The sequence below is a fragment of the Bubalus kerabau genome, chromosome 5 (genome assembly GCF_029407905.1).
Source record: "Bubalus kerabau isolate K-KA32 ecotype Philippines breed swamp buffalo chromosome 5, PCC_UOA_SB_1v2, whole genome shotgun sequence".
In the NCBI taxonomy this organism is placed as follows: Eukaryota; Metazoa; Chordata; class Mammalia; order Artiodactyla; family Bovidae; genus Bubalus; species Bubalus kerabau.
Window position 1 is genome coordinate 126159654 of NC_073628.1, and position 138007 is coordinate 126297660.

The 138007-nt window shown below is 42.2% G+C and overlaps 2 protein-coding genes, 1 long non-coding RNA gene and 1 pseudogene across 7 annotated transcripts; 2 read left to right on the forward strand and 2 right to left on the reverse strand.

Moving 5' to 3' along the window:
• Positions 1 to 1060: 1060 nt before the first annotated feature.
• Positions 1061 to 36574, forward strand: PACC1 (proton activated chloride channel 1). Of its 4 annotated transcripts, XM_055583019.1 has the most exons (10): positions 1235 to 1250; positions 6022 to 6118; positions 8121 to 8210; positions 8790 to 8914; positions 25011 to 25220; positions 26594 to 26745; positions 29088 to 29230; positions 30411 to 30555; positions 33151 to 33258; positions 35074 to 36574. In XM_055583019.1, exons 5-10 carry the CDS (start codon positions 25109 to 25111, stop codon positions 35233 to 35235), a joined length of 822 nt encoding a protein of 273 aa, XP_055438994.1. In that variant the 5' UTR covers positions 1235 to 1250; positions 6022 to 6118; positions 8121 to 8210; positions 8790 to 8914; positions 25011 to 25108; the 3' UTR covers positions 35236 to 36574. The 4 variants fall into 4 exon arrangements, with proteins under 4 accessions (XP_055438997.1, XP_055438996.1, XP_055438994.1 ...); XM_055583020.1 differs by lacking the exon at positions 8790 to 8914; XM_055583021.1 differs by lacking the exons at positions 8121 to 8210; positions 8790 to 8914 and having other exon boundaries at positions 1064 to 1250.
• A 1149-nt stretch (positions 36575 to 37723) lies between these two features.
• PPP2R5A (protein phosphatase 2 regulatory subunit B'alpha) lies at positions 37724 to 110071 on the reverse strand. 2 transcript variants are annotated; one of them, XM_055583016.1, is made up of 13 exons: positions 109130 to 110071; positions 77243 to 77439; positions 70955 to 71056; positions 55666 to 55758; positions 51322 to 51452; positions 50631 to 50690; positions 49607 to 49715; positions 48753 to 48806; positions 42442 to 42492; positions 42039 to 42158; positions 41831 to 41958; positions 40680 to 40781; positions 37724 to 38934 (listed from the first exon to the last, which is right to left on the reverse strand). In XM_055583016.1, exons 1-13 carry the CDS (start codon positions 109311 to 109313, stop codon positions 38802 to 38804), a joined length of 1464 nt encoding a protein of 487 aa, XP_055438991.1. In that variant the 5' UTR covers positions 109314 to 110071; the 3' UTR covers positions 37724 to 38801. The 2 variants fall into 2 exon arrangements, with proteins under 2 accessions (XP_055438991.1, XP_055438992.1); XM_055583017.1 differs by lacking the exon at positions 109130 to 110071 and adding an exon at positions 77978 to 78156.
• Positions 103019 to 103119, reverse strand: LOC129654351 (uncharacterized; annotated as a pseudogene).
• Positions 110072 to 110323: 252 nt separating the features above from the next.
• Positions 110324 to 111302, forward strand: LOC129653399 (uncharacterized). Its single transcript, XR_008715099.1, has 2 exons — positions 110324 to 110998; positions 111094 to 111302. It is a non-coding gene; the product is annotated as an uncharacterized LOC129653399 (long non-coding RNA).
• Positions 111303 to 138007: the final 26705 nt, after the last annotated feature.

The window sequence follows — 138007 nt, forward strand, 5'->3', positions numbered from 1 at the left end:
AAAGAAAAATGCCCTCATGGGGTTCGTCGCACGAGATAGAAGGTGTAATGGCCATGAACTTGCTCGGTAACAAATTGCTCTGCAGATATTTACAACAGTTATAAAGCACCAGGCCAGGCTTCCTCTTGCAATTATAGATTAGGATCTCCTACCAGTCTGACTTGGCCCCCTTGTTCCACTTTCCACTCATCTTCTCCGTCCTTCCCCCTCTAATAAAGAGAGGAAGTAAGAGATGAGGAAAGCACGTGCATCTAACGCCCAGGTGAAGCGTGGCTCTGGGTAACCCCCAGGCTTCGCTGTCCAAGGAAAGCGGAGCGCGGTCCCCTGCATCTAGTTCCATCACTTCATGGCAAAGAGATGGGGAAACAATGGAAACAGTGACAGACTTTATTTTGGGGGGCTCCAAAATCACTCCAGATAGTGACTGCAGCCAGAAAATTAAAAGACGCTTGCTCCTAGGACAAAAAGTTATGACCAACCTGCTTTATTAAAAAGCAGAGACATTACTTTGCCAACAAAGGTTCATCTAGTCAAAGTTATAGTTTTTCCAGTAGTCGTGTACGGATGTGAGAGTTGGATTATAAAGAAAGCTAAGAGCCGAAGAATTGATGCTTTTGAACCGTGGTGCTGGAGAAGACTCTTGAGAGTCCCTTGGACTGCAAGGAGATCCAACCAGTCCATCCTAAAGGAAATCAGTCCTGAATATTCATTGGAAGGACTGATGTTGAAGCTGAAACTCCAATACTTTGGCCACCTGATGCGAAGAGCTGACTCATTGGAAAAGACCCTGAAGCTGGGAGAGATTGAAGGCAGGAGGAGAAGGGACGACAGAGGATGAGATGGTTGGATGGCATCACCAACTCAATGGACATGAGTTTGGGTAAACTCTGGGAGCTGGTGATGGACAGGGAGGCCTGGCGTGCTGCGGTCGATGGGGTCGCAAAGAGTCGGACACGACTGAGCGACTGAATGGAACCGTCCCCCGCCCAGAACTACATTTTCCAGCAGGCCTTTTGCTGCCCCGGCGCCGTGGGGCGCGAGGCGCATGCGCTGAGTGCGGCCCCCGCCTTGGTCCCGAAGCAGCTCCTCCCTCCGAACAGGTTTCGCGTCGCCGCCGAGAGCCGGCGGATCTCGGGGCTGCGGCGGCCGTTCTCGGGGAGCTGCCTCTCGCGAACTCGAGCGGGCTCAGGTGTGCCTTAGCTCCGGTCAAGGCCATGATCCGCCAGGAGCTCTCCACATCCTACCAAGAGGTACACGCACGGCAGTGGCCGGGAGGGTGCTACAGCACAGTTTGCCGCGATGCGGAGCGGGTCTCGGGGGTCCGGGCGTTTTCTGGGGTGCCCGGGGTAGGGGGCGTCCGGGTGGGCAGAGCGCGCCTCCGAGGAGCGGTCGGGGGAGGGGTCCCCCCGCGTGCCGAGCTGCGGCGGAGCAGGAAGGAAGCGGAGCGCGGAGCCTCCTCCGGACGCGGCCGTGGCTGGGCCGAAGGATGGAGCCCCGGGGCCCCGGAGCCGCGACCCGTAACCAGCCGGTGACTGATTAAAAGCCTCGTCCGGACCCGGGCGGCAGCGCGGCCGGCCGGGCAGCACCCCGGGTCGCCTCGAGGACCGTGGGGTTCTTTGCAACAAGTGGAAGCACCCGCGCCCTTCTTTCTCCCCGGCCGGAGTAGAGGCGCGCTGGGCGGCAGCCCACCTCCACGCCCAGGGCCTCGTGGCCCCTCAGCTGCTAGCGGTAGCGATTATCACAGCCCGTCTGGATGGCTAGCAAGCTTTGAAAGTGTGCTTTCTCCCACAGAGCTGCTTCTCGCTCCGCTCCGTTTCTCTCCCGTTTCACCTCCTCCCACGACTGTAACTCTCACTTTCCAGTTCTTTGTCTCTTTTCTTGCCTGTCCTGAGCTACCGACGAGCGGTTCCAGCTCTTTCCCCCAGACCAGCTTCTCCTCCTGACTCCAGCTCTCCTGTTCCTCCTCGAGGGTCCCAAACCCTGGTCATCTCCGGTGCTCTCCCCTCCCCTGTGCCCCTCACCGTGCCCCCCTCTCTTGGCAAGTTCAGGCAGCTTACATCCTCAGGTTTGAGTCCCTAATTCTGCCCTGATCACCTCTCCCTGTTTGGTGTCTCCCATGCTGTGCACATTTGTTCAGGGTCCTACCTTGATCCTGGGCTTCCCTTGTGGCTCAACTGGTAAAGAATTCGCCTGCAATGTGGGAGACCTGGGTTCGATCCCTGGGTTGGGAAGATGCCCTGGGGGAGGGAACGACTACTCACTCCAGTATTCTGGCCTGGAGAATTCCATGGACTGTATGTATGGTCCGTGGGGTCACAAAGAGTCGAACACGACTGAGCGACTTTCACTTCACTACCCTGATTCCAGAGCATCCCTTTATACATACACCTGATGCTGCCACTGGTCTGCCCAGAACAGTCCAGACTTCTTAGCAAGCTCTGACAGCCCTGCAGCCGTATCCCGTCATCTCCTCACCCACCTAGATTCTGACCACACTGGAAACACCATTTCAAAATGTGCCCCTGCTATGCTTGTGCTCACACTGCTTCTTCAAGTCCTTTGGTTAAAATTTCCTTATTTTACAAGGAGGGATCTCAAATCTCACGTGCTCCATGAGGTCTGACTTTCCAGGCTAGTCTGAAGTTTCTATCAGTCTCTCTCATTTGAGCGGCTGCTGCCTTGAGCAATACTGATCAATACTCATGTACATTTCACCCTTTGTAAATGATACTGTGTGGAGTCTGTAAAGCAGATGGCTTCGCCCTATAGTAGAAAGGGAAGTCAAGTTGACAACAGATGATATATTTACCTGAGGTTTGCCATTTTTTAATGCAGGATCCGAGCTAGAATCTGACTTTGGGACAAATTTCTGTGTTTCTCCTACCATTTCCTTTATCCCAAAGGAGCCTGTTGGATTTTAGCCAGTGCTTGGGATTTTGTGGCCCCTAGATTCTGTACCCACGGCAGTGGAGGAATCCTGGGGAATAAGTTGTGTCTTTTCCTGACTCTGCAAGTTTTCAGGTTTATAGGGAATAGAGCATAATGGATAAATACCACGACTTTAAATTTTTTTTGATTTCTTTATTTTTGGCTCTGCCGGGTCGTTGCTATGCGGGCTTTCCTAGTTGCGGTGAGTGGGGGCTACTGTTCGTTGCAGTACACAGGCTTCTCATTGCAGGGGCCTCTCGTTGCCGAGCGCAGGCTCTAGGCCGTGTAGGCTCAGTGGTTGCGGTTCCTGGGCTCTAGAGCACAGGCTCAGCAGTTGTGCACGGGCTTAGTTGTTCCTTGGCATGTGGAATCTTCTCCAACCAGGGGTTGTACCCGTGCGTTGGCACCACCCACTGAGCCACCAGGGAATCCCCAAATACTAGGACTTTTAAGGCAAAAAGCCTGAGTTCCTCCTATCCTTGCCTTGCCTCCTGCTGTTTGTGTGACTTTTGTCAAGTCACTTCTCTGAGCCTCCAGTTCATCTGTAAAATGAAGGTAGTCCTTATCTCATGGGGCTGTGAGGATTAGCTGAGTTGGTATGTAGGGTGCTTAGCTCAGTGCCTGGCAGTAGTGGCCCCTCAGTGAATGCTAGTTGTTATTAACAGGATGTGGGCAGCTCCTGCTTCTGGGAAGCACTGGGGTCCTGGTTTACAGGACCCTGTCGCTCATCATCCGCACGTAAACTCTACCATCCTCGTCTCAAGCAGGGCTCCTAACACGTTTGCTAAAACATAGGCAGTTATCCTGCTTGCAGGGTCAAGGCCAAGGGTGGATTCAGTTTCCGTTTCCCCATGGTGGAAGACACTGGAAGGACCCCTCCCCTGAGCTTCCTCAGTGGCCCATTCTGAAGGTCCTGTCTCTCACCTTCAGAAGAAGGAGGCCTCCTGACTCTTTCTTGCAGGCGTCATGCTGGGGAACTTGGCCAGGGCTGGGCAAGGAGGTGGGTTTATTATGGCTTCAGGTAGTCAGGAGGGGAGCTGGGTTAGGAGCCTGCTAGGGTTATAGGCTGAACCGTTGTGAAGCTTGGATCTGAGAGTGCTGGGCCTTTCCAGGACTTGTACCTCCCTTTTCCTTTGGCCAGCGAGAGCCCTGGGGCTCTCTTGGTCTGTGTTCCCACTGGGGGCCTGGGTCTCGTGGTACCTTCTTTAAGCTTCTAGCCCTCTTTCACGTATTGGTTTTCCTTTTCTTTTGGGCTTGGAAGGCTTTAAACTAGAAGTTTTCCCTGATTCTAAAAGGGCAGGTGTGGAGGAGATGGAAGAGTATTAGGTACGTAAGAGCTTTATTTTAGCTCAAGTCTCCTAGAGATGAATTTTTAATGAAAATGTCTTGAGGGACTTCCCTGGTGGTCCAGAGGTTAAGAATCCACGTGCCAATGCAGGAGACACAGGTTCGATCCTTGGTCTGGGAGGATCCCGCATGCCATGGAGCAGCTTAGCCCGCGCACTGTGACTGCTGAGCCAGTGTGCCTGGAGCCTGTGATCTGGAACAAGAAAAGCCGCTGCCATGAGAAGCCCAGGCACCACCAGAGAGTAGCCCCACTTGTTTCAACTAGAGAAAAAGCCTGAGCAGCAGGGAAGTCCCAGCGCAGCCAGAAATAAAGAAAGAAGTAAAATTATTTTTGAAAAAATGAGAAAAATATTAAAAAAAAAAGAAAAAATCTTGAGACCTAGAGTGTTGACACTGGGAACCTAAGAAAATACTGGGACAATCTATCCCTGCCCCTACCCTTCCAGTCCAGGGGATTGCTGGCTGCTACCTGGAGTGAGACACTCTGGTCTTGCTGTTTCTTGCTCTTCTCCTTAATACTGTGGAACCTTGTCAGTTATCACTGTATCATTGTCCCCATTTGACAGGTGAGAACACTGAGGAAGTGAGGTGGAGGTTACCTGCATTAGGCTGCTAATTAGCACCTGTCTCTGGGGTGGCCTGCCCTCCCCACTTTGTTCTGCATTTGCAGCCTGAGTTGGTGGACTTTAGCTCTGATGCTGACTTCACTGTTCCATCCTCTGCCTCAGCAGACGCTAAGCTTGCATTTCCTCCTCTTCCGGAAAGTGATTAAGAGCGTGGGTTTTGGAACTAGACTAACTTGGATTTGGCTCCTGTCTCTGTGGCCATGGAAAGTCTTGTGAGTTGAATTGTGTTCCCTGAAAAGATACATTGACGTCCTCACCCCCAGCACCTCAGAGAATAACCTTATTTGGAAAGAGGGTTATTGCAGATGTACTTAGTTAAGACGAGGTTGTACTGGAGAAAGGCCCTAAATCAGCCTGCTTGGTGTTCTTATTAGAAGGATGACTGTGTGGAGACACAGACTCCATGTAAAGATGGAGACAGTTTGGAGAGTGAGTGCGTCTAAAAGCCAAGGAGCACGAGGAATTGCTGGCATTACCTGGAGCTAGAAGAGAGGCATGGAAGAGGTTCTCCGTCACAGCCTTCAGAAGGAACCAGCCTTGCCGTCACCTTGACTTCAGCTTGCTAGCCTCCATAACTATGAGGGGATAAATTCCTGTTGTTTTCAGCCAGCTAGTTTGTGGTGCTTTGTTATGGTAGCCCTGGAAGACTAACATATAAGAAGTTATTTGAAATTCCTGAACTTGGTTGTGTTCATCTGTAGAGCAGGTATAACATACCCTGCATCATGGGCTTCCCTGGTGGCATTAGTGGTAAAGAGCGCACCTGCCCCGTTCAGGAGACGTAAAGAGACACGGTTCTATTCCTGGGTATTCAGGAGACGTAAAGAGACATGGTTCGATCCCTGGGTTGGGAAGGTCCCCTAGCGGAGGGCCTGGCAACCTACTGCAGTATTCTTGCCTGGCAAATCCCATGGACAGAGGAGCTCGTCCATGGGGTTGCAAAGAGTCAGACAGGACTGAAGCGACTTCACGTGCACGCATGCACATACCCTGCAATGTATGATTTTTTTTTGGGGGGGGGTGATAATTAAGTGAGAAGCAGCCTCTGCTTTCTTATTTTAGTCTAGAAAGGCAAAACTGATGTAGCTGACTTCTTTGTGCTCTTTGTTCCTCCCTTTAGCTGAGTGAGGAGTTGGATCAGGTGGTTGAGAACTCAGAGCAGGCGGACGAGCGGGACAAGGAGACGGTCAAGGTCCAGGGTCCGGGGATCTTACCAGGTGAGTGGATTCAGCGCTGGGGGCGGACGTGACTGGTGCTGAGCCTTTGCTGCCACTGCAGGCCCCAGTCCAGCCGGACACCTGTGTCAGAGGGGTAGCCCTGCCCGTGTTGGATTTCCAGTGTCACCGTCATTTTGCGGCCATACATATTGGATGCAACGGCAGGGACTTTGCATCTCTGCTTTTCTGTTTCTTTTTCCCTGGGAAGCTGTCAGCAGTTGAGCCTCTGATACCTGGGTCACTTCCCAGGGCCCTCTGGGAGATTATCTGATAGGCTCACATCTCCGACAAGAGGCCTCTCCAGTTTCGTTGCCCAGCTAGCTGGTCCCATCAGTAAGGTGGCATCCTGCAGAGCCTGGCAGTGACAGCGTCTGGTACCTCCACCACCTCTTCCTCCTGCCTACACTCTGCTCCCTTAGCTTCCATAATGTGACACTGTACTTCTCAGACCACTCCTTGCAGCCTCTTTTGCAGTCACCCTCCCGCTCTTGGGTGTTAAATATTTGTCAGAGGCCCCCTTCTCTCAGTCTCTGGTGGGTGGCCTTGCCCAGGCCCCCTCCCCTGCTTCAGTCACTGTTTGCACACATGTGTCTGCCGTGGTTTTATCTCTGGCCCAGAGGTGCCTTTTTACATATGCTGTGTACCCTGATTCCCAGGTGATGGGTCTGCCTGGATGTCCTAAAGTTCCCCCGAACTCCACATGTCCAAAATTGACCTCATGGTTTCCCCACTGCCAGCGTGACCCTCTCCCAGCGTTTCCTGTTTCCAGGAACAATGCCATCACCACCCAGTTGGACCCAAGAGTCATTCTTTTCTCCTTCCTTACCCTCTTCCCCGTTTTCACAGCCCCTTGACCCTGCTGGCGTTTTTCTTCAGGCCTCACTCCGGGCTTTTTTGTTGTTTTATTCCTCTGCCTGGAGTTCTCTTCTGTCTGTTGTTTAGTAATGCATAATCATCTTTCAGCTGTCAGCTCACTCTTTCTTTTTCCTGCAAAGCCTTGTCTGACTGCCTGGCTAGATCATGGCCACTGTCACTGGTAACCTCTGCGTCTCTGGCTTGCAGCTGTGGCTGATGGAATGGTGTAAGAGTTTGCCTGACTGTTGGTTAATGTCTGTGTAGTCTACTAGACTATAAACCCCACCAAGGTAGAGACCAGTCCCTTTTGCTTCCCCACTCAGCCCTGGCCGTGCAATAAGGATTTGTCGAATGAATGCCTGAGTGAGTGAGTGAGTAGAGTCCTGCCTGACTCCAGCTTCTTGGGTGGATTGAGGGAGGTGGGGTTCTGCTCCTTTGGACTCCAGTATTTGGAGGGGTGGGGATGGGATCGGAAATTCTGTGATTGTGCCTAATCCTTAGAGAAGACTTTGTAGAAGGAAGGAGGCAGGAAGGGCGGCTAACATTTACTGACTGCTTCCCCTGGGCCAGGCTCTGTCATCCCCATGGCCCATCTAATTCTCATGACAGCCCTGTGAGGCGGTCATCCTCTTGATTCCACTTGAGGCCCTAAGGCTCAGGGAGATTAAGTGCATTATGGGAGAATCTTGAAGCTGGCCTGCAGACTGACTGCATCAGGCTCTGTCTGACCCCAGATGCTTTCTACTGCACCTGTGATTTTTTTAAAAAATAACTTACGCATCCTTCTATTAAATTCCAATATGCTAAAGGTTGTGGCAGGACTGCGCCGACTCTGACTCTGGACATTGCCTCCGAGGGAGACAATGCCCTGAGGTCCTAGGGAGAAGGTTTTGAAAGCCTTGTGTATTCGTTTCTATCTTTTATGTAACAAATTACCACAAACTTAGTGACGTAAAACAGCTCAGATTTATTATCTGACAGTCCTGGAGGTCAGAAGTCCAAAATGAGTCTCCCTGGGCTAAAGTTAAAGTGTCAGCAGGCCTCAATTCCTTTCTGGAGGCTCCAGAGAAGAATCTATTTTAGTGCCTTTTCCAGCGTCTCAAGGCTGCCTGCCTTTCTCAGCTCATGTCCCTTCTTCCACCTTCAGGTCTTTCTCAGATCTGCTCGTTCTGACACTGACTTCTGCCTCCCTCTTCCATGTTTAAAGAGCCCTTGTGATTATACTGGGCCCATCCAGGTAATCCAGAATCATTTCCGTGTTGTTGTCTTTTTTTAATTAGTTATCTATGTATTTTTTGGTTGTGCTGGGTGTTCGTTGCTGCATGTGGACTTTGTCTAGTTGTGGCAGTAGGGGCTACTCTTTGTTGCACTGGCAGGCTTAGGCTTCTCTGCGGTGGCTTCTCTTGTTTTTGAGCACAGGCTTTAGGTGCATGAGCTTTCGTAGTTGGCGGCTTGCGGGCCCCAGAGCACATGGGCTTCAGTAGTTGTGGCGCACAGGCTTGCGGGTTCTTCCTGGACCAGGGATTGAACCCATTTCCCCTGCATTGGCAGGTGGACTCAGCCCCTGAATGGAAAGTCCCATTTCCCCGTTTTAAGGTCAGATAATCAGCAACTATAAGCCCATCTTTGCCCTGTAACTTGACATAATTATAGGTTCGAGCTTGAGGACGTGGACACCTGTGGTGGGTCATTATTTTGCCTGCTGCACCCTGCACGGCCCTCTTGTCCCGAGGCAGAAGAGGATGGATGGAGGCAGCAGGAAGAGAATGGAGGCCAGGCTTGGAAAGACGAAGTTTCCTGTTGTGCTTCCTTTCAGAGATAAATGCCAGGCAAATGAGGACATGGCCATGATGACCTTCAACCTTAGCAGCCTCTCTTTCTGCCTCAGATTCCTGGGGCCTCAAAGCCTGAGATGAGTCAGAGCAGGAAGCCAGCCACCAGGTAGAGTGGATTTTGGGTAGTCCATTGGCCAGCAAGAGCCTTCCCTGATTTTGGGAAACTCGGCTGGATATGTGTCCTGTTTAGACTGTAGACAGTCCGGTGCTCAGAAGTCCCTTCAGCCGGTCTCAGTAGTGACTTTGACGATGTGGGGTACAACTTTCCGAGCTCATGGCGTGCCTCTGAGTCCCCTCACGGTAATAAAACTAATGGTACTGATGACAACAGCCACGCTGGCTAGGTGCTTTCCTGTGCCAGGCCTGGGTGGGGCTTTCTATATAGACTTTATCACTACTTTATAATCCTCCTAGCCACTTTCTGAGGGAGATGTTTAGTCCTAGTTGATAGACAAACCAGGGGCACAAAGGAGTACTGTGCTCCGACTGAATGAATGACGGGGCTCCCAATGAACCCAGGCCTGTCTCTCTGAATGTATTCTGACTCTGGCTCAGTTGTTCCTGGATGAGGGGCTTTCTTGTCCCAAACGCCTGCCTGACATCTGCCAGAGTCACTCACGGACTCCTTCATCTTTGCGCCAAATGCCAAAACCACAAAGAAGGGGAGTGAGACATGGCCTGCTTCCAAGAGCTCAGGCCATGTGGAGAGAGAAGGCAGGTTACCCCAAGAACGTAACCCTCCTTCTACAGAGCCTGCCCTGAACAACCGGATGGGGTCTGTTTCTCCCTGTTGCCTGCTTTCCTGGCGTTCATTACTGTTCTTCTGTAGCATGTAGCACAGCTGAGAGGGCGCATTTACTGACTAATTCTTCAGTTGCATCAGCCCCTTGGGCCTGCCCCGGAGTTCTGGGAGGCATGAAGGCTTGTCCCCTCTACTCTCACTGTAATTCCAGTGCTTAGTAGCCTGGCCCTCTCTAGGAGCCCCATGTATATCGGTGCTCTGGGAGAGGGAGGTGGGGATTTAGAGCAGGAAAGCATCGTATCTAAGCCAACTTGAATGGATGAGTGAACGAAGGCCAAAGAAATGCTAGAGACAGGGGCTTCAGGAATTAATGAGCATGGGCTAGTTGCTGAAGGAAGTGGGATTAATCCAAGGGTGATGTATGGGTGGAAAAGAAGGGCTGGCCGGGGAGGAGGGGTGGCATGTGCAAGCACATAGCGGTGGAAATGAAAATAGGGCATTTCAGAATCAGTGGGAAGCACAGTGGTTGGACAGGGTTGATGAGAGAAGCAGAGGGAGGTGAGGTAGGAAAGCCTGGCTGGGTCAGACTGGGGCTGGGGTTTCAGCATTGGTGGTTTGGGCTTTCTCTAGGGAGCAGCAGTATTTAAAGGAATTAGAACAGAACAGTAAGGAATGAAGCGGGCATTTAAGGAAGGTGAGTGTGGCAGGGTGTGGGGCTGGATTAAGTTGAAGCAAGCCAACTGTGGAAAATTCTTAAGGAAATGGGAATACCAGACCACATTACCTGCCTCCTGAGAAATCTGTATGCAGGTCAAGAAGCAACAGTTAGAACTGGACATGGATCAACAGTCTGGCTCAAAATCGGGAAAGGAGTCCAACAAGGCTGTAAATTGTCGCCCTCCTTATTTAACTTGTATGCAGAGTATATCATGTGAAATGCTGGGCTAGACGAAGCACAGCTGGAATCAAGATTGCCGGGAGAAATATCAATAACCTCAGATATGCAAATGACACCACCCTTATGGCAGAAAGCAAAGAGGAACTAAAGAGCCTCTTGATGAAAGTGAAAGAGGAGAGTGAAAAAGTCGGCTTAAAACTCAACATTCAGAAAATGAAGATCATGGCATCTGGTCCCATCACTTTATGGCAAATAGATGGGGAAACAGTGGAAACAGTGTCAGACTTTATTTTGGGGGACTCCAAAATCACTGCAGATGGTGACTGCAGCCATGAAAGCTTGCTTCTTGGAGGAAAAGTTATGACCAACCTAGACAGCATATTAAAAAGCAAGACATTACTTTGCCAACAAAGGTCCGTCTAGTCAAAGCTATGGTTTTTCCAGTAGTCATCTATGGATGTGAGAGTTGGACTATAAAGAAAGCTGAGCGCCAGAGAATTGATGTTTTTGTACTGTGGCGTTGAAGAAGACTCTTAAGAGTCACTTAGGCCTCAAGGATATCAAACCAGTCAATCCTAAAGGAAATCAGTCCTTGAATATTCATTGGAAAGACTGATGCTGAAGCTGAAACTCCAATACTTTGGCCACCTGATGTGAAGAACTGACTCCTTGGAAAAGAGCCTGATGCTGGGAAAGATCGAAGGCAGGAGGAGAAGGGGACAACAGAGGGTGAGATGGTTGGATGGCATCACTGACTCAATGGACATGAGTTTGAGCAAGCTGAGGGAGTTGATGATGGATAGGGAAGCCTGGCGTGCTGCAGTCCATGGGGTCAGACAGGACTGAACAGCTGAACTGAACTGAAGGCAGCTGTGCCATGTCAGAGGCTGGAGGCTGATATGATAGGCTGCTTTGATGTGGGGGAGGGAGAAGCAAGAATCAAAGAAGATTCTGAGGTTTGAAGCCAGGTGAGGAGGAGAATAACATACAGAGATACAGTCCAGAGGAGCAAGTGGCTGGACGAGAAGACGAGCTTCAGTGGGTGTGGTGTCTGGTGGAGTTGGCCCAGAGGCAGTGAGAGCTACAGGCTTGACAGGAGAGAGGTGAGGACTGGACCCAGAGCGGGAGGGTTAGGGGCCTGGAAGAAAGCCAGGACACAGAATGTGGAATAAGCAGGGAAGAGCCATGAGCACGAGAAGGGTCCTCACTTGGAGGCCAGAAGAGGAGGTGGGCTGGAGCTCGGGGTAGCAAGACAGGAAGACAGTACAGGGATGCTGAGTGTTTGGCAGCCGAGGTTCGAGTTAAGCACCTGGCGTTCAGGATTGTATTCCCAGTGTTAGTCTCTGAGGGAAGTAATTCCATGCCATAATGTGGTTAAAGCCTCAGTCTGTTCATTTCCTCTCTAGCAGGGGAAGCACAACCACTTATTATTCTTTTCAAAGGAAAAGATGAGACAGGACGTGCTAATTGAATAAACAGTTTATGTATTAGGGATGTAATCAAACTGAGAACATTTGGTTAGTTAGTTCTCCACAGAAACAACTGTATATTAATAGAACAGACAAAGATAAGCAACCAAAGAAAAAATAAGGTAAATTGAACCTCATCAAAATGAAAAACTTGCACATCAAATGATATTATCACGAAAGTGAAAAGGTAGCCCACAGGATGGGAGAAATTTTCAAATCATATATCTGATAAAGGACTTGTATTTAGCAATTATAAAAAACTCTTATAACTCAGTGATAAAAGATACCCTAATTAAAAGTGGACAAAGAATGTGAATAATGTTTCTCTAAAGAAGGTATACAAAGGACAGATAAACACATGAATAGATGCTCAACATTGTTAGTCTTTAGGGAAATGCAAATCTAAACCACAGTGAGGTGTAATCTCATACCTACCAGGATGACTACAATCAAAAAGACGATGATAAGCAAGCTTTGGTGAGGATGTAGATAAATTAGAAACCCCAGACGTTGCTGATGAAAATGTATTAATAAAATGGTGCAGCTACTGTGGAAAATAGTCCGGCAGTTCCTCAAAAGGTTTAAATATAGAGTTAGCATATGACCCAGTGGTTCCACTCTTAGCTATATATCCAAGGGAAATGAAAACTGTATGTCCACACAAAAACTTGTAATGAATGTTTATAGCAGGATCATAATAGACAAAAAGTAGAAACAACACAAATGTCCATCCACTGAAGAATGGATAAATAAAATGCTGTGTTCACACAATGGAATATTATTATGCAATAAATAGGAATGAAGAACTGATACATATTACGACATGGATGAATCTTCAAAACGTTCTGTCATGTGAAGGAAGTCAGACACAAAAGGTCACATATAGTATGATTCCACTTATGAGACTTGCCTGGAATAGGTAAGTCCATAGCAACAGAAAGTAGACTGTTGGTTGCCAGGGACTAAGATAAAGATGGAGTGACTGCTAATGGGTATAGAGTTTCTTTTTGGGTAATGACAATGTTCTGTAATTAGATAGTGGTTGTGACTGTACACTTTGTGAATATTTTAAAAACTACTAAATATATTCACTTTTAAAGGTCCATTTTATGGATATAAATTATATCTAAAAAAAAAAACAAAATGAAATTAAAACAACAAACCCGTCACATCACTAAAAAGAAGAAAAGGATAAACCAAGAATTCATTTCTTCTTTGCAATCTGAATGCATCTTAGCCCAGTGCTGTCTGCAAGGTAGAGTTTTGCAGGGTTATGGTAGTCAGCCAGTTTCCTTTCCTGTGAATAAAGGTCTCAACGATGTTTTCAGAAATTGAGTTGTTCATCACACATCTTCTTAATGGACTGACTTACCAATACATTCTGAGACACGTTTGGTTTTTGAAACAGTTCTGTTATGGGTTTTACAAAACTCATAAATTACTTTTCTCAAGAAAGTCCTGTGCATTCCTTTTGTCTTTCTACTACTGTGAGTTTGCATATATATAAAGGATGTATGGGCTTCCCAGGTGGTGCTAGAGGTAAAGAACCCACCTGCCAATGCAGGAGACCTAAGAGGCGTGGGTTCACTCCCTGGGTCAGGAAGATCCTGTGGAGGAGGGCATGGCAACCCACTCCAGTATTCTTGCCTGGAGGAGCCAGGCAGGCTACAGTCCATAGCATCACAAAGAATTGGGCCTGACTGAAGCGACTTAGCACCGACACACGTACTTTTGAAAAGCATTCATCCAACTTGCCACAGAATAGCCAGTGTTTGGTTTTTCTGACTGAAGAGTACACGGGACATTTTATCAAATATCTAGCACCTTTTTAAAAATAATGGTAAAATGTAACAGTGTCTACTTTTAGCATTCAGTGAGTTCAGTCACTCAGTTGTGTCCGACTCTTTGTAACCCCATGGACTGGAGCACACCAAGCTTCCCTGTCCATCACCAACTCCGAGAGCTTGCTCAGACTCTTGTCCATTGAGTTGGTGATGCCATCCAACCACCTCATGCTCTGTCATCCCCTTCTCCTGCCTTCAATCTTTCCCAGCATCAGGCTCTTTTCTAATGAGTCAGCTCTTCACATCAGGTGGCCAAAGTATTGGAGCTTCAGCATCAGTCCTTCCAATGAATATTCAGGACTGATTTCCTTTAGGATGGACTGGTTTGATCTCCTTGCAGTTCAAGGGACTCTCAAGAGTCTTCTCCAAGACCACAGTTTAGAAGCATCAGTTGTTCAGCTCTCAGCTTTCTTTATGGTCCAACTCTCACATCCATGAAAATAGCTTTGACTATGCGGAACTTTGCTGGCAAAGTAACATCTCTGCTTTTGAATATGCTGTATAGGTTGGTTATAACTTTTCTTCCAAGGAGCAAACGTCTTTTAATTTCATAGCTGCAGTCACCATCTGCGGCGATTTTGGAGCCCAAGAAAATAGTCTGTCACTGTTTGCATTGTTTCCCCATCTGTTTGCCATGAAGTGATGAGATTGGATGCTATCATCTTAGTTTTTTGAATGTTGAGTTTTAAGCCAGCTTTTTCACTCTTCTCTTTCACTTTCATCAAGATTGACTTCATCACTTTTACTTTATCACTTTCATCAGGATGAACTTTAGTTCCTCTTTGCTTTCTGCCATAAGGGTGGTGTTATCTGCATATCTGAGGTTGTTGATATTTTTCCTGGCAATCTTGATTCCAGCTTGTGCTTCATCCAGCCTGGCATTTCGTATGATATGCAGAGTGACAGTATACAGCCTTGATGTACTCCTTTCCCAATTTGGAACCAGTCCTTTGTTTCATGACTGGTTCTAATTGTTGCTTCTTGACCAGCATACAGATTTCTCAGGAGGCACTGGAGTGTCACATATACCATGTGTGGATGATAAACAGTTCTATGGTTTTTTATTTACATTACATGCCAATTTGTAGATCAGTGAAAGCACTGTAAGACAGTAGGTGTTGCAAGAGGGCATCAGATGGCAGACACACTGAAACCATACTCACAGAAAACTAGTCAATCTAATCACACTAGGACCACAGCCTTGTCTAACTCAATGAAACTAAGCCATGCCCGTGGGGCAACCCAAGACGGGCGGGTCATGGTGGAGAGGTCTGACAGAATGTGGTCCACTGGAGAAGGGAATGGCAAACCACTTCAGTATTCTTGCCTTGAAAACCCCATGAACAGTATGAAAAGGCAAAATGATAGGATACTGAAAGAGGAACTCCCCAGGTCAGTAGGTGCCCAAATGCTACTGGAGATCAGTGGAGAAATAACTCCAGAAAGAATGAAGGGATGCAGCCAAAGCAAAAACAATACCCAGCTGTGGATGTGACTGGTGATAGAAGCAAGGTCCAATGCTGTAAAGAGCAATATTGCATAGGAGCCTGGAATGTCAGGTGCATGAATCAAGGCAAATTGGAAGTGGTCAAACAGGAGATGGCAAGAGTGAACGTCAACATTCTAGGAATCAGCAAACTAAAATGGACTGGAATGGGTGAATTTAACTCAGATGGCCATTATATCTACTACTGTGGGCAGGAATCCCTCAGAAGAAATGGAGTAGCCATCATGGTCAACAAAAGAGTCCAAAATGCAGTACTTGGATGCAATCTCAAAAACGACAGAATGATCTCTGTTCGTTTCCAAGGCAAACCATTCAATATCACAGTAATCCAAGCCTATGCCCCAACCAGTAACACTGAAGAAGCTGAAGTTGAATGGTTCTATGAAGACCTACAAGACCTTTTAGAACTAACACCCAAAAAAGATGTCCTTTTCATTACAGGGGACTGGAATGCAAAAGTAGGAAGTCAAGAAACACCTGGAGTAACAGGTAAATTTGGCCTTGGAATATGGAATGAAGCAGGGCAAAGACTAATAGAGTTTTGCCAAGAAGATGCACTGGTCGTAGCAAACACCCTCTTCCAACAAACAACACAAGAGAAAACTCTACACATGAACATCACCAAATGGTCAACACCGAAATCAGATTGATTATATTCTTTGCAGCCAAAGATGGAGAAGCTCTATACAGTCAGCAAAAACAAGACCAGGAGCTGACTGTGGCTCAGACCATGAACTCCTTATTGCCAAATTCAGACTTAAATTGAAGAAAGTAGGGAAAACCACTAGACCATTCAGGTATGACCTAAATCAAATCCCTTGTGATTATACAGTGGAAGTGAGAAATAGATTTATTAAGGGCCTAGATCTGATAGATAGAGTGCCTGATGAACTATGGACTGAGGTTCCTGACATTGTACAGGAGACAGGGATCAAGACCATCCCCATGGAAAAGAAATGCAAAAAAGCAAAATGGCTGTCTGGGGAGGCCTTACAAATAGCTGTGAAAAGAAGAGAAGCAAAAAGCAAAGGAGAAAAGGAAAGATATAAGCATCTGAATGCAGAGTTCCAAAGAATAGCAAGGAGAGATAAGAAAGCCTTCGTCATCGATCAATGCAAAGAAATAGAGGAAAACAACAGAATGGGAAAGACTAGAGATCTCTTCAAGAAAATTAGAGATACCAAGGGAACATTTCATGCAAAGATGGGCTCGATAAAGGACAGAAATGGTATGGACCTAACAGAAGCAGAAGATATTAAGAAGAGGTGACAAGAATACACAGAAGAACTGTACAAAAAAGATCTTCACGATGCAGATAATCACGATGGTGTGATCACTGACCTAGAGCCAGACATCCTGGAATGTGAAGTCAAGTGGGCCTTAGGAAGCATCACTACAAACAAAGCTAGTGGAGGTGATGGAATTCCAGTGGAGCTATTTCAAATCCTGAAAGATGATGGTGTGAAAGTGCTGCACTCAATATGCCAGCAAATTTGGAAAACTCAGCAGTGGCCACAGGACTGTTTTCATTCCAATCCCAAAGAAAGGCAATGCCAAAGAATGCTCAAACTACCGCACAATAGCACTCATCTCACACGCTAGTAAAGTAATGCTCAAAATTCCCCAAGCCAGGCTTCAGCAATACATGAACCGTGAACTTCCAGATGTTCAAGCTAGTTTTAGAAAAGGCAGAGGAAAATTGCCAACATCCGCTGGATCATGGAAAAAGCAAGAGAGTTCCAGAAAAACATCTATTTCTGCTTTATTGACTATGCCAAAGCCTTTGACTGTGTGGATCACAATAAACTGTGGAAAATTCTGAAAGAGATGGGAATACCAGACCACCTGACCTGCCTCTTGAGAAACCTTTACGCAGGTCAGGAAGCAACAGTTAGAACTGGACATGGAACAACAGACTGGTTCCAAATAGGAAAAGGAGTCCGTCAAGGCTGTATGTTGTCACCCTGCTTATTTAACTTCTATGCAGAGGACATCATGAGAAAGGCTGGGCTGGAAGAAGCACAAGCAGAATCAAGATTGCAGGGAGAAATATCAATAACCTCAGATATGCAGATGACACCACCCTTATGGTAGAAAGTGAAGAGGAACTCAAAAGCCTCTTGATGAAAGTGAAAGAGGAGAGTGAAAAAGTTGGCTTAAAACTCAACATTCAGAAAACGAAGATGATGGCATCTGGTCCCATCACTTCATGGAAAATAGATGGGGAAACAGTGGAAACAGTGTCAGACTTTATTTTTTGGGGCTCCAAAATTATGACTGCAGCCATGAAATTAAAACACACTCACTCCTTGGAAGGAAAGTTATGACCAACCTAGATTGCATATTGAAAAGCAGAGACATTACTTTGCCAACAAAGGTTTGTCTAGTCAAGGCTATGGTTTTTCCAGTGGTCATGTATGGATGTGAAAGTTGGACTGTGAAGAAAGCTGAGTGCCAAAGAATTGATGCTTTTGAACTGTGGTGTTGGAGAAGACTCTTGAGAGTCCCTCGGATTGCAAGGAGATCCAACCAGTCCATTCTGAAGGAGATCAGCCCTGGGATTTCTTTGGAAGGACTGATGCTAAAGCTGAAACTCCAGTACTTTGGCCACCTCATGCGAAGAGTTGACTCATTGGAAAAGACTCTGATGCTGGGAGGGATTGGGGGCAGGAGGAGAAGGGGACGACAGAGGATAAGATGGCTGGATGGCATCACTGACTCGATGGACGTGAGTCTGAGTGAACTCCGGGAGTTGGTGATGGACAGGGAGGCCTGGTGTGCTGCGATTCATGGGGTTGCAAAGAGTCGGACACGACTGAGCGACTGAACTGAACTGATCTGAAAGCCCTGTAAAGAAGTTAAATTTGGAGTCTAGGAGTCAGTATTCCAGGACCCTCATTTGTTGTCCATTGTTGACTGTGGGGCCAGCATCGCTGCACAAGGTATGGAATTGGACCAGATGGCTGTTTAGGTCCCTAACAACTCTTAGAAGATTCTATTCAGATGTTAGGCACCAATCAGTCATTCAGAGTTCCTTCCCTCTCATCTTGTGATCTTAGGATGCAGCACCCTGACGCCTGTTGCCACTGCAGTTACGAGCCACTCAGTGAGCGCGCTTTTGCCTGCCTCATTCTGAAGTGAACCTGTGGTCCCACGTGGACCGTAGGGGCTGGGAGTGCCTTCCAAGCAAAACGGCTGCGGGCGGGCCCCTGTGCACAGACCATCGTACTTTCCGTGGCCGATCAGGGATCAGCACCTGAGCGAAAGGAAGCCGTCTGCAGTGTGCAGAAGGGCCGTGTCTGTGACATGCCTAATGGGGATAGGTCCTATACAGGATACTCTCCAGGAGAAGGTCTGAATGCGAGACTAGAGAAAGACTCTGAGAGTAAAATGGAGCAGAGTTATGAGAGAGACACGGCGAGAAGGCAGGTGGCAAAGCTGTGAAGGAGGAGAAATTGACACAGTCCCTCGTAACAATAAGCAGCAGAAGTAGAATCAGAGACAACGTAAGTTGAAAACATGAGTTAATTCCTTTTGCAGAACTGGAGCTGCTCTGTACCTTGGCTTCACTCTCAGCTACCCAAGGGGTTTCCTTGGGGCTTCCTGCTTCCTGTTAAACATCCATTGTCTAGAGTAACCTGCTCTTCACGACCTGAAGGAACCACACAAACACTTCTGCGAATTGGCATTCCTGTAAAGGAAGAATTTTTTAAACTTTGCTATTAATAATAAGGCACATCAATTGGTTTATAGTTTCATGTCCCTGAAATGTACTGACCAATTGAGAGGTAGCTAAGTTGGCATTGCACAGCTTAGTTCATCTGTTTTTTGGGCTGTTCATCCATTTAACAGACATGAGAACATTACGTGCCTACTATGTGAAAGACTGTGTTCTGTCCCGCCTCCACTTTATCTTCATGTATTTTTTCTCATTAATTATGAGATGGTTGTTTGATGGTCTTCATCTTTGCTGAGGGCTTCATTTTTTGCGGGCTAGAGGGTACAGTCTGTCTCTCCAATGACAGTAATTCATTGGGCAGGTACTCTGTCATGCATTTGAAGCAGATTTGTCATTTGCTTCTCTCAGAAATGCTAGAAAGCTGAAATGATTTCCTTTTCACATGCAGCAAGTGAGCCTTAGGAGCGCCAGATAGCTTGCTGTGGGCCACAGAGTAGTCATAGTCCGCAGCAGAGCTGGGTTTGCAGCCCATGCTCCCGCTGTGCCTCTGGGCTAGAGATCTGGTCTTCAGTTCACCAACACGTGACTGGTGAGCACCAGATGGTGTCTTCCTCAGAATCCTCCCGGTGCGTTAGTCCCAGAGCTAACGCAGTCTCCTCCACAAAGCCTCTGCTGACCTCTGCCCTGCTCCCTGACTCCCCTCCATCCCTCTGAGGAAAGGAAATCTCACAGTTTACATCTTCACAGCCTTCGGAGTTCTGTCACACTTGTAGCACAAACCATCAATCCTTCTCTCTTGGGATCCTCTCTCGGTATCTCCCTGAAGCACGTAGCACAAAGTGTTACATGTAGAGTTGGTGCTCGATGTTTGTTTGTAGACATAAAGTGAATGATTTCCTTCTTTCTGACCACCTAGGACCCTTTATAGTTCTGTGCTCCTTTTGCTTTTGTGCTTTTTAAATAAAAGAAAATGAGATAGTTAAGAGCAAATACTCTGTGTCTTTGTATTTAAAGTCCATCTCTTAATGACAGCATTTGGTTGGGTCTTGTGTTTAATCCAGACTGATAGTCTCTGCCTTTGCATTGGTGTTTAGTCTGTTTACTCTAAGTGTTGATGCGGTTGCATTTGGTTCTACCATTTTATTGTTCTCTGTCTCATATGTTTGTTGTTTCTCTGTCGCTTCTTTCCTGAAAGTTAGAAAATTTGCAGTATTGTTGTATAATTTTTGCGTTAGATAGCCTTAAATTTTTAAAATTATACAAATGGCTTTTTATATTTACCCACGTATTTACCATTTCCAGGGATCTTTATTCCTTCGTGTACATCTGAGAGTTACCGTCTAGTGTCATTTCAGAGTTTTCTTTAGCATGCATTCTAGTGCAGATCTGTTGGTAAGGAATTCTCTCTGCTTTTGTGTTTGAAAATACCTTTTTGTCCCCTTCAATTTTTAAAGGTTAGTTTGCTGGAATTTAAAAATTCTTGAGTTGATGGAATTTTTTTTTCTTTCAATGCTTTAAAGATGTTCCGTTGTCTTGTAGCAGTAGTGTTAGTCGCTCAGTTGTGTCTGACTCTGCGACCCCGTGGACTGTAGCCCACCAGGCCCCTCTTTCCATGGGATTCTCCAGGCAAGAGTACTGGAGTGGGTTGCCATTTCCTTGTCCAGGGGATCTTCCTAGCCTGGGGATTGAACCCGGGTCTCCCGCATTGCAGGCAGATTCTTTACCGTCTGAGCTGCAGGAAGCCCCCATTGTCTTTTGGCCTTCATTACTTCTGATCAAACATTAACCTGTTGTTAGATTTAATTTCCTGTATGTAATATGCTCCCCCCTCCTTTTTTTCCTGGGTGCCTTCAAGATTTTTTTTATCTTTGCATTGGCAGTTTCAGGATGATTTGCCTAGAATTGGTTTATTACTTATCCTGCTTGGCATGTATTGGGCTTCTTGAATCTATAAATTGATATTTTTTTCCTCCAGTTTTTGGGAAGTTTGGGCCATTCTTTTTTCAAATATTTTTTGCATCTATTTTCTCTCTCCAGTTACCTTTTGTTAGACTGCTAGATATTGTCCCACAGTTATCTAGGCTCTGTTAGATTTTTTTTCAATCTTTCTTTTTTTAGATTGGATAATTTCTGTTCATTTAACTTCAGCTACACTGTTTTTTTGTTTTCCTGCCATCTTTTGCTGTTAAAGACTACGCAGTGAGTTTTTCATTTTATTTGTTTTTCTTTTCAGCTCTAGAATTCCCATTGGTTTCCGTATTTCTTCTCTGCTCATTCCTTATCCACACATTTTCTTGTAAGTCCTTTTGGTGCTGTAAAATTCCTGTCTGCGAATTGCAACATTTGGGGTCATCTTAGTGCTGGTTTGCATGTACTACTTTTTTCCTCAAGTGTGGGTCACATTTTCATGTTTCTTTGCATGTCTAATGATTTATTTTATTGAACACTAGACATTTTCCATGGGGTCATGAAGAGTCGGACACGACTGAGCAACTTCATTTTCACTTTTCACTTTCATGCATTGGAGAAGGAAATGGCATCCCACTCCAGTGTTCTTGCCTGGAGAATCCCAGGGACGGCGGAGCCTGGTGGGCTGCTGTCTATGGGGTCGCACAGAGTTGGACACGACTGAAGTGACTTAGCAGCGGCAGCAGCAGACATTTTCAGTGACACATTATAGAGGTTCTGAATTGTCTTACGATCCTGTGAAAAAATTTTTTTAGCAAGTAGATAAAATAGCAAGACTCCAGTTCTAATCGCCTATATTCCTTGCATGAAGAGCAGCTGATCTCTTCTCAATCTTGCAGTTTCCAGCTGCTGCTTTTTCCTGGTCTGCAGCAAGAACTGGAACATGTTTTGTTTGCAGATTTGCGAGTTCATTCCTCCTTGTGGCTCCCTCCCTTTCAGAGTTTCCCCCTAACTTTCTGGCTGCTCCCCCAGCCTTGGACTTTGTCCACTGTCTGCCTGCACCACACCTCATAGAGACTGTTCAGAGCCCTCAGGCAGAAAGCTGCAAGTTTACAAATCTCACCAGATGCAGTTTTTTTTTTTTCAAAAGGGGTAGATTCTCTTTTGGTTTCAGCTTGCTTTTGATCATTTTCCAGTGCCTTCAAATTATTTTAAATTATTTCATCCAAGTTTGTAATTGTGTTCTGTAGAAGGGTGGTGTGACCACGCAGCCTTGTCATTGTTGGAAGCCAGAAGCCAAGCCATGTACCTTCTGGGGCTTCCATTCCGACCCCGTTTCCTCCTCAGACTTGTGCTCAGCTGCTGGGGAGGAGACAGGCTTTTCCTCAGGGAGCCCACGGTTTCAGGAGCAGAGACCCTCCAGGAGCACTGTGGGAGTATCTCAGCTCGGCCTGTCCTAACCAAGTACCTCAGGCTGGTGGCTGAAGCAACAGAAATGTTTTTCTTGGTTACGGAGGCTGGAAGTTCAGGGTTCCGGTGTCGGCACGTTTGGAGTCTCCCGAGGCCCCTCTCCTTTGGCTTTCAGTCCGTGTGTTCTCATGTGTGACTTTTTCTCTGAGTGTCTGCACCCTCGTGTCTCTCCCTCTTCAAAGTATGGTTAATTTACCGTGTTTTGTTAGTTTCAAGCATACAGCAAAGTGCATCAGTTATGCACATACGTTCTTTTTCAGGTTCTTTTCCAGTATAGGTTATTCCATGATGCCGAGTACAGTTCCCTGTGCTATGCAGCAGGTCCTTGCTGTTTACCTGTTTTTATATAGTAGCGTGTATATTTCATCCCACACCCTAATTTCTTTCTCCCCACAACCCCTCCTGCTATCTCCTTTGATATAAATTTGTTTTCTAAGTGTGTGAGTCTATTTCTGTTTTGTGAATAAGTTCATTTGTATCATTTTTTTTAGATTCCACGTATTAATGATGATGGTGTTTCTCTGTCTGACTGATTTCACTTAATATGATCATCCGTGTGTTCATCCATGTTTGCTGGAAATGGCATTGTTTCATCCTGTTTAATGGATGAGCAGTGTTCCACTGTGTATGTGTACCACATCTTCTTTATGCATTCACCTGTTGGTAGACTTAGGTTGCTTCCATGTCTTGGCTGTTATAAACAGCACTGCAGTGAGCCCTGGGGTGCATGTTATCTTTTCAAATCAGAGTTTTCTCCAGATACGGGCCCAGGAGTAGGATTGCAGGATCATGTAGAATTCTGTGTTTAGTTTTCTGAGGACCCTCAGCAGTGTTCTCCGTGGTGGGTGTAGCAGTTTACATTCCTACAGTAGTGTAGGCCCTCCCTTTTCTCCACACCCTCTCCAGCGTTTATTATCTGTAGACCTCTTACAATGATGCTCATTCTCTACAGGTGTGAGGTGATTATGTCGTCGTGGTTTGATCTTGATCTGTGTTTCTCTAATAGCGATATTGAACATCTTTTCATGTGCCTTTTGGCCATCTGTCTGTCTTCTTTGGAAAAAAGTCTGTTTAGGTCTTTTGCCCATTTTTTGATTGGATTTTTTTTTTTTTATTAAACTATATGAGCTATTTGTATGTTTTGGAAATTAATCCCTTGTCAGTCTTGTAGTTTGGAAATATTTTCTCCTAGACCATAAGATTGCCTTTTCGTTTTTAAGCTTTTAAGTTTAATTCAGTCCCAATTGTTTACTTTTGTTTTTATTTTCATTACTTTAGAAGGTGGATTTAAAAAAATACTGCTGTGATTTATATCAAAGAGTGTTCTGCCTATGTTTTCCTCTGGAAGTTTTATAGTATTTGGTCTTAAGTTTAGGTCTTTTATCCATTTTGAGTTTATTTTTGTGTATGTTAGAGAATGTTCTGATTTTATTCTTTCACACATAGCTGTCCCAACAGCGCTTACTGAAGAGACTTTCTTTTTTCTTTTGTATGTTCTTGCCTCCTTTGTCATGGATTAATTAGCCACGTGTGTGTGGGTTTATTTCTGTGCTTGATATTCTGTTCTTTTGACCTGCGTTTCTGTATTTGTGTCCATACCATACTGTTTTGATTACCTTGTAGCATAGTCTCAAGTTGCTAGGAAAGGTGGAAGAAGGGAGGAGGAGGGGACGACAGAGGATGAGATGGTTGGAGGGCATCGCCGACTTGATGGGCATGAGTTTGAGTAAACTCCAGGAGTTGGTGATGGACAGGGAGGCCTGGTGTGCTGCAGTCCGTGGGATCACAAAGAGTCAGATACTGAACTGAACTGATAGTCTCAAGTCAGGGGGTGTGATTCCTTCAACTCTGTTCTTCTTTCTCAAGATTGTTTTGACTGTTCAGGGTGTTTTGTGTGTCCATACAAATTGAAAATGTTTTGTTCTATTTCTGTGAAAAATGCCACTGAGCTCTTCCTCTTCTTTATAGACATTTGTGCTATTGGATTAGGGCCCATCCTTGTGACCTTCTTTAACTTCCTTAGCTGCTTGACCGCCCTGCTCCAAACACTGTCACCCTGTCTTATATCTTCACCTTAGGTCTTTTGGGGAGGGGATGGCCTCAGGACACACCATTTAGTTACCGAAGGCCCGCTGTATTCCAGGCACCGCCTGAAGGGCTGGGGGTGCAGTGTGGACAAGAATGGCTCAGTATCCACCCACATGGAGCTCACAGCCTGGGGGATAAAAAACATGTAGACGGTGACATTGCAGAGTGATGACAAGGGCCATAGGGTGTCCTGGGAGCACTGAGGATGGGGTGCCAGTCAAGTTACAGGGTCAGGGGAGGCTTCCTTGAGGACCTGCCTTTCTAAACTGAAACCTGAAGGATGAGTTAGAAGGCAGCCGTTGGGAGAACAGTGCTTCAGGCCAGGCTTGGGGTGAGAGGGGCTTCAGGGCAGAGGAGGGCGCACTGATAGGGCTGCTCAGGGGTGGGCAGTGCCCATGCTGGGTTGAAAGCGTCCAGGGGAGTCTCCTCCAGCTCAGGTCCTTGTCCTGGCAGAGCAGGAGTGTGGTGTGTGTTGACGGGTACCAGGTGTTGGGCTTTGGGGTGGGGGGAGGTGTGCAGATAGCCTCGCCTCTGGGGTGCAGCAGGTCAAGGGCCTGGAGACGCCCTCTGGGTCATGTGTGTGTTGTTGTCGCTCAGCCCTGGACAGCGAGTCGGCCTCCAGCAGCATCCGTTTCAGCAAGGCCTGCCTGAAGAACGTCTTCTCAGTCCTGCTCATCTTCATCTACCTGCTGCTCATGGCTGTGGCTGTCTTCCTGGTCTACCAGACCATCATGGACTTCCGCGAGAAGCTCAAGCACCCTGTCATGTCGGTGTCTTACAAGGAGGTGGATCGCTACGACGCCCCAGGTAGCGTCTGCCCCAGGACAGGCATTGGGTCCCAGGCAGCGACTTCTAAATACCCTGAGCCACCGTTGCATTCCTGGCACGGTGCCGGGCACCATGGGCAGGGCAGGGGAATCTGAGACAGTCTGGGTGTGGGTTGCCCCACCCCATAAGCTGCCATTGGTACCCAGCCAGAGGGTTGTGTGCCGAGGAGGGAGGCAGACCGAGCCTGGAGTGCTTGCTGGCTGCAGGGCTGGAGTGGGCACCGAAGGCTTTGTTCACAGCAGGATTTGAGCTGGGCTTTGGCAGATGGAAGAGTTTCTCTGGGAGGCGGGTCCGTAGGAGCAGAGATGAACTTAGGGAGACAGGGCTTCTCTGGGGAGATGAGTCTAGCCTGGCTGGAGCTGGGGGCCAGTGACCAGGGGAAGTGGGAGTTCTGGGGGCCAGGGGAGGTGCGGCCATCCAGAGGTGGCTGGGGCCTGCCTGGAGTGGGGACCCCCAGGCCACATCACCCACCAGGAGCCATCTCTGCCGAAGAGGGGACTGTCCGCTCCAGGGTGGCGGTGCTGGTGCTGGCTTGTGGTAGCGTGGTGTGAACGGGGGTGGGGGACGGCGTGAGGTCTGGGGGCTTGGGCTCTGCCCACCCGGCCTGAGCCCCTCCCTGCTCTGCCCACAAGACGCCCCCGAGTGACCCTCCGGACGGACTGCTCACAGCGCAGAGCCGGAGTCTCGAGTCCTCCCTCCTGGGGGGTCTTGACAACGTGTACTAGTCCCAATGTCTTCGCCCGTTTTGTGATTGTCCCTCCTCTCTCTGTGTCCGCTGTGGTCTTTCTCTCTGTGGGTTTTGCTCTCTGTATCCGGCCCCTTTGTCTCTCTGATGTTGCCGGTGTCCCGCGTCCACGTGCAGCGCTCAGTGTGGTTAGAACAGCTGCCATCCTTGCGGCTGGGAGCGCAGCGCCTTGGCTGGGGAAAGGGAGGGACTTGGGAGATGTGACTTGCACGTGTGGAGCTTCCAGTCGGGGAGTCCCACCACCGAGGGCCGCCCGGTGAGCCTGCAGGTGGGCGGCGGTCCCGGGAGCCTGGCCTCCCGGCTTGGTCTCGGGTGCCCCCTGGGGGCACGTGGAGCAGGGCTCTGAATGGGGTGGGTGTTGCTGTAGGCACTGGGGAGGCTGCGTCCCTGGCCAGGAGAGGGGCTAACTGAGAAGGCCCTGGCCGCCTCCATGAGAGCGGGGCTTTCTGAGGGCAGGGCACGGAGCTCCCCACCCTCTGTAAACAGCCCTTTTCTTCCTCCTCTGCAGTCACCCCGGGAGTCCTGGACTTAGGTGATTGATGAGTGTGAAAAAATTCGCATGACATGGTTTTAGGGGTGTGTTCACTTCTCTCTGTTCCCCCTCCAGGCATCGCCCTGTACCCCGGTCAGGCCCAGCTGCTCAGCTGTAAGCACTATTACGAGGTGATCCCGCCTCTGAGGAGCCCCGGGCAGCCCGGAGACGTGAACTGTACCACCCAGCGGATCAACTACACGGACCCCTTCTCCAATCAGACCCTGGTAACGCTCGTCTCCCGGGCCAGGGCTGGGCAGCGCGCACCCCGAGGGCCCTGTCTTCTTTCTGCCAGCTAGCCTCCCTTGCCCTTGGCGTGGGCCCTCACCCACGGCAAATGTGAGGCTGTCCTCTGGGGTCTGGCCATGGCTGGCTCGCCTGCATCCAGGGCGGCAGTGGGCCTCAGCCCTCTCTGCGTGACCCTCTGCGATTCCCGGCAGTGTGACGAGACACCTGGTCCTGGATGGAAGGAGGCAGGGCTGCAGAGTGGAGCTGGTGTGATGTCGCCAGACGGGCCCCATACCCGCGTGCTCGACAGAACTGCCAGGATCGTTTCTGATAATACAGATTCTGGGTTCTACTTGGGCCCACCGGAATCGTGGTTCCTGGGGTCGGGGCCTGGGAATCCTGTGTTCTGGAATAATGGGGGCCAGTGTGAGAAGGAGCGCTGGTCCGGGAACAAGGACCCCGGCCCGGCCATCATGGAGGCTCTGCTCAGCAGGGGAGTGGACAACGAGGGTTCTGGAGACAAGGAAGGAATTCTGTGTACATTTACATCTTCTCCTTTGCATCCCGTAAATTTGTTTCCAAAAGGACAGGGCTGCGTTAAGTTTTCCAGCTCGAAACAAGGAAGGAAAGGGTTTCTAGGCAGAGGAACTCTGCACCAAAACATAAAGGGAGGCAGCGGCATGCTTGTTTGTGCCTCTGAGCAAAATTCCACAGGTGCGTGTCTCTGGAGAGCCAGGGGCCCCCAAAGGGCAGCAGATGGCGAAGCTGTGGAGAGAAGGACCAGCCGGACGAGGCAGCTCGCGTATCGAGTATGGAGCAGGACCTGCCTGCCCCTTGGGTGATAGGGAGGCCCCAGGTGGACCTTGAGATGAAAGAATTCCTCTGAGACTTTTTGTTAATATGTATTCTAGACCTCCTCCTGAAATCCTGCTGAAATGATTTCCACTCCTGCACACGATAGAGTAAGGTACAATATCGATAATAACCCTGTCAACCAAGAACAGATAGGAGGACCAGAGATTTTGAGGAACTGGTGTAAAGTATAAACAGCCCATTGGATTAGATCGATGGAGCAGGGCCAGGGAAAGCCTGTGCCCGAAAGCAGGTGCCACGGAGTCCCTGCTGTTGAGGTGAAGGCTTTCCTCCCGCTCCCAGCTCTGTTTTCATCACGAAGAGCCGGGCTGCCCTTTGGGCAAGTTGGGATCCTGGCTCCAGGCCTGGCGGCCCGGCTTGCAGCCCCCATGGGCTGCTGGGGACGGTGTTTGCTCTGGGGGAAGGCCCCGGGGCCCTTCTCTGCATAAGCTCGGGGTGGGGAGTCCCTGCCTGGGCACTGGGCCAATGGAGAGGAACAGCAGAACTCGAGACGGGACATCCGCGGCGGAAGGAGGGGAGTGCTGGGGGAAAGGACTCTTCACGGGAGATGAGAACATGGAGTGGGCCCGCACGGTCCACTGCCTCGGGGCGTCTTCCCCGTCAGCCCCAGGTTGGGGTGAGCCTGCAAGAGCCCCGCTTAGCAGGAAGCCCACACCCCAGACCCGCGCGAGTCAGCCCGACCCCACACTCAGAATGGAGAATTCAGGGTCACCGGGAGACCAACAGCACAAAAGGCTGGAGAGGAACTGATAGAATTGACTCCAGGAAATGGGAGCTAATTTAAATGAAAAGAACCGTAAGAAATTTGAACGAGGAGCTGGATAGTACAGTGCAGACACCGTCCGGATGCCCTGCTCTCTTAGTTCTCTGGGTACCAGCCCGTGTCTACTTAGATGGCGCTGCAGATACAGGCTCCCTGGCCTGCCTTCCTCTTGGCTCCCCTCTGAGTGGGATGCTTACCAGGAGTCACTGTGGTCCACACCTGTCCAGGCCGGTTGGATTTGTTCAATAGTTAGAGTTTAACTGAGTAGCATAGAAATTCATGAAATGAGGGCTCAAAAGGAGAGTAGTTTCTGTGCAGACGGAAGCTGACTGCAGTTACTGTCTCCAGCCCGAGGTGGCTCCTTGCTGTCCACGGCCATGGACTAGAGAGGAGGCACCTGGTCCCCGGGCTGCGCATCCCACCCCACACCAGGCAGAGCAGTGGAGAAGGAGCAGAGGCCGCGGTGGAGCTCCCCCGAGAGGCACGGCCGCCTGCCGAGGCCCGGTGATGCCCCTGGGGTCGGACCTGTGACGTGTGTCCTGCCTCGGCCCCAGGGGAAGGTCGAGGTGGGGTGGGGGCCGCCCCTTGGCGGAGACTCCTGCGTCTTGGGTCTCCCGGGCCTGGTCCACTGGGGAGCCCGCCTCGGTGGGCAGGCACGTGTGCCCGGCTCCCCAGGCTGGCACTCTGGTCTCTCTGTCTCTGCAGAAATCCGCCCTGATTGTGCGAGGGCCGCGGGAGGTGCAGAAGCGGGAACTGGTCTTCCTCCAGTTCCGCCTGAACCAGAGCAGCGAGGATTTCAGCGCCATCGATTACCTGCTCTTCTCGTCCTTCCAGGAGTTCCTGCAGAGGTGCCCTTCAGAGCCTGCTTGACCCCCGGGATCTCACTCTAGCCGTGTGCATCCCTGGGCTGGGTGCGGGGGCAGGTGCGGGGAATCGGGATGCTAGGCAGCTGCCGGGCAGACGGAGGGCCCCCTGAGAGAGTCCGGGCAGCCTGGGGGGTGTTCTGACCCCACACACAGAGCTGGCTGTGCCCCGGAGGGTGGGCGCTTGGGTCCCCCGCTCCCTGATGGCACTGCGGAGGACAGGCCAGAGCTGCCCGGGTTCTGTGAGGCCCCGGGCGGCCAGCCTCTGCCCTGGACTGTGTTCCCCTGGTGTCCAGGGACTGGGGCTGGCCCTAAGGGAGGTCCCAGTGCCCGCTTGCCACCCGTTTCTAGCAGGAGGGTGCAAGTTCCTGTTCATCTTGGGACACCCCTGTTGCACCATTTCTGGGGCCCAGAGTGGTTGTGGGCGGCGGGAGCGTGTCCTGCAGGGGGGCCTGAGGGGGTGGTGATTCAGATCCTCCAGGTCCAGCAGCTCTGTTTCAAGGAAGCAGGTCAGCAGCTGAGGCTGAAGGGAGGCTGCCCCCCTAACCCCTGGGCTGACGTGGCTGTGAGCCGCCTCCGCCGGTCACACCCGTGGCCCCGTCCTGGGTCTCAGGGCCTCCGCCTCGGCCTCTTCTGCCCCTTCTTCCAGCTGGAGCTCCCCTCCCTTCCCTGCGGACACGGGCCGCATCCCTGTGCCCCTCTGAGCGTTCTCAGCACTGCACTGTGGTTTCCTCTTGGCCGTGGGCGCTCTGTGACCCTTGGGCGGGCGCTACGGATGCCTTTTCTGGCCAAGAGCTCCCAAGGGAACCCTCCTCCCCTCTCCGGGCCTTTAGAGAGGCTGATGGCCAGTGAGGGCGCCCCAGGGCTGCTGAAGCTGAGTTCTCCAGGGTGCTGTGGGGCCCAGCCCAGTCTGCAGGCCTCTTTACTGGGAGCAGGTGGTGGAGAAGACAGGGAGGGGGTGGGTGGGGGCTTCTGCTGGGAGCTCCAGGGACCGCGCTTCGGCCTTGAGGCAGGAGACAGCTTCCCCCCAGCCGCGAGGGGGGAGGGGTGGGCCGGGTCCTGCCAGCACTAGCAGAGGAGCTGCTGGCCGTAGGGGCTGGAGTTTGAGTCTGGCTAAGTTCGAGCCCTGCCTGATAACACAGACCTTCCTTCTGTGCCCTACAAGCCCAGACAGGGCTGGCTTCATGCAGGCCTGCGAGAGCGCCTATTCCAGCTGGAAGTTCTCCGGGGGCTTCCGCACCTGGGTCAAGATGTCCCTGGTGGAGACCAAGGAGGAGGACGGGCGGGAGGCGGTGGAGTTCCGGCAGGAGGTAGGTGGCGCTGGGCTCGCCTCGTACCTTCCCTGGGTCCACCCTTGAGTCCCGGGTGCAGGGAGCCTCGGGAGGGGTCAGCTTCGCCCCGGGGTCTTAAGGGTGAGTGGATGTTCGACAGGAAGCGAGTGTGCCCGCCGCTGGGGGGTTCGCCGCGTGTTTCTTCTGCAGGCTCGGCCTGCCCCAGACCCTTTGCTTTTGTCCCAGCGGCTCCCAGAGCGCACACGGTGGAGCATTTCACAGAGCGGTGCCTGGTCCAGCTGGATCTGAGCTGGTTTGTAGCTCTGCTCCACTCCCTCCCATGCAGCTGGCAGCTGCATTTGAAAAAAAAGACTATTCACAGGGCAGAGGTTAGATGCAGGGATGGCCTCTGAAGTGTTAGGTGCATGGTGACCCATTGGGACACAGGAGGAAAATATCTTTTTATATTTTTAAAATCTCATTCTAATCAGTTTGGTTTTCAAAAAAAAAAACTCATTCTTTCTGTCTTTTTGAGTGTTTTAAAACACAGGTACCGTCAGGATAGTAATAGTAAATAATGTCACTTGTAAGAGAGTGATCAATGTGTTGGGTATATGTTCAGAACGCTTTGCTAATGCGAAGTGTGATACGAAAGCTTTCAGCCCTCTGACCTGAGGCCAGGAAGTATGCCGTGGTCCAGACAGGAGAGTGAGAGGCTCCTGGAAAAAGGCGTGGAGCCGAGGTGGAGGGAGGGGACCCTGGGGTTGCCTCGGCTTCAGCCCCTGCGGGGGCTCAGTCCTCCCACCGGCATGCACGCCCAGGCCCTGACCACCCCTTGTGCTGTGTGTCAGTGGCTGGGGGCCTGCAGGGGCGTGGAAGAGACAGCTTTGTCCTCGCATCCTCTGCTCCTCCGTGGAGGGAGTTCCATTTGGGCTGGGCTCTGGGCTGGGCTCTCAGGGGCAGCGTTAGGAAGGGGCCAGGTTGAAGTAGGAGGACCCACTCCAGCTGACGAACAGGCCGACGGAAGCCAGGCACTCAGGGCCTCCTCTGGGTCTGCCCCTGCCCGAACCACGCTCCTAGGACTTCTCCAGGTGGGAGGCCTTTGGGAAAGGCTTGAAGCCAGTTTTCTTTAAAAGAGAGGCTTTTTTTTTTTTCCTGTCATAGGTGGTGACGACCCCCTGGCAGTAGGTCCTTAAAATATTTCTCTTTTGCAAGATAGTTGTCATCGCCTGGGTTTTTACACCACGCTTTTCTGCCAAGAACTCCACAAGTTCTTTTTTATCTGGCCCCCAAATCAGCTGAGAAAGGAGACTCGGCGTGTCCACCTTACGGTTAGATCTTCACAGGCCTCCCTGGCTCCCCTGGGAGCTCCAGCAGTGATCTGAAACCAGGGGGCCAGCCCCCTCACCCACGAGCCTGTGCGCTGTGGAAGGTGCGCGTGCCTTTCAGCATTGTCTGCATGGGAAGTGTTTGGCAGGAAATGTGAACACTCCTTTGAACAAAAATGTTTTAAAAATTATTTTCTTAATGTTTTTATATCATGTTGTAAAGTTCAAAATGCTTTTCCTTTGTGTTGTTTTACGAGAGCCTCGCTACAGCTCAGTGAGATGGGTGTTTATGAGATGTCCTGTTTATGAGTGCAGAGGAAAGCTGACTCATTTGAAAAGATCCTGATGCTGGAAAAGATTGAAGGCGGGAGGAGAAGGGGACGGCAGAGGATGAGATGGTTGGGTAGCATCTCCAACTCAGTGGACATGAGTTTGAGTAAACTCCAGGAGTTGGTGATGGACAGGGAGGCCTGGCGTGCTGCAGTCCATGGGGTCGCAAAGAGTCAGACACGACTGAGCAACTGAACTGAACTGAACTGATGAGTGCAAAGGAGAGGCTCAGAGCAGATGATGGCACAGCCAGGCTTCTGCCCCTGGGACCTGTCTGCTCTCCATCTCGCCTCCCAGCCTCTGCAGTAGCTGTAACCAGACCTCACCAAGCACGCCTGCTAACTGCTTACAGGGAGTGCTTGGCTGGGCCAGTCTGTGAGGCTGCACTTTGTCCTGGAAGACTGGAAGGGTTGTAACACTCAGCTCTTCAGGTCAAGTATTCTGAAATGTGAGATTTTTATGTTGTGAGTTGAGTCTTACACATTACTTTGAAAATGATTTAATCAGGAGTACAGATATCGGGCTTCCCAAGAGGCGCCAGTGCCAGAGACATAAGAGACACAGGTTCGATCCCTGGGTTGGGAAGATCCCCTAGAGGAGGGCATGGCAACCCACTCCAGTATTCTTGCCTGGAGAATCCATGGACAGAGGAGCCTGGGTGGGCTATGGTCCATGGGGTCGCACAGAGTCGGACACAATGGAAGTGACTTAGCTCGCACAGGTATCTAGTGACAGGTTTTGGTGACAGTCCAAAACACCCACTGTGTGCTCCAGGTCCTATGGGAACCAGGCTGAAGCCTGGGCTCTGGGACCAGTCTCAGGACGTCGTGTAGAGGAGGTTTTTGTCTCTCTGCCTCCAAAAGATGGAGCGAGGGGAGCCGGGGTGTCAGATCCCCTAAACTGCCCTTTCCTCCCCTGCAGCCCTGGCCAGGGTGGCACACAGGCGCTAACACTGCTTTCTCTCCTCTGTACCTAGACCAGTGTGGTTAACTACATTGACCAGAGACCTGCTGCCGAGAAAAGCGCTCAGTTGTTTTTTGTGGTCTTTGAATGGAAAGATCCTTTCATCCAGAAAGTCCAGGATGTGAGTATCACCTAAGGTCTTGACCATGAGCTTCCTACCTGAGTTGTTTAGGCTTTAATCCTCGCGGGCTGCCCTCATCTCCTTCCGTAGCGCTGATGTGCCGCTTGTATTTATGACATGCTTGTTCTCTCTCATTTGTGTTTAATCTCGTCTTCAGCACTAGACTGTCTTCCCTGTGAACATGGGGGCTTCGTCTTTGTTTACTGTTTAAGTGGTGTCCAGCACGGTGCTTAGTCCGGAGTAGCCACTTAGCAGTGGTAGTGAGTGAGTGGAGTAGAAAGCACGAAGTTAATCATCTAGTTACTGCTGCTGGAAGCCGTTTTTTTTTTTTTTTTTTTAATTGCTTCTCTGTAAAATAAGAATCTTTAATTTGTCATAAGTCAAAGTAGAAAGGTACTTTTCAGGGGACTTCCCTGGCAGTCCAGTGTAGTTAAGACTCCATGCTTCCAATGCCAGGGGCGCTGGTTTGATCCCTGGTCGGGGAACTACGATCCTACCTGCCCTGTGGTGTGGGGCCAAAGAGAAAAAAGAAAGGTACTAATCAGAAATTAAAGAGAGCATCAATTAATGTCAGATTCTAGACTCACCGTCTCAGAAGGGGAGGAATAATGGGACAGCTTTGCCAGAACATTCCTGAGACGCCATCCACCAGAGCCAGTCCCGTATCTGATAAGCAATTTTTGTTTTAAGATCATCATAAAGTATCTTGATGCGGTTGTAGGCTGGGGGAAGACATCGCAGAGCTGAGGCTCAAACCCGGAGGGTCTCTGTGACATGGTGCGTGATCCCACCACGCTATTAGCTGTGGGCCTGGCTGGGCCGTGCACACATTAAGTGTGTGCGGACACCCTGAATAAAAGACGCCACGTAGAAGAATGAACGCCTTTAGTTCCACAGGGGAAGTGTGTGATCAGGTATTTTCTAACCTGCTGTGCTCAGTGTTTTAAGTCCTATCCCGGGCCATGTAAAGCCCTGAGCTCAAGGTCTCTTGACTTAAGTCGTCCATCACGTTCACAGCCATCCTGAATGGTGGTGGTGGAGAAACCCCTTTCATGGATGAGCCCGAGGTCCCTCTGCTGAACCGGGACTTAGAAGTGCTGTGTGTTGACCAAGCGGGGAACTCAGACATACAAGCCGTGACCTCGGCCTTGAAGGAGTTTCAGTGGGTCAGAGGACCGCCTAAGCCATAAAGGAAGTAATTGCAGACCGTGAGGAACTGCCAGGGGAGGTTGTGGGAGAAATCTCTCTACTCACATGGAGAGGGTTTGGCTTAGTGGTCAGTGGGAGCTGTGAAGGGCCTGGAAGGATCAGTGACTCGGGGAAGCGGCCAGGGCAGGTGAGTCGTGGGGCCTGGCCTGCAGGCCGTCAGTGTTGTTTGGAAGCAAGGTCGCATTGTGAATTAGGCCAGAAATTTAAAACTCAGCACTGATTATCTTATTTGTGCAGAGCTTTTTTGAAAAGTTCTTTTTTCTTCTTCTTCTTTTAGGATCGCTTTATTATCAAGAGGGACTAGTATTTTTCTCCTCAAACTGGAGCTATGAACAAAGTATAGAGTTACAGCAATTTAATAATTTTTTGGCTGCACCAGGTGCCATGCCGAATCTTAGTTTTCTGACCACAGATGGAACCCGTGCACCCTGCTGGGGAAGCATGGAGTCCTAACCACTGGACAGCCAGAAAGTCCCAAGTTACGGTGGTCTTAAAAACCAGTTGTTTTTCTTGTTGTGCCAGTAATTTGGGGGGCTCTTTGACAATAACACTGAGAATAAAAAATGGAAGCCAACTGAGAAACTTGTGTTTGTTTCCATTTCACAGATAATCACCGCCAATCCTTGGAACACAATTGCTCTTCTCTGTGGGGCCTTCTTGGCATTATTTAAAGCTGCAGAATTTGCCAAACTGAGTGTGAAATGGATGATCAAAATTCGGAGACGATACCTTAAGAAAAGAGGTCAGGCAACAAACCACATAAGCTGAAGTTGCCAGTGTTCTTCGTAGAAACTGCCCGAGTTGATGGAAGTTCTCATCTTCCACTTTGGTAAACCAAGGTGCCAACGATCCAGTCCTCACTTGAAGAAAATGGGCTTTGCCGGGGGCCTAGCCTGTCACACTGCAGCTTCTAACCTGGCCCCCCAACGAGACTGTCTTAGAGCCCAGTGGAACAGATCCAGTGGATGACCTAAACGTTATTTAAGTATTTAAATTATTAATGACCATTTTTTGACATATGACATGAATATGTCAAATGGAAGATGGACTCAGATAGAATCCAGTTTTCTGAAGGTTTGTGGAAGCTGTCTTCCTTTCTTCTTGGTTTGGTGTATAGTTAAGGTCTAACAGGATGATTAAGGTTCTGATTTTAGGTTTTCTCCTTGAGATTTTTTTTAAATGAACAGAAGTGTGTGTGACTTTCTTCTCCCCCACTGGTGACTCTCCGGCGGTGGAGGTCACAGTGTGGAACCAGTGTGCTATTCATGAGAAACACAAAACCCATCATATCTCTGGTGCCATGTGCGAGTCTCTGATGCACTCACTCATGTGTTAAATATTAAATGAGACTGTTTTTTAAAACTACTGTGGAAACTATAGTAATTAGATTGCTTGTGGACTGAGCAGCCACCTACCTACCTGTCTGGCTAGAATATTGACTGATGGATGTTATGAGTTTGGTGTGATTAACATGCAGAAGCGCTAGGATATGTGTGCAGAGTAGGTCCCTCCTCAGTGTGTTCTGATTTCATTAACAGGTGAATAAAAGTTAGGTTAATATAGAAGGAATCAGTGAGCCGGTGTGTGCATCTGCTACATCAGCAGGCACTGGTATGCTTTTATCCTGTGACCTCCAAATAAAAGGGGTGTGAGCCTGGACTCCCAAGGTATGTCACAAGCACGTGCAGGGAAGGGCAGGGTGGGCAGGAAGTGGCGGTGAAGCTCCGTGAATAAGCTGGGTTAACGCTTCTGTCCTGCAGCCCACCCATCTGAGAAAGGCACCCTCAGCATGGACCCTCAGAGCTTTCAGCCTAGGCTGAACAGAGTACCGTCTGGGTATTTTTCACATGGTAGCCTTTGACTGACTTAAGGTTTTGGAAATTATTTTTGGGAGTTCTAAACTGTTTACATGACCTTTGCATCCAGAGAGGACTTGAGTAGCATTTCTTCAATTTTGTGGGTAGCACTTCAATTTCATAATTTAGCTTTAGGTAATTCAAAGAGAAAAACTCCAGTGTATGAGGGGGCCAATTTTAATCTCATGTCTAACTTAGCAAGAAACTGTGGTTTTTGGTTGAATTATTAAAAGTGAACTTGTGTAAGGGAATATTCTGTGCTGTTTTTTTGTGGCACTGAAGCAGGCATACAAACTTTAACTGAGGTCTTGTAACACCTTTCTGGAAGGCAAATGCAGAGTCTGGTACAGAAGCTTACATTAACAGTACTAAAAAACAAGTGTGTGTGTTTTTAAAGGATTTCTAAAGTTGACACACCATTTTCATACTAAGTATCTCACAAAATTGGGTCCAATGAAGATACTGCAACTGCACTTCCTGTTATTTTAGGAAGTTGAGAGGCCTCTTGAATATGCTTTAGAGTGAGTACCTAGATCGGAAGTGAGTGTTTCTAGCTCTTTAACAGCTATTAACTGCAGCCTGTCAAAACCTGCTCTAGCTGCTCTTAGTAAAGGACAAGACGGACAAGACAAGACATTTAGACCCAGCCTTCACTCTAGGGGGGCTGGGTTTACCTTTTGTGGTGTTCAGCAGTAGGATCCCTTTTCTTCTGCGTGTGCTGCCCCCAGCTGTCAGTAATCCTAGCTGGCCTCAGGTTAGCGTGGAGCGTTGGGCAAGAACACTGGGTCTGGATGGTTGTGGTAAGGCTGCCACTTGTAAACTGTAAAATATGAGCCGTATCCCGAAAGGAAGTTTCTCCTGGGGCCACAGTGAGTGGAATGAGCTGCTTTCGTAGTGACCTAGGAATAGTGTGCTAGAATTTTTGCTAGAGCTTTTTATGGTTGTGAAAGAGCAGAAGCAGTATCAGTAGTTGAAAGCCTGGTAACAGTTTCTGATTCTGCCACAATCTCCCTGCCCCCATAAAAAACAGTGCCATTACTTACAGATTTTGAGATTTTGCTCCTGGGTCTGTTTTAATTAACACTGTCTGTGTATTTGTACACATTTAAGGTAAGTTAAACCCATCCTGTGAACATAAAGGGACATGAAGGAAAATGGAGAGATATCCTCAAATTTAGAATTTTATGTACAAATTCTATAAAATAGAAAACTTTGGTAAATGGCTGGAACACTCGACTCTGGCACACAGTCTTCCTATTTAACTGGCACACAACCTGCAGTTTGCCTTACAGGTTTTGTCTATATAATGTATGTACATATGTATGTACATATATATGAATGAATGGAGGGGGCGGGCTTCTGGATGTCTCAACTCAGTGCTGAAAAAAGCACAGGTGACGTAAGGCAAAATACAAACATAGACTTTATTAAATGCTGCTCAGTCCCCCAATAAAGATCTTTCATTACAAAACAGTTTTCCACACAACTCCAAGTTAAGAGATTGGAATGGTACTCTGATAATAAAATGTGAGAAATACTTGACCAAGTAAAAACATACATGACTTCTACAGGCCGCCTTTTCAGAACCCTACAGAGGAAGCCTACTGCATTTCCTTTACGTAAAGCCAGGCAGTGACAGCGCGCGCTCTGCACCACCACACCGTGGGAATCAAAGCCTCCGTCCCTGTCGGGAGGGGCCAGAGAAGGGCAGGCTGTGAGGACTGGGAAGGCCCTGCCTTCAGCCTTTGGGAGGAAGAGGAGGAATGAACTGAGAGGCAGGCTGTGTTCACTGTGCTGCCTCCACTCGTCTGTGCTTATCACCCTGGGGAGTTGCAGATGAAGGGGGAGCTGCATAAGGACTGATCTGAAATCTGGTTTACTTTCCCAGCTTTTATTTATAATTTGTGCTTTTGAAAGCCTGGAAATTAAGTTTTTGCTCAAATTCCAGAGTACAGTAATATATCAAAAGGAAGGCTTAGGGCAAGTAGTTCCCTCCATCATACTTCTGGAAGAGATGAAGGAAAGGATAAGAATTACACCTTAGTTTTAGTTTAGGAAATCGTCTTTTTCCTAGGATGTAACTAAGGTCTGCGGCGATGTGAAAAGCACATTATCAAAGGGAAAAATATACAGAGCAGACGACTACACCTGTGTGCAACACAACCCAAACCAGGATTCAAGCCACGACTCCTACCACTCCCGTAATTATCTCACTCATCACATCGATGAGAAAGCTCATTCATTTCTGTGAAACTTCAGAAGTGACACAAATCAATGATTAGACAAGGGTTACAATATACTGTGGCCATGATACAGCACAGGGCTATGTTTAGTCCATATATTTTTTCATTTACAATTGCCAGGAAAAAAATTGGACTTTTAATTATATTATACTGATGAGGTTTGTTTCATAATTTTTACATATTTCAAAAAAGTGTACAAAACTGCCTAGCCAACAGAGGTGGCAGGCTTTTTTTTTTATCCATCATTTGTATTGCTGAGAATACTGTGCATGTTGTAAGCACTGTTCTGCTTTTCTAGAGCTTTCTTTAGCTTTAGCTCCTCCAATTTTTTCCATAATTCTTCTCGCTCCAATTCCTTCTTTTTCTCCCTGTAAACAAAGCAGGAATTTTGTAGTTAGAAACTTATTTCATAGCTTGAAGAAACATGCTGTTTTGGCAGTTTCCTGGAAATAGACTTACTGACTCACATTTCACTTAAACCCCTCCACCTAAAGCATTTGAGAGTCAGGTTTACCCAGGGCACTGCGTTATTTGCCATTACCCTCCTCAGTGTAATTAACCATGTCCGTGCGTCTCCTGCACCAACTGAAATGTATCAGCATCGCCACGGCCACCGTGTTAGTGCTTCATGGTTGACAAACCACTCAACGTGGACTCAGTCACATAAACCCCGTGCAGTGGCTGTATCGTCACAATTGCTCTTTTGCCAACAGACTGACAGGCTGGCCGCGAGTCGGTCTGGGGCCGTTTCCTGGTGGACCCGTATCCTTCCGCATCCCATCTCTAAGCTACCGACCAGTCTGTGTCTTACAATCTCTTGTCTCTTGCATGTCAGATGGAAAACTTTAAACTCTGAATAATCTCTTAACCCCACAAAACTCAAAACATGTTGCTTCGACTATTAATACTTAATTTCTGTTCTAAAGAGAACATTTTTGAATAATGTGGATCAAACTATTCTGAAGGGCTATATAAATGTGTGAAAAACCCACAGGCTTACAGTTCCACAGTTACATATGCTTTAAGGGGACTAAAGTGCTGATTTACGCAGATAGCGAGATACAAGGATTAGTCTTAGTTATTTGACGCATTTTTCAATGTAAGTTTCATATGATCCCAGTCATCTCTTCCTTCCTATTGCTTCCAGGGCTCCTAATTTGTATTCCTGCCTGCAAGGTGCTATTTAAAAGAAATAACACATTGAGTTAAGTTATTGATGGACTAGGATGACCTTGAAGAAGAGAGATCCTTTCTCTACTTGACACCAGAACACCAGGACTAGGAACTTACAGTCAAAGTAGATCAGTTTTTCCAAACATAATAGGTGATACAATTATTAGAAATAAATGGGCTCAGGTACCTCAGTTATTGTCCACTTTAAGTTTAAATATTGTGCAAGGAACAGCTAAAGAATAAGCTCACTACAGAAGCCCACGTGGACCAAAGCAATTCTCATAAATGTAAAACTAAAACTGAGTAAAACAGTATTTAAAATTTAATATAAAATGTATTTTACAATGTAGATGTTACCAAGATTGATGAAGTCTAAGGCTCACAATGAGATCAGAATTTATGATCCACATTAAAACCATCTAACCATTAGGAGTTTACCTGCATATGACTTTAAAGTATTTATTATTGTTGTTGTTATCGTTTAATCTCTAAGTCCAACTCTGCAACCCCCTAGACTGCCAGGCTCCTCTGTTCATATGCATTGGCAGGCGGAATCTTTACCCTGAGCCACCGGGGAAGCCCATAAAGTGTTCATTATGCTAAGCCGCTTCAGTCATGTCCAACTCTTTGTGACCCTACGGACTGTAGTCCACCAGGCTCCTCTGTCCATGGGATTCTCTCCAGGCAAGAATACTGGAGTGGGTTGCCATTTCCTCCTCCAGGGGATCTTCCTGACCCAGGGCTTGAACCCGTGTCTCTTCAGTCTCCTGCATTGGTGGGCAGGTTCTAAACCATACCACCACCTGAGATGTTCAAATTTTAATGGCTGATGTAATTGGCTTTTTAAACATAATTTTAACTTAGAATACCTTACTGGACTGAATCACATTCAAGTAACCTAAAATGTACAGTTAACTTTGTAATTAAAAATGTCAAATACCTTTGTCTTTCAGCTTTGTATGAGCTAGTAAGGTCATCGAAAAGCTTGCCGTTCATCTCCATGAGGGTTTTCAGCACATTGTACACCAGTGCTACAATGGTCCTGAAAGGAAAACAAGCCAGTGCTGGGTTACTGATGCTACTAACAGATGGGAAATGTATCACTATCATCTCTGAAATGGCTTTGACACTGACTCAGTCAATCCACTAGTGAGGATAAACTGAAGCTCAAGAAGTTAATTAAAAAAAAAAAAAAAAGAAGTTCAGTAATTTGTTCAAGGCACCCAGCCAGTGGTAGCAGAGATGGTCTATCTGATTCCAAAATTCACATTTTTCTCACTGTGTCATGCTTGGGTTAAACCCTAAAAATGTTATGGCCAGCTTCCTGTCTGCTCTCGAGTCTGATTTGATGATTTAGTCACCAAGTCGTGTCCGACTCTTGCGACCCCATGGACTGCAGCCTGCCAGGCTCCTCTATCCATGGGATTCTCCAGGCAAGAGTACTGGAGTGGGTTGCCATTTCCTTCTCCAGGGTATCTTCCCAACCCAGGAATCGAACACAGGTCTCCTGCACTGCAGGCAGATTCTTTACCAACTGAGCTATGAGGGAACACAGGGACTACTCTAGAGTCTACTATCACAAACCCTGAATAATAGTATTAAAAGCAGCTGAAAAAGATGCAATTACTATGACTTGTAAGAAGAAAAGTAGACAACAGGATTAGGATGTTATAGAATTTAGAACATAAGCAATCTAAACATCACTGATGTGACCCTGAGCACTGACGCTTCTCCCTGGGCTAAGCCAGCTGAGATGTGAGCCTGGATACTGGCAGAATGTCATACCAGACAGTCCCTAGATTTGCAATTCTAAACTGAAATTAAGAACATGCAGGAGTTCAGAGTTTTTAAGGATAAGCCACCCCATTCTTTTCATTTGGCCCTGCAATAAACCTTTCTCTGCTACAAACAAACAAACATTCAGACCCACATATATGTACAACTTCATAAAACTCACTGCAGAATAGAACCATGTGATGTAAACCTTGGGAGTTCCAAATCTGTATAGGTTTCCTATGTATGGGTTATGAGATCAAATGACGAAGATGTTAGAAAAACAAAAATGACACAATCAACATAAAAGACACTTACGGATTCCAGTGTTCTTTGGAAATTTTGTACAAACTGCCAAACATAATTGGCAGAATTTTATCAATATTCTCCTCAATCAAACTAAGAATATATTCATTGTTCCAGAAGTACAGTGCCCTTTCTGCAACCTAAAAAAGACATTCAGAAACATCAAAACTAAGAAAAGTAATAGTGTAAAATAAAAATGGCTTCACTGAAAACACCATACCTGAAAATGAGAACTGGACACACACTTGGATATCTGCTTAAAAAGAGGCTCTTCAATTTTTTTGAATTGTGTTGGTTCAATGACATCTAAGATTTCTTCAATTTCTCCTAAAAACATCACCTAGGTTAAAAAAATTTTCTTTTAAGAAACATAATATGACAAATTATATGATGTTAATATAGAAAACACAAATGAGAAGATTAACAGTGGACGAAAATACCTTGACAGTATATGCAACTTACCATAATGGACAGCTCTTCCACCAAGTTTCTCTAAACCCCACAGAACAGTGTCCACTTGGTAGTTAGTGGTGGTGATACCCGCAACCCAAGGAAGCACGGTTTATAGCCCTGAGATTGAAAAGTTGTAATAAAATGCACTGTTTTTGTTAAACAAAACTCACCTCTTTCTGACTGCATGTTTTTGGCCAAAATTTCAGCAATCCTCTGATCACCTGCAAAAAAGGGAAAAATTTGGCATGAATTAAGCAATGAAGCTGGCTAACCTCAGGAAATTTTAAATAACTGTGATAATATCAATATTCATTCTGAAGTAGAAGAGAGTATTATTCAATACCTCTGCATCTCCCCTTACTCTGCTCAGCTTTATTTAGGCTTTTACCCATTCAACAGATACTTGTTGAGTGCCTTTGTACCAGATACTGTTCTAGATCAGGGACACACTGATAAACAAGACGAAGACGGTCCCTGATTTTCATGAAGCAGGAAGACTGACATAGTTAGCAATTAAACTTATAAATAAAGTAATTTTAATAGTAGTAAGGGCTACTTCCTACTAAGTATGAGATAATGACTTGGTGGGGGGAGGAAGGGAGGTTATTTTATGGAAAAATTAAGGAACAGATAATTCCTATTTTTTAAACCATCATGAAGCACCCCCCAAAAGCCAGAAAGCTTCCAAATTTATTTCATGGCTAGCACAGTTCTGATAAGCCAAATACAGTGAGACAAGAGGTCATGAATTCAAGTAAACACAGTTGTAAAAATCTGTATTAAACTGAATATAACAGTATATAGGAAAAAGAGTATGTATTGTCACCTTGTTTATTTAACTTATATGCAGAGTACATCATTAGAAATGCTGGGCTGGAAGAAGCACAAGCTGGAATCAAGATTGCCGGGAGAAATATCAATAACCTCAGATATGCAGATGACACCATCCTTATGGCAGAAAGTGAAGAAGAACTAAAGAGCCTCTTGAAAGTGAAAGAGGAGAGTGAAAAAGTTGGCTTAAAGCTCAACATTCAGAAAACGAAGATAATGGCATCCAGTCCCATCACTTCATGGCAAATATGATGGGGAAACAGTGGCTGACTTTATTTTTGGGGGCTCCAAAATCACTGCAGATGGTGATTTGCAGCTATGAAATTAATAGATGCTTACTCCTTGGAAGGAAAGTTATGACCAACCTAGACAGCATATTAAAAAGCAGAGACATTAATTTGTCAACAAAGGTCCGTCTAGTCAAGGCTATGGTTTTTCAGTAGTCATGTATGAATGTGAGAGTTGGTCTATAAAGAATTGATGCTTTTGAACTGTGGTGTTGGAGAAGACTCTTGAGATACCCTTGGACTGCAAGGAGATCCAACCAGTCCATCCTAAAGGAAATCAGTCCTGGGTGTTCTTTGGAAGGACTGATATTGAAGGTGAAACTCCAATATTTTGGCCACCTGATGCGAAGAGCTGACTCATTTGAAAAAGACCCTGATGCTGGGAAAGATTGAGGGCAGGAGGAGAAGGGGACAACAGAGGATGAGCTGGTTGGTTGGCATCACCGACTCAATGGCCATGAGTTTGGGTAGACTCTGGGAGTTGGTGATGGACAGGGAGGTCTGGCGTGCTGCAGTTCATGGGGTCCCAAAGAGTCAGACACAACTGAGTGACTGAACAGTATATTAACAGAATAATACTATCTACCCCATAAGTTAGTCCAGAAATTCCAGAATGATTCAACTCATTATAGGTTAAAAGGGATGAAAAAAACCCCCAAAACTATATGATCATCTCAAAAGATTTTGAACAGTTGTTTGATTGACTATATATTTTGATAACAATTTTGTAAGCTTAAACTAAGAATTTATCAGAAACCATCAGCAATCAACTTATGATTCCTGGAAATAGGCAGTAAACCATTTGGGTGCTTTGGTAGAGGTAAATCTTTGACAGTCTTTTAAGTAAGTTTATAGTTATTGGTCTCGTCCAGTAATGAACACTCATTCAAATTAAAACTGAATTAGAACACTGTTCTGGAGCCGATCCAGTAAGAAGAATTTGATAAATAATGTTGGAAAGGAATATCAGAATTATACTTACTTGCCTAAGTGTATAAATATTAAAAGAACTGAAAAAGTACTAAAATGAATAGGAAAATTCAGTATGTGGTTAGATAAAAGATAAATATATAAAAATCAATACCTTTAAAACAAAATATCAGTTATAATAATCAGATAATAATTAAAACAGTAAGGTATTAGCATGGAAACTGACAGAAAAGATATGACATAGAGGAGTGTCTAGACAGACTCAAGTACAAACAAGGCTTAATATAATGGCACCCCACTCCAGTACTCTTGCCTGGAAAATCCATGGACGGAGGCGCCTGGTAGGCTGTAGTCCATGGGGTCGCTAAGAGTCAGACACAACTGAGCGACTTCACTTTCACTTTTCTCTTTCATGCATTGGAGAAGGAAATGGCAACCCACTCCAGTGTTCTTGCCTGGAGAATCCCAGGGACGCGGGAGCCAGGTGGGCTGCCGTCTATGGGGTCACACAGAGTCGGACACGACTGAAGCGACTTAGCATATAATATATGACAAAGGTGGCATTTCAGTTCTGGAAAACAGCTAAATTAGTCAATGAATTGGTGGTACTTGAACTGGTGGGTCACCAGTTAGAAAAAAAATGTAGCTCCTGTGGGAGGCAGATGCCTGAAACAATCTCCTATGGTCCTGATTTCCTGAACTCACCCTCTTGTGTAGTCGAGCCCTTCCCTTAAGTGTGCACTGGCCTGGGGACTTGCTTCTAACCAACAGAATGTGGCAAAAGGGACAGAATGTCATTTCCATGGGAAAGTTACAAAAGATTGTGACTTCCACCTTATGAACAGATTCTCCTGGGCCTTCTTGTCTTGTAGCTTTGATACAGCAAGTTTGCTATGCTGGAGAGGCCCATCATGCTAAGTTGCTTCAGTCATGTCCGACTCTGTGCGACCCCATGGACTGTGTCCAGCCAAGCTCCTCTGTCCACGGGATTCTCCAGGCAAGGATACTGGAGTGGGTTGTGCTGACCTTCTCCAGGGGATCTTCCCAACCCAGAGATCAAACCCATGTCTCTTACATCGGCTGCACTGGCAGGCATGTTCTTTACCACTAATGCCACCTGGGAAGCCAGACAGGCCCAAGTACCAAGGAACGGAGGGTGGCTGCTCGCCAGCTTCCAGTTAGGAACAGCAGTCCAACAGCATGTGAAGAACTGGATGCTACCACCAACCATCATGTGAACTCAGAAGCAACTCCTCCCTCATCTGAGATTTTACCCGTCCAACGCCTTGACTGCAGTCTTATGAGAGACCCTGAGGCAGAGGATCCAGCTAAGTCGTGCCTGGATTCCTGACTCACAGATACTATCCAATAATAAATGCTTGTTGTTTCAAGCCACTAAACTTTGTGACAATTTGTTATGCAGTAATAGAAGATGAATACAATTTCTTACCCTTGTCACATGAAAATTTCAGTTTCCAACAGTGTGGTGGGTTGAATGGTGGCCCGCAATCAGATACGTTCATGTCCTAATTTCTATGAAATCTATGAATGTGACTTATTTGGAAAATGGATCTTTACAGATATAATTAAGGATCTCAAGGTGAAATCATTCTGGGTTATCTGGATGGGCCCTAAATCCAAAATGACAAGTATTCTTATAAGAGATAACATTGGAGGAGAGACAGAAGAAGGGGCAGCAAGGTGATACTGGAGAGATGCAGCCACAAACCAGGAATGCCTGGAGACACCAGAAACTGGAAGAGGCAAGGAACCGAATCACCCCTAGAGCACCTGGAGGGAGAGCAGCCCTGCTGATACCTTGATTTTGGACTCTGGCCTTCAGAACTGTGAGAGAACACATTTCTGTCATTTTAAACCACCAAGATAGTGGTAATTTGTCATGGCAGCTCTAGAAAAACATTATAGATGGAATAAAGTTTTTACATGTAAAAACTAAATCCGTTAAATAACTAGAACATAATACTAGAGAGTGTTTTTATAATCTCAAAAGGTAGGATTTTACTTAGCATGACACCAAAGCCATAAGCTATAATGATGAATAGATTTCCCAACATTAAATTTTTTTTTTTAGTTCTTTAAAAAGGCAAATATTAAAAACAGTATATTCAAAGTTAAAAGGAAAACTCCAAATGGTTAAAAAAAATACTTACAAAACACAATAGGCAAAGGCTTAAAAGTAGGGAAAGGACACAGAAATATAAATGACCAATAACTTTATAAGAGAATGGCTGTGATAATTTTAAAAATCCAATTAAAATATTTCATACCTATCAGACTAGCAAAAATTTAAAATATTCAGTACTGGCTGATGTGGGGAAACAGGCACCATCACACATTGTACTCTGACCCAGAAACAGGTTTTAATTTCAGTAACTTGGTTTATTAAAAATGTTACATACAGTAAACTTTATCTTTTTTTGGTGTGCAGTTCTGAGGCTATTTAATACATACATTAAGATATATTTGGTAAGCAACACTATAAACAGGACAAAGAATAATTCCAACACACTAAAACATCCCCATACCCAGCAACATGTTAATAACAAAAACTCCATAACTTAAGTGTCCATGAATTGAGGATGAATTAAATATGTTATGTCAATCCATACAATGGAATTTGATGCTACCAATGAAAATATGAAGCAGAGTAATACGGCAAGATATCCATGTTATACTGAGAGGTGAAAAAACCCAGTCAGCATTTCCCACTGTTTAACTTTACACAAAAATATACATGCAAAAAAATTTATAGAAATGTATTCACCAATTTGTATGGTTTATGGTTATCTTTAGGGGAATTTCAAGGAATTCCTTCACATTATACTTTATGGTTTTGTCTTACGTGAATCAAATTAACACACTACTTTGATAAATGGATGTAACAATAAAGTCATTTCCATTCTGGAAAATAAAATAATTTCAATACAAGATCTAAGAACATAAAGAATGTAACAAACCAGCCAAACCTCTGACTTATTTACAATCTATAGGAAGCTTTGATATGAATGCCAGGCTTCTAGAAAATGATTATTAGGGCTCAAACCCAAGTACTATGGCCATAATTTTGGTGCTAGGATGGCCTAGAATAGTAATTGCAAGATCTCTATTATCTGCAGATCTTAATGAATTGAAAAATATTCTCCTTTGTCAACTTGGACATTTTACCTCCTCATGCAGCTCCTATTTCTATTAACTCAACTCACCTAACTCAAATGTCTGGCCCTCATCCCTCTCCCTAACCTTTCACTCTTTAAAAAGAAATCAGCTATCTCCCAAATCCACTCCATATTAACTTAACCATATTTAATGCATATCTGTTTATTAGCCACCAAGCATAAACCATATTATGGGGCTTTCTTTCTCTAAATTCTAATATGTTATCATGGATTTCTGAGTTTTAATCCACTTTAGAGGTTAATGTGGTTTCATGTAAGTACTGGGCTTCTAATTCTATTTGTCTTTAAAAACTGTTTTTAGCTATTAGAAAGAACTGCAAATCTAAAAAGTCTAAAGCTCTAAATATCAGCGAGTGGAAAAATACCTTTTGTTCCTTTACACACACAAAACTCAAGTCAAAGGAAGACCAAGTATGTAATTTTTGCAAGTGCCCCTAGCCTCAGAAAGTTCTAATATGAAGAAAATCATATAATTTAAATCCTTCAAACCCTGTGCTATTTGTCAAGAACTCTTTAACTATTTAGATTTAGAATACCTAGAAAACACTCTCTCAGAATACTTATTTCACCAAGGTTAAAGGATTGTTTTCTAAGTGTTTATCCTTTTCTGTTTCTCCCTAAACTTATCTTTTGTTTTTCTTCAATCTTCAGTTAATTTTCATGGTAATATTTTTATTCTCTCTTGAATCTTGGTAAGCAAGAGAATTCTAAAGACTGAATTGCTATGCTGATTCATAAAGTAAATAATCTTTACTCCAAGATTATAGCTCAGTCACCAAAGACAAGGAAATGTTTTCAATCCCTATCACATGGTTTATCATAAATAAGAGGGAAAATCCTATTCCTAAAGATAAAACAAAATTCAAGGAAATAGTTTTGGAATCCTTACAGTATGTTTTAATGTTAAAAGGTGAATGAAGATGAAAAAGACTACCACTGAAGATAATAAAGGTATAAATGATTTCACTGTAGTCATTTGAGCCTGTCATCACACATCTTAACTACTATATGTTAATTTTAACCTATATTTAAGTTATTTAAGATACACAATTCATGAGAACTTGCCATCCCATTCTTATTCTTTAAATACAGATTAACCTCACTTTTCTTCTTCCAAATGATTTTAATTTAAAATATAGTACTACGACTGTTTGGTAGAGCTCTAAAAGTATTAAGGAAGCTAAAATAAAATGCTATGATGTAGACCAAAAACATAAAAATAAGTAAAACACTTACAGGTTCTGTTAGTGTTGTATCTTTCTCCAGGAACTGTACAACACAGTAGGCTAGCTAAAATGCAAGGGACAGTTTATAAATATTACTGAATGAAATAACATTTAGTAATACAGGATTTTTATATTTAGCTAACAAAACTACTTCATTTTAATAAACTTCAGTTTATGGCAATATATAAAAATAAATATACCCATAATTATGTAAATAACTTCTACTTAAAAAAGATGTCCTTTTTTCAGTATTAACTTCTGAATATTAAGTTAACTGAAATATTAAAGAAAATGTAGTTGGGCATATCAATCTTTCGATATCATTGAGGCAGTAGACCAGTTCTTTGGGGAATTAAAATTAACAATCTTTGTCTTATAAATCAGAAATGTAACCATAGCCCACTAAATAAAGATAGATAAATAAATCTGAGTGAAATAAGACTAGCGCTAACATTTTAGTTTTTTAGCATGTTTCTAACATGTATGCCTGTGCTGATATGATATTCTCTGAGTGTTAATAGAAGAAACCAAAATCATTCTCTAACTAGGTCATGCAGGCTAGACAGAACATTCTGCAAATATGTGGGATGTATTCAAAGTCACACAGTTAATTAGGTCAAGGCCTGGACTAGAAAAGAACTTGATTTTTCCTATATCTATACTTAAAATGCATTGAGCTTATTTAAGAGTACTAAATATCATCATGCTTTAAAAATTATGATATAATTAAAAATTTGCTTTCGGCAACCTACAAAGCAAATTGCTTAAGTATACTTAAAATTGCCACCTCTGTATTTCTCAGTTTCTCTGCCTTTATATTGGTTTTTGAAACAATGTTCATTTCACCTGAAATCTGCTACTTACCTGAGCATGAAACAAAGCTAATCCTTTTGCAGTATGCATAGGAATAAGAACCTTCATTAGAAATTGTTTATGTTCTGCTTTCAGTGGCAATGCAAAGCCATTGATAATACTGGAGGGGAAAAAAAGGCAGGGGAAGGGTTACGTAGTTACTACTTTATTTCTAAGTTATTACATCCCCAAGTACATAGGAACTGCTCTGCTTCAGACCTGGTGTTGAATGACTTATCTGCAACCTAAATTAGACAGACTATCACTAGGAAGCCTGTTCCTCTAAGTCATGCAATGGTCCCAAAAGAAAATGAGAACTGCCAATTCAATGTCCCACTAAGAAATTTTACGTTTTCTATAAAGCCTATCACTTATTGATGCCTTTATTTTTCTTCTCTAAAGTACAGGAGAGTCAGTATCACAATATTGTTATAATTTTCAATATATCCTGAAGTAAATGGGTAGTTTCTCTTACTTTATTGAAAGTTCTGAAATTAAGAACAGTTCTCTCTATAATCATGCCTTAAATATTAACAGAGGAGACTAAAACCATTCTTTAAATACAGGGTCTAAACTCTCAGGTTAACACTGCTATGTGGTGAACAAGAAGGCAACAAAGCTCACAGAACTAAAATCGAAGGATATCGATTCTTCTAAAAAGAACAGATGTACAGGAATGGTCCATCAACATTGGAACAAGAACTCCTGTAACTTCATCAAAGATTCACTATAGCTTATTTCATCCCTTCCCAGTCAGATCCTGTAAATTTCCGAGGCAGTCTGGCAAGATTAGGCATAAAATATGCCACCGTTTCAAAAGCAGGAAGTCCACTCTGAAACAGATGCTTTGTGTGGCACTACTTTAATATGCTGACCCCCTAAAAAGCTACAGTAAGAACTCAGTTGAGAAACTATGCCTTATACTGTATATTCAAATTCTAAAATGTGAAATAATTTCTCTAATCCCAGCTAATATTTTAATACATAAAACATTCAAAGTTACTTAATTCTTAAAAACAACAAAAAACTGACTTACCTTCCTAAAATTTCAAGGAGTTCAGCAACACCATTGAAATGTTCTGTTTCATATATAAACCTGAATTTAAAACAAAGATATAAAGAAAAACATCAGAAAACTAAACTGAATGAAAGATGCAGGAAGGTACAAAGATTAAAGCAAAACCCCCTAATCTGAAGCACCTACTTAATGATTTCATTTATAAAGTAGTCAAGATAGGGCCCACATACATTTAATTAGCTTTGTCAGAACATCAACTGAAAATACTTTAAGAGCTATTGATTTAAACAGTATTTATACAGGATTTTTTAAAACAAGTGCTCAAACAGACAAATTCTTCTCTCAATAAAATTTAACTATGAATATCATTTGTATTATCTATTAAAAACTGTCATTAAAAGTTAGATGCAATCAAATGATATCCACAAAATAGGCTAGAAATGACTCAACTACTATCCCCTGGAGAAGGAAATGGCAACCCACTCCAGGACTCCAAGACTCTTGCCTGGAAAACTCCATGGACTGAAGAGCCTGGTATGCTACAGTCCATGGGGTCGCAAAGAGTCAGACACGACTGAGCGACTTCACTTCACTTCACTATCAGTTAAGTTCATAAGTTTCAGACATTAAAAACTAACCTAAAGAAATTGGAATAAAAAAAATACGGAAGGGAAAAGAAGTGCTATACATGAATATACAAATAATATACCTGAGGAAAATGTTGTTAATTTGTTTTCTGATGAATGCTCTTAATCCAAGAAATTTCCCATAAATTCGATGTAGAACAGTCTTCAGGAAGTCACGTTCTCTGGGATCTTCACTATCAAAAAGCTCCAGGAGCTTTAAAAAAAATCTGAGAAATTACTTTTTAAAAATAATCGAGCTAACACTTCACTCTATTCTAATTTTGATTTTAAGATAACCCACAAAATCTTTAAATTTTTAAAAAAGACTCTGCGCCTTATCAGATTGACTTTATTATTGCTAAATAATGGCACTAAAAAAGTGGCACTGAAGAATGGCACTAAAGCTTAAGGAGTATTTCTTTTATTTCATTTTGAAAAAGAATGCACAATAAATCAAATAAACACTTCAAAAAAAAAGTGTAATTTTTTTTTGCCTTCCCATTCATTTTAAAATTCTGTCCTACTCTTGACTACTAAACATAGCTTATAATTTTAAACTGTTGAAATCTGAGATTTTTTTTTAATGCTTTTAGAATCTTAAGCCTGTAGATTGCAAATTGTTAAATAAATAAGTTTATATTACTGTGTTTTAAATAAAAAGTTGGATTTTCTTAGGAAAAAATATAAATCTATTTATAAAATACAATTACCTATGATGTCATCAAGGAATTTCATGTTCTGTACTTTGGGATTGTTATTAGATTGGTGCAAAAGTAACTTGTTTTGCACTCTTGAAACCTGCTGTTTGATATTGGAATACATTTTTAAGTAAATGTGGTTATGCTATACATTATTTTAATGTGTGTTTCTCGCTTTATATTTTTTGCTAATAAAAGCCCAATGACTTATTACTTGCTGTTTATTTCATATTTATTTCAGACTATGGAAATGACGTTAGACAAAAAGCAAACTCGAGTGATTTTTCTATTTGAGTTCAAAATGGGTCGTAAAGCAGCAGAGACAACTCACAGCACCAACAATGCATTTGGCCCAGGAACTGCTAACAAATGTACAGGCCGTGGTGGTTCAAGAAGTTTTGCAAAGGAGATGATAGCCTTGAAGATGACAAAGACAGTGGCTGGCCACTGGAAACTGACAACAACCAGTTGAGAGCAATATTGAAATGGATCCTTTTACAATGACATGAGAAATTGCTGAAGAACTCAACATTGACCATCATATAGTCATTTGGCATTTGAAGGAAATTGGAAAGGTGAAAAAGCTCGGTAAGTGGGTGCCTCGTAAGCCGACCACAATCAAAAATATCATCATTTTGAAATGCTGTCTTCCCTTATTCTATAATACGTCAACGAACCATTTCTCGATTGGATTGTTGACGTGTGACGAAAAGTGGATTTAAACGACAACCACCGATGACCAGCTCAGTGGGTGGACCAAAAAACAGCTCCAAAGCATTTCCTAAAGCCAAAATTGCACCATAAAAAGGTCATGGTCACTGTTTGGTCTGACCCACCACAGCTTTCTGATTCCCAGCGAAACCATTACACTGAAAAGTATGCTCAGCAAATCAATGAGATCACCAAAAACTGCAGTATCTGCAGTCAGCATTGGAACAGAAAGGGCCCAATTCTCCATGACAAAGCCTGACTGCAAGTCCCAAAATCAATGCTTCAAAAGTTGAATGAACTGGGTTACAAAGTTTTGCCGCATCCTCCATATTCACCTGACCCTCTGCCAACGCACTACCACTTCTTCAAGCATCTCGACAACTTTTTTCAGGGAAAATGCTTCCACAACTAGCAGGAGGCAGAAAATGCTTTTCAAGACTTCGTTGAATCCTGAAGCATGGATTTTTACAGGAATAAACAAACTTGTACCTCAGCAAAAATGTGTTGATTGTAATGGTTCCTATTTTATTAATAAAGATGTGTTTAAGCATAGTTGTAATGATTTAAAATTCACGGTCCAAAACTGCAATTACTTTTCCATCAATCTAATAATTATTGTCATGATAGCAAGCTCTGAACCTTACAGTTTTTTTTCCATTCTGTCTTGAATTATATGTAATTGTTAATTTGTGTATCTCTTCTACAAGAGTGGGTATTCTTTGAGAATAGTGATGACTTCAGTTATAATCCTAAAGTATCTTGCTTATTGTCTGCATTTGGAGTTTGCCAGATTATTAAGTACTGCATGAGGCTCCAGCTAAAAATATCCATAAAGCATGAGAATTTGTATTATTATACCTAATTAAGTCACTTCAAATTATTCTAATTATAATAGCTAAACTATTCACTTAAGACATTCAAATACAAGTTTCTGATGTTGAGTTTACTTGGAAGATATGCTTTGAAATTAATAAAAGCAATCCTTAATTATTCAGGTCACTATGTCTAATTCAAGAACAAATATAATGTAATACAAGTTGATCCTCAGGGTCAATGTGAAATATTGAGAACAGCTGTTAGCTAAGTAGAAAATCTATTTAAGTAAATATTTTGAAATATTATAATCTAAATAAAATAATTTGTTTTATATAATCACATTTATAATCTATTTTTATATAATTAAATCCTGATTGTGCCATCTTCTAGCTCTGTAAATTTGGACATGATCTAGCTCTTTATGTAACAGCAGATAAGGACAGTGCCTGGCACATAAAAAGCACTAAATAATTCTTAGCTTCCTCCTTCAGGAAATGATTTGAGCACAACCTGGAATGATATACTTGTTTTCTTCTCTTGCAATAACAAATGTCCAAATTTATACTTCAGATTTTTCTCCTGTACCTCTACATCTTAAACTTACCACCTAATTAAATAATTTCAAAATATAAAAGCTGAGAAATGTCATAGTGGTATTTAATGAAGCAACACACTAAGAATACCTCAGAGTAGTGATCTGTGAAAGCACAGTGATGTACTGCTAGAAACAAATTATGGGGCCTTGGCTTCCTGGATAGTTCAGGCATTTAGAGTAGACGGCAGAAAATGGGTCCTATCCTACCAGTATTCTTCCTGCTCCCCCCAAACCCACTGAATAATCCAGCAGCCAAAATACCTCAGACTCCAGGGTGAAGAAGCCCTACAGCAATTGTTCCACTCAACCTGCTATTATCTTAAAGACAATTTAGCACAGCATTACTAAAGTTCCTTAATACACTGTATTTCTTCTATAGCACATGAGAGCTACAGAAGGAAACATGCATTCATCTCTAATACCAAAATTATACAACTCCATTTAATGACTGCTTCTAACTTGGTATTGAAATGAAATTAACATTTTACAGTTAACACACACCTAGTATTTCATCATAGTTTATGAAGAACTACTTAAAAGGTTAAAGGACAATGACAATGTTCTTATCAATACTTTACAGCACTAGTGAAAATACTTTACGTGGTAGCTACAGCAGATGACCAGAAATTAACTCCAATATGTGGAGCTCATGAGCTTTATCCTAGGGGACACATAATGGTGGGAAGAAGGCAGCAAAGGTCCTTGTAATTATCTTTAATCCTGGCCTCAGCACTTCATTACTACCCTTCCACTCATCCTCTGCCTTTCTTTAAAATGCTAATTACTTTAGAAAAGGAGAGTATCAAATTCATAATGAGATCTAACTCACAGCTAAGTACTTCAAAAGAGAAAATGGACCCAGAGAAGTTTGGTCTACTTCACAATCTTGTCTAGGGCCAGTAAAGTCCTTTGTATTTGAAAGATGCCTTTAAGTTATTGAAAAGATTTTGAAAATAAAAATGAACACATTCTAAGAAACTAATTTTAAGTAATAGATTCCAAAATAAAAAATCCCCAGCTAACAATCAACTTATAAAAAGAAAGAAGGTATCACATATATTTAGCTCCTTTCCTTCTTAAATATTTTATCTGTGGTTTAGGAACTGGGTGGCTAGAATTCGTAAGGTGGGAAGGAGTAGGGGAGAAAAGGTAGTGACATAAAACCCAAACTTCTAAAAATAATTCCTTATTTTTTTTCCCCCTCTCTGTCACAGTGCTTAGAACTATGTCAAGTTCAAGCTCAAAGACTTAAAAATTTTTTAAGGGGAAAGGGAATTTTTTAAGGGAAACTAAGGTTTCCCCTTAGTTATACCAAATTTTCTAAATTAGATATTCCAACAAGGCTTGCTTTTCTGGTCTTTATAAAACAACTATGAAAATTTAGGATTTAGACAGGATAATTTAATTGATATAACAGAAGGCAAACTTTGATTAAAAATACCCCTGTATTCTCAAAGCTACTTTACTTTTAGTTCTCATCATCTGGCAAGAATATTAAGTACTGTTAAAAAGAAATCCTTAAACTTTTGAAAGACTATCTTAATCACAAGTTAATAAATCATTGCTGAAATGAATATAAGGAAATTTAAGACAGAAAAATTCCTTACCTGTTGTACAAATTTCTGATCAATGTATCGCTTTGCAATGCTAGGCTGGAAATCAGGGCTCTCCAAAAATCTCAAGAAGAATTCATACACCAACTGCAGGACAAAATGAAATAACAGCCAAGATGAAGCCTATAAAATTTTACCCTATGTGAAATTCATATCAAAAACATACCTCCCTTAACAACTTAGTAATGAGATTTCAGATCTCATTATAAAATGTGATGAATTGGTAACATTTTTTTCAGAACTAAATACATACACAATTTGGTCTCCCAAGTTGGTACATTTTTGATTTACTGCTTTGCATCATTCATTGAAAATATTACCTTACAGGAGCCAGAAAACAAAGACGATGCCTATAAAATATTTAAGTTAGAAGACTTTGCACTCCATACTCACTGGGAACCTTTCTTCAGTGGTCTGCTAAACTACCTCATCTTAATTTCCAGAGTTCCTCAAATGCAGGATCAGAAACCTCCAGATAAGAATAAACTGAATTGTAAGGGACAGTGTATCAGTATCAGTTTTAAAAAAGAGAAAAACTTCAAGTCCTTCTATAAAACTGCAGTGGGAAAAAAGTAACTAAATCGAAACCACTATCTTATCCACACTTTAGAAATAATTAGCCAAATCATATAAGTGCAGGGCTCAGAAATAAATGTCTGTGCACCACAGTGAATAAACTAAAAGCCCTAATAAATCTCTACTTAAAAAGTGCTAAGCATCGTAAAAATACAGTACTGCCCTCTTAACCTGGAGTGCTAAGTTCTAAGCACCACCTCCCCATGACTGAATGGCACTGGACCCTTTTCTGTTCATGGTTTCCATCCACAAATTTAATGCCTTTTCCAGCTTAAGTGAGCACTTACCACACACTGTGGCCATAGCTTTTGTAGTCTGAGGTGTAACAGCAAAACCAGCGTGATTTTTTTTTTCCTTCCTCAGAATTTCACAGATAGAAAATTTATTACCACAGATCGCAACATCAGCATATGCTTTTTTCCTTTCCTTATCCAGTTGAGAACTTTTATCTTTTCCTTAAAGCACTTCACAGCTTCTCTCTGGCATCCCTAAAGGTTGTTGTTTAGTCACTAAGTTGTGTCCAGCTCTTTTGCGACCCATGGACTGTAGCCTGCCAGGCTCCTCTGTCCATGGGATTTCCCAGGCAAGAATATTAGAGTGGGATGCTGCTTCCTTCTCCAGAGGATCTTTCCAAGCCAGGGATCAAACTCCTGCATTGGCAGGTGCATTCTTTAGCCCCAAATCAGGGTTACTTGAAGACAAGTATTGCAATGCCGTGACAGTCAACTTGGTAACAGAGGTAGAGTGGGACACGACTTAGCGACTGAACAACAATCACCACCACCTGATGGGACCATCAGAAACCCTAAGCAAAGGGGTCTGAAGAATTTCTGGGCTGGTGAACACATCAAAGTGCTAAGAGGGTGGCACACAGAAAACCTGAGCCCTTTGCTGCACCTTACCGCATGCCTCTCTTCTATTTGGCTGTTTCTGAGTTTTATCCTTTATAATCAACTGGTAACAGTAAGTAAAGTGATTCTTTGAGTTCTGTGAGCTCTTATAACAAGTTACTGAACTGGAAAAGTGGGTCACGGTAACCCCATATTTATGACTATCATCTGCAGTGAGGAAGAGTCTTGATGGACTGAGCCCTTCACCCTAGAGGTCCTTGCTAACTGTGGGTAGTTAGTGTCAGAACGAATAAACTATAGGACACACAGTGAGAATTGGAGAATTTCTTGGTGTAGAAAATCGATGTATTTGGCATCAGAAATGTTGGGGGTATGGAGAAGGCAATAGCACCCCATTCCAGTACTCTTGCCTGGAAAATCCCATGGATGGAGGAGCCTGGTAGGCTGCAGTCCATGGGGTTGCTAAGAGTAGGACACGACTGAGAGACTTCAGTTTCACTTTCCACTTTTATGCATTGGAGAAGGAAATGGCAACCCACTCCAGTGTTCTTGCCTGGAGAATCCTTTGGATGGAGAAGCCTGGTAGGCTGCAGTCCATGTGGTCACACAGAGTCGGACACAACTGAAGCGACTTAGCTTATCAATGTTGGGGGTAGAAAAAACAAGTCTTCCTTTAGCTACGTTTAGTATGAACAGATAGTAGGCACTGTAAAGCTCATTCACTTATTGGGGAAGTAAGACAAAACTACAAACATATAAAATGGTATATACACAAGAACTATATGACAAAACTATGAGTGCAGGAGACATTTAGAAAAGGGCTGTATCACCGTGGCATAAGGTCAACAGGGCAAGTTTTAAGGAGGACACACAATTTGAGCCCTGCATTAGATTTAATTTTGAACAAGAAGAAAGAGGAGGGCTTTTATAAGGTAAGTAGAACCTGTCTCAAGAAGACAGCGTAGGGTAGAAGCTGGTGGGTATGGAATCAGAGACGCGGAATCCTTATGCAGATTCCGAGTTAAAAGCCGTGGTAAGGTGGGACCAAGTCAACCCTGAGTCAAGTATGGCATGCATTAACCTATACACTTTACCTCTTGAGATGTGCATCAGAAATGGAGGGCTTAAGGCTTATTAATTTTAACAGCAATAGCATGTCTTCTGGGAAACTTACATGACATCAAGCTCCAGATCAAAATGCACCCTCTAAATCACATACCCAGTTGAAACCTGCACCTATCACAGATATGACACGTTATTTCTTACAGAGCTTTCATCAGCACTGTTTACCTGACACAGTGAACATTAATTAAGTGACCAGTAAGGATTAGCAGTGAATTGCTTTTATGCTACCAACTTAGCACCACTGAAGAGATGATAACAAAAAGTTAAACACATGTTGAATAATCCCAAATAGGGGCAGAATAAACACGAGTGATCTACAGAGCTAAAAATCTTCAATGTGGCACAACTAAGACTGCATTTCTATAAAATTGCGTCCTGTCTCCACAGTCACTCTCCCTACACCCTTTATCCTGCACTATTGTTTTTTTTAATTGTATCTATCACACCCTGACATAGTATGCTATTCTTTCCCCCAAGAATGTAAGATAGTTTGCTTATTAGTTCAATACTAAACCCCCAATATTTAGAATAATGCCTAAAGACAACAGATGCCCAGTAAATATTTGCTGAATGAAATATCACAGTTGTTGAGAAATTGTATTTCTCTATTAAAGTTTCTCTATCTTCTTCCACATGAAAAATTGATTTGCCCTAAGAACCTCAGAAACCATGCTGCAAAGAACAACAGATACTTTCAGCAATGAGTTTTAATTCTCTAATAAAATGGCAAACTTGATGCACAAGCGGTGTATGGCTGGTCTTCCTATTCCTATAAGCCAAAAAGCACCCTAAAAATGGTAACTAAGATAACTAAAAACTATAAGGAATGAAGGATAATCTTTCCTTTCTACTCAGTACTGACTGTGTCTTTCCTATGGTAGGTAAAATATATAAAATTCTGGTCTTTACCAATAAAAGATTTTAGAATGTACAACACAAAACAGCAAAGATTATTAATGTATTTGTAATGTATTACTGTATTTGAAAATAAGACCTATACCAAAAGCTAAAGGAACTAGAAATATTTGACCTAGAAAGGTAAAGATTTAAAAGCAACTTTAATGATTTACAAATATACAAAAGGCTCTTTTTCAAGGAATATGTTGACTGAATGTTTTCCAACCTCTATTAAGAGGAAGCTAACTTAAATGGAGTTTTAAAAATTCATCTAATATTTGAAAGAATTTATATAAGAATTAACATATACTAAGCTAAATGAGAGATAGTAAGGGCCTAGAACATTGCCTGCATGCATGCTAAGTCGCTTCAGTCATGTCCAATTCTGTGCGACTCTATGGACTGTAGCCCACCAGGCTTCTCTGTCCATGGGATTCTCTAGGCAAGAATACTGGAGTGGGTTGCCATGCAACCCAGGGGATCTTCCTGACCCAGGGATCAAACCCACATCTCTTACGTCTCCTGCATTGGCAGGCAGGTTCTTTACCACTAGTGCCACCTACTGCCTAGGACATAGCAAACACTAACAAAATCTTAGTTCTGTAAGAATCTTTTTCTCCCCTCTGTAATCCTTTTAAAAATAAGACATATTCTGCAGTGAACCCTGAATAGCTTATATAGGATCAACCTGTTTTCCCTCCGGCTTTTTAACTATAATAATTAAAAAGATAATTAATAACAAATAACTATGATAAAAAGGTTAAAGTAATAAAATGTTTATCAATCTTAAATAAAGATAAAAGATGTTTCTTTTCTATTTCTGTGTATAAGTGTTAGTGCATTAAGCTATGGTCCCCTATAATTTTAGATTCTTAGAACATGCAAATATTTAAAATACAGTATCTGGTCAAGAAGTATTTGAACATGAAGGTGTATATTATAAAATATATATGTCCCCAGTTTAAATTTCTACTTATACAGATCATAAAGAAGAGCCTCTAGTTCCTAAAGCCAAGTTATCTTAAAAAGGTCTATGTTCTATTCAGTATCCTACATAACTGCATCTTAATTATCTGTGCCAAAAAGAAAATTGATAAAAGAAAACAAAAATAGTACATAATCTGCCTGTATTCCAGGCTAGTAGAGCAGTCATGCCTCTCTAATTATCTAAAACTAGGTACATAGAAAATTACTATCTTTTTGATCTTCAATAAATGTAAAGCATAATATTTAGGACAAAAAATTTTAAAATAACACAACTGTTTTATATTAATAATTATCATATAATATTTAGTAAATTAAAAGATATGACCAATCCACCAATCCCCTAGTACTGAATGGCCTTTCTTTTGTTCTTTTCTTCTGTGTTTCTTTATTCCATTGTTCATTAGTATGTCCATTACAGTGTGAAAAAAAGTAAAAAGAAATTGTAAATTAGCACACGTTAAGAAAACTCATGAAAAGGTTGAAGAAACAAAATTTTGAAAGGTTTTGAAATTATTTGAGATTATTCCCCTCACTGACTAAATTTAATCTTTATTTTTCACCCTACCAAGTTAGTTTCTAGCAGCAAAGATCCAATAAGCTACATGTATTAATAAAATGCAAACTTAGTACCAAACAAAAAATTTCAGGTGAATTGATTCAAATAATATTAACAAACAGGACAGAAATTTTAATTGAGCAAATTTCCTCAGTGCTACACTATAATTTCATTCATCAGAACAGCTTTAACATTTTACTGTAGAGAAAATATGATGACCAAATAGTAACAAATCCTACCAATCAGTTCACTTCATATTTACCAGGCCATCTGACCGCCAGATTTAAAAACTGTATACCAAATTTAATTACTAGAAATATTTTAAACTATAAACACATATATACAGACCAGAGCCTTTTAATCAGAAGACTATGGATGTACAATATTTCTTGTGTGTCTCTGTGAATTTGTCTCAGAGAACACCCATTTTTAAAAATCATATTTTGAAAGTAACTCACCATCCCCTAAAATTTAAGAACCACTAGTTTCAGCAAATTTAAGTGAAATCTCAAATCATACCAGTGAAAAACAGAAAGCACATTGTATGTATGGCTGAAATTTTACAGTTAATTCTCAAAGGCATATAAAAATATCTTAATAGAAAAACTGTTTTTCAAAATTCAAAGACTGAAGAGATTCTTTTGAGATTATCCAACTACATGTGATTAAAAATATGTACAACTTAACAGCTAATGAGAATTTCATGCTTTTAAGACTTCTGTATTATTAAACCCGGTATTGCTAGTTTTACAAAAACCATGGCATAAATTTCAGATGAACTGTGTGCAGTGCTACTAAAAAGTAGTTTACCACTTCAGATTTTCTATTCTATAAGCTCTAATGTGCTGATAAATCTTAAAAGTTTTATCAATTTACACTAATCCTAGGATTCCTCTTTCATTCTATTTGGACGTATAGGTGCTATTGCTATTGCTAAGTCACTTCAGTCGTGTCTGACTCTGTGTGACCCCATAGACGGCAGGCAGCCCACCAGGCTTCCCCGTCCCTGGGATTTTCCAGGCAAGAACACCGGAGTGGGTTGCCATTTCCCTCCCCAATGCATGAAAGTGAAAAGTGAAAGTGAAGTCGCTTAGTCTTGTCCGACCCTCAGCGACCCCATGGACTGCAGCCTTCCAGGCTCCTCCATCCATGGGATTTTCCAGGCAAGAGTACTGGAGTCGGGTGCCATTGCCTTCTCCAGTATAGGTGCTAGGCAGATCAAATAAATAATGAAGCAGACTATTGCTTTAAAATGTCCCAAGTAGTTTAGAATATAAATTTCTTTCTCTTGTCTTTTATAATAAAATATAAAATGAAATGTCACTAAAAAAATTCAAGTCCTTGCAAAATAAAAATCAATAATATAATCTGGGGGAATTCCCTGGCGGTCCAGTGGTTAGGACTTTGCACTTTCACTGACAAGGGCCTAGGAGGAACTAAGAGCCACATGCAAGCCACATGATGCTGCCAGAAAAAACCCAACCTTCCCCAAACCAAACAATATATAATCTGAAGCAACACCGTGCACCCATATATAAAGCACGGTTCTTCTCTATCTCCCAGGGACTATGTAGAAAATGCTGATATTATCTATCCTATTGTCATTAACAAAGCTATCATTTTTCATTTTATTCAGGACAGACTCTTGTCTCCAATGGTTCAAGCCTGTGGCAGGCATTACAGATAAGGCAATATAACACCCATTCCCTTCCCCCCATATGTCTCTACTACTGAAGCAGGAAAAACTAAATATTCATTCTGTCAGTCTGCCTTTCAACTACAGTAATGGAAAAATGAAAGAGTAAAGAAAAAAGAGAAATTAAAAACAATTCAACAAAATAAAGAAAGAGATGAGAAAAACAAAAAGATTTCAAGGGAAAAGATACAGAGAGAGAAGAACAGAATCAACATGAACAGCAGAAAGAAGAAAAACAACGTGGTAGAATGAAATAAATAATAAAAAGTATTACTGAAGAAATCGTTTCAGAAATAAAAGTGGGCTTTTTACAGTGAAAGAACACCATTCAACTGGGAAAACTGATGTAGAAAAGTCAACACTTACATATAGCTCAATAAAAGATATTTTAAAGGAAAACTATCTTTTGGGCATCCAAGCAAAACCACTAAGAATATGAAAGGAAAAAAAAAATCAGACTGAAGACAATGGAATATTTAAGGTACTTAAGGAAATTAAGGAAAGAAGCTGAACCAAGCATTTTATATCAATTCAAGCTGATCTTTAAATGTGAAGGCTACAGACAAACTGCTATGAAACACGCAAGAACTCAGGAAATAATGTTCACATGAGACCTTCTACTAAAGAATGAGCTTCAAATTACCAAGAAATTATCAGAAAAATTTTTCATAAGGATTGACAGTAAATATTAAATATATTTCCTGTAGAACTAATGACAAGTGATAAGCATATAGGTATTTACTGTGAGAGTAAAATTGTATTACTTTACACTAGATGCTAGAGAGGCAGGAAGTGGAGGAAGAAAAGACTACTTATTAATTTCAATACTGTTCATTCTAGAGAATCAATAAACTAGCTACAAAAGAAAGCACCAAGGATATTTCTTAAAGGTATCAGCATAAAGGCAACCATTATATATATATATATATATATTATATATATGTGTATATATGTATATATACACCTCTTTCTAAATATCAAAAGTATATCTTTTTAAAAAAGGGAGAATGCAAAGAAAACAGATACCATAGTTTTAAAAAAAATTGTGCCATGTTTTGTGCATGTGTTATCCCATTCAATTTTTATACAACCCTGTTTAATGCCAGCTTTGTAAAGGAGGATGCAGAGAAATTTAGCAGCTTAATTAAGGTCATTTCCACAGGTAAGTTATCAAAACTGAGATCTGAGTAGAGGTCTGTCACCAGGATCATTTCCACTTCACCATACTTTGTAATAATATTTTTCTTGTATCTTGTTAGAATATGTATATATAAACTTCTATACCATTTAACCATCTGTACCTGTATAATTATACCTTTAAAAAGTCACTTATGAGGGCTAAAAAAAAAAAGTGATAGCTAGTGGGAGACCTTATTTAATGGTGTTAAATGAAGCTAAAAAGGTATGAATTAAAACTTCATAAGAATTTGTATATATCTGTCTTGGACCATAGATGGTATCTAGGGGAAACAGTAAAGCTTAATAATGCAGAACAAGGACACTGGAGCAATATTTTGCTATAAACCTTATCCTACCACTTACTTTTTGTATAATCCTGGGCAGGATTCTTGATCTATTTTAGCTTAATCTTAAGCTTATCCATAAAATATGAACAATATCTACTTTTTATAGTATTATTACACAACCTGCTCCAGTATTCTTTTCTGAAAAATCCCATGGACAGAGGAGACTGGCAGGTTACAGTCCATGGGGTTGCAAAGAGCTGGACACGATTGAGCATACACACAGAGACATACATAATTACCTAAATACGATCAGCAAGCCATCTGATAAACTAATATTATTGGTTGGATGCAGGCAAATACACTCAATTCTCTAGAAACACACTTCATTGTGCTTGCCTGCAGATTTTTAGGTCACTAACACTATCTTAGCTGGTTTCAGAAAAGGCAGAGGAACCAGAGATCAAATTGCCAACATCCGCTGGATCATGGAAAAAGCAAGAGAGTTCCAGAAAAACATCTATTTCTGCTTTATTGACTATTCCAAAGCCTTTCACAATACCAGACCACCTGACCTACCTCTTGAGAAACCCATATGCAGGTCAGGAAGCAACAGTTAGAACTGGACATGGAACAACAGACTGGTTCCAAATAGGAAAAGGAGTACGTCAAGGCTGTATACTGTCACCCTGCTTATTTAAGTTCTATGCAGAGTACATCATGAGAAACGCTGGGCTGGAAGAAGCACAAGCTGGAATCAAGATTGCCGGGAGAAATATCAATAACCTCCGATATGCAGATGACACCACCCTTATGGCAGAAAGTGAAGAGGAACTCAAAAGCCTCTTGATGAAAGTGAAAGTGGAGAGTGAAAAAGTTGGCTTAAAGCTCAACATTCAGAAAACGAAGACCATGGCATCTGGTCCCATCCTTTCATGAAAAATAGATGGGGAAACAGTGGAAACACTGTCAGACTTTATTTTTGGGGGCTCCAAAATCACTGCAGATGGTGATTGCAGCCATCAAATTAAAAGACGCTTACTCCTTTGAAGGAAGTTATGACCAACCTAGATAGCATATTCAAAAGCAGAGACATTACTTTGCCAACAAAGGTCCATCTATAGTCAAGGCTATGGTTTTTCCAGTGGTCATGTATGGATGTGAGAGTTGGACTGTTAAGAAAGCTGAGCGCCGAAGAATTGATGCTTTTGAACTGTGGTGCTGGAGAAGACTCTTGAGAGTCCCTTGGACTGCAAGGAGATCCAACCAGTCCATTCTAAAGGAGATCAGTCCTGGGTGTTCTTTGGAAGGAATGATGCTAAAGCTCAAACTCCAGTACTTTGGCCACCTCATGAGAAGAGCTGACTCACTGGAAAAGACTGATGCTGGGAGGGATTGGGGGCAGGAGGAGAAGGGGATGACAGAGGATGAGATGGCTGGATGGCATCACCGACTCGATGGACGTGAGTTTGAGTGAACTCTAGGAGTTGGTGATGGACAGGGAGGCCTGGCATGCTGTAATTCATGGGGTCGCAAAGAGTCGGACACGACTGAGCGACTGAACTGAACTGAACTGACTGAACACTATCTTAAAAATATACAAATCATCCTTTCAGAATGGCTATCATCAAAAAGACCACAAACAACAAATGTCGGTGAGGATATGGGAAAAAAAAGGAAGACTTATGCACTACTGGTGGAAAGGTAAACTGATAAAGTCACCGTGCAGAATAATATAGAGGTTCTGCAAAAAACTAAAAACAGAATTACCATACGACCCAGCAATTTCACTCCTAGGCGTATATCCAAGAAAACAGAAACACTAATTTGAAAAGATACATGCATCCCAATGTTCACAGCAGCAGTATTTACAATATACAAGATAGAATGGAAGCAACTTAAGTATCCATCAACAGATGAACAGATAAAAAAGATATAGTGTGTGTGTATATATATACACACACAAGGGAATACTACTCAGTTATAAAAAGAATGAAATTTTGCCATTTGCAACAACATGGATGAAACTGGAGAGTATTACGCTAAGTGAAATAAATGAGAGAAAGACAAATATATGATATCACTTAAGCATGAAATCTAAAAAATAAAGCAGACTAGTGAATATAACAAAAAAGAAGCAGACTCACAGATATAAAGAACGAACGGGTGGTTACCACTGGGGAAAGGAACGAAGGAAGAGAAAAGAAAGGGGTAGGGGACTACAAGGTACAAACAACTATTTATAATATAAATAAGCTACAAGAATATATTACATAGCACAGGAAATATAGCCAATATTTTATACCTACAAATGGAGTATAATTTATAAAAAATACTGAATCACTATTTATACATCTGGAACTAAAACAATATTGTAAATCAACTATACCCCAATAAAAAACATTAAAGTCATTATAGTTGAAGCATTAGGCAAGAGTACCTTTCACTTTCTCCCTCAAAGCTTTGCTTATTTTACAAGTAAGAAAATATCTGTAAACGGAAGGCATCATATGGGTCTTCTCAGAGCATTTTAATTAGACACTCTGGAGAGCAAAAATAAAACCTAATGTATACAATAAAAAAACAATCATAAAGACTAGCCATATAAAAACATGTGCAAAGAAACCCTGTAAGGGCTTCCCAGTTCGATCCCTGTGTTGGGAAGATCCCCTAGAGAAGGAAATGGCAACCCACTCCAGTGTTCTTACCTGAAAAATTCCATGGACAAAGAAGCCTGGGGGGCTACAGTTTTTGGGATTGCAGAGTTGGACATGACTGAGCAACTGAGCACACACACCCCCCCCCCCCATGCATGCATGCAGAAGAAACCCTAAACACACGTAAGTATATTTCATAGCTATAATGGAACCTTTGTAACAGTTTTTAAATACAGCATAATTACAATATGTTCTGCTCTGAATCTTATCTAAAGAGCCCTAGTTACTTAAGTATTAAGTGTGGTAGCACCAATGTGATTCAGTTAACTGGGTGAACCTCAGATGACCTTATACTAAAGCCATGTATTTGAGGGAAATGTTTGAATAAAGAAGTTAGGGCTAGAAAGAATTGGCTGGAGAAGGTTTAATGGAAGAATTGGTCCTTCTCATAAAGTAAGTTTTTATTACCAGTTTTCCAATAATTATGAGGAATGAGTTGTCACACAGTGGCATTAGGGCAGGAAGACTATCCCTCCCTCAGTCTCAACTAAAAAGATGTGCTTCAGAGAGAACTTCTGCAATGGCAGAGTGAGGACTTCAGTAAATTTGCTTTCCCACAAAAAAACAATGAAAAACACTTTGAGTTGGCAGAGAGACAGGTCAGTAGAGATTATCTACTTTGAGGTGCAAAAATAAAAACTGAACACAAAATGAACAGAGTTTCAAAGACCTGTGGGATACCATCAATCATACGGACATACTACACATAATGGAAGTCTCAGAAGGAGAGGAGAAAGAGGAAGAAATAACAGTTGAAGAAATGGCTAAAAACAAATCAAATTTGATTAAAAGTATTAATTTATACAATGAACTCGGAGCTCCAACTAGAATAAAGTCAAAGAGATCTAGAGACAACATAATCAAACTGACAAAAGTTAAAGACAAACAGAAAATTTTCAAAGCAGCAAGAGATAATGTATCACCTACATCAGATCCTAGTAAGATTAATAACTGACTTGGACAGAAAACCATGGACACCAGAGGATCAGTGGGAGGAGACCTTCAAAGTGTTGAGGGGAAAAAGCAGTTAACCAAGAATTCTATATTCAGCCAAACTGTCCTTCAAAAATGAAGGGAAAATTAAGATATTCCCAGATTAATCGAATTGCCTTACAAGAAATATTAAAGGGAATCCTTCAGGCTGAGACGAAAGGACACCATACGTAACTTGAGTTCATAGGAACAAAGGAAGAGCATGGGTAAAGGTAACTACATAGGTAAATATGAAAGAGTGTAAATGTATTTTTATTTATAACTCTTTTATTTTGTTTTACAAGTCAACCACATAAAGCAGTAATTATAAAACTGGGTTGATGGATGTACAATGTACAGGCATACTTCGGAGATATTGCAGGTTTGGTTCCAGGCCACTATAATAAAGTGAATTTTGCACTAAAGCAAGTCACATGAATTTTTCTGGCTTCCCAAAGTATATAAAAGTTATGTTTACATTATAGTCTATTAAATTTGAAATCGCATTATGTTTTATAAAAACAATGTACATACCTTAATTTAAAAATACGTTATTGCTAAAAATGCTAACCATCATCTGAGTCTTCAGCGGGCTGCAATCTTTTTGCAACAACAACATCAAAGATCACTGATCACAGATCATCATAAAAATATAGCAATGTAAAAGTTGAAAATATTACAAGAATTATCAAAATGTGACACTGAGACATGAAGTAAGAAAATGGTGCTGATAGATTTGCTTGACTGACACAAGGTTGCCACAAACCTTCAATTTGTAAAAAAAAAATGCAGTTATCTGCAAAGTGCAATGAAGTAAAGTGCAATAAAATGCCTGCATAAAGATCCAACCTGTATGAGAATAACAGCACAGAAGAAGGGGGAGGGAATGGAGGTATACTGGACCAAAGTTTTGTATACTACTAAAATTACTAATACTACTAAAATTGAATACTACTACTATTCAACCAAACTAGTTCATTTTAAAATGTAATCCCTAGGGTAAGTACTAAGAAAATACCTCAAAAAAGTATAGTTAAAGAAACAAGAGAATTAAAATGGTACTCCAGAAAATCCGTATTTAATACAAAACACAATAACGGAGGGGTAGAGGAATGAGAAAGACATAAGACATAGAACAGCAAAATGTTGTTTAGTTTATATTGTGTTCGATTCTGTGACCCCATGGAGCATGCCAGGCTCCTCTGTCCATGGGATTTCCCAGGCAAGAATAATGGAATGGGTTGCCATTTCCTTCTCCAGGGGTTCTTCCCAACCCAAGGATAGAACCCACATCTCCTGCATTGCAGGCTGATTCTTTACCACTGAGCTAACAGGGAAGGCCAAAACAGCAAATGTAAATTCTGCCTTACCAGCAATTACATTAAATATAAATGGATTAAACATTAGTCAAAAGCAGAGACTGTCAAAACTGATTAAAAAAAAAACAGGTTTCAACTACATGCTGTTTACAAGAGACACTATTTATTTAGCCACACTGTGTGGCTTGCAGGATCTTTGTTCCCTGACCATGGATTGAACTTAGGCCCTCAGCAGTGAAACTAAAAAGTCCTAACCACTGGACCACCAAGAATTCCCAAGAGACAAAATTTAGATTCAAAGAAACAAATAGATAAGAAGTCATGTACAGAAAAGATATATCATGCAAACAGTAACCAAAAGAGTTAGACAGTAGCTGTAAAATACTATATATAGTATTTATATAGTGGCTATAAATTTATGTAATATTTATATATGTAAATTTATTAGTATTTATATATAGTATTTAAATAGTGGTTATAGAATACTATATCAGACAAAATGTATTTTAACACAAAAACTGTAAAATGATTATAAACATGATTTATAAGACCCCAAAATACATGAATCAAAAACTGACATAACAGAAGAGAGAAACAGACAATTCAACTCTAACAGTAGGAAATGTCAATATTTCATTTTCAATAGTGGAGAGAACTAGACAGAAGGTCAACAAGGAAACTGAAAACTTAAACAACCAACTAGATCTAAGAGTGAATCATCACAACACTCCATCCAGCAACAACAGTATTCACATTCTTCTCAAGCACACATGAAACATTCTCCATGATAAACTATATGCTAGGCCTAATACATTTAAAAGGATTGAAAACTTCAAAGTATATTCACCAACCACAATGAAATAAAATTATAAATCAGTAACAGAAAGAAATATGGGAGCCAGAAATTAAGGTGAAAGTTGCTCAGTCTTGTCCGACTCTTTGTGACCCCATGGACTATAGTCCATGGAATTCTCCAGGCCAGAATACTGCAGTGGGTAGCCTATCCCCCCTTCTCCAAAGGATCTTCCCAACACAGGGATTGAACCCAGGTCTCTGGCATTGCAGGTGGACTCTTCACCAGCTGAGCCATCAAGGAAGCCCAAAAATACTGGAATGGGTAGCCTATCCCTTCTCCAGTGGATCTTCCTGACCCAGGAATTGAACCAGGGTCTCCTGCATTGCAGGCAGATTCTTTACCAGCTGAGCTACTAGGGAAGCCCAGTCCCTCAGTTGTACCCAACTCTTTGTGACCCCATGGATGATAGTCCATGGCATTCTCCAGGCCAGAGTACTGGAGTGGGTAGCCTTCCCTTCTCCAGGAGATCTTCCCAATTAAGGGATCAAACCCAGGTCTCCTGCCTTGCAGGCAGATTCTTTACAAGCTGAGCCACAAGGGAAGCCCAGAAATTAAACACATTCTTAAATAACTAATGGGCCAAATAAGTCACAAAGGAAGTTAGAAAACACTCTGAAATCAATAAAAATAAAAACACAACATGTTAAACAAAAACTTACACATTCATACCAATTCTAGTCACAAAGGCCAAAAAATAGAAACCACCTAACTGTCCATCTACTGATTAATGGATAAACAAAATGTGGTATGTCCACACAATGGAATATTATTCAGCCATTAAAAGGAATGACATATTGATAGATGTTACAATATTGATGAACCCTGAAAATATTATGGTAAGCATATAAGGCAAATCCACAGACAGAGAGTAGATTAATAGCTGCCAGTGGCTGGGAGGTAGGGGGCAGGTAAAGAATGGGAACTGATTGTTAATGACAAGGGTGTTTCCATCTGGGGTGATGAAAAGATTGTGAATGATGAAAAGGTAATGAAAAGGTGCCTATTACACTAGGTAATAGTGGTGGCTGCATAGCATTACAAATGTACTTAACGCTATGGAATATACTTTAAAACAGTTTAAAAGGTAAATGTTAAGTGTAATTTACTATTAAAAAAATGAAAAGCAATATTTTGGGAAAAGGAAATGTTAAGAAAATGTATTAAAAATCTAGTACTTTAAATAGACACTCAAATCTAAAACAGAGTTCCATGATTTCAGCAGAACAGCGTAAATGTAAAAATTTTCAAAATAAAATTATGTTCCATACTTGTATGTGAGGCCAAGAGGCCTCAAGTGTGGGTTCATCCTCTTCTGGATCAAAATCTGGATTATCACTTGGAGGAAGAGTTCGGAAGATGTTAGCACTGATCTGTAAAGAAAAATAAATTTAGACTTCTCTGTTGTTCAGTTAAATTTAAAAATGCAAAATGAAATATTTTAAAGATAACTTTAAGAAAAAAGCTGTGACTATAAGTTTAGCTCAAAACCTATAAACCTCTTCAAGATATGAAGGCAGCCATTTATTTCTTTATTTTCTCTATCCCATAACTCTGATCTCTACAGACATCAAATTTCATACAGACTACCTCCAGATTCCTCTTCTTTAAATCACAAATTTTTTTTTCAAAGTTTTGCTTAAAAAAAAATAGTGGAGGGGAGGAAATTGAGGGAGGGGAGCATAAAGTTCCTACCTCTCCCTATCCCTAACTTCCTCTTTTCATCTTTCCACAACTTCTCCCATACTTTAACCCAGACTTTTACTTACCTTATAACCCAAAAGAGTTTGGTAAAATATCTCTAGTCTTATACACACACCACATTTTATAAAGCGGAGGAGGATGGGGGTATATGGCCATTACAGACATAGTTTATAATACGCCATGATGATTTGGCACCACTGACTCAATGGATATGGGTTTGGGTGGGACTCCAAGAGTTGGTGATGGACAGCGATGCCTGGCATGCTGCAGTTCATGGGGTCTCTCAAAGAGTCGGACACAACTGAGCGACTGAACTGAACTGATGATGATTTGATTTAGATAATTTGATTTCATTTACTCTGAGCCTTTTAAAAAATACTAATCTCTCTGAAATAAAGGTATGCTTTGAGACTCTTCATTTTAGATTCTAACTCATCTTTCACACTGTCTTAGTACCAAAGTACATTACAGTCCTTCTTTAGCAAAGAATAGATTGTGAGCCCAACTCAAAAGGGTTTGAAGAATGATGAACAGACTGACAGACCAAATGGTTCAGTAACATAAGGCCCTAACACTTGAGGCATCGGTCATTTAAGATAAATTACGTGGGGAATACAGGATGAGACAAATGTTGTTTGGTTCAGTTCAGTTCAGTTTAGTGGCTCAGTCATGTACGACTCTTTGCAACGCCATGAATCACAGCATGCCAGGCCTCCCTGTCCATCACCAACTCCCGGACTTCACTCAAACTCATGTCCATTGAGTCGGTGATGCCATCCAGCCATCTCATCCTCTGTCATCCCCTTCTCCTCCTGTGCCCAATCCCTCCCACCATCAGGGTCTTTTCTTATGAGTCAACTCTTCACACGAGGTGGCCAAAGTATTAGAGCTTCAGCTTCAGCATCAGTCCTTCCAGTGAATACCCAGGACCGATCTCCTTTAGGATGGACTGGTTGGATCTCCTTGCAGTCCAAGGGACTCTCAAGAGTCTTCTCCAACACCACAGTTCAAAAGCATCACTTCTTCAGCGCTCAGCTTTCTTCACAGTCCAACTCTCACATCCATACTGGAAAAATCACAGCCTTGACTAGACGGACCTTTGTTGGCAAAGTAATGTCTCTGCTTTTCAATATGCTATCTAGGTTGGTCATAACTTTCCTTCCAAGGAGTAAGCATCCTTTAATTCCATGGCTGCAATCACCATCTGCAGTGATTTTGGAGCCCCCCAAAATAAAGTCTGACACTGTTTCCACTGCTTCCCCATCTATTTCCCATGAAGGGATGGGACCAGATACTATGATCTTTGTTTTCTGAATGTTGAGCTTTAAGCCAACTTTTTCACTCTCCTCTTTCACCTTCATCAAGAGGCTTTTGAGTTCCTCTTCACTTTCTACCATAAGGGTGGTGTCATCTGCATATCTGAGGTTACTGATATTTCTCCCGGCAGTCTTGATTCCAGCTTGTGTTTCTTCCAGTCCAGTGTTTCTCATGATGTACTCTGCATAGAAGTTAAATAAGCAGGGTGACAACATACAGCCTTGACGTACTCCTTTTCCTATTCGGAACCAGTCTGTTGTTCCATGTCCAGTTCTAACTGTTGCTTCCTGACCTGCATACAAATTTCTCAAGAGGCAGGTTAGGTGGTCTGGTATTCCCATCTCTTTCAGAATTTTCCACAGTTTATTGTGATCCACACAGTCAAAGGCTTTGGCATAGTCAATAAAGCAGAAATAGATGTTTTTCTGGAACTCTCTTGCTTTTTCCATGATCCAGTGGATGTTGGCAATTTGATCTCTGGTTCCTCTGCCTTTTCTAAAACAAGCTTGAACATCTGGAAGTTCACAGTTCACGTACTGCTGAATCCAGGCTTGGAGAATTTTGAGCATTACTTTACTACTGTGTGAGATGAGTGCAATTGTGCGGTAGTTTGAGCATTCTTTGGCATTGCCTTTCTTTGGGATTGGAATGAAAACTGACCTTTTCCAGTCCTGTGGCCACTGCTGAGTTTTCCAAATTTGCTGGCATATTGAGTGCAGCACTTTCACAGCATCATCTTTCAGGATTTGAAATAGCTCAACTGGAATTCTATCACCTCCACTAGCTTTGTTTGTAGTGATGCTTCCTATGGCCCACTTGACTTCACATTCCAGGATGTCTGGCTCTAGGTGAGTGATCACACCATCGTGATTATCTGGGTCATGAAGATCTTTTTTGTACAGTTCTTCTGTGTATTCTTGCCACCTCTTCTTAATATCTTCTGCTTCTGTTAGGTCCATACCATTTCTGTCCTTCATCGTGCCCATCTTTGCATGAAATGTTCCTTTGGTATCTCTAATTTTCTTGAAGAGATCTTTAGTCTTTCCCATTCTGTTGTTTTCCTCTATTTCTTTGCATTGATCGCTGAGGAAGGCTTTCTTATCTCTCTTTGCTATTCTTTGGAACTCTGCATTCAGATGCTTATGTCTTTCCTTTTCTCCTTTGCTTTTCACTTCTCTTCTTTTCACAGCTATTTGTAAGGCCTCCTCAGACGGCCATTTTGCTTTTTTGCATTTCTTTTCCATGGGGATTGTCTTGATTTAAGGAACTAGATCTGATGAACTATGGTTGTTTGGTGGTATAAGCAAATTCGCAACCATTCTGATGAAGTGGCATCTATGGTATGCCAAATAACTGTTAACTGTCAATTACTATAAGGGGCTTCCCCAGTGGCTCGGCAGCAAAGAATATGCCTGCAATGCAGTAGACACAGGGGATGTGGGTTCTATCTCTGAGTTGGGAAGATACCCTGGAGGGGGCATGGAAACCATTCCAGTATTCTTGCCTGGAGAATCCCTTGGATAGAGGACCTTGGAAGGCTACAGTCCACAGGGTTGCAAAGAGTTGGACACAACTAATCTGACTTAGCATGCACACACGCACAACCATAAGACTTAGAAAGTAAAAATCTAAAATTTGATTTGCTAAAACTCAAAACCTATATATGGGGAAGAGCCAATAAATAGTTTAATAGATATCAATTTCACAACAAGTGGCCAAAAGTCATAGCTAGAACTCAAAAAGGGAATATATCCCATAGAAGGGCATATTTGCCTTTGAAATCATACTTATTATTGTTGGTAGTAAAAGAAAAAGTATACTTGTAGCCACCAGTAAAATTAACTGTGTATCCCAAATACACCAAAAAGCTTTAAAGAACTAAGTGAGTAGGCTTCTTAACTAGAAATGAAGTACCCAGAAGTTAAAAAAAAAAGTTTTTTTAAGACAAAAAACACACCTTTTGCTTGGGAAAATGAATTAAATCCCAGAATATATTAACATATGGCAAATTACAGAATAATTTGACTCAAATATGTATGTATAGCTTATTTTGTTGTTGCCCAGTAGCTAAGTCATGTCTGACTCTTTGCAACCCCATGGACTGCAGCACACCAGGCTTCTCTGCCCTTCAGCATCTCCTGGAGCTTGCTCAAACTCATGTCTATTAGTGATGCCATCTAACCATCTCATCCTCTGTCAACCCCTTCTTCTCTTGTCCTTAATCTTTCCCAGGATCAGGGTCCTTTCCAATGAGTCAGCTCTTCGCATCAGGTGGCTAAAGTATTGGAACTTCAGCATCAGTCCTTCCAATGAAGATTCAGGGCTGATTTCCTATAGCATTGACTGGTTTGATCCTCCAACACCATAGTTCAAAAGTGTCAATTCTTCGACACTCAGCCTTCTTTATGGTCCAACTCTCACATCTGTACATGACTACTGGAAAAAACCACAGCTTTGACTAGATGGACCTTTGTTGGCAAAGTAATGTCTCTGCTTTTCCATATGCTGTCTAGGTTGGTCATAGTTTCTCTTCTAAGGAGCAAGCATCCTTTAATTTCAGGCTGCAGTCACCATCTGCAGTGATTTTGGAACCCAAGAAAATAAAGTCTGTCACTGTTTGCATTGTTTCCCCATCTATTTGCCATGAAGTGATAGGAGCAGATGCCATAATCTTAGTTTTCAGAATGTTGAGTTTTAAGCCAGCCTTTTCACTTTCCTCTTTCACCTTCATCAGGAGGCTCATTAGTTGCTCTTCACTTTCTGCCATTAAAGTGGTATTATCTGCGTATCTGAAGCTGTTGATATTTCTCTCCGCAATCTTGATTCCAGCTTGTGATTCATCCAGCCCAGCATTTCACATGAAGTACTTTGCATGTAAGTTAAATAAGTAGGGTGACAACATACAGCCTTTCCCAATTTTGAAGCAGTTCGCTGTTTCATGTCCAGTTCTAACTGCTGCTTCTTGACCTGCATACAGGTTTCTCTGTAGGCAGGTAATATGGTCTGGGATTCCCATGTCATTAAGAATATTCCACAGTTTGTTGTGATCCACATAGTCAAAGGCTTCAGTATAGTCAATGAAGCAGAAGTAGATTTTTCTTTGGAATTCCCTTACTTTTTCTATGACCCAGCATATGTTGGCAAAACACCCTCCTCCAACAACATAAGAGATGACTCTACACATGGACATCACCAGATAGCCAGTATCGAAATCAGACTGATTATATTCTTTGCAGCCAAAGACAGAGAAGTTCTATATGGTCAGCAAAAACAAGACTTGGAGCTGACTGTGGCTCAGATCTTCAGCTCCTTATTGCAAAATTTAGGCTTAAATTGAAGAAAGTAATGAAAACCACTAGGCCATTCAGGTATGACCTAAATCAAATCCCTTGTGATTATACAGTGGAGGTAACGAATCGATTCAAGGGACTAGATCTGGTAGACAGACTGCACAAAGAACTATGGGTGAAAGTTCGTAACACTGTATAGGAGGTAATGACCAAAACCATCCCCAAGAAAAAGAAATGCCAGAAGACAAAGTGGCTGTCTGAGGAGGCCTAATAAATAGCTGAGAAAAGAGAAGCAAAAGGCAAAGGAGAAAGGGAAAGATATACCCAACTGAATGCAGAGTTCCAGAGAATAGCAAGGCAAGATAAGAAAGCCTTAAGTGACCAATGCAAAGAGTGTAAATTAGTTTAGATCATACTTGCTATAACTTTCTGTGTGTTAGTAGCTCAGTCATGTCTGACTCTGTGGAACCTTCCACAACCAACACAAGTTTAAACTGTGTGCCTGGTGACTCGAATTATTCCAAATGAATTTTTTTATATTTTGTTATGCACTAAAATACAAAAATCATATGTCCTAAACAAATTTCTACAGTTTGAAGAATATGGTTAAATAATTAATAAACAGTACCCTGAACAATCTTTCTTCAATAGTTTTTTTTTTTTTTTCCCCACAACAGATATTTCAAATGTTTGTTTATATCATTTAAGGGTCCTGAGTTTTGATTAAAATTCAGTGCTATAGAAGCTACATATATGATATCAAAATGTCCTAAATAAGAATGGTCTATATTTGACTCCCTTATCCACTTCTGAGATGTGGAGAGCCCCGTATTTTTTCATTAGTCTTTTCTTCCCCCTTTAGCTATTCTTTCTCCTTTCAGCTGCATGACATTAATTACCTACCAACCCATATAATCTTTTTTTTTTTTTTTAAACTTTACATAATTGTATTAGTTTTGCCATCAACCCATATAATCTTGAGCTTACATCTTTCTCCTAAGTTCTAGATCCACACTCTCCAATGTGGTAGCCACCAGTCATTGTGGCTACTGAATTCCCAAACTATCATAAAGCAATGACAGCATCACTGGAATGGATAATCTTTCAAACGGACTATTTTAAAAAACATTCTTTTGAGTACATCAACTATTGTACATTTACTAAAAATAAATCTCATTAAATTGTAATTACACCTCAGATCTTACTTGAATTTATATAAATCTGAGGAACTTAAGTCTAGAAGCTTACCATTTTTACTATATCAGAATACGCTGATTCAACAATTACACCACGATTAGTTGAAACATACTCAACCAGTTCATTCAATGTTGCTCTTTTAATTTCTTTGCTCTTCAAGTCTGAAACAGAGTCCATGAAATCAAACAGTATGCAACACTGCTGCAACTTCTGACAGAAAAGCTCTTGCTGTTCATTTGAGGTGGCATCTATAAATAAAAATAAAGAGAAACTTAGAAATGACCTACTCAGAAGTTACCTTCGTATGTTTACTATTTTGCAGAAGCTATTCACATACATAAAGTAAAATTTCTCTCAAAAGCCTAGTGAGAAATTTACCATATAATCCCATTATTCATGCCAGGAATGAAATTTTACCTTCCTCCTATCTCACTACCATAATCAATCATTAAGTATTACTGATTCCATTTTTTATCTGGAATCTATCCTCTTGTCACTCCCTCTGCCACTTTAATGACTCACACATTTACCATTTAGACTACAGCCGTGACATCCTAGGGCTTCCCACATGATGTGGTGGTAAAGAATCTGCCAGATAACATAGGAGACTCAAGAGACATGGGTTCAATTCCTGGTTGGGAAGATCTCCTGGAGTAGGAAATGACAACCCACTCCAGTATTCTTGCCTGGGAAATTTCATGGACAGAAGAGCCTGGCGGGCTACAGTCCATGGGGTCGCAAGAGAGTCAGACATGACTTAGAGACTAAATAACCACCACCACCTACCAGTGCCCTCCTCCGAGGGATCTTCCCAACTCAGAGACGGTTCCTCAAGGGCAAGGATCATTCACTGAGCAGGCTTTCCTTTTTATCTCTTTACTACTAACATGGGATATACAGGGGGTTTCCCAGGTTTTTTCCCCCAGTGCTCAAGAATCCACTGGCCAATGCAGGAGTCGCGAGTTGAATCCCTGGGTCAGGAAGATCCCCTGCAGAAGGAAATGGCAACACACTCCAGTATTCCTGCCTGGGAAATTCCATGGACAGAGGAGCCTAGTGGGCTAAAGTCCATGGGGTTCTCTTATATGACAGGCTAGTAGCCTACAGCTAACATGTTCGAAGACACAATATGATCTTCAAGACTAGCAAATAGTAGATTCAGGAACATGTTACATATAAAAAGTAAGTTTCTTTTTCTGGGCACCTATCTCTTCAGCCTCCTCTGAGAATAAATTCATGTTTTTCATAGCTTCTCAATTCCGTAATGTGCTACTTAGCCTAAAGACTTCTTTCAAGTTGCTTTCTCCTCCAGAATTATGTCCCAGCATTACCTAATATTTGGATGGAAGAGGTCACCTTTGGATTTTACCAAACATTAGATATATTTAGAAAGCAGTTAACATTTCAACTCATTTGGCACTGAGTTAAAATACAAATGTCCAGTCCTCAAATTTTTGTTAAGTATTGAGGAACAGAAAAATCTTTTCTTACCTAAATACCTCCTATAAGTACATGTTCTATAGAGTAGTCTGAACATAATAAAACATAATGCTGCTAACATTAGCATTTCCTTCATGCCAAATACAATTCTAAGTCTTTCCTATGTTTATTTATTTAACTTCAAAACAGTCCTTTGAAGCTAGTTTTGAAAGTTAGGGATGATTTCCTGTCTTCAAGAGCTTAGAAGCAAGTTGAAAAGGCAAGATCAGATCAGATCAGATCAGATCAGTTGCTCAGTCGTGTCCGACTCTTTGCGACCCCATGAATTGAGCACGCCAGGCCTCCCTGTCCATCACCAACTCCCGGAGTTCACTGAGACTCACATCCATCGAGTCCGTGATGCCATCCACCCATCTCATCCTCTGTCGTCCCCTTCTCCTCCTGCCCCCAATCCCTCCCAGCATCAGAGTCTTTTCCAATGAGTCAACTCTTTGCATGAGGTGGCCAAAGTACTGGAGTTTCAGCTTTAGCATCATTCCTTCCAAAGAAATCCCAGGGCTGATCTCCTTCAGAATGGACTGGCTGGATCTCCTTGCAGTCCAGGGGACTCTCAAGAGTCTTCTCCAACACCACAGTTCAAAAGCATCAATTCTTCGGCGCTCAGCCTTCTTCACAGTCCAACTCTCACAATCCATACATGACCACAGGAAAAACCATAGCCTTGACTAGACGAACCTTTGTTGGCAAGTAATGTCTCTGCTTTTGAATATGCTATCTAGGTCAGTCATAACTTTCCTTCCAAGGAGTAAGCGTTTTTTAATTCCATGGCTGCAGTCACCATCTGCAGTGATTTTGGAGCCCCCCAAAATAAAGTCAGCCACTGTTTCCACTGTTTCCCCATCTATTTCCCATGAAGGGATGGAAACAGATGCCATGATCTTTGTTTTCTGAATGCTGAGCTTTAAGCCAACTTTTTCCCTCTCCTCTTTCACCTTCATCAAGAGGCTTTTGAGTTCCTCTTCACTTTCTGCCATAAGGGTGGCGTCATCTGCATATCTGAGGTTATTGATATTTCTCCAGGCAATCTTGATTCCAGCTTGTGTTTCTTCCAGTCCAGTGTTTCTCATGATGTACTCTGCATAGAAGTTAAATAAGCAGGGTGACAATATACAGCCTTGACGTACTCCTTTTCCTATTCGGAACCAGTCTGTTGTTCCATGTCCAGTTCTAACTGTTGCTTCCTGACCTGCATACAAATTTCTCAAGAGGCAGGTCAGGTGGTCTGGTATTCCCATCTCTTTCAGAATTTTCCACAGTTTATTGTGATCCACACAGTCAAAGGCTTTGGCATAGTCAATAAAGCAGAAATAGATGTTTTTCTGGAACTCTCTTGCTTTTTCCATGATCCAGCGGATGTTGGCAATTTGATCTCTGGTTCCTCTGCCTTTTCTAAAACCAGCTTGAACATCAGTAAGTTCACGGTTCGCATATTGCTGAAGCCTCGCTTGGAGAATTTTGAGCATTACTTTACTACTGTGTGAGATGAGTGCAATTGTGCGGTAGTTTGAGCATTCTTTGGCATTGCCTTTCTTTGGGATTGGAATGAAAACTGACCTTTTCCAGTCCTGTGGCCACTGCTGAGTTTTCCAAATTTGCTGGCATATTGAGTACAGCACTTTCACAGCATCATCTTTCAGGATTTGGAATAGCTCAACTGGAATTCTATCACCTCCACTAGCTTTGTTTGTAGTGATGCTTTCTAAGGCCCACTTGACTTCACATTCCAGGATGTCTGGCTCTAGATCAGTGATCACACCATCGTGATTATCTGGGTCATGAAGATCTTTTTTGTACAGTTCTTCTGTGTATTCTTGCCACCTCTTCTTAATATCTTCTGCTTCTGTTAGGTCCATACCATTTCTGTCCTTTATCGAGCCCATCTTTGCATGAAATGTTCCTTTGGTATCTCTGATTTTCTTGAAGAGATCTCTAGTCTTTCCCATTCTGTTGTTTTCCTCTATTTCTTTGCACTGATCACTGAAGAAGGCAAAATACAAAACCTTAAAAAATATAACCTGGAGTCAAAAAGAATTTGAGAGTGCTTACAAGATTAAATATAAACAGAACAATTAAAAATAAAACCAGGATTAATTAAAAGCAGGAAAGCTATACAAGGTATCTGACTGTTGTATTTAAGCACTCTGCATTGAGTCTCTTAGAAGCTAAGGTAAAACAATGTTGGAAGAGTTGATCAGACTGTAAAAGGTTAAGTGAGAGAAGAGAGGATGCTCCTGTCATCTACTATTGGTTGGCCTACTTCTAGGTTCAAGACACATAACATTTTTATATCAGTCAAATTTTTATAATGGTTATCCTAGTAAGAAAAGATCAATGGTTTCATCATTAAAAAATTATAAAATAGATGTTTAATATAGCCTAACTCTTAGGGATCTTTCTGAAACATCAATTTTCAGAATTTTCTCATAAGAAAAAGAGACAAAAAATGTATTTCAATAAGCTGAAAAAATAAGACTATAGCTTGGCTGTATTTCATAAATATGTATAAAAAATTATTTGTGAGAAAAAGAATGTATAATAATTTTCTTCACTAAATGTAAAAAGTACTGACAGTGTCTACACTGATGACTTTATACTTCAGTTTCCCCATTACAAGCATGCTTGCAAATGAAGCATACTCAGTGGTGTTTCAATATGGCAATGTAGTACTTTCAGGTGGTAAGGTCACATATTGTTTTTCCTTGGCTATTTTTACTAGGCCAATGTAACAGACTTGAAATACCAATATATTCATACTTACTGTCATCGCTTCAAAATACCTCTGATATTGATAACAAGGTTCAGTCAGTTCAGTCTCTCAGTCATGTCCGTCTCTTTGCGACCCCATGAATCGCAGCGCACCAGGCCTCCCTGTCCATCACCAACTCCTGGACTTGACTCAAACTCATGTCCATCAAGTCAGTGATGCCATCCAACCATCTCATCCTCTGTCATCCCCTTCTTCTCCTGCCCCCAATCCCTCCCAGCATCAGGGTCTTTTCCAATGAGTCAACTCTTCGCATGAGGTGGCCAAAGTACTGGAGTTTCAGCTTCAGCATCAGTCCTTCCAATGAACACCCAGGACTGATCTCCTTTAGGATGGACTGGTTGGATCTCCTTGCAGTCCAAGGGACTCTCAAGAGTCTTCTCCAACACCACAGTTCAAAAGCATCAATTCTTCGGTGCTCAGCTTTTTTCAGAGTCCAACTCTCACATCCATACATGACCACTGGAAAAACCATATGACTAGACGGACGTTTGTTGGCAAAGTAATGTCTCTGCTTTTCAATATGCTATCTAGGTTGGTCATAACTTTCCTTCCAAGGAGTAAGCGTCTTTTAATTCCATGGATGCAATCGCTGCTCTAAAATCTGCAGTGATTTTGGAGCCCCCAAAAATAAAGTCTGACACTGTTTCCCCATCTATTTCCCATGAAGGGATGGGACCAGATGCCATGATCTTTGTTTTCTGAATGTTGAGCTTTAAGCCAACTTTTTCACTCTCCACTTTCACTTTCATCAAGAGGCTTTTTAGTTCCTCTTCACTTTCTACCATAAGGGTGGTGTCATCTGCATATCTGAGGTTATTGATATTTCTCCTGGCAGTCTTGATTCCAGCTTGTGCTTCTTCCAGCCCAGTGTTTCTCATGATGTACTCTGCACAGAAGTTAAATAAGCAGGGTGACATTATACAGCCTTGACGTACTCCTTTTCCTATTTGGAACCAGTCTGTTGTCCCATGCCCAGTTCTAACTGTTGCTTCCTGACCTGCATATGGGTTTCTCAAGAGGCAGATCAGGTGGTCTGGTATTCCCATCTCTTTCAGAATTTTCCACAGTTTATTGTGATCCACACAGTCAAAGGCTTTAGCATAGTCAATAAAGCAGAAATAGGATACAGGTTCAAAAATGGTGCTTTCAGACATGCAACTACTTGGAAAACTTAGCACCCTCAAACAACCTTTTATAGGAAATTCTGAGGACATGACGCAGCAATAGGGAGAAAGGGAAAGGAATGGAATCCAGGAATTATGGAAATTCAAGAAAAGCAGACCTAGAGAAAAACTGGATCAGTTTAGAACAGGAGGAAAGAAGGTCCTAAGAAACTGGTCTCTAAAGCAGATTCATTAGGGTATCTTATCACATGGAGATTTGGAGCAAAAAACTGAGAGTATGTTAAAGGTGGGGAAAAAATTGACAATTAGAAATTCCAGGAAATACTTAAAAAAACTAAATAAGAAAGGAAATATATTATGCAGCTCTGGAGCCTATGCAGTCACACATAAACCCTGCCCACTGGCTTTCAACTTTTATAATTAACAATTCACATAAAACTTAATTATGGCCATCAGATCAGATCAGATCAGTCGCTCAGTCATGTCCGACTCTTTGCGACCGCATGAATCGCAGCATGCCAGGCCTCCCTGTCCATCGGTGAGGAGATACCCCTCGTCCAAGGTAAGGAGCAACGGCTGCACTTTGCTGGAGCAGCCGTGAAGAGATATCCCATGCCCAAGGTAAGGGAAACCCAAGAAAGACTGTAGGTGTTGCAAGAGGGCATCAGAGGGCACACACAGTGAAACCATACTCACAGAAAACTAGTCAATCTAATCACACTAGGACCACAGCCTTGTCTAACTCAATGAAACTAAGCCATGCCCGTGGGGCAACCCAAGACGGGCGGGTCATGGTGGAGAGATCTGACAGAATGTGGTCCACTGGAGAAGGGAATGGCAAACCACTTCAGTATTCTTGCCTTGAGAACCCCATGAACAGTATGAAAAGGCAAAATGATAGGATACTGAAAGAGGAACTCCCCAGGTCAGTAGGTGCCCAATATGCTACTGGAGATCAGTGGAGAAATAACTTCAGACAGAATGAAGGGATGGAGCCAAAGCAAAAACAATACCCAGCTGTGGATGTGACTGGTGATAGAAGCAAGGTCCGATGCTGTAAAGAGCAGTATTGCATAGGAACCTGGAATGTCAGGTCCATGAATCAAGGCAAATTGGAAGTGGTCAAACAAGAGATGGCAAGAGTGAATGTCGACATTCTAGGAATCAGCGAACTCAAATGGACTGGAAGGGGTGAATTTAACTCAGATGACCATTATTTCTACTACTGTGGTCAGGAATCCCTCAGAAGAAATGGAGTAGCCATCATGGTCAACAAAAGAGTCCAAAATGCAGTACTTGGATGCAATCTCAAAGACAGAATGATCTCTGTTCGTTTCCAAGGCAAACCATTCAATATCACAGTAATCCAAGTCTATGCCCCAACCAGTAATGCTGAAGAAGCTGAAGTTGAACGGTTCTATGAAGACCTACAAGACCTTTTAGAACTAACACCCAAAAAAGATGTCCTTTTCATTACAGGGGACTGGAATGCAAAAGTAGGAAGTCAAGAAACACCTGGAGTAACAGGTAAATTTGGCCTTGGAATATGGAATGAAGCAGGGCAAAGACTAATAGAGTTTTGCCAAGAAAATGAACTGGTCATAACAAACACCCTCTTCCAACAACACAAGAGAAGACTCTATACATGGACATCACCAGATGGTCAACACCGAAATCAGACTGATTATATTCTTTGCATCCAAAGATGGAGAAGCTCTATACAGTCAGCAAAAACAAGACCAGGAGCTGACTGTGGCTCAGACCATGAACTCCTTATTGCCAAATTCAGACTTAAATTGAAGAAAGTAGGGAAAACCACTAGACCATTCAGGTATGACCTAAATCAAATCCCTTATGATTATACAGTGGAAGTGAGAAATAGATTTAAGGGACTAGATCTGATAGATAGAGTGCCTGATGAACTATGGACTGAGGTTCATGACATTGTACAGGAGACAGGGATCAAGACCATCCCCATGGAAAAGAAATGCAAAAGAAATTATGGCCATAGAAAATATTAACGTTAAAAAGTGTAAAGATGACAAAAGCTGAGGGTGAAAGGAGATAAGGAGAAACTAGGTGCACTACCTTTCCAACTTCACTTCCCATCATTCCCCCTTTACATCCTAAGTTCCATTCATGCTGACAGTTCCAAGTTCCCTAGGCGGCCCGTCTGCATATGTATTGGCTGGAATGCACTTTCCCATCATTATTTCTTCATTTTCTTTAGAAGCAAATAAAGACAGTGCCCATGCAAACACTACTCAATGAGTAAAAAACTTTATTTGTAAAATTTTTAATTGGGAGGATAACTGCTTTACAAGGCTGTGTTAGTTTCTGCTGTACAAACAGCATGAATCAGCTCTAAGTATACATATATCCCCTTCCTCTTGAGCCTCCCTCCCACCCCTCTAGGTCATCAAAAAGCACTGAGCTGAGCTCCCTGTGCTACACAGTAGCTTCCTACTATTTACCCATTTTAAACATGTTACTGTATATATGTCAGTGCTGCTTTCTCAATTCATCCCACTCTCTCCTCTTGCAGTAAAAAACTTTAGTCAAAGGATTTTAAGTCTACCAGGACCATTAAACACAACTATACCCTGTACTGCGAGACAGAGAATCAGGATACGTTAAGCCTAATATCATTAATTTATAAAACTTCCTTTGTACTAATTTCAAGCTTATCAAGTGGACTGTTTAAGTGTTAAGTCTCTCAGTTGTGTTGGACTCTTACAACCCCACAGACTATAGCCCACCAGGCTTCTCTGTCTATGGGATTCTCCAGGCAAGAATACTGGAGTGGGATGCCGTTTCCTTCTCCAGGGGATCTTCCTGACCCAGGATAGAATTCAAGTTTCCTGCAGTGCAGGCAGATTCTTTACCGTCTGAGCTACCAGGGAAGCCTAGAACTACTGCAAACTATCAAGCGCAGTAGTTCTAAAATTTGTCCACAAATTATTTGATACTCCTTTCTTCAGAAGGTGGAGTCTACTTCTCCTGCCGTCAATGTGGGCTGGACTAAAGTGACTTGCTTCCAGGGAACAGAGTGAATACTGCGGAAGTGATGCAACATGACTTCCAAGGTGGATTCTTGCTGGAGTCACAAGGTATCTCAAGGTTCACAGAATAAACTATTTGAGAAAAAAGTAACACCTATGTAGTTAAGTACAGAACCTAGCTGATCACCTGACTCATTTGATATTAGTGAACTTTTAAGGAGTTTTTAAAGTAAATTAGAGTCTTTAGAAAAATGTAAGGAAGTTTTACACTGTATTCTTTGGTGTCAGTTTATGAAACCTATAAAGACTGTACCACCAAATTAACAGGTATTTAAGACAAGGTCAGGTTTTTTAACATAGTACAAGTTGTATCTGACTACCTAAGTATCATGGAATACATGAAAACTTCCAATCTCAACCACATTGGTATGTTAATTCATTCTCAAGAGAAGAAGGTCAGTTTCTCAAGAAACATGGTGTTCATGATGAATTTTCAATGAGTTTATTCCTCGGCCTTATACATGCAGATACATGGTTTCTTATCATATACAATACAAATTAGCCAAGCTCATGACATAGTAACAAATGCTAATTTATTAACTTAGGATGAGAAATTATTCCAAGTACTATATCTGTCCATGGGATTTCCCAGCCAAGAATACTGGAGTGGGTAGCAATTTCTTCCTCCAGGGGATCTTCCCAACACAGGGATTGAACCCACGTCTCCTGCATTGGCAGGCAGATTCTTTACCACTGAGCCACCAGGGAAGCCCAGTTAAACCTTAAGCAGACCTATCAGTTCAGTTTAGTTCAGTCATTCAGTCATGTCTGACTCTTTGCAAACCCATGGACTGCAGCACGCCAGGCTTCCCTGTCTATCACCAACTCCTGGAGCTTGCTCAAACTCATGTCCATAGAGTCGGGGATGCCATCCAACCATCTCATCCTCTGTCACCCCCTTCTCCTCCTGCCTTCAATCTTTCCCAGCATCAGGGTTTTTCCTAATGAGTCAGTTCTTCACATCAAGTGGCTGAAGTATTGCAGTTTCAGCTTCAGCATCAGTCCTTCAAATGAATATTCAGGACTGATTTCCTTTAGAATTGACTGGTTGGATGTCCTTGCAGTCCAAGGGACTCTCAAGAGTCTTCTTCAAGACCACACTTCAAAAGCATCAATTCTTCAGTGCTCAGCTTTCTTTATGGTCCAACTCTCACATCCATACATGACTACTGGAAAAACAATAGCTTTGACTATGCGGACCTTTGTTGACAAAGTAATGTCTCTTCTTTTGAATATGCTGTCTAGGTTAGTCATAACTTTTCTTCTAAGAAGCAAGCATCTTTTAATTTCATGGCTGCAGTCATCGTCTGCAGTGATTTTGGAGCCCCAAAAAATAAAGTCTGTCACTGTTTCCCCATCTATTTGCCATGAAGTGATGGGACTGGATGCCATAATCTTAGTTTTTTGAATAAGTTTTAAGCCAGCTTTTTCACTTTCCTCTTTCACTTTCATCAAGAGGCTCTTTAGTTCCTCTTCGCTTTCTGCCGTAAGAGTGGTGTCATCTGCATATCTGAGGTTACTGATATTTCTCCTAGCAATCTTGATTCCAGCCTGTGCTTCATCCAGTCTGGCATTTCACATGATGTACTCTGCATATAAGTTAAATAAGCAGGGTGACAATATACAGCTTTGATGGACTCCTTTCCCAATTTTGAACCAGTCCATTGTTCTATGTCCAGTTCTAACTGTTGCTTCTTGACCTGCATATAGATTTCTCAGGAGGTGGGTCAGGTGGTCTGGTATTCCCATCTCTTGAAGAATTTTCCAGTGTTGTGAGCCACACAGTCAAAGGCTTTGGCATAGTCAACAAAGCAGAAGTAGATGTTTTTCTGGAACTCTCTTGCTTATAGGAGAAGCCAAATCATAACCAGAATGGTATCCAGTGTATTAATTTTCTACTGAAAGTGAAAGAAGTGAAGTCACTTAGTCGTGTCTGACTCTTGGCAACCCCAGGGACTGTAGCCCACCAGGCTCCTCCATCCATGGGATTTTCCAGGCAAGAATACTGGAGTGGATTGTCATTTCCTTCTTCAGGGGATCTTCCCGACCAGGGACTGAACCCAGGTCTCCTGCATTGCAGGCAGATGCTTTACCTCTAAGCCACCAGGGAAGCCCAATTTTCTACTGCTTAATAAACAAATTATCCCAAACTTTAGAGGCTTAAAACAACAATAATTATTATCTCTCACAATTTCATTGGGTCAGAGATTCAGACAACTTATCTTTGGTTCACGATATCTAAGGCCTCAAGCTAAAAAAACTAGAAAACTAGGGACTGCAATCATATGAAGGCTCAATCACTCATATGTCTTATAGTTGATTCTGGCCTCTGGCTGAATGACTAGTCAGGGCTAGTGCCAGAACTCCCATACGTGACCTCTCCATATGGCTTAAACTTCCTCATCATATGGTGACTTGGTTCCAGGGGCAAGTGATTTGAGAGATCTAACAAAGAACAAAACATGACTTTTATGAGAAAAATTATAAAACTCGGAAGAAATATATCAAAGACATAAATAACAGAGATACATTTTGGATTACAACAGGGTGTTTTGCTAGAACTTGAAGAGTTGCTCTCACAATTCATCTGGAAAAATAAACAACCAATAATAGCCAAAATGATTTTCAAGACAAAGAAAGGAACAGTGATCTTATCACACAAGGTAATTAAAACTAAATGGTATTGTGCAGGAATAGACAAAAAGACCACTGACCAGGGAAATAAGGCACCTACAAACATGTGCACATACATAGAAGATTAATATACAATAAAATTGGTGTTTTTTTTTTAAAAAAAGTCAGTGGGGAATTTCAAAATTATGCAAGGACAACTTGCTATTCATATTAAAAAGTTAGATTCCCTCACTTATTTATACATTTAATTCCAAGAGAACTAAAAAACTAAATGTGAATAGGAAAATTATCAAGTATTTAGAGTCTTCTAATCAACTCTGAATGGCATCCAGCACGCACACACACAAAAAATCTATAAATCAGTAAGATAAAGAAAATAAACCTATAGAAAGGCATGCGAAACACAAAGCACCAATAAAGAAGAAAAGATTTTTAACCACACTAGTTAAGGAGAAAAATGTAAATATATATAAACTATATATATGAGTTTATGTATGAAATGCCATATATCATTTCATACTTATTGCATAAGGTTGACAAAAAGTGTGGGCAAGACTTCTGTTTCTGGCAGACCAATCTTCCTATAGTAAACTACGAAAAACTGGACAAAATACATGAGGTAATTGTCTTCAGATGCTGGAAAACAGGTAGTACAGGACTGCTATTCCTGAGAGAAGGAAAAGACAGTGAGTTTCACAACTGTAACAGCTCTATCTGTAACTGCAGTATAGGAAAAAACAATACAGGTTCAAAAGAGCAAAAGCCAAATAGACTGAGCTAAACAGACATTGCAGATCAAGGCTCCTGAATGGCTGGAATTTGCATGGAAAAGTACTAGAGAGAAGCTAACTATACAGAAAAGGAATTTCTACTTTTCTATTTGTACTGAAGTAATAATAGGACATTTTTATTCTATCAATATTTATTCAGCAAATCATTTTGAATGTAAACCAACCTTAGCTTCCTGGCATAAATCCCACATAATCATGATGTATTATCTATATGCTGCTAAATTCAATTTACTAATCTTCTGTATAAGATTTTTCCATCTATGTTCATAAGGGATATTGGTCTGTAATCACCTTTTCTTGAACTGTCCTTGCCAGGGTTTTTAATTAGAACTCAGTTAAATAGATGTAAGACTTACTCAGACTTTTGTTTCTTCTTGTGTCAGTTTGAGAAAGCTGTTTGTTTATTTCAAGGGGTTTTCCCAACTCCTCTCCTCTAAGTTTTCAAATTTATTGGCATTATTATATACCTGCAAGCTATGAATTTCTAGATAATTGTAAGGTGCAAATTATTACTATAAAAACAGCTAAATTTTTTAGTCCACAGGGAGATCAACTTTTAGCAAGACAAGCTTAAGAGCTCCACAGACCTGCTCTCCAGTGAAACTGATGAAAATCATTTTAAAAATAACTTTAAAGCCTCTGGAAATGATCCTAAGGCGAAAAGTAAATAAGGAATCATCTATCCAAGAGTATCTATGAATATCTGAAGCGAAAAGCCAGTCTTAGTATCTGAACCAAGACAGCTTTCTCCCTTTCTCCTGTCAGCTCAGCTAGGCAGAAATTCCACTCTAGGGAGGTACACCCAAGGATCCCTCTACCTCCAGCTCCCAGTCAGACAGCTTTCTTCAGGTGTGGAGCAGAATGCTGGCAGTTCTCATTCTGCCCACAGCTACCTGTTGCTGAGGTCAACTCCCAGGCCAGTGTTGTCAAGAAGGGTAGAAGTCCTTCTCCTACCTGGGTAGAAGTCCGATCTTCTACCCAACCTCGATCCATGGGACAAAGACTCTACTCTTGGTGCAGAACCACTGAGAACCCTGGGGCTCCAATTACCTTAGTCCTGGACTGTAAGGTTGTGGTTCCATACTGGAAGATGAAAGCCAAGAAAATCTCAGACGCCTGCCCCCTCTCCACCTCACATTCAGCTCCTAAAACGGGTTGTTCCTCAGAGAGAAGCATGCCATTTTCCCCACTCCCAGCTCCAGAGCTCTGGCTCACAAGATTTTGCCTGGGGAAGGGGGAGAATCAAGCCATAAATCGGTTGTTTTGTCTCTTCCCAAAGGAACTGGCTTCATTTTCAACAGAGCATGAAAAGTTCAAGCTAAAATGTAAGCTGAATCTCTCAAGACAGTGGCAGTTGTGGTAAAAGGTAATAGAGAGATCTGTAGATTCAATGAGGATATAAAGCTAAACTCTAGGCTGGAGAGTTTGCAAGACAATACCAGATAAAGGAGCAGCTTAGAGGAGCCCTCCTGGTGTCAGAACAAATATCGAACATTAACATCAAGAACTATTCCTTCAAAGGAGCCTGAATTTTGATTGGACTGCTGAACAATGATGCTCCACTGCATTGTTGAAAACAAGATAGCAGTTAGCTGAAAGTCACTGGAATTTAAAGTTGAGGCTGTGGTCAGGAAAAGACAAAAAGTCCTCGCTCAGTTGGTCAAGAATCCACCTGCAATGCAGGAAGATCTGCTGGGGGATAGACTACCTACTCCAGTATTATTGGGCTTCCCTTGTGGCTCAGCTGGCAAAGAATCTGCCTGTAATGTGGGAGACCTGGGTTGGATCCCTGGGTTGGGAAGATCACCTGGAGAAAGGAAAGGTTCCCTACTCCAGTATTCTGGCCTGGAGAATTCGTGTCTAGTCTGGGGTTGCAAACAGTCCAACAGACTGAGCAACGTTCACTTTCACTTTCTTTTCCTGTCACAACTACTGCCATTTCCCTGGAGAAGGAAATGGCTACCCACTCCAGTATTCTTGCTTGGGAAATCTCATGAACAGAGGAGCCTGGCAGACTACGGTCCATGGGGTCACAAAGAGTCAGACACGACTGAGCATGCCAAAAAAAAGGGAGGGCCGTAATTGTATGCTTCCTTCCATTCATACATGTTTAGAATAGGGAAATCTATAGAAACAGAACATAGGTAAGTGATTGCTTAGCGTAGGGATGGCAGGGATGAAGGGATAATGGAGGTAATAAAGAGTATAACATTTCTTCTTGAGATAATGAAAATGTTCTAAATTGACTATAGTGATAGTAGCACTTATCTGTGAATATACCAAAAGCCGCTGAATTATATACTTTAAAAGATGAACTTTACGGTACATAAATCATATCTAAATAGAGATGTTTAAAAAATTTAATCCAGTCCTGATCTCTAAAATACTTTTATGTCAAATACCTAAGATATTATTCAAAGATAGTAAAAGTTTAAAGATAAATTACAGTTTAAAGATCATATACACATAATAATCACATAAACTTCATTCCACCATAAATGTATATGTTTACAACAGATGCTTAGAATATTCCTGTTTTGACTTTATGTTGCCTATACTAATCTAGCATACTAAATTAGAAATTTTCATGGAACATGTAAATGAAAATTAAAAACCATCATGTAAGAGTTAATAATAACACAGGCAAAACATTCTCTGACATAGATAAAGAGAAATACTGTATGACATTCCTTATATGTAGAATCTAAAAAGAAATGATACAGTTGAACTTATAGAACAAAGAGAGAGAGACCTACAGACTTGGAGAATGAACTTATGGTTGCTGGAGGGATGGGATAGTAAGGGAGTTTGGGAAGGACAAGTACACACCACTACATTTAAAATGTATAATCTACAAAGACCTATATTATGTATAGTACATGGAACTCTGCTCAACATTATGTGGCAGCCTGGATGGGAGGGGAGTTTGGGGGAAAATGGATACATACGTAAGTATGGCTGAGTTCCTTCCTTGTTCACTTGAAACTATCACAACACTCTTTGTTAACCAGCTATACCACAATACAAAATAAAAAGTTTTAAAAAAAATTCTCTGACAGAAATTTTACTGGGGCTTCCCTGGTGGCTCCAACTGTAAAGAATCTACCTGTAATGCAGGAGACTGGGGTTTGATCCCTGGGTTGGGAAGATCCCCTGGAGAAAGAAATGGCAATCCACTCCAGTATTCTTGCCTGGAGAATTCCATGGACAAAGGAGCCTAGCAGGCTACAGTCTACAGGATCACAAAAAGTCAGACATGACTGAGCGACTAATCTTCTTTTCTTTTCTGACAGAAAAAATATCAGTGATTGGTCAGTCTCCCAAAGCAACCGAAATAAAAGCAAAAACAAACAGGACCTAATCAAGCTTATAAGCTTTTGCACAGCAAAGGAAACCATAAACAAAATGAAAAGACTGCCCATGAAGTGGGAGAAAATATTTGCAAATGATGCAACCAACAAAGGCTTAATTTCCAAAATAAACAAATATTAAACCAACAGCTTCTACAATTCAGTAACAAACAAACAACCCAATTGGAAAATGGGCAGAAGACCTAAACAGACTTTTCCCCAAAGACATACAGATGGCCTAAAGGCACATGAAAAGAAGCTCCTCATCACTAGTTATTAGAGAAATGCAAATCAAAACTACAATGAGGTACCACCTCACACAGGCCAGAATGGCCGTCATCAAAAAGTCTACAAGTACTTCCCTGGTGGCTCAGATGGTAAAGCATCTGTCTACAATGCGGGAGACCCGGGTTCGAGCCCTGGGTTGGGAAGATCCCCTGGAGAAAGAAATGGTAATACACTCCAGTACTACTGCCTGGAAAATCCCATGGACAGAGGAGCCTGGTAGGCTACAGTCTATGGGGTCGCAAAGAGTCGGACATGACTAAGCGACTTCACTTTTCACTTTTAAATTGTTGATGGGAATGTAAATTGTGCAGCTGCTATGGAAAACAGTATGGAGTTTCCTCAAAAAACTAGAATTGCCATATGATCCAGCAATCTCCCTGTTGGGTAGATACCCAGACAAAACTATAATTTGAAAACATATGTGCCCACCTATGTTCATAGCAGCATTATTTACAATAGCCAAGACATAGAAACAATCAAAATGCCCATCAACAGATGAATGGGTAAAGAAACTGTAGTATTTTATATATACACACACATACACGCACACACAAACACACAATGGACTATTATTCAGCCATAAAAAAGAATGAAATAATGTCATTTGAAGCAACATGTACCTAGAGATTATTATAATAAATGAAGTACATTAGAAAGAGAAAGACAAGTATCATATGATACCACTCACATGTGGAATCTAGAATATGACACAAATGACATATCAAATGCAACAGGCTACAGATATAGGGAACAGACTTGTAGTTGCCAAGGGGAAGAGGAGAGTGCGGAGGGGAAGGATTGGGAGTTTGAGATTAGCAGATGCAAACTATTATATATAGGATGGATAAACTACAAGGTCATATTTTATAGCACAGAGAACTATAATCAATATTCTGATAAACCATAATCAGTTTCAGTTCAGCCGCTCAGTTGAGTCTGACTCTTTGCGACCCCATGGAATGCAGCACGCCGGGCTTCCCTGTCCTTCACCAACTCCCGGAGTTTACTCAAACTCATGTCCATTGAGTCAGTGATGCCATCCAACCTTCTCATCCTCTGTCATTCCCTTCTTCTCCCATCTTCAATCTTTCCCAGCATCAGGGTCTTTTCTAGTGAGTCAGTTCTTTGCATCAGGTGGCCAAAATATTGCAGTTTCAGCTTCAGCATCAGTCCTTCAAATGAATATTCAGGACTGATTTCCTTTAGGATAGACTGGTTGGATCTCCTTGCAGTCCAAGGGACTCTCAAGAGTCTTCTCCAACACCACAGTTCAAAAGCATCAATTCTTCAACGCTCAGCTTTCTTTATAGTCCAACTCTCACATCTATACATGACAACTGGAAAAACCATAGCCTTGACTAGACAGACCTTTTTTGTCAAAGCAATTATCTCTGCTTTTTAATATGCTGTCTAGGTTGACCACAGCCCATAATACTAATGATAATGTATAATATTATCCATAATATTAAACCATAATATTAAAGTTAATATATACATATATATAACTAAATCACTTTGCCATACAGCAGAAATTAACACACTGCAAATAAACTATACTTCAATAACATTTTTTTAAAAAGAGATGATAATAATAGTTTATTAATATGGCCATGTTTTAATAAGGCTGGTTTTAAGAACAGTACTGAATAAAATAATTATATTCAGAACAGTAATATAACTTGGAGTTTTCCCTTGTCATATGGTTTTATTGGTACTGTCTTAAATGAATATTATCAGAAAATCTAGTCTACATTCATTTCTTTCAAGACCTCAAATACTGAGAACATTGAAATCTTAAAATATTCATTATCATAAAATCTTCCTCTTCTTGTTCATTTTCATAAAAGTTAATGTGATAAACTTCATAGCAATAGCTAAATTATTTCAAGTTGTTCATTATTTTACATCTAAGAACAGTTTGAAGGTCTAGGTATCAGAAGTCATAACAGAAGTAACAGTTTTATAGGTATAATTTTTCTTAAAAGAAAAAAGGTAACATATTCCCAATTACTGCTGCTCATATATTTGAAATCTAAAGTCGGCGCTCATATAAGCTTCATGCTACAAATTATAGAACAAGCACCGTATCATAGCAACCCAGCAATACCACTACAGTGACACGCTGAGGATGCAATCCAAGATTCTAATTTAAGAAACTGGCACAGAATATAGGACATGTAGCTTTTTTTGGCAATACCCCTAGAACATTAATAACTAGGAGTCTGAAATCAGCTTTTATTTGAAACTTTAGAGGATCAAGCTATTACAAAGTAACAACGGAAATGTTTATTAACAAATGATTCATAGCATTGTAACTAAATGTGACTTAGTTAAGGATCTATGATTTCCTTAAAATTGAAAATGCTGGGGAAATTGTAGATACCACATTTTAGGAATCTGAATATATGCACCCTACCAGTCTGATAATGCATTCTAATATACAACTGTATATACCATTTTAAGAAAACCCCTAGAACACTATCTAAAACTTTAAAGAACATAAATATTAACATGTCTTACTCAACTACCGTTCAAATATGAGTATGTCCAGAACTACTACACTAAAGAAGGGTTAAAGTAACTGCTCAATCTTTATCTCAAAAAATTCACTATTTTTTTTTTTTTAATTAAAAAACCACTGTAAAGTAGGTAAGAACAAGAAATGAAGATAAGCTAGTGGGGCATGTTACGTGGATTTCTTGGAATGTAGAACCTTGAGAAGCAGAACACTGAAAAACAGGCTCCCAGGAGAATAAATGGAACATCTCTATCAATCTGCTTAATTTGATTATAAAGCCTACTGTTCATTAAATACAGTAAAGGTTTTTAGAAGCACACTTGTTGATGAAAGAGAGTGAAAAAGTTGGCTTAAAGCTCAACATTCAGAAAACTAAGATTATGGTATCCAGTCCCATCACTTCATGGCAAATAGATGGGGAAACAGTGGCAACAGTAGCTGACTTTATTTTTCTGGGCTCCAAAATCACTGAAGATGGTGACTGCAGCCGTGAAATTAAAAGACGCTTACTCCTTGGAAGGAAAGTTATGACCAACCTAGACAGCGTATTAAAAAGCAGAGACATTACTTTGTCAACAAAGGTCCATCTGGTCAAGGCTATGGTTTTTCCAGTGGTCATGTATGGATGTGAGAGTTGGACTATAAAGAAAGCTGAGCACCGAAGAATTGAAGTTGAAGAGTCCCTTGGACTGCAAGGAGATCTAACCAGTCCATCCTAAAGGAGATCAGTCCTAGGTGTTCATTGGAAGGACTGATGTTGAAGCTGAAACTCCAATACTTTGGCCACCTGATGCAAAGAGCTGACTCACTGGAAAAGACCCTGATGCTGGGAAAGATTGAGGGCAGGAGGAGAAGGGGACGACAGAGGATGAGATGGTTAGATGGCATCACCAACTCAATGGGCATGGGTTTGGGTGGACTCCAGGAGTTGGTGATGGACTGGGAGGCCTGGCGTGCTGTGGTTCATGGGGTTGCAAAGAGTCGGACACGACTGAGTGACTGAACTGAACTGTTTCATTTGGGGCCTTTGGGGAACAAGAAGTATTAAGCGTTTTTATAGATGGTTCTGATAGCTGTGATGAGTTTTGTCTTTTAGCTAACCCTACCTGCACCCCCTAAGAAACACCTGCTATTGTGTTAAGAAAAAGGATTACCTACTTTAACAAGGTTGTTGAAATTTCTAGAGCAAGGCCTATGATAGTCCACAAAATACCCTACCCACTCCCCTCCTCTATCTGACCAGAGATGGGCTTCAGGGTGGTGGTGGTGCAATTCAAGGACCCTGAAATTATATATAAAATATTATATGTATTTTCTGAGAAGATGATGGATTCCTTTAGATTTTCTAAGAGATCCATGTATAATCTCCCTAAAATAAAGTACCACTACTCTTAGAAATTATTTTCTCTCCTTTTATGGATAACATAATAAATTTTCATAATCAAGGTTTAAAATTATTTGACTCAGCATTTCCAAAAATAATATAGTCAGAAACAATTCTAAATAGATTTCATTTTTTGTTTAAGAAATGTGCTATTTATAATATTTTATTAAAGTCAAAGTAATGAATTATAGAACAGCATACATTATTATATGATCTCACTAATGGGAAAATCTAAGAAGATGCTCAAAATTTTAGAAGTTTCTTCTGGCTGGGGATTTTTACTTTCTTTCTTTTAAGATTCTCTTTTGGCTTGTTTTTTAAGAGTGAGTCTGTAAGTTTATACAAAAATAATAAAGCCATTATACAAGAAATAGGGAAGTTAAGAATATGACATTTCTTACTGCATAGTCTTTAAATGAGTTTATTTTAGAAAACCATGAAAACTGAGATTACTCATGACTCATTGCAAGTATTGTATCCTAAAATAGTCATTCTTATTCCACAGAAGAAACTACTTTTCTAGATTTTTTTTTTAAAGCAGTTCTCAAAATATTAAAACATGTCATGTGTAAGCTTACGCAGGTGATACAAATTAAAAACAGAATTATCAAACTATATGAAGTACCAAAATCAGTGCCTAGGTATCTGGTAGGTATGTAAAAGCTGGGTTATTTTTTTAACCTCTCTTACATGAATCATAGAAATTTCCTATGAAGAAAATACAACTGTGAAAATTAAATGCACCTTAAATATATTTCATTGTTACATTTGCTACTTTATTTCCACTTCTGATTCAAATTTAGTCTGGGAGCACAAATGTATGTAGATAACCACTTAAGGAGATGACATATTGTCTAATTTCAGTTTTGGGGGGGGAATTTAGCAGGAGAATAATCAAGTCAAGTGATAAGATGAATTGGCCCAGTTGACTTTTATTATTATACTCAAGCCTCAGTTATCTGGCTCCAATTTATTTTCCTTCCTTGAATTGGGAAATAATGATTAGAAAGTACAATGTAACATGGTCACAGTTAAAAAATTTTTTTTCAAAAACTATTTGTACATAGCACGTGTAGTGGGGAACAGAGAGGAAAAAATAAGTGGACAGAATTTAACCAGTTTGTGATATCCCATAACAATTCCGTAATTCCTCAAAGCTGCTAATTATAGATTATAACTTTTAACTGAGTAGAGACACCAAATCATAAATCTAGCTGACACAAATGTGCTAACTGATTTAAAAGTTCACTGCATCTTGCTTCTCAGTACTCATTCATAAAACAGATACTCTTCAATTTCTTCTACAGGAAAATTTTATGTTACTTAAAAAATGGAAGAACTGTGCTAAAAGGAAGACCTGCAAAGAAGATCAACAAAGCATTTTTATACCAGGATAATTTAAGACGTAAAGATCTTTTGCTTTACAGGGTCTTGGAAAAACCTATGTTCAGTACTGGCCTACCTGTCCAGGTCCTGTAACAAATCAGTATCTTTCTTGTAAGGCTCTCAACTATTTCTCCTTTGCACTGTTAGAACACAAAGTGCTAAAAATAAAAAATAAAGTGCTAATTTTGCTTTACTGCAGACAATACATATCTTCAGTTTCATATTAAAGAGGAATTAACTGAGAAGATGAAGTTATAAATGACTTGCACAAGAATATAACCTATATGTTTTGGTTTCTTCATCAACAAAATGCTCAATTTGGAGCTGTATGTAAACTATCACTCAATTATAAATCATTATAAAATTGTAAATTACTGCATGGCACAAAATGGTGTTTTTCTTTAAATCAATTTAATAGCACTTGCTTCATTATTTTACTCAATAAATATTAAAACCAAGCACTGAATGCCTGAATACTGGGAAGGAAGTTATGGATCTTAGGTCCTAAAGTATTTAACTTCTAGTCTAAAGGCAGAGAACAGTCAATTAAGTAACTTACCCTATTTATGCACCTGTCCCAACATATTTTGTGATCACCTCACACATATATCAAGGATATCTTACCACTGTATGATGTCTTGTACAGACATTGCACTCAATGGGGCTAGATAATCCCATTTTGGCCAAAAGATATAGTGGTCAGCATCTCAAACTACCAACATTTTCTAATAAACAATCTCAACATCTTTTAATTCATGTTTAGAAGTTACAGAAATTACCAATGGGCACTCTGTGATTCACACATCCAAAAGTCTACTTGATATTTATACCCAGGTTTCCGAAAGACATCTCAAACTTAGAATGTCTAAATTATAACCCTGAATTTTTCCTCTTTATCAGTTCTTTTTCTAACGTATTCCTTCTCAGTGGTGGTAGACCTACCCACTCAGCTAGCGGTCCAAGCTAAAACACCTGGGAAATCTCTCTGACTCCTACCTTTGTCTGTCCATCTCCTCCATACAATTCATCAACAGGTCCCAGTTAGCTGTACTTTGAACACATCTCTTTTTCTCCATCTTTATTGCTACCACCCAGACCTAGCCATATCATTTCTCATCTAGCCTTTTAAAACAAACTCTTGACTGGTCCTCCTCCTAAAAATCCAGTTCTGCTACAATCCATTCTCCACCCAGCAGCTCGAGTGATACTTTTTTTAATTGTCAAGCTTCTTGAAAGAGATGTCCATACTTACTGACTTGGCTCTCCATTTCCATTCACTCCCCACCTTAGAGAACTCTGGTTTCAAGATCATCAACCCTCTGAAATGCATCACGAGTCACCAGTGTTGCCTGAAGACTACCAAAACTGAAGCTTTTCAGTTCTTAAATATTGGACCTGTCAGCAGCTCTTCTGACTGCTACTAGCCCCACCTCACCCCTATTTAAAAACACATTTTCTTCGTTTGACCACCTTGTCCCTACTCTCTCCTGTCCCTACTCTCTCCTATCTTCCACTCAAGCTGTTGCTCCTTTTCCTCTGATCATCATCTAAATGATGATATTCTTTGCCCTTTTCTTGTTCTATACATTTCCAGTAGGCGGTTGCTTCTATTTCAATCTCTTCAAGAATCATCTTTAAAGTTTCTAAATGCTGATTCCTAGCCCAGCTCTTTCTACTTAGCTGCAGACCCAAATATCTAATTTCCTACTTGACTCTTCACTTCTATTTCCACAGGTAGTTCAACCCGTCCCATGTGTGGAACCACTATCTTCTCCCACATCTGATCTACTCTTTTTCCCTTTCAGTAAACTGCTACCATACATCTAGTTGCCCAAGTCAGCAATGTATCATCATTGCTTTTTCCCTCTTTCCAAGTCCCTGCTGTGATATCACTCACTCCCACTTCGACAAGGAGACCATTACCTCTTGTTTGTATTACTGTGCCAGCATTAACTAGGATTCTTCATTCTCATCTCCCAATACATTCTTCACACTACTGTCAGGAATAACTGCTGGACATAGCATCAAAGCTGTTACCTAGACCCTAAATGTTGCTCCAATCTCTTCTCTAGCCAGTTCCCTATTGTAATATTCTTTATCACAGTCACAGGCTTCCCTGTTGGCTCAGATGGTAAAGAACCCACCTGCAATGCAGGAGACCAGGGTTCAATCCCTGGGGGGGGGAAGATCCCCTGGAGGAGGGCATGGCAACCCCCTTCAGTATTCTTGCCTGGAGAATCCCATGGCTACAGCCCATGGGCATGCAAAGAGACGAAGCACATCACAGCCACTTACTTACCCTAAGGATGGCCACATTGTCCTTGGCAGGCCTCTTAGAACCCACCTGTCTTGGTCTAACATGTCTAGCCTTGCAGGTCTAAGCTTACCTGTCACTTTCTCCAGGGAGATTTCCCTGATCTTTCTCCTCACACACAAAATTGAGTTGGGTCCCTCACACACTCCCTTAGGCTTTTACTGCTTACTCTTATCACAACACTTGTCGCTAATTGAAACCACCAGTTTACATGTCTAGATGTACCCCACCAGACCACAAGCTCCTAAAGACGTTTCAAAAGAAAAAGCATTCATCATTTTATTAACTTTACTGAGTAAAATTTTAACCTCTACAATGGTTCACCTAAAATTTAAGCCCTATGAACATCAAAGATGAAAATATTTCTGTACTAGATTTTGAAAGCAAAGCATATTTCCAGTTTCACAGCAGGCAAACAAAATATTTTTCCTCTGGCTAATTAAAAGAAGAATGGTACTACAAGTGGGGAAAAAAGCATATATTCCTATAGAAGTTTTATTTTATTTTACTCATGACTTCAACCAGAGAAGGCAATGGCACCCCACTCCAGTACTTTGCCTGGAAAATCCCATGGACGGAGGGGCCTGGTTGGCTGCAGTCCACGGGGTCTCGAAGAGTCGGACACGACTGAAAGACTTCACTTTCACTTTTCACTTTCATGCATTGGAGAAGGAAATGGCAACCCACTCCAGTGTTCTTGCCTGGAGAATCCCAGGGACGGGGGAGCCTGGTGGCTGCCGTCTATGGGGTCACACAGAGTCGGACACAACTGAAGTGATTTAGCAGCAACAGCAGCATGACTTCAACAAATGTTTATCTTTAGAAAAGTCTGTTTGGAAAATTGTTTTAAAGACACCCGTCTTTGCTAAATCAAAATTCAGAGCTTATGACAAAAACTGTCTCATTTTTACTTTATAAATTTAAAGGCACTGGATTAACCATGAGTTCAAACAATCATCATCTCCTGATAGTAATTATAATTCTAGAACATCCTTTATCAGTGAGTGCGAATCAAAGGCAAAGACCAATCAAACAGAGAAAGTGTATCATTTCTGAAGCTAGAGTTAATATTTTATACTCCTTTACTACAAGTTAAGTCCAGTCTTTAAAAAATTCTGGTTTCATATAGCTAACATTTTTTTAGTTATTGTCTGTGCAGTTTACTCACTAACTAAGCAGATTCTGAGGGAGCATCTAAGAGCTTAAAAACCCTATACTTTTCCTCCCTACCTTAAAGAAGGCGTTTCTGGTGAGAAAATAAGATATTTATTTTGTGTGTGTGCGTGTGGTTTTAGTCACTCAGTTGTGTCCAAGTCTTGTGACCCCCATGCACTGTCGCTCGCCATGCTCCTGTCCATGGGGAATTCTCCAGGCAAGAATACTGGAGGGGGTTGCCATGCCCTCCTCCAAGAGATCTTCCCAACCCAGGGATCGAACCCAGGTCTCCTGCATAGGTTTTTTTTTTTTTTTTTTTTTTTAAGAACAGTGAAACTCTTTCCCAATGAAAGCTAAACCAGAATGACTTCTGAGGTCCCATTCAGCACTGGAAGGCTCAACTAGATACAACAGCGCAGTAAGGGAACTATAAATGCAGTCAGCATCACCATTCCAGTAGGAGGAGTGAGTTCCCAAGGAATCCCTTGCCTTCAGTATCCAAGTTAGAAATAGGTTCTCTGGATTTTATAATGTGAACCTATGATACTCAGCAAACTACCAGAAAATCCTAATAGGTTTCTTTAAGAAATACGGATCAAAACTGCAGGATTTCTAAAATCCACCATTACTCACACAAAAACCCACATGAATAAATTTCTTCAGGGAAGAGTTCAAAAACATATACATAAAAAGTGGTCTGAAACTGCTTATTAGTGAATATCCTGCTCAGACAAGTACAGCTTATTTCACATAAACGTAGCCTGTCGTGTAAAACTCTTTTGGTACATCACGTGGGTTACCTGTTACATAATAATGCACTACAAGTAATTATATATTTAAAATCTGTTCCTTTCATCTCCTTCAAGGTCCTTATAAATAAAGACTGAACCTTAAATTTAGAAATTACTGGAAATTAGTTATTTCAGTTTATCTGAAATACAGCTGTCCACATCTGGACGTCAACACAGTATTACTTTTCTACACAGATCTTACACAATACCTTCCCTAGCAATAATGTTACATGTCACACCAGTCACTGGCAAAGCCCCAAATACAGGAGCAAACAATCATCTGTTTCAAAACTGTATCTCCTATTTACCATGGTATTAAAACCCCAAAATTAATTTACTTTAAAAAACCCTGAATAAAGGTGTAAAGGGAGGGCTAACAGGTAATTTCTTAATCAAAACAGTGACTGTCTACATGATCACACTTGTTATGCACAGAACACTGTATTTTGGTCCTATAACAGGATATGAAAACACAGGTGACTTCTGCTTTCACAAAAATCTTACCATCTCATTCTGCAGAGAGGACTACATAACGACTGAAACTGACTCAAAACAACAAATCAACAAACACGGGTACTGTTCAAACTGGCTGGCAGAAAGGCCAACGACAAGAGACGGTTATAAAATGTAAATGGCCCCAGGTCATTGCTGCCCTACCTTCAGTTAAAGACTATGGTCAAGGTTTAGAGAATAGATGTGAAAACCCTCTGAAGAAAAAATTTCTTTCTCTCTCCCCCTGCCCCAAATGCTCTGTTTATTCTGCAAAATTCTGAAATGCTTCACAAATATGTGTCATCCTTGTGCAGAAGCCATGCTAATCTTCTATAGTTCCAATTTTAGTATATGTGCTGCCAAGGCAACCACAAGAAAAACATTACTTGATGCTAAATAAATATAAGGCGTTACCAAAAACACAGTTATGATCAACAATATCTCATTTGTTCAACACCTAGTAGTCAATTTATACAGTAGTTATATTAGTTCTAAATCTTCAAGAGGTGGAACAATGCTGTGAACATACAGCAAATAGTTTTACATTCCAGATTGGTTGGGATTATGTTACCCTGGATGATGGGATTAAAACTAGGCAAACTGCTTTCTTATGTTCTCACTTCTGCTTGACAGCTCAGCCACAGCTCCAAAAATTACAGAAAAAAAAACAAACCTGATCACCTTGTATCAAAGGATAACAGCGGAGTTTTAATTACGCTAACTACAACAAAATACAAAAGATCACACCTAAAACTCCAGAATCCAACAGCATTCTCCCTCTTCAGGAAAGTAGCTGATTAGCCATAGGGGGCAGCAAAGTTAAGAGTGAAAAGTAAATAGCAGCAGGTGAAGTAAGGGCAGGAAATGTTAACAGGCTGGGTAATGAGCCATGAGAATCTAGAGAAAAGGACAAAGTCTCAATTAATGAATTAAATCAATACATAATGTCAAACCAGTGATTCTCAACCCTGGCTGCATATCAGAATCATTCTGGGAGCTTTCAAAAATACAAATGCCTGCAACCTACATTAGACCAATTTATTTGGAGTCACTTGAGGGTAAGACCCAGGCACTGATGTTTTTTAAAACTAAGAGCACAGCCAGGGTTGACAACCCTGCTAAACACATATAAATAAAAATAAGCTAGTCTTCATCCCCGACTTTTTACAATTTTTAAAAAGTTAAAATTCAAAGAATATTCAAAAATCTGTTATTTCCCAAATGTATCATTTTTGTTGATAAACCTGTCTTTGTCATCCAAAGTCTTTAACTCACTAAAGACTAATTCATCTTTAAGACTGTTTCAAGGGAAAATACTATTCTTACAAGTAAAAATGATTAACTGAAGTTCAGAAGGGTTAACCAACCAGCCCAAAGTGACTGTGAATCATCAATAATGCAGGAAGACAACTTCAGTCTATTTACAGGACAGTACTCTGTCCCAGTGATCATACTATTTTACTAAAGCACATTTAACTTGAGTCTTACTTTACAGGCACTTCATAAAAGGATCCAAAGTTCAATTAAGAATCAGAGGAGGTAATAAAACTGGGGGAAAAAGAAGTCTGACCCTAAACAGGAATTCTGAAAATGTTAAATTAAGACTTAAATGGAAAAGTTTTTCCTTCATGTGAAGGCCAACAATGACACTATATTAATTTCTCTAGAGGTATATCCTAAAAGTTTTTAAAAATTAAAATATAGGTTGACTACAAGAAATATGGTATTATTAATACTGCCAGAAGATAGCTGTAAAATGACTAAAACGTTATACATTCCTTTGTAAACACATTTTTAACATATTCAGGGGAATTTCAACTCTCCTTTAATGCTATCCCAATTACTAAAATGGGTTTTGGGTTTAGATGAATGAAATTAACCTTGGGGAAAAAAAATCTATAAACCTTAAAAGTTGAGTGAGTAGTGTTCCTCACCAGCACAAAAAAAGTCACTGGTTAGGAAATTTCAAATCATGTCAGTATTCTTGTACCAGATACCCAAAAGACCACATCAGTTCAGTTGCTCAGTCATGTCCGACTCTTTGCGACCACATATATCAGGAAAAACAAACAAAAAAAAGTGTTCCCTAAAGACAAGGGAACACTTCAGATGAACACCACTATTACAAGCCTCGATACCTCCAGGAGGATCAAACCTCTAAGAATATAACAACCAAGAAACTGAGGAAATTTGGGAAATGCTTTACCTCATCTGAAGGGGACTTTAATCTCAACGCCAGTTTCATTCTGTTCTTTGCCATTTACGGTCTGTCTCCTATGAGAGACGCACACCTATATAATTCTACTAGTTAATTCAATTTCTTTGCTTGATAAAAAAAACTTCTAACTATAGCATTCAACATTTAAAAAGTCATTCTACCCTATTTCCATATCCACACTTATGCTGATGCTTCACCTCAGTGCACATAGATCATATCTGAGATCTGATTATAAATAATTTATACTTTACACTGGGAAAGTTTTACTATTTATGTGAACCCTTCATTTAAAAAATACTTTTAATTTGGATTTTCAAATATCAAAGAGAATGGGAACTAATATTCTTTGTCTATTTTTAGGCACCAATTACATTATTTCACATAAGCCCCACAATCCTAGGGAGATAGAAGGTTTTATCCCCATTTTACAGATAAGGATAGCAACTCAGAAAGATTAAACTTTTACCTTTGACCCAGGGCTGACCCCAATGACCCAACTCGATTATCATCCTGCTCCAATGTTCATAAAGCAGGTTAACAGCAAATACACTCTAATCATTTAACCTGGGTACCAGTGTCAACTGCCATCCAGAGAAATAATCACAGGCCTGAAACTAAGCTCTCTAAGTCTCAACGTCACATCTGGGAATAATATCGGTCTTGCACAGAGCTGCTGGGATGACACAATGATATGTAATTTTTGTAAAAATACAGGGTAGTGGATTCTCCCACAACATTACCTCAGTAGGTGTGAAAAAGAAACAGATACCTGGGATTAGATATTACACAACCTTCTGGACTGTTTCACTTATTTCAATTATGATCGATATTGTTCTTATAATTTTAAAATGTAAAGAAAAATATAAAATAATTAATAAATGCCATTATATAACTGTGTAACATCTATTATTCTACCAAACCAATTCTTTCAGAGACACAAAACAGGTCAAACAGACAGAAAAACTTCCCATTAACAGGTTATTTTTTTTTTTTAAGTTGTAAGTTTCCTAACTGTTGGTTACTAGAGGAAAAGTTTAAAGTAGGAAAATTAAGTACAATACTAATGTAAATATAAATACAGAGAAATGATTGATAGACTGTCCCTACATTTATTTTCTCATACTTAGTCAGAAGACCGTACAGAACTAACGTAACAAATTTCAAGTGTTTTGGAAAAAAAATTGTTTTTAAGCTATACAAGGCAGATTGAGGGCCTATATAACAGTTTCTCATTTTTAAAAACTCCTTTTAACAAGGCTTGTTTTTAAAATACTTTCTCCAATAAAACATTATTTTCTCTGAACATTTTTACCATTAAAATTCTGCAACCCACTTACTTATTCTGCACAAATAAACTTCTTTAGATGAAAAAGTGGGATTATTTTGTTAATCTTTACCCACAGTATGCTTTGAGGAAAACAGCTGGCACCTTTCCAGCTCAGATCCATGTGGACAAAGTATAACATAAGCAGGTTGGTATAAACACTGAAAAGATCTTGGATGCCCACAGATATCTGAATCACTCCACTGTAAGATGGTATTTCAGAGCAGGAAGAAAAATTCTCTTTCATACACACATTACAGGGCTTTCCACTGGTTTTTGTTAAGGCCACAAATGGAAAAAACTACTACTGACAGAAAAAGCACACAACATGTGGTATCAAGGACACTGCCAAAGTTCTAAGTGAAGCAACTAAATTTTTAAAAAACCACTTTTCAAGCATTTTGGCATCGGGAGTAAAAGTCATTTTTCCTAATAGTGGGTAATCTAAGTAAGAATCTTATTCCTCAATTAAATTTACATAAATTTATCCTGAATACATAAATTTCCTTATAAAGAGTACTATATTTTAATGTGAAAAACATAGATTAAATCTAAAATTTAATTTTTTTTCTCTACTAGTGAGCAAAATACTATAAATAAAACATTTAATGGCATCTTCAACTTGTTGAACTATATACACCATATAACTTAGATGATTACTGACTGTATGTTTTTGCTAGGCTTTTAAAAGCAAAATATATTAAAGTTGCATCTTCTGGCTTGAAGTAACTATCAATATATGTTTAATATTTAATTACTTTTATTAAATATAAAATATTATATATAAAAGGACAATATAAGATAAACTTATTTGCAAAGCAGAAATAGAGATACAGAACAAACATATGGACACCAAGCAGGGAAGAGGGTGGTGGGATGAACTGGGAGATTGGGAATGACATATATGCACTACTATGTATAAAACAGATAATGAGAACCCACAGGGAATTCTACTCAGTACTTTGTGGTGATCTAAATGGGAAGGAAATCTAAAAAACAGACGATACATGTAGAACTGATTCACTTTGTTGTACAGTAGAAACTAACACAATATTGTAAAGCAACTATACTCTAATAAAAATTGATAAAAAATGAAAAAGACAATATAAAGAACCACAATATCTCTCTGAAAAGCAAAGTAAAGACATATGAAAGAAAGACACTAACACTAGCACCAAACCTTCAAACTGCAAAAATAATTTGCCAATTTAATGGGGAAAAAACCCAATAATGTAAAAATAACTACAATGTTTTAGTTAAGTTTAAAATTTAAAATTCATGAATAGCAGTTCAATGTCCTAACAAGTAAGATAATATTGTTTTATAGCTATGACATCACTCAAGAATTAAAGTCTTGGCAACATCTACCATTCGTGGTCTACTGTAGGCTATGATGCCTATGTCTGAACAATTTTTGTATACTAAAGAGCAAATGATAAACGCAGTACCACAGGCTACTCATCTTAAATAAAACTTTCTTTCAAAAGCCAGTGTGATTCTGGTGGTGGGATGCTTAGAAGAACCCCAAGAAGCACGATAGTAGTGTAGGATGTGAATGGGGCTCCAAAGTTACTGCAGGTCAACTGTGATTTGATCTGGGGTTTTCTTTAGACTCCTGGCCAAACTAAGACTGGATTCCTAGGCCTAAAGACAAATCAGAACCAGGCTGGCCTTGAACCGGATGCTGGAGCTCTTTGAAATTGATCGAAAAACCTCCTGAACATTATCTATTTCGATACAGAAACTTTCATTTCCTGATCCTGCAAAACAGATGATCTAGATTTCTATCAGGTTTCTTTTGTAGGAAAAAAAAAATTCAAATGTTTAGGACCATTATCATCTTGTTCCATGACAATGTTTATCTCATAAAAAGCAAAGACGTTAAAATTATAAAATTAAAAGGTAGAAATCCACACACAAAAAATAAACCAGAACGTCAGGAACCAATTTCTTTTCTTTTTTTTTTTTTCAATCCTCTAAACCTAGTGGGAAAAGTAAGTGAGCCAGAAGGAGTGCCAAGTTCTCTTGTAAGGCGTTAGGCACGGACACCAATTTGAATTACTGTACAAACCTACAGAGTCCCTGGAATCACTGCTTGGCGAACTAAGTTCCCATTTCATTGCAAATATTCAGACAATATTTTAAATCTTTTCATTCTTTGGGCTAAAGAGTAACATTTAAATCTAATGACTCAGTAAGTAAGACACTACCCTGGTCAGATTTTTAGGCTTTTTCTTTATAAATCAATCTAAAGGCAGGTAAAGGCAGGTAACTCTTAACCGGTGTACGCATTAGGATTTCTGGTCCTAAGACTCTTTGGAAAGATCAAAGGGAAGTAAAAGTTATAGTGTGCGCAAAGACGCTTTATAATTGGAAAAGCAAAAGCTTAACTAAGAGAGGCCGAAAAGAGGAGGCAGGTCTCAGAAAAGTGAAGGTCGGAACGTAAGACAGGTTGTTACAACAAGATGGGGAAGGGCAAGACTCGAGGAAGACTGAAATAAGAAAAAGTCTACCCCTCCAGACTCAGCTGGAGAGTTGCAATCCCAAGGGCAGGAACCCGAGCGCGCAGGTGGGGAGGGAGGGGTGCTGGCCTCCTCCAAGAAGGGAAGAGTTAAAGTGAACCCAGATAAGTGAGGGGGGAGAAAAAGCACGACTCTTTTAACATCAAACCTGTCTGAATCATAAAGACGGTGGGAGGACGCCAAGGAAAGTTGGGGAACGCGAGCCCCAGGTGGACAGAAGGAACCCCCCACCCCCGCGCCCGAGAAAGCAAAGGCTCCGGCGGCGCCGAGGAGAACCCGCGCGTTCTTCCCCGGGCTGCGCCCTCGGAGGTTACCTACCTTTGAGTTGGGGCAAGGGGTGCAGCTCTGGCTGGCTGCACTGGCTGCGGAACTGCGACGAGCCCTGCGAGCGCTTCTGCCTCTGCGCCTTGCGCACCGATTTCCGGGTGAAGCCGTCCACTTTCTCGGCGGCCGAGATGGCGGCGCTGGCAGCCCCCGCCGGCGGCGGCGACGACGACGACATCTCCGCGGCCCTGGCGCTTGGCAGCTCCCGCTGCGGCTTGCACGGAACGGGCAGCGCCAGGAGGAGGAGGCGGGGGAGAGGCGCCGAGGAGCTCGCGCCCCTCCGCCCCGTGCCCCCCAGCCGCACCGCCCTCCTGCTCCCGGGCGCCCGCCGAGCTCTCTTCTCGCCGCCCGCCGACGCCTCACGGCCACATCTCAGGGCCGGAGGTTCCCGGTCCCCGCCGCTCGGCGAGCTCCCCGGGGCTGGCGGGGGCGGAGAGGGGGTGGTGTGTGAAGAAGTTGTTGACTCCCGAGTTCCTAGGGCGGGTGGACAGGAGCCCGAAGTTCAGACAACTGAGGCGAGGGCGCGAGGGTGCGGACGTCGAACGCGCCTCTCGTCCCTGACGGCCCGGGTCCCCGGGCGGCCGGCCCGCCAGCACCTCAGTGGCCGCTGCCAGGGCAGCCCGCCCTGTCTCGAGCCTCCTCCCGAGGCGCTGCCATCACTGGGCCCCTCCGAGCCGCTGTCTCCACCGCCGGCGCTCTTCCCTGTCAGCGCCGACCCCTCATCTCCCGGGGCGGTGACCCGCCGCCCCGGCCCTGGGCACGCGCCCGCGCGCGCGCATACACACAGACACACACACTCACAAACTCGCTCCTCGAAGCGCCCAGCGGTCCGGACCCCCTCCCCCACGCGCCCTTCCGCCGCCCACAGAGAACCCCTGGCGAGCGGCCGCTACAACTTGAGAAGGTGCTGGGAGAGGCGAGGGGCGGGCGGCGGCAGGGGGAGTGCGAGTGCGTGTGCGCGCGCGCGTTGGGGGCGCGCGGCCCGGGGGCGGGGCCTCGCGGGGGATGGGGAGGGAGGAGATTGACTGACAACTTCCGCGGGGTCCGGCTAGCCTCTCGGAAGCTCGGTAAGGAGTTGCGGGGTGGGGGGTGGGAAAGCATGCCAGCTCCCTTAGCCAATCGCAGGGCGAAGCGGTCCAACGGGCTGAGGCGTGGCCTCCTGCAAGGTCTTATCAAATTGGGAGGTTGGGCGGAGGGAGGAGGCGTGGTTACGTGACGGACCTCGGCCACAGCCAATCGTAAGTGAAGACGGTTTAGCGGCGTGCCCCTCTCACGTCAGAACCGCGTAACTCTCGAAGGCTTGAGGGGCAGTGAGAGTATGTGCACGTCTGCGCGACAGCTCAAGACTATGGGTTCGTGAACAGCCTATGAGGAGACCGGGAAACTAGACGAGGGAGTTTAGAGAGCAAAAGAGAAGACCCGTACCCTTTCCTCCCCTCTCTGCTAGCCAATAAGGAGCTGAAGCGACTGGTGGGGAGTCGCTTCAGCGACTGGAGGGCTGGAGCGAGAAGGCGTGCCGAGTGTTACGTCACTGGAAAGGGGTGGAGCAACAAGCCGTGTGATTGATGGCTGAAGTCGCCCCGCGGAGGAAGGCGAGGAAATGAGCTTGTCCAATGGGAGCGAGATGCTGGACTCTGGGCGGGCTTTGGAGCCTCTCTGGCCCTAAGCCGCGCACTTGGAAGTTACTCCGGGAGTTGGTGATGGACAGGGAGGCCTGGCGTGCTGCGATTTATGGGGTCGCAAAGAGTCGGGCACGACTGAGCGACTGAACTGAACTGGAAGTTACCGGATAAATTTACAGTTCTCTGAAGGTTCTGGCAACGCGTTCCTGAGAGCTGTTTTACCGCGAGTTCGGACTGTCTGGTGCCTACTACTTGAAAGCCTTTCCCAAATCCACATCCTCCAAGAAGAAGTTTCTCATTGCCCATTTAACATCCTATTAATTTTCCCTTTTTCAGCTGGAGACCTTGAACTGCTTCCACAGGACAAGTATGAATTCGCTGATCAGAAGTTTGTAGATTTGAGGACTGGCCGTTTACTCTTACTAGGATCTCTTACAGGTTCCATCCAGATTTTAAACTTCTTAAAGACCGGAAATGCTGGTCATCTTAGTTTTTTGTCCGGTGCTTTCTGTATAATGATGCCTAATAAAAATAAGTAAACTGCACAGCTTGTCTTGTCTTTGGCTTCAGTCAGTCAGTCAGTTCGGTCGCTCAGTCGTGTCCGACTCTTTGCGACCCCATGAATCGCAGCACGCCAGGCCTCCCTGTCCATCACCAACTCCCGGAGTTCACTCAGACTCACCTCCATCGAGTCGGTGATGTCATCCAGCCATATCATCCTCTGTCGTCCCCTTCTCCTCCTGCCCCCAATCCCTCCCAGCATCACAGTCTTTTCCATTGAGTCAGCTCTTCGCATGAGGTGGCCAAAGTACTGGAGTTTCAGCTTTAGCATCATTCCTTCCAAAGAAATCCCAGGGCTGATCTCCTTCAGAATGGACTGGTTGGATCTCCTTGCAGTCCAAGGGACTCTCAAGAGTCTTCTCCAACACCACAGTTCAAAAGCATCAATTCTTCAGCGCTCAGCTTTCTTCACAGTCCAACTCTCACATCCATACATGACCACTGGAATAACCATAGCCTTGACTAGGCGGACCTTTGTTGGCAAAGTAATGTCTCTGCTTTTCAATATACTATCTAGGTTGGTCATAACTTTTCTTCCAAGGAGTAACCGTCTTTGGCTTAGTGGACCGCAATCTCTATTTCTCTTCCTCGAGCCCCAGATTTTTTTTTTTTTCGACATGCTAAAAATAGCTGCCATATATTTAAGCAACATTACCTGATCCACAGGTAAAGAAGGTGGTAGGAAGTTGAATTCTAGATCTAGAATCAAATGCTACCTTAAAATATTTCCCTCCTTAAATTCACTGAGTAGTGAAATTGTACACAAGCATCCTAGTCAAGGAGGTTCAAACTTCAGCAGTGTCTTAGACATCTTTCTCTTTCTCATCCAATCAAGTTCCAGACTGTGTTGAATCTACCTCAACAAACGTTCAAACCAAGCTTTCCTTACAATTTGCTTAACCGATCCCCAAATATAGTTCAGGGCTTTCAAACTCACTGCCAGATAAGTCTTTTTAAATGCCACATTTTATTTATTGGCATGTGTGAAGAACCATCCAGTACCTATGGAATAAAGTCCCAATTCCAGGTTCTCCTCATTCTAACTCGTGGATGTCTTTCCAGGCATAAATTGTGCCATGTCTCTACACAAATTCTTTTTTCAATTTAGACGCCTCATTCCACATACTGATATCCTAAAAGCAGCTTCCTTGACCATCACTAGCTCTAACATCTTGAAATAATCCCCTCCCCTGCCCCTATATTTTTTAGGCCCATCTTTTCTTCAAATCTTAGCTCAACCCCTATCTTTCCTGAAGCCTTTCATGTTAATCTGGCTCAAAGTGATGCCTTTCTTCTTTGAATTCCTAAAGCATTTATTGGGGCTTCCCTGGTGACTCAGATGGTAAAGAACAGCCTTTGATGGACCTGGGTTCGATCCCTGGGTTAGGAAGATGCCCTGGAGGAGAACATGGCCACCCACTCCAGTAGTCATGCTTGGAGAATCTCCATGAACAGAGGAGCCTGGCAGGCTACAGTCCATGGGGTCGCAAAGAGTCGGACGTGACTGAGCAACAAAGCACAGAGCATTTATCACCTACACCACTCACAGAGTCTGTCCTCATATAAGGTCAGAGATTGCAGGTGCTATGCTCTTTCTTCTCCAGCTGTTTGTAAACATTGAAAGAGTAAGGGACCTCCTGGTGGTCCACTGGTAAACAATCTGCCTGCCAGTGCAGGGGACATAGGTTCGACCCCTGGTCCAGGAAGATCCTACAGCAACTAAGCCTGGATACCACTATAACTGAGCCCACGAGCCTGGAGCCTATGCTCTGCCACAAGAGAAGCCACCTCAGTAAGAAGCCCAAACACTGCAACTAGAGAGTAGCCCCCACTTTCTGCAGCTAGCGGAAGCCTGCGTGCAGCAATGAAGACCCAGCACAGCCAAAAAGAAATTAATAAAAAAAGAGTAAGGACTCAGTTATACCTTTGTATCTCTTACTGAACAAAGTATAAATATGCAGTATGTACCAATCTAATTTTTTATTCTCAAGAACAGGGTTTCTAAAAGTATAGTCATTGGATTACTTGCATAAGAATCCTCTGGGGTATTTGTGTAAAATGCAGATTGCTGGGCCTGACACACAGAATTCTCCCAGACACACAGAATCAGAACCAATGGGAAAAGTACTGAAATATCTTTTTTTGCCACATGGCATAGCATGTGGGATCTTAGTTCCCCAAGCAGAGATTGAACCTGCGTGCCCTGCATTGGAAGCACAGAGTCTTAACTACTGGACTGCCAAGGAAGTCCCCTGAGAAATATATTTTTAATAAGTTTCCTAGGTCATTCTTACGCACATGAATGTTTGAAACTCTATTCTCCAGTCACCTGGATGTTATTTAAAATAGATCTTAAATGTCCAGAATTTGTAATAAAGAGAATTTGCATAGGCTAAGAAGGGGAAATAAATAGCAGAAAGCACACCAACAAAGGTAAAATTCATACTGGAATATGATGTAATAAATAATGGAAAATAGAGGCTGAATAGAACAGATAGAAAATAGATACTGGAAACAAATTCTTGGGAGGCTTGGAACCAGCAAAACTGTCTGGGTTTTCTGAAACAGCCTCTTGGAGAAGAATTTTGAGAAATATTTTAAAGAAAGTGTGAGTCAAAATCAAAGAAGAGAGCAAGATGGCATTCTAGATTCAAGTTACCAAACATTTTGGGTGGGATGGAAAGGGCTATAGCCAAAGACTCAAAAGGCCTGACTTTATTAATTACAATATGGTCCCATCAAGTCACTTACCCTCTCAGAGGCTTGGTTTCCACATTTGTATATCAGAAAAAAAAAAAAAAAGTAACCAGACTTCTTTACAATATTGGCATGAGTTTTAAATATGATACATAAAACGAACACTTGGAAAAGTGAATATCATGCACTTGATAATTTTATGAATATATGTATGCCCATAAAATTATCATGTGCATGATATTAATCATTTCTTTTCCATGCACTGTCTTAAGTGAATAAGGTATCTGAGTCATAAACAGATTTGGTCACTAAGAATCATCTAACAGAAAACCACAATCTCAGTGCTGAACTGTTTGTACCCCTGAGAAGGATGAGTGTCAGTGATGATTCCATGCTGTAGAACTCCTGTTTTTTTCCATATGTGAAGACCCATATAAAAGTCAGAGGCCAAGACTTCATCCCTGTCAAATTCTTTGCTTTACTTTATCCTCACATGACTTGATTTCTTTACTGATTTCATTATTTTATTCACAATGACTAGCTTGCTGGGGAAAATTAGCAAGGAGATCAAACCAGTCAATCCTAAAGGAAATCAGTCCTGAATATTCATTGGAAGGACTGATGCTGAAGCTGAAGCTCCAATACTTTGTTTACCTGATGCAAAGAACTGACTCACTGGAAAAGACCTTGATGATGGAAGATTGAAGGCAGGAGATGACAGAGGATAAGATGGTTGGATGGCATCACCGACTCAATGGACATGAGTTTGAGCAAGCTCTGGGAGTTGGTGATGGACAGGAAAGCCTGCTGTGCTGCAATCTATGGGGTTGCAAACAGTCGGACATGACTGAGCGACTTAACTGAGTAAGATGACAATGCCTACAACAGCAAAGTCATGATCTTTTAATGGTTTAAAGTGTGCATCAGCGGAAAAAACATTCCAGCAACTCTGATGGCTAAGCATATTATTTATGCTTTAAATTTCAAGAATACTAGAAGAAATTTTTTTAAAGAGTGCATCAGAGACAGTATTATGTTCACATCACTGTGAAATTCTCTACAGCATGTCCAAGCAAAGTTTTGGCTGCCAATATTTCTCTTTCCTTAAGAACCATGATTCTCAAATGGTACTCCTATAGAACACCAAACAAATATGCTTTATCTGAAAATCAAATAGTAGTGATCTTTTCCCAATTTACAGAAACAAATTAAGATTTTTCCCTTGTACCTTTCTTAGAATTTTGATTCTTACAACTGCATTACTGTACTTGAATCTAAATCAAGATAGTATCATAAAACATTAATTTTTAATATGTCATTCCTTCTTATTTAAGTACATTTAAATTATGTAAAATTCTCTTCCTGGGAGGCAATCAATGCTATCAGATTCTTTTATGTGCTTCTAGAGATAGAATCAGTTTACTCTCTTAAGATTTAATAAATTAACATTTTTAGAGGCTCCACCAAAAGCTACATGAGTTATAGGTATTTCATCACTGAAGATGGAGTAGGAAATGGCAATCTGCTCCAATATTCTTGCCAGGAAAATTCCATGGACAGCGGAGCCTGGAGGACTACAGTTCATGGACTTGCAGAGTTGGACACGACTGAGCAACTGAGCACACATCACTGAAGAAGTTTGAAAACCACTGCTCTATACTTCAGTGAAGCTTCCAAAGTTCGTACAGATTTACTCATACCTATGCATTCATTCAGAGAAGGCAATGGCAACCCACTCCAGTACTCTTGCCTGGAAAATCCCATGGATGGAGGAGCCTGGTAGGCTGCAGTCCATGGGGTCGCTCAGAGTTGGACACGCCTGAGCAACTTCCCTTTCACTTTTCACTTTCATGCATTGGAGAAGGAAATGGCAACCCACTCCCGTGTTCTTGCCTGGAGAATCCCAGGGACGGCAGAGCCTGGTGGGCTGCCGTCTATGGGGTCGCCCAGAGTCGGACACGACTGAAGTGACTTAGCAGTAGCAGTAGCATGCATTCATTCTTTCATTATTTTATTAATTCACTCATGTTACAGATATTATATATGCATGCTATGAATCAATAAAATATGAAATTTGAAGGGCCCTTAGATGCTAATCAGATCAAGTTGTTACCTGACCCCAGGTAGACCAAGAAAGTCCTCTTCACAGACCTCAAACTGATCCAAACTGGAAAGTCCTTTTTTTTTTTTTTTTCAGGACTTACAGGAGACTTTTGTTTCTGTATACAATGAGATCTTCTGACTAATAACTTACTCTCCAAGTGGTCAAAGATTTTTGGCACTTGGTTTTCATAAACTAAATTCAGCACTTTTTAGACTTTTTCCAAGAACTCTGATTTTGTGTTGTCTTTCTGGCCACTGTTCAAACACAAGTGCACGTTGAGACAATTGGAATTTCGGCAATTTTCAGGAAGGATCCTTTGTCAACAGGGCAAGATCGGTGGTCATGGTTTTCAGTTGATGCCATTTTTGCTTTCAATTATAAATTGCTTTCAGTTAAGCTTGTCATTATTAAATAAGTTTGTTGTGGGCTATTGTACAGGCTGATGTGTTGGTCAACCAAGAACTCAGACAAGGTCAGTGGCTGTAGAGATGGTTAGATTAGAGATTTATCTTAGCGGAGGATTACATAGGACTTGCAGAAGGAGTGAATGTGAACTGTTGGTACAGCAGAGGTATTACTAATTCCCCCAAAACATTTGCTGGTACACTTATACTTAATGATGATCTCTGAATCTTTTTCCCATAGCTGTGAGGTCTTTTGCCCCATCTAAATGGGCTGAGTCGAAAATATTGGATAACCCCTGATGTGGGCAATGCTTTACCTGTGTACTAGATGAGGAACTAGAATAGTTTGAAGGAACTCAGCTCATGCCATATCCTTTCGTCCTTGCAGAGTGGGGTTTAAAAGACTGATTTTGGTGAACTCGCCACTCTTTAAATCAACCCTGCAAGTATTTTTCAAGTGCCATCCATGTGGCAGGCAATATGCCAGATGCTAGAAATGAAAAGATAAATGAAGCATGGACCTTTCAATTTAGTGAGGAGGGATAGCACAAACAAATGATCAGAGTATAACTTAAGTGTTCCTTACAGCGCTGTGTAAACACAGTGGAAAGAAGAGCAAATTTGGTTTGCAAAGAGGGTCAGATAAAATGTAATAGAAAGAGTAATGTTTGAAGTGATTCTTGAAACAAAACAGAAATTTTATGTGGATAAGGACAAAAACAACAGAGAAGAATACTTGCCATTAAAGAAACTAATTTACCCACCTTTCTTCATTACTAAAAAGATTTCCAGGGAGTTCCCTGGTGGTTTAGTTGTTAGGATTCTGGGTTTTCACTGCCATGGGCCTGGGTTCAATTCCTGGTCAGGGAACTGAGAAAAAAGATTTCAATATCTCAGTCAATGAATTTATTTATTTCACACAACATGTTACCAAAAAAAAAAAATCCATTTCAGCATAAGAATATATTATACCACACCTTGAGTCAGAATTTGACCTGGAGGTGAATGGGCAAAAAGAAAAAAAAAGCAGATTAAATTCAAAACAGGACTGCTCTCTGGCTGTATTTCGCAGCACAGTAATTATAAAAATACTGTTGTCATTCTTGTTCAGTCCTGTCCGACTCTTTGTGACCCCATGGACTGTAGCCCTCCAGGCTCCTCTGTCCATGGAATTTTCCAGGCAAGAATACTGGAGTGGGTAGCAACTTCCTTCTCTAGGGGATCTTCCTGACCCAGGGATGAAACTCATGTCTCTGTCTCCAGCGTCTCCTGCATTGGCAAGTGGATTTTTTTTTTTTTTTTTTTTTTTTTACCACTGCACTACCTGGGAAGCCCATAAAAAACACTATATGGCTACTGACTGTTCCACTCATATGCAGATTTTATACAAACCTGTAACTGATCTTCTTCTTTCATCTGCCTGGAGGAAGCATATAGTAAGTTTTGAAGCAGTGTCTGTCTTAAAATATCTAGTGGCTGCATGCCAGCAATGTGTTCTCTCTTACTGGCTTGCTACTTTGGCTCAAACTTCCAAAAAATAGTCAGTCTGAAAATCTAAGAAATTAACCTTATATCCTTAGTATCAGGTGATGTCTATGCTTTGAAGAAGCAATACTAGTAATATTACAGGATTTTCAGGAATTATTGAACTGGAAATTCTCCAGTGTTTCCAGATCCTAAGATTTGACATCTGTGCCAAAGGACACAGTTGTTTTTTTTCTTATTAAACTGTGTGTGTCTCTGGGTAACCCTAATCACCTTCATAAATTTGACACCTACCATATACCAGGCATTATTCATACAATGAATCTGGCAGAAAGAGATCAAACAAGGTTATTAAGGTCTCTCTCATCTGTGTGACACTCATCTCTATTGTCCTAGGATTCTCCTATTCTCCTTGTTTCCAGTGACTTCTGTCATGTCCAGGAACAATTTTTAAATATTCTAGCATCTCTGGGGTTCTCTATTCTTCTCTCGTAGAAATCAGTGGATCCTGGAGAAGGGAATGGCAAACCCACTCCAGTATTCTTGTCTAGAGGAGCCTGGCAGGCTACAGTCCGTGGGGTCACACAAAGTCAGACAAAACTGAGTGACTAACACTTACTTACTTGCGGTTGTAAGATGATCTAAAGAATTTCAAGCTTCAAAACTTGTACACAGTGACATCCAAAAGTTAAAAAAAAGAAATCAGTGCAAATTCAAGTTCTGTTTATTCAGTCTGTATAGAGACATTCACAAAGAAATTTAATTGACTGGACTGAAATCTCACTGCTATAAGATGCCCAGCACTGTAAAAAATTTATAAATTTGGCGCTCTGAAGTACTGTTACCTAGAGGAAAATGAGCTTATCAAGAGATATAATGGTGTCCAATGTTTCCTATTCATTCACTCAAAAAATATCCATTAATCTATAATGTCCCTGGTTTATTCCAGGTGCTCAGAGGGTAGCTATGAGTGACACAAGACTGACTTCATGGAGTTCACCATCAGTGGGGAGAGCTCACATCAATTATGAGGACTTCCCTGGTAGTCCAGTGGCCGATTCCAAGTTCGCATTGCAGGGAGCCGGGGTTCGATCTATGGTCAAGGAGCTAGATCCCACACGCTCCAACAAAGATGGAAGGTCCTGCATGCTGCAACTAAGACTTAGCACAGCCAAATAAATAAATAAATGAATAAATATTAAAAAAAAATTCAACTAAGAGAACAAAGCAGGGATTATGCACCAAAGGAAATATGGTGTAATTGCACACACAGATGGGCAAACCAGGAGGGCTGGTCATCCTATGGACCAAACAAGCACCATCACCGATTTATGAGGCCTGTTATGAACACAGCCTATGGGTAAATATTGTGGTCCCAACCCTAAGGGAGCACCAACTCGAGGGGAAGAGATGAGGCATAAGCCCAGGAAAAAATATTAATGACTTCTCTCAGGACAGTATTTGATGAGAGCCAATGCTTTTGAACTGTGGTGTTGGAGAAGACTCTTGAGAATCCCTTGGACTGCAAGGAGATCCAACCAGTCCATTCTAAAGGAGATCAGTCCTGGGTATTCATTGGAAGGACTGATGCTAAAGCTGAAACTCCAATACATTGGCCACCTCCTGCGAAGAGCTGCCTCATTGGAAAAGACCCTGAAACTGGGAGAGATTGAAGGCAGGAGGAGAAGGGGACGACAGAGGATGAGATGGCTGGATGGCATCACCGACTCAATGGACGTGAGTCTGAGTAAACTCCAGGAGTTGGTGATGGACAGGGAGGCCTGGCGTGCTGCGATTCATGGGGTTGTAAAGAGTTGGACACGACTGAGCAACTGAACTGAACTGAACTGAACTGAAGGTGTTTTAAGAGCAGTGGGTGGGAAAAGTGGAAGCCAACGAGATTAGGTGGAAGTGAGGATAGGTGTCCAGGATAAGGACTTGGCTGAGTGGTGCTAAGCAGAGTGTATCAGCCCCCAGTGGAGATTTTTTAAGCTCTACAGTATTTTGAAAAAATTCCCAAATGACAATCCTGACTCACTGCACCCCACCTGGCCTCATTCCCCCTTCCTTGATGACCACAGGCTTTAACTAAAAATGGCCCTGAGAACAGGTATGAAAGACATTACAAGGAAATACCAGAGACTGGATGGATGGGAGGGTGGCAACTCAAAGGGAAGAATTACAAATGGTGCCAAGAATTTGAATTGGTGGACCATTTGAACTGGAGGCCTTTGTTTTCTCTTGTGGCAGGGGAACGAAAGGAGTGTCAGAGGAAGGAAGGAAAGGGGACGCAAAGATGAATCTGAGGCTAGGCACGTCAAGCTAGCAGAGTTTCTTAAGGTCATTGAGGCGGAGAGCTGGATCTTTATTTTTAAAAAGAGGTGATGACATGCTAGATATTAACAGAGGGAAAGATGAAGACTAGACTGGGCTGGCCGCCTAGAGTAGGCCAGAGCAAAGAGGGAAATTACACAAACAACACAAACCTCTCTTTCTTCTTTAAGGAAAAAAAAAAAAGAATGACAGAAACAAATGGGCAAAAGATGTGCAGCCTGCCGTGTGCCTCGGGGATCTCCAGGGCTAAACACGAAGAAGGGCTGCAGGAGGAGAAGCAGGGCTCAGCCGCTGTGGCAGGGAGTCAGGGATGAAGAACAAAGTGGCCCTCTCCGCTTTCGCAAATAGGGCTCAGCAGGGACTTTCCAGATGGTCCAGTGGTTAAGATTCTGCGCTTCCAATGCAGGGTGGCACCATCTAACTCCCTGGCCGGGGTCACTGTATTTTAAAAATGGTAAAATTGAGCTGATCAGTTCAGTCCAGCCACTCAGTCATGTCCGACTCTTTGTAACCCCATGGACTGCTGCACGCCAGGCTTCCCTGTCCATCACCAACTCCCGGAGTTTGCTCAAACTCATGTCCATCGGGTCGGCGATACCATCCAACTATCCCATCCTCTGTCGTCCCCTTCTCCTCCTGCTGATACTTGGGCATTTATGAAAGGGGAAACCCAGACATGGAGAGAATTCTCTGCAATGTGCGTTAGATCCAACCAGCAGACAGACTGCCAACCTTCAGGTAGCAGAGTAAGGATTCCCTAAAGCGAGCTAGATAAAGGAAGAAAGAGAGGCTTGAGCACCACTTTAGAGAATGTCCACCCACAGGAAAAGTGACACTGAAGTAGCACCAGCAGAGTAAAAGCCAGAACAGATGGGTTGCAAAAACAAAAACAAAGGAAATGCATTGATTTAGATTCCTGGGGAGAAAGGAAGTAATAGCCTGTCAGTGACATCAAGGAGGAAAGTTAGAAGACAGTTTGACGTGTACAGAAAAATATTTTTATTGACTTAAGCAAGAGCTATTTTAGTAGTGCAAAAAGAAATCACGATGAAAAAACTTGCACTTCCAGACATGAATATTAACAGAAACTGGATTAACCCTCTCACAGGACACAAGAAATTTGGGCAAAAATGCATGAAATAACTGTTTTCATCGTACAACACACAGTGCAGGACTGTGATTCCTGGGAGGAGAGAAACAAAGGAAGTACGTATCTGTACAATATGCCTAGCTTTCTGCCCGGAGGCACTTTCCAGATCACAAGAAGAGGAATCCCAGCAGACAAAACAGTCTTGCTAAAACGAGGGCAAAAAGATCAGAGTTTGGGCAGGATGAGGTAGCTGTATTTTTTGAGGCAGAATAGCAGAGAACAGGGAGGTATATGGAGAAAGAAATCCTGAGTCCCCCTGAATCTTAAGCTGAATGCTAAACTCATAAGGTACAACTAACTCTATGGGACTCAGGAAAGAGAACTCAGATTGCTAAAAGTGAACTGAGCTCCTTAGCAGAGCTGGGAAACACTCAAGTTCCAACCAGGCAGAATGGAGAGAGCTTGTTGAACTCCTGTGGCTTTTAGAAGAGACTCTACAGCAGGGATCCCCAAAAGGTACCAGTACTATCAAGAAGGTATAAGAATTTATACTGAAATTGAAAATTTTCACAATAATAACTAACAATAATTTATTTTCATATTTTCAAACATGAATTAATATACAGAAGATTTTCATTGTAACCAAGAGCATTATATAAGTCAGCTGCAAAAACTGAAATAAAAATATGAATATTTTATATGAATATGAATATCGATGAATTCATAGTTGCTTTTCAATTTGGGCAATACTTCTTTGAATTGAACATTAATAATACTGAGTTTACAGAAAAGTTAGTGAATTACTTAACTTAGATAGAATTGAAACTGATTTCAATTTGCTTCAAAGTCAGGTCATTTCTTCTAAAATAAGAAAACCAAGTTTGACAATATAGATGCCCACATTGAAAGAGTGATTTTGGAACTCAACTCAGTCATTGGAAAACTTTTCAGTATGCTTGAAATAATTTGAAAAAACTTTACTCTTTTAAACTATAAATTGTATGAAATAGAAGATAAATATTTCTGATGAAAATTTTAGCATTTGCATTGAAATGTGGTCTAAGTTTAAAAATACACACTGGACTTAGAATAAAAATATGACATCCAAAACTTTGGCCACCTGATGTGAAGAAGTGACTCAATGGAAAAGACGCTGATGCTGGGAAAGATTGAAGGCAGGAAAAGGGGACAACAGAGGATGAGATTGTTGGATGGCATCACTGACTCAAAGAACATGAGTTTGAGTAAACTCTGGGAGACAGTGGAGGACAGGGAAGCCTGGCATGCTGCAGTGCATGGGGTCGCAAAGAGTTGGACACAACTGAGCGACTGAACTGAACTGAACTGAATATACAAAAATATAAATAATATAAAATACAATAATTACATATTGAAATGATAATATTTTGAAGATATTTGGTATTAAATATGTTATTAAGATTAATTTTACCTTTTTTACTTTTTATTTATTAAAAAAAATTTTTTTTGCCTGTACCACATGGGTTCCAGGAAGTTTCCTGGCCAGGGTTTGAGCCCATGTCCCCTTCAGTGGAAGGATGGAATTTTAACCACTGGACCACCAGGGAATTCCCTCTTTTTATTTTCCCTGATAGCTCAGTTGGTAAAGAATCTGCCTGCAATGCAGGAGACCCTGATTCAATACCTGGGTTGGGAAGATCCGCTGGAGAAAGGATAGGCTACCCACTCCAGGATTCTTGGGCTTCCCTTGTGGCTCAGCTGGTAAAGAATCTGCCTGCAATGTGGGAGACCTGGGTTTGATCCCTGGGTTGGGAAGATCCCCTGGAGAAGGGAAAGGTTACCCACTCCAGTATTCTGGCCTGGAGAATTCCATGGACAGTGGGGTCCCGAAGACTCGGACACGACTGAGCAACTTGCACTTTCACCAAAACATTTAAACTTACATATGTGGCTCACATCTGTATCTTGCACTGTATTTCTATTGGCAACTCTACTCTGGGGTAGAGACTTCAGAGACTAAGATTTAGGCTTCAAATAGCCTAAATTCAAGTCTAGACTCTGATACTTCTTAATTGTATATCTTGGGCAAGTTTCTAAACATCTCCATTCTTTAGTTTTCCCCATCTAAAACATGGGGAATAACAATAGTTCCTACCTCACTATAAGAGTTGTTATAAGAATTCTTAAGTAGTATCTAACACATTGGAATTACTATGTGTAATAGCCATTGCTGTTCTTTTATTATTATTATTAACTATGTGTCCTTGAGAAATTTCTTAACCGGTAATTTACTCATTTGTAAAATAGCGATAACAACATGTTTCTCACAAGTTTAGTTACTGAATTAAATGAAATAAGGGATGCAGAATTGTTTGATAGGAGGTAGGTGCCCACCACAAACTTGCTGAATCTTCCATGTATTAGCTGGTGTTCAGAAGTGTCTGTAATCTGGCTCAGCTCAAGACTCTTTGTTTTGTTTGTTTGTTTAAGGGAGTATAGTTGGTTTACAATGTTGCATTTGTTTCAGGTATACAGCAAAGTGAATTGGTTACACATATACAACATACATACATATCCGCTCTTTCAGATTCTTTTTTTAACACATATATGGGAGAAGGCAATGGCACCCCACTCCAGTACTCTTGCCTGGAAAGTCCCATGGATGGAGGAGCTTGGTAGGCTGCAGTCCATGGGGTTGCAAAGAGTCGGACATGACTGAGCGACATCACTTGGACTTTTCACTTTCATGCATTGGAGGAGGAAATGGCAACCCACTCCAGTGTTCTTGCCTGGAGAATCCCATGGACAGAGGAGCCTGGTGGGCTGCCGTCTATGGGGTCGTACAGAGTCGGACACGACTGAAGCGACTTAGCAGCAGCAGCAGCATACATTCTTTTTTTTTTTTTTTAATTCCTTTCCATTATGGTTTATCCTAAGGAGAGTGGATATGGTTCCCCCTCTATACAGCAGGACCTTGTTTCAGCTCACTGCTCTTAAATTCAATAGTGTAGGGATAGTGGGGGCGGGGGAAGTACTTCACTGATAGTCCAGTGGTTAGAACTTGGCTCTTTCACTGCCCAGGTTCGAACCCCGGTCAGGAAACTGAGATCCCACAAACTGCATGGTGAGGTACCCCTCAAATAGTGTGTGTGTATGTGTGAAAGCAGTTGCAAACCATAAGGTCCTGTTTAGTTGTTAAACATTATTTTTATTATTCTCTACCATGAAATTCCTCCTGCGAGTATTTGTTCGCTAAGCTTGGCTTTATTTCGAATCTCCCCAGTTCCACCTTCTTACCATCTAGTCTGAAGGCTTGCTTTTCTGTGGAGCCTTCAGTGTGGACTCCAGCCCCAACATGATCTCTCTGTCTCTTCTAAATTCCTGAAACACCTCCTACCCGTTGTGTATGTTGTTGTTGTCATCCCTAAGTCGTGTCCAACTCCTTGGTGACCCCATGGACTGTAGCCCACCAGGCTCCTCTGTTCATGGGATTTTCCAGGCAAGAATACTGGAATGGGTTGCCATTTCCTTGACATTTAACCATATATTACTTTGTATTGTTTTAAAGTAATCATGTAGGGTGAATGTTTTATAAATTGTGAATTTTCCAACAGTACATGATAATTGCTCAAAAAATATTTGGTCCACAAGTGGGGAACATTTGAAAACATTAGAGGGAAGGTCTTTTTTTGAGTTTGGACTCGGGAGAATCAAGTATCCTCTACAAAGAACAAAGAGCATCACTGGAGAGAGGAAGTTTTTAGCAGAAGTTTGAGATAAGCATGAACAGGCAGAACAGAGCTTATGTGGGAAGTGAGAGGGGCAGAGGTGGTAGCGAAGGACAGAGCAGAGGTCAGGAAGCAAAGTGGACACCCACCCTGCGGGACATTCCTAGAACTCAAGGCAAAGCTCCTTCTTTCGCAAGTCCCTCCAACAGCTATTTTTAGCCACGTCCAATTTTAGAAAGTGACACAAGGTCTCATTCCAATCAGTTCTTTTGCTGATTTCAGACAGCTTATTCCCAGAAATTCCTTCCTCTTGCCCTGGGAGCCTTCCCTGCCCTCAGGTATTTAAGATGTTTGGAAATCCTCCTCTCCACCAGAGGCTTTGCTGACCATCTGAAAGTGAATGAGGTCAGGTGCTGTCTACACTCAGAAATCCCCCTGCTCACTCCATCAGGATAAGACAACTTACCACCCAGATTCTGCAGGATCCAAACAGTGCCTGTTCCACGACAGGAGCCCCTGACTGCCACTCCGTTGCCACTGAGTGAACCAACATCGTTTTAATGACATTCATGGTAGCATGGTTGATTCTTGTTTGGGCTACAGTGGAGGAAACACAGCTAATGTGGAGAGAAAGAAGCTGTTGTTCAACAATGACTCATAGGCTTAGGTCTCAACACAAAGTTCAAGTTTGTTTTGCATTTTTGTGGCTTTAAGATGATGGTGAATTGGCAAGGAGAAAGGGAAGCAACATGGTAGGGATAAGAGAGACAGGATTCAGGCTTTATCACTAGTTTCAGTGTGAGTTTGGGTAGCGACTCACGTGGGTTTGAGGAGGTGCCTTCCCTCCTCAAAGTTCTATGATTCCGTATAATGATATAATGCTATGAAATCTGAAAAATATAACGAAGATGTTTTCTAAAAGGCTGACTGCTACATTGAGACAGAGAGGTAAATCAACCTACAAAGGAGGTCCAAAGGAGTACAAAGCAAGGGCAGGGAAAAGGCAGGGTTTAACCCCTGGAACATCTTCCCAGTTAAATGTACATCTACATCTTTAAAAACATTCTGCTATTCTAAAGTTAGACTGTCATTAGGCACTGTGCACCGATGACAATCATTCCCAGAAGGGGGTGGATCCTCCCCAGGGAAAAGGGTCCCTAATCACTGGACTTGGAGAAGTAGGACATCTCAGGTCTGGGGCTTTGGCCCCCAGGCTCAAAGACGTGGGCCACCAGAGGCCAGCATGCGTGGAGAGGGACCCAGTTGGCTCAGTCCCTTGCTCTCTTTTCACCCAGCCAGGTACAACCAGTCTCTTTCTCTTTCTTTCTAACTTTGTACCCAGCCCCCAAGCCAAAATCTGATTACATAATTAAGTACTTAGTAAGTATTCTCTGATGCTGATTTTTAATGAACTTGGCTGGTACTGCTTCCTGTTTTGAAAGAAACCAGCCCATTTAAAAAGCTAGTCCGTGCCCCCAATACCCACTGTGTCTTAGAAATCAAATGGGCATTTTAAACCATTTTAGAGGGGAAATAATTATATGTAAATAGGTTAAAGTTCTTACAATAGAGAAGGTAGCTATTGAAAAGAGAAACTTGGGTAGCAGAATATGATTGTGATACCAATACCAGTATTTGCCCATCTGTGTATCTATCTATCTATGCATCTATCTACCCTATCTATTCTCAGATTGTTCTGACCTAACATCAGAAATATGAACATGTGTTCATGTTCACATCTCCTAGAGCCTGCCTTTACCCTGGCATTTTGGAGCAGAGGTAAGAGATATCTGCTAGACTTTGCAAGGCATCTTCCTACCAAACTACTTCTCAGTCTCCTGGGTACTTTCGAAGGGTACCTTGGAATGAAATCTAGAAATTCACATGGAGGCTTCTGAACTTAACCCCAGGCCTGCTCATGTTCCTTAGGGGAGTAGAATCAAGATATCCTCACAACATTCTTGGTGTGGGCACTGAATAGTACAGGGCGAAAAAAGAAAACAGAGGTGTTAAGGGAGGGGAGTAAAGATACTGGGAGAGATGATGGGCATTCAGGAGAGGCGCTGTGGTTATTCTCCATAAAACTATTCTCTCTTCTCACTCCAGACCCATGACTATCAACTGCTGAAGGATTAAATCTAACACCTTTATTTCCCTCCTCAAGATCTTTAGGACTTCCCTGGTGGCTTAGATGGTAAAGCGTCTGTCTACAATGTGGGAGACCTGGGTTTGATCCCTGGGTCGGGAAGATTCCCTGGAGAAGGAAATGGCAACCCACTCCAGTACTCTTGCCTAGAAAATCCCATGGACGGAGGAGCCTGGTGCAGGCTACTGCCCATGGGGTCGCAAAGAGTCAGACACGACTGAGCGACTTCACATTCACGTTCACTTAAGAGCTTTAATCCCAAGATGCTTGCCATTGCAACCTTGGTTTGACATTTAGTCCTGCCTGTCCTTCTTCCTTAACACACCCTGCCACACCTAAATACTTCTAATTCCCCATATGCTCTCTCCTTTCAATAGCATTGCCCATGTTGAACTCTGAGAATGCATTTTCTCACCTAAACCACTTCCATTTTCTATTTGTTCTTTAAGATGCCTCGGGTGCCACCATCCCTGACACCCCCTGCGGGAGCTTGGTCTCCCTCCTAGGTTATCTCTGAGCTCCTGATAGTGTGTCTCTATCATTGTCTCTATTACCATATGCTGTGATCATCTTTTTGCTTTAATATTTCCCTAACTAGACTTATGGACCATAAGCTCTTGGAAGGTAAAACCATCTTTTAACTGTAATCATATTTCTGCTGTCTTGCGCAATGCTAGTCACTTTACTGAAGCTCAATAAATGTTGATGAATTAATCAGTTAGGCTATAGATTGGGGGTAAAACCATCCCAACCATCTGGCACTGGCATGGTGCCACAGAAAACAGCTGGTTTCATCTCCAGTGTTCTCCTGGGCATAAGCCTTGAGCTCCACAAGCCCTCTCTGACCTGGGCCCCATGTCCACACACAGGGACACATTATTCTCCCCATCTAGGCTTAAACTGTTCACCTCTGAGCTCCATGCTCTCCCTCTTTTGGACATCTATTCCCTTTCTAAACCCACGGGGTTCTTTTCCCTTCGTGTCTCTGCCCCCTCATCGCTGTGTGTACTGTACTTGTGGGTGCGTGTCTCCATGCCTATTTTCACCTGCATGAGTGTGTTCCCTGCCACCTCCACTCAGGTCGAAGTTCTGCACATGGCCCTGGCTCTCCACCAGGCCCTCTGCAGTGCTGTGTACACAGAGGAGCTCCCCTCCCTCATTGGCCTTGAGCCTGTTTTGTACAATTCGCAATCCCCACAGTCTTCAGCCATGGTTGCAAGAAGCCAACCTGTATGGTTTTCTCTGGAGCTGTTCATTTCTGCCGTACACCTGGCCCAAGACCAGATCTGTGCCAATTACTGAACACTAGATTCTTCACTGCTGTCTCAGGGATGTCAGGAGGTGGTATGTCATGACCTCAACAAGCTCAGAACAATTAAACAAAATTTGATGCCTCGCCTGTGTTAGAACACCTCTACAATTTCTCACTATACTTTTAAGGAAAAAGGAGTGAATTTGGGAGCTTGGCCTTTCCTAATCCCAGGGATTAGGATTCAGTGAGATGCCAGGTCTCTACTGCAAATAGATAACTATCTTTATATAAAGTTGTAACTTTTGACAATTGATCTAGTTTCATAGTTTATTGTTTATTTTTTAAAAATAGAGGATCATATTAAGCCACTTTCATTGCCATCCAGGGGTCTACACTTGAGAAATGCTGGCCCAAGTTAGGAGTACCATCTGTGACCACAGGTTAGATGGATGTGAACAGAACTACGAAGGAATCAGATTTGTGACCTTGGCCCTATTACCACTTGCCCAAGTAGGATATGGTCCGAGAGGCTTGGCAAAGCGGGAGCTTGGTGACTGCAAGCTTGAGAAAGAGCAGGGTTCCCTGCAGATGACCAGTTACAGGTCCCTGTGGATTCTGGGGCTAAGTATAACCCCAGACGTCTGGTGACCAGCTTCATTTTCCAAAGAGCTTCTTGTTTGAAATGCTCTTCCCTACTTCAGTGGGTGGGAATAAGTTGAACTAAATGCCTTTTAAGCAGTGTAACATGATGGTTAAGAGCAGGGGATCAGGAATGAGGCATATTTGAGTCTGTACCCCAGCATGGCCACTTGGCTGCTGTCTGCTCTTGGGCAGGTTGCTTGACCTCTCTGACCCTTATCTCCTTATGTTTTAGAAGGGGATGGTATTAGAGACAGCATATGATCCAGTAATCCCACTTCTGGGCATATACCCAGAAAAGACAAAAACGCTCATTCGAAAAGATATTGGGTTGGCCAAAATGTCTGTTTGGGTTTTTCCATAAGATGTTATGGAAAAACTGGAACAAACTCTTTGGTCAACCCAATACATGCACCTCTGTGTTCACAGCAGCACTGTTTACCAAAGTCAAGACATGGAAGAGACCTAGTGAAAGTGAAGTCAATTCAGTCGTGTCCAACTCTTTGTGACCCCATGGACTGTATGTAGCCTACCAGGCTCCTCCATCCATGGGATTTTCTAGGCAAGAATACTGGACCTAAGTGTCCATCAATGGATGAATGGATACAAAGGGGACAGTGACAGCACCTACTTATGTGTTTCCAGGAAGATTAAATGAGAAGTCTTGCAAGGCGCTTGGCATGTAATCAGGTACTCACTCAATGGTAGCTTCTCTTCATATATTAAGAATATTACGAGTGGTAATAATAGGAAGTCATATTTAAAATGACTCCAGCAAGACAGGGCCCAGATGGGCCGTGCTCTCAGGCCACCACCCCAGTCACCGCTTCCTGCCTTCTCCCAAGGTGACCCCGCTTGGCCATGCCAGCTCTGTCCAGGCTGCTGAGTGAGGGTGGAATCTCGGCCAGGATCGAGCTGCCTGGGCGTGAGCACTGGGCTGGCAGCTGTGAAAGGGGGAGTGTGGAGCAGAGGAGAAATGGGGTGTCAGTGGAGAGGCAAGACTCTGGGGAGGAAGTGGCTTTGCCGTGGGGTGAGGGTGGGGTAAAGAAGAGGGGATGGGCAGAGCTAGAGAGGTTTTCCACAGGAAGGAAAGCAGTTGAGAAAAAAAATAACCCATCTTGTGTCTTATTGGCTTCTTGGTGTCCTTTTCCGGAAACAAAGAATCAGAGAACCCAACACAAAGCTTCTAGAGTGTTACTAAATATCAGGCCTTTCTCTCTTTGATTTTTTTTTTTTTTTTTGTGGGGCGTGGGCAACTTACCACTGTCCTGTCTGTAGCTCCAAAAAAGGGAAAATGGGCTGTGCTTTACAAATGGTCAGACTGTCCGACCAAGATCGAATGTGTGCTTTTCACCCCAAAAGCCTTGTTGCACAACTTGGTGTTATTTCCACAGGCAGCTGAAGTAATTCTGCTCTTGAAATCTTGCCCCATGTGACATTTTTTTCCCCTTGTTTGTTAGCCTAGTAATTATTGATAAACAGTCCCCTAGTTCAGCTCAGTTCAGTCGCTCAGTCATGTCCGACTCTTTGGAACCCCATGGACTGAAGCACGCCAGGCCTCCCTGTCCATCCGAACTGCCGGAGTCTACTCAAACTCATGTTCATCGAGTTGGTGATGCCATCCAACCATCTCATCCTCTGTCATCCCCTTCTCCTCCTGTCTTCAATCTTTCCCAGCATCAGGGTCTTTTCCAGTGAGTCAGCTCTTCGCATCAGGAGGCCAAAGTATTGGATTTTCAGCTTCAGCTTCAGTCCTTCCAATGAATATTCAGGACTGATTTCCTTTAGGGTGGACTGGTTGGATCTCCTCGCAGTCCAAGGGACTCTCAAGAGTTTTCTCCAACACCACAGTTCAAAAGCATCAATTCTTCGGCGCTCAGCTTTCTTCACAGTCCAACTCTCACATCCATACATGACCACTGGAAAAACCATAGCTTTGACTAGACGGGCCTTTGTTGGTAAAGTAATGTCTCTGTTTTTTAATATGCTGTCTAGGTTGGTCATAACTTTACTTCCAAGGAGCAAGTGTCTTTTAATTTCATGGCTGCAGTCACCATCTGCAGTGATTTTAGAGCCCCCAAAAATAAAGTCTGTCACTGTTTCCATTGCTTCCCCATCTATTTGCCATGACGTGATGGGACCAGATGCCATGATGTTAGTTTTCTGAATGTTGAGGTCTAAGCCAACTTTTCCACTCTTCTCTTTCACTTTCATTAAGAGGCTCTTTAGTTCTTCTTCCCTTTCTGCCATAAGGGTGGTGTCATCTGCATATCTAAGGTTATTGATATTTCTCCCAGCAATCTTGATTCCAGCTTATGCTTCATCCAGCCCAGCGTTTCTCATGATGACTCTGCATATAAGTTAAATAAGCAGGGTGACAATATACAGCCTTGATGTACTCCTTTCCTTATTTAGAACCAGTCTGTTGATCCATGTCCATTTCTAACTGTTGCTTCCTAACCTGCATACAGGTTTCTCAGGAGGCAGGTCAGGTGGTCTGCTATTCCCATCTCGTTCAGAATTTTCCAGTTTGTTGTGATCCACACAGTAAGAGGCTTTGGCATAGTCAGTAAAGCAGAAGTAGATGTTTTTCTGGAATTCTCTTGCTTTTTCGATGATACAATGGATGATGGAAATTTGATCTTTGGTTCCTCTGTCTTTCTAAACCCAGCTTGAACATCTGGAAGTTCACAGTTCACGTACTGTTGAAGCCTGGCTTGGAGAATTTTGAGCATTATTTTGCTAGCGTGTGAGATGAGTGCAACTGTGTGGTAGTTTGAGCATTTTTGGCATTGCTTTTCTTTGGGAGTGGAATGAAAACTGACCTTTTCCAGTCCTGTGGCCACTGCTGAGTTTTCCAAATTTGCTGGCATATTGAGTGCAGCACTTTCACAGCATCATCTTTCAGGATTTGAAATAGCTCAACTGGAATTCTATCACCTCCACTAGCTTTGTTCGTAGTGATGCTTCCTAAGGCCCACTTGACTTTGAATTCCAGGATGTCTGGCTCTAGGTGAGTGATCACACCATGGTGATTATCTGGGTCGTGAAGATCTTTTTTGTATTGTTCTTCTGTGTACTTTTGCCACCTCTTAATATCTTCTGCTTCTGTTAGGTCCATACCATATCTGTCCTTTTTTGTGCCCATTTTGCATGAAGTGTTCCCTTGTTATCTCTTATTTTCTTGAAGAGATCTCTAGTCTTTCCCATTCTATTGTTTTCCTCTATTTCTTTGCATTGATCATGGAGGAAGGCTTTCTTATCTTAACTCTCCTTGCTATTCTTTGGAACTCTGCATTCAAATGGGTATATCTTTCCTTTTCTCCTGTGCCTTTTGCTTCTCTTCTTTTCACAGCTATTTGTATGGCCTCGTCAGACAACCATTTTGCCTTTTTGCATTTCTTTTCCTTGGTCTTTCCTGCCTCCGGTACAAAGTCATGAACCTCCATCCATAGTTCTTCAGGCACTCTGTCTATCAGACCTAATCCCTTGAATCTATTTGTCACTTCCACTGTATAATCATAAAGTGAAAGTGAAAGTGAAGTTGCTCAGTCGTGTCCGACTCTTTGCGACCCCCTGGGCTGTAGCCTACCAGGCTCCTCCGTCCATGGGATTTTTTAGGCAATAGTACTGGAGTGGATTGCCATTTCCTTCTCCAGGGGATCTTCCCGACCCAGGGATCGAACCCAGGTCTCCCGCCTTGTAGACAGATGCTTTACCGTCTGAGCCACCAGGGAAGTCCGTGTATAATCATAAGGGATTTGATTTAGGTCATACCTGAATGGTCTAATAGTTTTCCCTTCTTTCTTCAATTTAAGTCTGAATTTAGCAATAAGGAGTTCATGATCTGAGCCATAGTCAGCTCCTGGTCTTGTTTTTGCTGACTGTATAGAGCTTATCCATCTTTTTCTGCAAAGATTATAATCAATCTGATTTTGGTATTGACCATCTGGTGATGTCCATGTGTAGAGTCTTCTCTTGTGTTGTTGGAAGAGGGTGTTTGCTATGACCAGTGTGTTCTCTTGGGAAAACTCTGTTAGCCTTTGCCCTGCCTCACTCTGTACTCCAAGGCCAAATTTGCCTGCTACTCCAGGTATTTCTTGACTTCCTACTTTTGCATTCCAGTCCCCTATAATGAAAAGGATATCTTTTTGGGGTATTAGTTCTAGAAGGTCTTGTAGGTCTTCACAGAACCATTCAGCTTCACCTTCTTCAGCATTCCTGGTCGGGGCATAGACTTGGATTACTGTGATATTGAATGGTTTGCCTTGGAAACAAACAGAAATCATTCTGTCATTTTTGAGATTGCACCCAAGTACTGCATTTTGGACTCTTTTGTTGACTATGATGGTTACTCCATTTCTTCTATTTCTTCTAAGGGATTCTTGCCCACAGTAGTAGATATAATGGTCATCTGAGTTAAATTCACCCGTTCCAGTCCATTTTAGTTTGCTGATTCCTAGAATGTCAATGTTCACTCTTGCCATCTCCTGTTTGACCACTTCCAATTTGCCTTGATTCATGGACCTAACATTCCAGATTCCTATTCAGTATTGCTCTTTACAGCATTGGACTTAGCTTCCATCACCAGTCACATCCACAACTGGGTATTGTTTTTGCTTTGGCTCTGTCTCTTCATTCTTTCTGGAGTTATTTCTCCACTGATCTCCAGTAGCATATTGGGCCCCTACCGACCTGGGGAGTTCATCTTTCAGTGTCCTATCTTTCTGCCTTTTCATACTGTTCATGGGGTTCTCAGGGCAAGAACTAGTGCCCTAGTTCTGTGAGGCTCAAAGCTGGGAACTCAGCAGCAGCTACCAGGGCATCTCCAGAAAGCATGTTGCATTCTGGAGTAATGAGTGATCCCCGCCCTCTGGAGCTTCTAGCCTGGTGCCCTGTGTCCTTCAGCTATCAGTATCCAACTGAGATGCAGCATGGTGCAGACTGATGCCCCCTAGAGTGAGTGAGTGAGTGAAGTCGCTCAGTCATGTCTGACTCTTTGCGACCCCGTGGACTGTAGCCTACCAGGCTCCTCCATCTGTGGGCTTCCCCAGGCAAGAATAGTGGAGTGGGTTGCCATTTCCTTCTCCAGGGGATCTTCCCGACCCAGGGGTTGAACCCAAGTCTCCCGCATTGCAGGCAGACGCTTTACCCTCTGAGCCACCAAGCCATGCCCAATGGATGGAAGCTTAGGAAGTTTCTGCTATCTCAAACGGGAAGCAAACACCACAAGAGAGCAGGGTTTCAAAAGCAGGGTTTCTTCACCATCTTGGAAACACCCACTTGCCTCCCCCACTGTCCCCAGAGTTTCACTTCTTATCTCTGCTCAGCCACTCGCTTTTCCATATTCTTTTTCAGACTCTAGTCTCCAAACTTTCATCAGGCTTTATTTATGTAACCAGTCGATTTATTTGACTCTGAGTTTCCTCACTTCCCCTCAAATCAGCCTATTATTTGGAACAGTCTATTCCCTGATGGCTCAGCGGGTAAATCTGCCTGCAATGCAGGAGACACAGGAGATGCGGATTCGATCCTTAGATTGGGAAGATACCCCAAAGAAGGAAATGCAACCCGCTCCAGTATTCTTGCCTGAAAAATCCTGTGGACAGAGGAGCCTGGAGGGCTACAGTCTATGGAGTCTCAAAGAGCTGGGCACGACTGAGCGACTAAGCATTGTTTGATACAACTCAGCTCAGTTCTATCCTCACCTTAGATTTGGCACCTTCGAAATCGACTCTTCATCCTCATCTCCCAAATCAGCCCAGTTTCGTCATTTCTATTAAGTAGTGCGTCCATGTACCCAGTCCTTCAAGTGAATCTTTGACTCTCACCTGCCACCTTCCTAAATTGTCACCAGCAGCTCTGGCTGCTTCTTGGTTCATCTTGAAATGTCACCCGGCTGGCCCCTTGTCACTGCCACTCTGTAAAGCCCAAGCCCTTATCACGTTTTCAAGCCTGAACCTTGGTAACAGCCCCCTTCCAGATCTCTCCAGCTCGTTCCATCCTGCCTAGTGTGTCAAAATGAATCCACTCAGAACACAGATATCATCACTGCATTTTCTGCACAGAAGCCTCATCCCTGCCTACAACACAAAGTCCAGCCAGACAGGCAGCCTGGAGTTTCCCACACTCCTCTGCAGTCTGGCAGCTGACTTCTGCAACCACCTCCCCTCTCCACAGAGGACACCTGCTGCTCCCATTGGGCTGCTTTTACTATACTGTACCCCACTTGGTATGTGGGAGGTGCTAACTCCTAGGGAGGGAAAGAGGCAGGCAAGGAGGAAGGAAGTACTTGGCAACATCCCCTTCACAAATCTTTCTCTGAGGGCTCCAGTCCTTCCTCTAGCACCCAGCTCGGAACTGCTCCACCGTTCAGGTCTACATCACTCACCGACATACAAGCAAAAACTTGGAGTATGAAGATTTCCAAACTCATATAAAACCCTCATGAGCTCACCAGCCACCTTTAACAGCCATCAAATTTTGCCATATTTATTTCATCTATCCTGTCTCCACATTTTTTGGGGGTGTGTTAGGGGGAAGGTAGAACACTTTAAATCAAATTGTAGACATTGTGCAAATTTATGCACAAACACTTCAGCATGCATCCCCCCAACAGACATTTTTATACATAGCCACAAAGCCATGATCACACCTAATAAAACTGATCATAATTTCTTCTTAACACCTATTATTCAGTCTATATTCAAGTTTCCCAAGTTGTTCTTAAAAAAAATCATTTTTAGAGTTGGCTGTTTTTTTTAATCAGGATCCAAACAATGTCATGCTTATTTATCATAATTGGTTTTGTCTGTGAGATCTCTTTTAACTCCTTTTAAAGCAGAATATCTTTCCCTAGTGGCTCAGATGGTAAAGAATCTGCCTGCAATGCAGGAGACCTGGGTTTGATCCCTGGGTTGGGAAGATCCCCTGGAGGAGGGCATGGCAAACCCACTCCAGTATTCTTGCCTGGATAATCCCATGAACAGAGGAGCCTGGTGGGCTACACAGTCCATGGGGTCACCAAGAGTCAGATATGACTAAACTAGAGTAGTCCAATTTTCCACCCCTCCCCATGCCATCACCTCAGTAAATAAATTAAACAAGGTCCTGTAGTGTCCTGCATTCTGGATTTGGCCAACTGTTTCCTTGTAGTAGTGTCTAAATCCACTCATTTCAACACTTACACCTTGCGTTACCCAGTCTTCACCCTAATTTTTGCATGTGCCGTGAGCTCTCAAAGATAAAGTCTGTTTGTGAATGTGTGTGTGTTTAGCTTCAGTGTTGTGAAGAATTTTTCACATACAAGGTCCCCAATAAATACTTGCGGATTAGCATCTATTATGTTCTTCTGTCTGCAGAATTGTGTACTAGGGTGAGAGAGACAGAAAAGATTCTCAACCTTGGTGTTTCCAGTTCTGTTAAAGATGCAGGACAGCAGCTCTGGAACTTGAACATGGGTCAGAACCACCCAGAGAGGCTTGCAGGATTCCACATCCAGAGCTCCTGAAGCTGTAGGTCTGGGACCCGCCTTAAGAATCTGCAGTTTTAACAAGCCCCTAGGTGATGCTGCTGGTCCAAACTTTGAGAACCACTAAAATCAGACATGAGCTTCAGAAAGTCTTCCACCAGTCCTCAGCGGCCAGGCTCTTTGCACAGACCCGGTTCCCAACACTGCCCACTTTTGAGATCTCTCTCTGGGCTCAGTGAGCGAGCTGGTTCCTCTAAATCTTTCCTGGGGAGGAGCTACTTTGAAAACACTCCTCCAGATGGAGAATGGGGAGGTGAGGATGCCTGACTGGAGGGTAGAGATGAGGAGGAAGGGGTCAGGTAGGTTCTGTGGGTCACAGAGAGCTGGAGAGGAGTGCTGGGCGGCAGGGGCTTCCCCAGGCTGGTTCCTGCGAGCTTCAGGCAAGGTTCTCCGCATACATGGCTGCCCGCAGTGATGCTCTGTACCGTGATTCACAGCAGCCGGGCTGGGTGTGGCTGAGGCTTTGTGCCACGGCTCCTGCCCCCAGGTCTGCCATCCAGATTTGGAAGGAAAAGATGCCCTTTGAAAGGAGTGGGCAAAATGAGGGAACTGGAAAGTCTTTTAAGAGCACCCTTGAATCAAAGGGACCAAATTTTAAAAATCTGTTATTTTGCTCAATACTCTTAACCAGACCTCTTTTCATCCTGGGCTTGTTTCTCTCCCTGCAGCCAGTTATTTCTGAGTGTTTTCCTTATGTTAATTCCTGTTACTTCATTCTTTCTACTCTCTACCTCATTCATGGGGGATAGATTCCCTACCCCCTGCCCCTCACCTGTGGGCATTTTAATTTCTAGGGTTGGCTTCTCATCACTTCTCACTACGTATACTTTCCCCCAGAGATACATCTACTTCTTTAGTTTCAACTTTCCACCTATATGTTCATGACTCCCAAAAAACCTAGCCTAGACCTCTCTTTTGACTCCAGACCATAACTCCACTTCCTGCTAGATGCCTCTACTGCGTGGCCCTCAAGTACCCCGCTCAATATCTCTAGTCTAACTGTTTCCTCCATCCCAACACTTCTCTTCTGTTTTCTCTTGCCTTGTACCCTATTCCTCCTGCATTGCCAGACTCAGTGATAGCATCAGCACCACTCGAGTTGTTCAAGCTTGAAATCAGGGTATTCTCTTCACCTCTCTTTTCCTCACCCATCGTCTATCTAACTGCTCATTGAGCCCCGTCTTTCCACCCCTGAAATGTCTTTATAATTCATATTCTTCTTGCTATATTTCCTGCCTTTGACTTAGTTTCAATCCTCTTGTAATTGTAAGAATCACAGCAATATAAAAATAATGACTAG

Bases quoted from the DNA above. Each gene is read 5' to 3' on its own strand.
- PACC1 (XM_055583021.1), top strand. From the start codon at position 1,215: ATGATCCGCCAGGAGCTCTCCACATCCTACCAAGAG. The intron at 6,119-25,010 runs GTGAGTGGATTC...GTTGTCGCTCAG, and splicing joins GGGTCCGGGGATCTTACCAG to CCCTGGACAGCGAGTCGGCC. The intron at 25,221-26,593 runs GTAGCGTCTGCC...TTCCCCCTCCAG, and splicing joins GGATCGCTACGACGCCCCAG to GCATCGCCCTGTACCCCGGT.
- PPP2R5A (XM_055583016.1), bottom strand. From the start codon at position 109,313: ATGTCGTCGTCGTCGCCGCCGCCGGCGGGGGCTGCCAGCGCCGCCATC. The intron at 71,057-77,242 runs GTAAGCTTCTAG...TTTTCTTTACAG, and splicing joins ATTCTGATATAGTAAAAATG to ATCAGTGCTAACATCTTCCG. The intron at 51,453-55,665 runs GTAAGGAATTTT...TTTTTTTTAAAG, and splicing joins ATCAGAAATTTGTACAACAG to CTCCTGGAGCTTTTTGATAG.